We start from the raw sequence: 109,045 nt of genomic DNA on the forward strand, positions 1-109,045 counted from the left end.
AGAGTCGTAAAATAAGACCGCAACATGAGAGCAGCATTTAGAAGTGAGTGTACACCACATCCTGCTTGATTTACCAGAAGAGTGCTAGAAAAAAAACAACAACAAGTAGCTGTATACTCTGTGCCACACTCTCATAGGGTAACCCAAGGATGTGCTGTTGCTGCTTGGAAGGATATCTGCTTTTTCTCAGGAGCAGTGTGGGAGTATATTTGTGCGAGTTTTAGTCTACATTTAACATGTCAGAGGGCATACATGTATTTGAGAGTGTTCAGTGGAAGTCCCTACCAAAATGTTAACAATTTAAGAGCATGATTTTCTAGCAGAATATTGAAAGTAATTACAGAAGAGAAGTATGACCTCGTTTTAAAGTGCTTCAAAGATATTACAAAGCTCTCTCATCATCAGGACTGCACAATGATCTATGGAAGGACATTAAAGCCTTTAATTATATCTACTGAGGTAGCCACATTATTAAATGTTGCAAAATAAACCCTGAACGCATTTGTCAGTGTGCAGCATAGCATGTGCCCATGTTCCAGACAAGATTGCCTTGTGGCAGAAATACCTATTTTAAGGCCCAGGGGCCAAAGAAAAAAATGAATGATAAGGTTAAGCTCTTTGGGCATTTGCTCAAAAACATTTTGTCTAGCAGAATATCACTATTATGTCCAACACTAATGTCAAATACACTATTGAATGAAGACTAGTCAAACCATTTGTGCTATTCAAGTGCACACGTCTGCACAGCAGATATGAAAAGTATTTACTCAGAAATTCCCCAGACCTGTTTAAAGGGGAACACTGTCATCAGGACTGTTATGATTCACACTGTGTGAGCAGAGTCTAAGCCCATACATTAAGAGTGATACAGTAGATTATTATTGTCTCTTTTTCTACTTATTTTGTTAACGTTTCATGGCCTCCACCTAAAAATAAATAATTTACCACACAAATATGACTGGACAATCTCAGATGTTGCAGCAATGTTTGGAGGTCTGATAAATAACTGGCAGACAAAACAAAACATTACCCGACGTATCATATGGCAATTTGCCAAATTGAGAAAAAAACTTCATATATATCATATGTGTTGTAGAGGATGACATCGCCAGACTGCATGATAGCAAAAGAAAGGCTTGAACTCTGGTAAATGAAACACAGTGCATTACATAACATGGTAAGTTGATGTTATTAGCTAGACGTGGACATAAATGCACGCAAGCCAGTGGCATCCTTAAACTGCAGGGCTGTTTGGACGCACACAGGTGGTGTTGGCCCACTCTTACTGCATCACCAGCCTCAAATTACCACTTTGTTGCAGCCCATGGATTTCTCAGTAGTTTTATTTGATTTTCTTCTTCATGGCTGACCACTAACGACCGATGATCTCCACCCCGCTGCTTTCTTCTTCCTGAGAGTAAGACTGAAAGGGATGAGTGATAATGAGGGTTGGATTACTGCTGTTACTCTTTCATGCTACTTTTCCATGTGGCTGCATGCAGCATCTTCATGATAATTCATTGTGATACCTGAGTACCGTAAATGCCCTGGGGGCAGGTTTAGCAGTTAATTGCCCAAGGGGGTGATGTGCTCTCAGTCACATCTAGAGCAAGGGACCTTCCGCGATGTATGCAAACCAATAAAGATAGCACCTTGAGTGGGTTGAGGAAATTCTCTGCTGTGACACACTTGGCGAAACGCAAGCAAGTCATTGTTGCTGCGTCTTTAATGTTCTGGGTAACGAAAGCAGTTATTCTTGACTCCTCACACTATCAAGTTAGGGGGAGACATGCTCTGTGTTTGCTTGTTTATTTGAGAGCCTGCTGAAGTGAGGCTGTTTTGTGTGTGTGTGTGTGTGTGTGTGTGTGTGTGTGTGTGTGTGAAACTACAGAAGCAGAGAGTAAATTACAGTTCTGTATGGCTGTGGAGGTCAAACCAGGCGCTGCTGTCGCACATTCGCCTTTCTAAGTATGCACTCTGTGAGGTACTTCTGAGAAAGCACTGAGGTTGGAGAAAACTCGTAGACCACACACACACACACACACAGACAAGGACTCAACACAAACACACAGAGAGAGAGAAAGAGAGAGTTGAGGGAGGGAGAAAGCGAGAGGGAAATATACTCCAATCCTCAATTAATTAAATGTATTCAAGGCTTGACTAACCAAGGCATTTCCTAATGAGTGGCAGGTATTGGATGTCATTAACATTAGCAACAGCAGGGTGCTATGTCAGTGATTTTGCTGAGAGTTGAGAGTTGACTTGTATCTTGTAAGCTCCTTGGGATGTCATACAAGCCCTGTGCTGTAAGTGAGAATGTTGTGTGTAAATATCCTCATAACACAGGCTGAAAGAATGGCTGCATGTGCAGAAAATGCACCACAAACTGTACAGTGTGAGAGTGTGATCACTGTCCTGAAAAAGCAGTTTGCAAATACTTGCTTGCAGAGGTGGTCATAGTACACTGGAATCACCTCTTTGTGGGTTATTGCAGAAGTTGTGATATGAATGAGTGTGTGTGTGTGTGTGTGTGTGTGTGTGTATGCGCGTGTGTGTGTGAGAGAGAAAGGAATGTGTTCAACGTCAAGCATGAATGTTGCTCGCTCCACGTGTCTGCATCCCCTCCCTTCAATTGGATTGGCTGGAAGAGTTCACCCCCACCCAACCACACACACACACACACACACACACCCCGACCACATAAACACATCTCATTTCTTCTAAACAGGCGGCACAAGGGGGAGTTTCTAGGAAGCTCTCCTCCCTGCCCCAGCTATTCCCTGGCCAATGTTTAACAGGTGCCCGGGCTGACATCAGAATATGTGTGCTACTGTGACAAACCCACTGGCACACTGCAGTAAGCCATTTCCATATCCCACTTCTTCTTTGTCTTTGTTCTTTACATTGTCAAGTTTAAACACCATAATAAAAAAATAACGTATAATAGTAGTAATAATACATAAACATAATACATAAAAACAGCATTAGGCAACTTAACATCATATTATAGATTGAATGCAGTCCTGAAGAGATTAGTTTTAGAGATAGTTTGAAGATGGATGGTGGATACAGTCTTGAATGTGTTTGGGGAGGTAGTTAGTTCCTGAGGGAAGGGGCAGCAACGGAGAAGGCCCTGTTACCCAAGTCCAACGTGGTCCTGAGGGGCATGGATAGGAGTTTGTCTGCAGAGGAGCAGAGGCTGTGGGAGGGAGTGTGATGGTAGAGCAGGTAGGAGTGGGCCTGCCTATGGAGGGTTTTGTGGGTGTAGAGAAGAATCTTGAGTTGGATCCACTGTGATGCAAGCAGCCAGGGGAGTTTTTTGGAGGACAGGGTGTGATGTGGTCACAGCAAGCGGGAGTGAGTGAGCAGGCGAGTGGTAACCTAGGAATACCCACAGGAACTTTAAGCAAATTTGGAATTTGGTCTGCAGGTCCGTATGGCCAAGAGGCCATTGAAGCCCATTTCCAATGTCCCTAAAACATGAGCAATGCAAATAATGTATTGGAGGATTTTGAATAATGCACCATAGAGGATGCTGTTGGAGTAGTCCGGTCTGGATGAGATGAAGGGGTGGATCAAAGTTTCGCCAGCGGAGAAGCAGAGTAAAGGTAGTTTGATTAACATGGTGTTCCACAGTGAGGTTGCTGTCAAAGGTGACTGAGGTTCCGCATGTGCAGGGAGGGAGACAGAGTGCATATGGTGAGGCAGAAGTTGAGTAGTTGAGTTTGAGAAAAGTGGGTTTGCCTGATTTGATTTCAATGATGCACTTGGTCAAAGTGGAATGGGTAGCGTGGTGATGGATTTGTTGAAGATGTAAAGCTGGACGTCATCGGCATAGTAGAGAGTCCGTGGTGGTGTATGATGTTACCAAGGGGGGCAGCATGTAAAGGATGAACAGGACCAAGTGGCAAACCCTGTGGGACACCTTCCTTGGGACAGAGGAGCAGTGTGAGGTCAGTGAGGGTGAGAAGGCTGAGGTGGGTGTATCTGTTGAGAGGACGAGGTCATTGTAAGGAGGTCTATGCTGAGGGCAGAAACCAGAGTGGAATGGAAGTCAAAAGAATTGGAAGAAGGGTGGCATGTTCCAGTGTTTTTGACGAAAATTGGAGATTTAAGATGGAGAGGAAATTACTCATGTCATAGGAATCAAGTCTTTGACAGAGACAGGGGGAAAGTTAATGATTTCTGTGATGACTGTGGGGATAGCTGGGAACACAGTCCATAATGAATTTTGATGGAATTGGATACAGGTGGAGTTTTTCATAGCGATGAGCTCAGATGACCGCTATTCAGATCCAGAGAAGAGCTGGTGAATGTGTGATGAATGGGGTTGACACAGGTGGAACAACTGCACATTTACAAACCATTTCAGATTTAGGACCCACCTGACATAAAGAGAAGTTCACAGGTTTGTATATGCTTTATTCAAAATAATCCTGGAACATTTTAAGGAGTTCCAGGAATTAAATATTTTCAGAGGGAGGGTAAGAAAAATAAATGAATAGGGTCAAGCAGTAGTCCTTGGGGAACTTGATGAACATGTACTGATTGTAATGGCAAACGCCCTTCTGTTCACTTAAAATATGTCATCTTCATCTTACTATTTTCACTGCTGAATGTCATTCAGAATGTAAAAATAACTCTTTCAATAATTCTTGCAACTGCTATACAGTATTTAGATAGATTCGGATCCTGATTCTTCTGTTTAAACTTTGCACAATAACATAGAAAACGTCAAAAACAGCATTGACAGTGTTGCCTTGATTAGACGCTATGACCCTATACTACAGGATTCAAGTTTTCTGAATGAAATCCTATAAAAAATCAGGCCTCGTTTAATCACCCATGTGAAACTTGATGGCATGTCCCTATTCATGGTCAGTCTTTTCATCGCTGGTTCTCAAAGTAAGAGGATATGCAGCCATGGCTCTGAATGGCCAAATAATCTTTCGGATGATTATAACATGTGACAACCAATTACTGAATTAATTTAAATAAACTGCAGAACAGTGGCCAGTCTGCTTGGACCCACCTTATAGCCAAGTCTTATTACCAGAAAAGGATTTGGATTTGGGGGTCTTTGGGTCAGAACAATTACCCAGAAGGAGGGGGGCTGCAGTAACACCCCACATCTTCCCACTGTGGCAATCCTTCCCCCCTGCAGGTAAATCTGACAGAGCACGGCCTGATGCTGTCAGAGTCCATTAGCTAGGTGACTCCGCATTAAACACACACACACACACACACACACACACACGAGCACACACACGAGCACACACACAAGCAAGCAAGCACGCACACACACACACACACACACACACACACACACACACACACACACACACACACACACACAAGCACGCACACACACACACCCTCACACACATTTGAACAGTTTTCACTTCCCTTTTATATTTCACCATCGTCTCTAGTCCTTTTGTAGTTGTCATTGTGGTGAAAATGTGACTTCACTCTGCATGCAACAGTATAATCTTTTCATTTAATGTTAACTGCCCATTCTTCAAATGGTCTGCAGTTACTGTATGTAAATGTAGAACTTGCCAACCACTCTTTCCAACTGTCTTCACAATGGATCTCAACCTATCAAAATAATAAAGCGACCAGCCATATTTGGGTTGGGCCGATACAAAATCCCCCAATGAATCACAGGAAGCATGTGATGTACATTTGGTGTATTTTTAACTGCTGTATAACTTAACCCCTCAACACCTTTCCCTCTCTTGTGCTCTCACTGTCTGTCTGTCTTTCTGTCTGTCTGTCTTTTTCTCTGTCTTGCTCTCTCCTCTCTTCATCTCTATTCTCTCCATTCTCCTAGTAGGTCCTTGGGTGGGGAAATTCCTTTAGTAGCAGAAATCACTGCATGCTGGGAGCATAATGATCAGATGTTGCTCTGAGCCACAACAACCTGAAGTCAAGGTCATAAAGCATGTCAACAAAAGACCATGATAGGAGGTGGCAAGGTCCATAAACACCATGCAAAAGCATTTGCAACAGACATCTCGGTTAAAAAAAAACGTTTCAAAGGTCACTGCTGGTATCTTTACTTGGGGAAGGAAGCTCTGGTGAGACACCGACACACACACACACACACACACACACACACACACACACACACACACACACACACACACACAATACACACTACCGGCTGACTGCCATGCTTTGATGTGTTAAAGCGCTATCTTTCTTTAACATCCATTGGTCCTCATAAAGGTGTGTGCGTGTGTATGTGTGTGTGTATGTATGTGTGTGTGTGTGTGTGTGTGTGTGTGTGTGTGTGTGTGTGTGTCTCACTTCCCATAACTATGGTATTAACAGTTTTTTAGTGGTTTTGTGACTCAAGAGTCAGAAAAAAAGTTCCATTCTCAAAACAGAGACACTATACAATCCAATGTCAATTCGATACCCTGGTCCAAATCTTAACACGATAGAATACTGCTACAACTACTATTACTACTACTATCTCTAATAATAGTAATAATAACAATAATAAGGACTACCTTAGATAAAAACTAATAAATGAATATGTATATGATGCAATTATATTTTCAATCAATGTAAATATGTGTATGTAAATAGGGTTTTGTCCTCTCAATACTCTTAAGGACCCTGTCTCTTCTCTCAGTGCTTAAAAACTCCCTGTGAAGTGAGGACTTGAATAAAAAGTCCTTAATGACCATCTGAAGACTTTTTGGGGAAAGTGGATACAGTCTGACCTTTGACCCGCAGCCCTCCCCCTCCAGCATCTAAGATAATCTCTACTGGTTTAGTGCTCTGTGACCTCAAGGGTCAAAGGGTCATTAAATACCTAGGCATCCTCGGTAGGTGTTCCCTGTGTGTGTGTGTGTGTGATGTGAGAGAGAGGGGGAGAGAGAGAGAACGAGAAAGAAAGACAAAAAGTGTGTGTGTGTGTGTGTGTGTGGCTTTAAACTATACAGAATAAAAGTTATACGATCAAGCTCAGCTTTTTCTGAACCTTTCCCAGCATTGTTGTCAAACTTCTCCTTGGGTTAGGTCCAGTGTGTGCTTTGACTGGTCTCGTGGCTTGCTTGTGTGTCATTGTTGTAGCTTGTTTTTGAATGTTTTGATGAGATCTGTCTGTGTTGAATGTTGCATATAGTCCTAAACAGGTTGAATGTTAGGTAACGGAATAATGATGATCAGTTACCTTCATCATTTGCTTCTGACATGACACCACGTCATCTAGTAAACCTTAAAATAACAGCTCCAACCCCATTTTGATGGTACACTGAATTATTATAAAAGGGAGAATGGCATCTCTGTTATTGTCATTGACCATGTAAACGGCCTGTCATTGCCACTGCATGCCTGAAACATCTGGTATATAAAACGTTACTACGAACTATAAAACTTTGATGCACTGTGTACGAAACGTGACCCTTTTCGCTACTTTTCCATGCACTGAATACCCCATTAATGTGCTTTTTCTGACGTGTGTTTTAAAAATGATGCTAAAGGGGTATCCCGTATATTGATACCAACTGGGACCAATTTTTACATTGTGTTTCTCTAAACCAAATCAAATGTCTTGATTTCAGAGATATTAAATACATATTTTATTTAAGAGAAGGCTTGATAAGTAAAAATGTAGGTCAGTGTATATGAAGTGTTAAGTGCTGCACCCCTTCAAATGCCTAGCCACAGCAAACGCCCTGTACTCACTGCTATGGTACCTCTGTATCTGGTTACCATCATATGAGTCATTGGTTGTTTTAAGTATGCAAAGTGACTTTTCAGGTACCTAACCATGGTAAACACCTATGGCTATCTATTTCTAAGGTGAAAAGTTCTGAGCAAGCTCTGACGTTATGGAGTTTAAGCATTATTTTCCTGTCTGTTTAGTCTTTTTTGTTGTGGCTACGATTGCAGTGCCCTACTTCCTTTCAAAATGCCTTTCCTTAACCTATCGTACTTAACGTGTTTGTGCCTCACAACCAAGACCAATGTGTATGTCGCTGTATGTTGTGGAATGTACAGTATATGAAGTGATTTACAACCTCTCTATTCAGTGCCGTTGTGCTGGCTGAAGCTAAGAGGAAACGTGCCCACACTCCACACTAATATCTGGATCATGGAGTTTTTAAATAATTCTTCCAAAGAATTTGAATATGCCCAGTTTAAGATAAATATCTTTTTTTTCTAATTGTGTCCATCCCAAATGTTGACACAATACCCCTACTACACAACCAGCAGAGATGTTCTCATCTGCCCGATCCACTTAACAGCGTTTTCAGTGGGACTGAAAGAATTAACTGGTGAAGTGATAAGGCTGGATCAGGATCTCTCTCTCTCTTTCTCACACACACCATAACCATGATTTAGTGTCTGCCATTCAAATTCCCCAATAAGCATATAGACACACTGCAATTTTCCTCTACACTGGAGATTTTTGCACATTGGATTTAGTTACTTTTGAAGGCTTCCAGAGAGGTGTTTATCAGGGCCTGTCTGAGATTCACCCACACATCTTTCATGTTTTACTGGCTGTGAGGAGAGAGGGGGTGGGTGTGGGGGGGTACCAATATAAGAACCATGCACGCCTAAGGGAGTCCCCCATCAACATATGGCCCCCTCTTAAACTCCTAGGTCACACTCCACCATAGACAAACAGGAGACTGTTAAGCCTGTTAACACCAACCTGTGTCTGTTAGCTGTTCCTTCCCCCTTTTCAATAGTTGGACTCCCAAGAACAGGGGAGAAAGTCTCGGGGGAACTGTGCTTGCATGACAAAAAAGATTTCTAATGAATACTTATTCAGTGATGAAGAGTTTACAACATCTATACATACTTACCGAGTGTGTTAGCTATGCAATTCAGTACCTGTTGGCACAGAATGACTTCCAGTAACACTTTAACACTGCAACAGCAATTATGCTGTTCCTCATAGCTTCAAATCATTTGTCACTTTGAAAAATGTTGCTGGGTCATTCATCTGACAGAGACATCTGCCTTTCACCGAGGTTTTTCTCTGTTAAAAACACATACCAACTAAAACACCTCTCACCGGAGACAAATACAACAAAACATAGAAACTATTCAGGTGGTGAATATTCCAGGTGACACAGTCATAAAATAAAATATTAACAGGGTTAGTAGTGATCCTTTCACACAGTCATCTCCTTGGTATGATGAGAGACTTAATATGATGACAGGCTTTAAAACTACAAGAGGACTGTTTTTCCACTATGTACCCTACCACCTCATAGATACTAGGATGGGTCACCCCATGAGACATGAAAACCACCCAGCGTTCTTTGTTTCAGGTTTACCGTACATGATTCTCAAATTTGGGCAGTAGCGGACCGTCAGGGCCTTCAAGGTCTTCTCTGAAGGCCTAACTATTTTCAAACAAATTAAAAATAGTGTCTTTGATTGGGGCCCTTCCTAGAATATGGCCAGTATTGTGGTTCCTTAAGTGTTGCCAGGAAATAGTTGCTCTACACGTTTTTGCTCTTTTTTCCTCTTAGACAAAGAACAAAACATGTCTCTCTCTCCTCTTTGTTATTCTTTTGTCCCAGTAAGCAATCTTGACTATCTGCTCACTGAGGCATATGCTGAGATTGGGGTTTGTCTCCCAAGTCAATAGTTTAGAGCCATCACAACTCTAACTCTCTAAACAATCTAGTCACACAGCCGTGGCCTACTGGTTAGCGCTTCGGACTTGTAACCGGAGGGTTGCCGGTTCGAACCCCGACCAGTAGGCCATGGCTGAAGTGCCCTTGAGCAAGGCACCTAACCCCTCACTGCTCCCTGAGCGCCGCTGTTGTTGCAGGCAGCTCACTGCACCGGGATTAGTGTGTGCTTCACTTCACTGTGGGTTGAGTGTGTTTCACTAATTCACAGATTGGGATAAATGCAGAGACCAAATTTCCCTCACGGGATCAAAAGAGTATATATACTTATACCATACACCTAGTAGCACTATTAAGCTAGCTTATCAGATTACTGCTATGTAGTGGCAACTCGGCCAATGCATTAATGAATGACTGGTACTCTGGCTAACGGCTTCTTAAGCACTCACCTTTCAACACCTCAGTTCGAAGTCTTGATGGAGCCACATGGGCATTAGCATATCAAAAGGTGACCTATCTTTGGGCTCTGATACACCCCACAATATCCTGTATTCTGATGAGCACACTTTGAACAAGGAATGCCCCTTGAAGAATGTAGAGGGCCTGAGGAAACTTCTCATTCCAGACTACTCGACCACAGTCAATCTACAACCGAGTGTGAATCTGAACACAAAAGATGAAAGGGGCAGCATGCTTGTTTTTGCTTTGTGGGTGATATGTGACTGTTGCCAAAGTGCCACCCTGTTGCGGATGCTCCACAATGCTTTGTTTTGTGACAAAGGTGACTGCACTTCGGAACTAGCGGACATCAAAATGACTCCGAAATAGTACCTCAAAACTGCCAGCTTTAAATACTTAAATGCCTGCACAAATTAGTAGGCAGGCTGCCTCTTATGTATAGTGATTCAAGTTGGCAACTACATCATTGAAAAAGATGCCATATTTTCTCCTGTGTCAGATGGTGGTTTACACTCATAATTTATACCAAATGAGTTCATTCAAAAGGGGGGGGGGATCAGAATTGGTCCTGCCAAAACTCTTGCCTAGACACTCACAGTTCTGGGTAATGGTTCACACATGATAAATGATTCACACATGTGAAATGCTTGGATGCTGGCTGAGGAGCTCATCAATGTTACGTCAAAGTGTCAATAATATGGGCTCAACACTACTTGTTCAAGCCTTGACCTCGGTCAACTTTAGTCTGCATTTATCATTGGTGCACTAGCTAGATATGCTAGAAGCAATTCACCATGGCTTGTGAAAGAACATGTATGTGAGTGCACATACCAACAAGCAGTGGTATTTTTTCAAAGCTAGGCAATCTGTGTGGTTAATTGGCAATTAGCATAACTGAAACAACTCCTGTTATCACATATACAAGACTCATCACATCTCTTATCTGCACGGCGGTTTATGGCCTCACTGGGTTCAAGTTTTCTGAATAGTGAACATGTCAAAGTCAGCCACCCACTCACCTTGACCTAAATACCTTAACGCTTAAGCCTCTCGACTCTTTACCATCTTGGGCAATGATAAGACAGGACACGCTTTGCCACTTATAATAAAACGCAAGGTGCACTATGTTTTCAGAAAAAGGCAGGCGCTTGGAGTTGAACTTTTTTCAGTTTGAGGCACTCAGAGCTCCTCCGCAAAAATGTGTAGCGCAGCAGGCGCAAAAACACGCGAGGCGCTCTGGGCGCAGTAGCAGCGCACAAAACACTTACTGCCAATAGAAAACATAAAAAAACAAACCTCACTGCAAAAACCCGCGTCCTGTCTGATCGTTTCCTTGACTAGTGTATACAGTTTGAAACAACCAAACAGCCTACTCTGGCCCTAGGAGACTGCGGAGGAGCACCTCTTCCTCTCCCTTTCACCAGTCACATTCTACAAAAGAAGTGGGAGTGCCACTTTTATCTGGTCCAAAGAGGTGGTAAACAAAGGAAACCTGAGCTTACTTTTCAAGCATGTGTTCAGGACTGAGGCTTCTGTGGAGGAGGGGGGTGGGGGATGGGGGTGGTATTGGCGAAAATCATTAGGCCCAGACAACAAAAGCTTCTTGTTCATTCTTTATTATACTATAAAATAAAACAAAGTGCTGTAAAAGAACAGAACTTTTACTTCAAATGAACAAAGAAAAAAACACTAAATAATTTACACATAAACAAAAACATACATTTACAAAAATGAAACAAATATTTACAGTTGCCAAAAAAGGCTTCCCAGGTCTGTCCTAGTAGAGGTAGATAAACCATTATCATATTAACACAAGATGAAAAAATAGCATACTTGAGTTTCTATATACATACAAATCAATATCAGTTAACACAAACCAGGTCATGTCTATCAAGTTACTGAATTGGTAAAAGTTACATTAACCCCCTTCATGATCATAGAAGCATTGGAGCCAGCCCAAAGGAAATATACATTTTAAAATGTTACTGTAATAACTGGGGGAATGTTAAAGACCACCAAAAGGTCACCATATTTCAAGCACTTGAAGGAATCGCTGTTAAACTGGCAACTGATTAGGGTTATGCACAGTAAAAACAAATTTAAGACTGTACAAGAATTTGGCAAAAGCAAAATAAATGAGAAATATTCCTGTGCTCAACATGCACATACACTTCAAATTCAACAAATTCAATGTCTCTTAAGAAATATTTAGTTGTTGAACAGTCAGCAGGGATACTTTGCTTTATTTGTGCGTAGCATCGACGCAAACTGGTCCATGACAAGTCCGACAGAAATGACCACAGCAAGACTCATATTCCCCTTAACTGCTCCAGTCTGGATTTGAGCCAATCTTGCCGGTCTCTCAGTTTGTCCATCTTAGAGTATAGTTTCTTGTTCTCCACCTCCAGGTTCCTGATACTGTCTCTGGCCCGTTTCAAGATGACCACTTTGGAGGCCTTGTCGTTATTGGACAATTCAGGCACATGGTCTCGCAGACGCAGGAAGCAATTCTTCAGCTCGTTCCGCCGCTGCCTTTCCATCACGTTGTGTGTCCGCCGCCTCTCCTCCTCGTCCTCTATGTCAGCGCTGTGCCTCGAGGAGAGTCCACGAGCACCGCGGCCAGACAGGGTCAGCCGCTGGGAGGAGTCCGACGTGCGCGGCCGCTTGTGGGCGGAAACGTGGGGCTCCGTCCGAATGGGGGAGGAGGGGCGAGGGGCAGCGTAGTTGTGCTGCTGCTGGATCTCCAAGTGGCAACGCTTGAGGGCCCTCAGCTGCTCTCGCCGGCTTTCCTCCTGTTGCTCGCGGTGATGAGAACGCGTGCTGGACCTCCTCACCGTCACCACATCAATCTCCTCCTCTGTAGAAACAACAGATGGGAGGGGGGGCCCATGAGATCACAATTCAATCCCAAACTCAAGTCATTCATTCCCAGAAAAGCTGTTTAACCCTGCCTTCGTTTTCCCTAAGACTTCCCATGCATGGCCTTTACAACAACACAATTACAGTGTTTCCATCACATGCTAAATATTACTGAACAATTGGTGATGAGTGATATTATCTACGTGCACATGGCTATAATCCCTACTACTCTACATCACAAAATCTCTTGAGTTAATTTATTTTGCTTCATTTCAATATCGGAATATTTCCAGTACTATATTTGATTAAAAATTACATTTACATGAACTTACCGGAATCGCTGGTTGATGATTCGCCTCCAGCAGAGAGAGAGCCATAATCCGAGGACGACTCGTTTTGTTCCTGGCTGTCTAATAAAAAATCCTCTTTCTCGGAACACTTGTTCTCCAGCGCCGCGTCGTGGCATACCAGTGTAGAGCCAGCAATCTCTTCGAAAATGGAGGTATCGATGTCGGAAAGCAGCGGGCTGGTAGAGAGCACAGATAACTTGTCCAGTGACTTCTCTCCAATATGCCACAAACAGTCATCCGACACATCAGTATGATGGTCTTTGTTTATAGCGACCGCATTCTCGTGCATAAAATCACAGTTCCAATTCAGTTGAAAGTCCTGATCTTCAAGCAAAAGTTCAGACACGAGCTCCAACTGGTCCTCCTTTGACAAGGCTTTACTTAAATCCGTCTTCAGTGGCGGGGACTGTGGCGGCGTGGGGATCGACTGCATGAAACTCTGGCAGAACTCCTCGTCAAAGAGCAGCGGTTCCGAGTCGGAAAACCAATCGTGAGAGGGCGAGAAACTCTGCAGCATGTTGGCAGTATCTATAGGACAAGCAGACAGTGCAGTTCGATTAATATACAATAATAAAAAACCTTTGCTCTGTGCAGAAGTCACAAAGAGTTAGGAAAGAACTACACACGTGTCTGAATACTACGTGTTCCGAAGAGTACTACACTCAGAAAATGTGCCGGCAAGCACCTTTTTATTCGTGTTTACAACCCAAACTCCGCCCTGTGGGCTGGCTCTAAAAGCCGGTCTTTCTTCTAATGTTAATGACATCATGTTAACAGCTGGAATCCTCAGCAAAGGGGTGCATTTGCATCCGTCCCCCGAATTACCTGAATTTATTTATTTACACCCCCCCCCCCATCACACTAAATTTCAATCTTTCACGTGCAAACAGCCAACTTGAAAATACTGATCACTGACTGATAAACATCAATTAAAAGATAATTAGACATATCCCTGTACAAAATGAATTTAGAAATTAATGTCACTGGTAGAAGCGGTATATTGAGCAACTTCATCTAGTTACAATTGAAGTTAGCAATGTCAACCACCCGTTGATTCACCAGGACAAATTCTTACATTTCATGGGCTTTCAAACATACTGGGATATTAGATCGCGAGCTTGCTCTCAACGTGCATTAACGTAAAAAGTGAAAAAACAACGGGCTAACTTGCACAAAAACGCCATGATTTAATTTAAAAGATTGTCGCATGTCGCATTCAATCATGAAAAAAACTAGTTAGACTTTTTCTCATGACATAATGGTTTATAATGCAATAGACCAAAACCGTTTTCTTGAGGCGACTAATTATTTATAGAGTTTATATAGAAGTACGATTATCTAGACTTGGTAGATCTCATGGCCGATCTGCTACAATGAGCTAACGTTCTGCTAGGTAGGCTAGCCAGTAAATCACTAGTAGGCTAGAATAGGCGTTAACAGGGCACGAAGGTGCAAGTGAGAAGTTCAATATGTAACTGCAAATATTTCACATGCACCAAATAGCATCATATTAGACCTGTATTAATAACATAAGGTTACCGAAACAACCAGTTGTAAGATTCTACTAAATGTGTCAACCGCGGATTAAAAAGAACCGGCTCATTATGCCGACCATGCATGCGCGAGCAGTAAGGCATAACGTTAACTATAAAGTAGAAATGAATAAAAATGCTTACCTTAATGACGACGACAGGAGAAATCTTAGATAGATATCGTTTGCTACGATACTAGTGAACAAAAGTTAACAAATGCTATGGTCGAAAAAAGGAGAAAAATGGTTTCTATCGTTGATATTCTACGACGCATGGCAACCTACCATGTGCAATACGGCTCTACAGTAGGTGTGGCAAGTAGGGAGGGCATTTAACTATATACTACCACATTGCGAAGTCTCCTTCCACATTGCAAAATCGCGCCAAAACATATTTTAATACACCGTTAAGTAAATGCTAAAACAACTATGCCCAATTTCCGATCGTCTGTGATCACCTTGAAATTACTTGTACGCAAAATAGAAGTCACCAGAAATCACGATATAAACGCGTTCAAATGATTATATAGTCCCTAGCGGATGAACATTTGGTAAGGCTGGAATTCCAAGAAATGAGAGGCGGGTTTGCTCCGGGTGTGCCTTGCTTGCAGCTAAGCAATGCAGCAGAACTGGAGCCGGTATGTGTATTAGTTCAGGTCACGTTGTAGGCTACCGTAACTTACAACCGAGGGCGTCTTGACATCGTAGCCTAAAATGGGTTATTTCTTTTCTGTTTCTCTGATGAGACTGTGGCGCAATATTATGCATTAGTGTGTTAAATGTGCAATGCATGGGTCCTACATTCAGTTTAATATGTTAAGTGGCTACTTTTGTAGAGAATATACACCGGTAGGCAGGTAGCCTTTGTGCTCGTACAACGGTTACATAAGTGGAGCGCAAGTGCTTGTATGCGCATCCGGCAGGACACGTGCAGGGGCATCCCCCAATCACAAGTAGGGGGGTGTTTCAGTCAATCTCAATGCACGTGAACATAAGAACGCCCCGAGTAGGCAATTGGATTTGTCCTCTGCCTATTGTCCATATCATTGGGTGGCCAGTTTGCTGCTTAAAAATACATCAGTTTAATGCTGCTCAGATTATATCTTTATTTTGGGGTAGATTTGGTGAATATTTGGGACAGTTTTAACACTTCTTCTAAACTAGTCAATACATTTATGTTTGTGAAAGTAGCCAAGTTTCCCCATTTGAAAGCCCATGGTTGCTAGCCTACTTGAGCAGTCATTCACAACAAAAGCTTATCTTGGGTGAATGTGCCATCTAGGGGACACCGAAGAGGGGTGGTAGAGCAGAGCTTTAATTCACAAATTTGGACGCTGAAGCCCAGCGATGAATTCACACCCTAATGTGAACTACTGTAGCTTTCATAAACCGGCAAAGACAATTAATTGTTTCACAACCTACACATGTAGCCTATAGGCATGTAGGCTACTGTGAGAGATTTTGGTGATATATAGCCTTGCTCTTCTTATTTGTTGCTTTTTTGAACTAGTGTGTGGTGGAAGATGCTTGTCAGATTTGTTATTTTGGATTAGACCATCTTTTTTAGAGCTACTCAGCATAGAGGGTTGAGAGGGGAATTTAAATTTCTGGCTGCACATTTCTATGCCTCTAATGTGGTGAAGGCACTGTGTGGTTGTCATGCCTTGCGGAACACTTCAGAGAACAGTTTCCAGAAGGAATATACTTAATGTCCCCTCCTAGTGGTTCCTATTGCTCACACAGATATCTTAAGAATAGTTCCCACTTGCATCAACACCAGAGCAAAAAAAAAAGTCTTTGGAAAAAATGAGAGTTGCAGAGAAAGAGTTCAAGGGGGTTCATCCAATCAGTGCATGCAGCAGAGAGAATGTCAATAGCTATAATGACTGTTCAAATCTGTCAGAGTCAGAATCAATCTCTCAGACATTTATGGATTTATGAGCCACTCAAGTAGGCCTACTGAGTAAATAGCTGCATACCAAACCAGGCAGTGTGTTTACAAATGCTTAACATATAGCAGGCTCATACCTATATCCAATATCCTGACCTGCAGCTTCAGTTGTATGTTATGGTGAAAGGTATGATGGACGGTCTGTGTAGGGTGGAGTATCAGGTCTACAAGTTGACTAGACAAGGCACACAAAGGTTATTGTTTATGACTTTTACCTTTAAAAATGTGATTTAGAAGCAATGAGTGACATGGTCATTCAGACGCATATTACAAAGGACATTTATCTTGATTGGATTTTATGTCAGGTATTGGGTCATCATCACAAGGTAGGAGCAGCTAAATGTATGTTTGTCTGGTGTCTGTCTTTGTCTAGTCCAGTCTTGCAAGACTGAATGTACCTGCCAAGTCAGTGTCCGTAAGGTTGGGGACAACTGCTTCCCTCCACCAGCTTCCGTGGTGGGGAGATTTTGTAACACAGGGTCCCCCCTTGTTTCTTTTCAACATCACTTCTGCGCTTACATTACTCTTTTGAAAGAGTGTAGGCCTACTTTTTGGGGGGAATAAGGAAGGGGGTGAAGATGAAACAAAGCAACACAAAAAAAAATAAAGATTTCTCTTGAAGAAATCTCCCATTTCAACACCACGTTTCTTAACGTTCATTAAGAAATTTGTGTCACAGGAAGTGTCTGGTGGGGTGTGATAGGGGGGATTGTCAGTGGGGTACAGACTCATGTCTCATGCTCCACACAGTAATCTAGGCTTTTCTGGTGAAGACCAACATCCTCGTTAGATTTCACTTATCTCATTGTCTGCAGAGCTCAACTGATTCTTAAGTGGAAATTACAATATGGTCACAGGCTCCTAGTCTCACTGGAAGCCTATGATTAGATTAAATGTTGCCTACATTTTATTTGCCATTAGAACAAAAAGGAGCGCAAAGGTAAACTTTACTAATAGTTAACATGTCTGTCCAAAATTAAACTAGTACCTCAACAGACTCTCATAAGATTGAGCTGTGCAGGTTGATGATGTTCAGAAGCACATGTGATGTACTATACACACATCAAAAACATGTTTCAGGCTTTCTTAGCGTGGAATGCTAAATACGGACACTATTAGTGCCAAAATTAGAACAAAATTAGCTCGACATGCCCCAGATTATGAAGCATGAATGGAGTATTCACAACTGCCAGGCATAAATGTCTTCACAGGGTCTGAAAGAAAGGTCACATGGTTGATCGTTATCTTGATCTGACTTTAAGGAAGGGGTCATTTTTTGTCACTTTTTAGTCCAAAGTGTACATTGAGAATCTCACTTCCCTTTTCTCAACACCACATCCCATTAACTGTTTCAAGTCTTTTTAAAAAATAAAAAAAAACCGGAAAGATACTTCAATGGAAAACTTGAGTAATGAACATGAATGAAATCAACGGCAAACGTTATTCATTTATAATGGAATAATGTACAGTATGCTAATTAGGGCTAACTTTCGTTATACTTGCTGTTGAATAACATAACATATTTTATTCTAAAAGAATGCTATAGGCCTACACATCACTCAAACACTTCTGCCCAACAAAGGCTAAGAGCAAAATTTTTGCACAAATAAGAAGTACATGATCTGCTCTTCAATCTGTTAAAATTTCATATGGCTACCTAATAAATTTCTTAGCTAAATTTACACTTTTAGTTTGTATAGAAAAGTAGAGTGAAACCAAGGCAGAATGCAGTATCTGCCCTTACTGCCTTGATTTCACTTGCCATTACTGCATTCTGCCTTGGTTTCACTTGCCCTTACTCTAATAGGCAGTGTGTGTGTGTGTGTGTGTGTGTGTGTGTGTGTGTGTGTGTGTGTGTGTGTGTGTGTGCGCGCGCAGGGACACATTAAAAAAGGCCCTGGACTTTCTTCTAAAAAGGCACATACCATTCGCACTCACACACACATTAGGTGTCTATCATGATACAGTCTCACAATATTAAATGCCAGTGAAAGTATCATATTCAAAATAGTCAGTCAGATTTGACAAAAAGTAATTAACATATACTTTGACAAATATAAGCAGCAGTGTGCACAGGTGTCAAAGGTTAGGTTTTGGTGTGCAGCAATGCAATATTGCTTGACATGAAAGTCTACAAGAATACCCAATTGATTTTGTTCCCTTTTTACATAAATGTTTATAAATGACAGAGTTGTGCCATTGTTAAGGCATCAAGCAGCATATATCTTCACTAAAAATGTAGTAAGTACCTCCTCAATTAATATAAAAACTGAGTTTTTTTTTACATGGCCGTGTAAGTATAATACAAAGGCAAAGCGCAGTATAGCCTAAAACTACCAAATTTTGCCTAAATGTCAAAAAACAAAATGTTTAATATTCACCTCACTTTGATCTATCTAATTATACCCCTTGTTGTTAAATATAATTTGCTTGATGCATATACATGCTGTTCATTATCACAGCTGCCATGTGACTTTAATAGAAGTGCTTCAGAATAAGCGGTTAAGTAGGTGATGCAGGCATATGAAAAGCATTTAAAGCCTTTATAGCATCTTTCTGTGAAATCCCACTCTGGAGGGTGCTTTACACTCTTTGTGTCGCTTCCCCTACAACAGACTTCTTAGTGTAATGCGGCTAAAACTGTTTGCACGTGGTGGTTAGGGGTGGTCAGTTGTGCTTAAAGGGTTCTGGGGGCATTAACGGTGACCCACATGGCTACCCCCACCCACGCCACTCTCCTTATGCCCCATCTGTCCACTACTGAGGGCCACCGAGTGGAACAGAGGGGGCTCAGTACTGGAACGGGAAACAGACCCTCTCTCTTTCACTCAGCCCATGCCTGCGAACACACACACACACACACACACACACACAAGCACGCACACACACACACACACACACAAGCACGCACACACACACACACACTCACTCACCCAAACACACACACACACACACGTGCAGAGGTCATCCCTGTCTGCTTTTGCAACATCTGTTACAAGTAGCGAGTGCTCCAGCAGACTGTGTATTCTAATGTATGTACTCCTGCTTCCATGGAATGGAGGCGTGGATAGTTGGGGAGTTTGGATTTTCCAAGAATCCAAGTTGAGGTCACTTCCAAGAAGACACGTAGCCAGTACTCTTAAGGAAAGGTTGTTTTAGGCACTGTTTTCATATGATTTTGACATCTTTGAAATATGAGTGACTGATTTTTCATGAATCTCTTTTGTATCATTTCAGCGTGCATTTGCAGTTAAAGGCATTAAGGCAAATGAAGTGGCTATCCATGGGCCATTCACTGGGCATTCTGTCTCATTTGTCCTACACTGTGCAGGTCTATGAAAACTTTTTTGTTGATCATATTGATGAACTTTATAACACTAAAGGCCCGTTCAGTGTCGACAGCAACTAAGGATAGCTGTACAAACTGATTTCTAATGTCTCACTCATTTGAACAGCGAACTCCACATCTCACAAGATAATGGCATGAAAAACTATATTGCTGAGCATCAGTCAGAGCAATTATCTGAATGACATGAACACAGAATCCATCAACTTTTAATGGCATCATATCAAAACATGAATGATATTTTGGAGAGACTCTCCTCCTTATCATTGGCAAATGCACACATTCATATCTTCATGGTAACAGACAGTAGTTGTACAGTGACAGTTATCGTTGGCAGTGTTGATGGGCCTGTATGGTTTACTGGTCTTGCGGCCAAAGTGGGTTCTGGTCAAAAGGAGGGGAGAGAGGTGAGGAGAGTTAAAGGAGTTGAATGGAGCAGGGAGCCGGGCCTATAGACAGACACATCTGCAAAAGTTGTCACATGGGTTCCACATGTGTCATGTCAAGAGCAAACATTCTTGGGCAGTCGGCTTTTCCACGAAACGGCGCGGGAGCGCGACTAGAGCAGTCGAGAAGTGCGCGGGGAGAGAGGTTCAGCGAGGGCATTACCAAAGTAAGACTATTTTTAGTCGTGTACTGAAAGAGAGATAGAGAGCAGAGGAGAGAGTGAAAGAAGAGAGAGAGAGAGAGAGAGAGGAATAGTGAGGAACAAGTGAAGGGAGTGAAAGAGCAAGACTGCACCAGAGGCACCTAAAGCCTTGCACTTCAGCGTGCAACACAGGCATATGCAATGCATTACCATGTAGGGCAGAGTATTGGCAAGGGTGCCAGTCAGTTGTTGCCCACACTTGACCCGCAACCTGACGCCACGCGTGCCAGCGACATTCACAACCCCATTCATTCACTGAGCCAGTGGCAGCTTCCCAGAAACACTGGCTGCAGTCTTATATGGTCAACTCCAGCTGCCGTCCAAATTTCATGCTTCAGCCCCACTTGTGCAGAGAGATGCACTGTCATAATCACATCCTCATCTTGAAAAAAACAATATATGCTTCCCTGTGAAGCACAAAGGATTATGCAAAGCAGCAGGGTGGCCCATGAGGTCATTGTGCCCTTACCACACATACGGAGCGGGCCAGTGCTGAGAAAAGTTCACTAGCGTCCATAACCTGTAATGGATCTGCTGGATGTCTTGAATTCAGATGACCCACTGAACTTAATAGATAGCCTGCGCATAGCGCAGATGCATATGGTGTCACTGGTCAAAACGGTACACTGTGTGCCCTACATAGATCACTTCTGTTGACTCCACTCCATGAAGGGTCTGCATCTATAGGGGATGGAGGATGCCAGTATCTTGAGAAAGCAACCAGAGAGCCTCTGTACTATCTGTTGCATTCGCATTCATGTACTGTATGTTTTTCATGTAACCTGCAGTAATGGCATGACCTGCGACATTGGTCCTGCATGGTTTCCTTTTTAAACCATATCTCCCAGGGCACAGTTCCTGGAGTTTAGATGTAACTCACGTTGACATTATACAAAAAGGGTCTGTCTTCATAGAACAGGCCTACTTGGGAGAGCAGAGCCAGGAGGAGTGGGTGGACAAGAGGAGACAGAATTAAGTGCTAAATATAATAAGGAAAGAGAGTCCTTTCTGCAGCTCAGGACATGTTGCACACAAGCATTGTGTCAGTGCCTCTCTTGTCTCTCTCACCGTGCCGCATAGTGGGCCATCAGGCTGATTGTCTCTGTAGTCCTCTCCTCACTCACACATGCGCATATCCGAGTCTGTCGGAGGATCAATGCACCATTGTGTGCCCTTGTTCAGCAACAGAGCTGACTGCCCCCATGGAACCCCAAGGGACACCCAGGGCTTTAGCACCATCAATGAGGAATGCATTAAGCATTAGGAATAAGTAGGCTATTTTTAAATATTTACCCCCCACCAATGACTCAGCGTGATGGGGGTGGGGGGTGGGGTGGGATTGCAGCCCAGTGGAGGTGGCGATGATACCTCACCCCCCAAGGGTTAATGAAGCTGTGAGTAAGGAATTACCTGCATGGCTTACAGGGATGCCAAAAGTCAATTACCACTTTAAATTCCATCTGATTGTCTGCCACAACAGCCTCAAAAAATCTATCGGAAATAAATGCATGCCATGGATTTAAAGCTGGGTCATGGATTTCCAATGATGTAAGGCCACGGTATTCAGCACTTGTCCAAAAGGGATTGTCACCTCCCCATTCTCTCTAATGTGTGCTACATGATTTTTAATGGTCCTGTGCTACCGTGTGCCCTCAAGTACAAATAGTAGCGTAGTCCCCGCGTGTGCTTTAAATTGGAGCTCCTTGACATCCTGCTGGATTACTCAGGGTGGACAAATGTTGTGGTGAAAAGTGAAATAGCTGACTTAGTCATGAGTGTCGTTGAAAGTGCAGGGATGAAGGAAAGTGACTTTATCGTTTGAGGTCTTGTGGTTGAGAAAGAGGAAAAGTGTTTCATTAGAATTATATTATTATTATATGTTAGAGTTTCTGTTGGGTAAGTTATAGTGTTCTACTACATGGTAATACATTTCTTTAGTTTATTTCCCACTTTCAGCACAACATTTGAATATGATTTAATTTGTACAGTAGTATCTGTTTCTTGGATTTAGACTCTGTGTTCCATTCCAGATGGGATTAAAAAGGCTAGTCTGGGTTCTGATTCAGAGTGAGTATTTTCCGTCACAATTAATCATGGCGCTGGAGGAATAGGAAATTCAATCTGCTTTTATTAAGCCTGAAAACATCCGCAAACAGTCATAGTGATTTTCCTTGCACTCACATATTCATGTGGAATACGTCACAACCTTTCAGTCGGATGTGGGAGGTCAAGGAAAATTTTCCATAAAAAGATCAGCGGAAGAGGAATTCCAGCTCAAAAGACTCCCAGGAGAGACTGTCTGCAACTAAAGTTTTAGCATCCACACAGTAATGTTGTAACAAAGCAGTCACATACCCCCTCCTCCAAATACTTTTAGTTTATTTCATAGATGTGTTACTGTGACACTACCCGGAAATGACTCACAGCTTGATTTGTCATACCCCCACCCCCAACCACCAGTACTGACCACAGTAACAGTCATCCTAAGTCTACCCTTCTCCTGAGCATGAATGGAGCTCCCCCTGGTGGAATAAATTAATTATTGTTTTACCCCTCCATTTTTATAAATTAGAACATGTTCCACTAATACAAGGCGGTCATTGTGCTATTGTGTAAGGGGTGCTTTAAACATAGGTCATTAGATCAGTCACATTCAATGGCATACAAATAACATTTCATGAAGCTGATGGGGATCCTTTGCCTTGTAGCCATCATCTGATGCTATATGCATTCCAAACAAATCAGTCCCTTCCTTTGGCTACATGGAAAGGTCATGCACAGGCCGGGCACAAATGCACTTTTGTACATTTTTTATGTCTTTAATTGTGTAAATTTAGCTAAATGTCTTATGACATTTTTTTGCACAAGCCAGTGTTGATTCAGTCTTGCGTTACCCAATCGCAGTCTCTGAATGCTCACTCAGCAGTACTGCATCTGTTTTAGCTGCAGATGTGACACCAAAAGAACACCAGATTTTGGCACACCGCAAAGTATAGACTACTGAAAGGATGTCTACTCTTCATATACACTACTCACAAAAAGTCAGGGATATTCGGCTTTCGGGTGAAATTTCAGGATGAACCTAAAGTCCACTATAACTTTTACAGGTGAACTTAATGTGACCTTCTCTAAACTTTTGAATGAGCATGTCCAACAGTTCAATGTTTCAGTACTGAAACATAAAATTTCACCCGAAAGCCAGATATCCCTAACTTTGTGTGAGTAGTATATCAGAAGGAAGAGCCACTCAGAAGAAAATGCAAAACAAGTGCAAGTTTTCAATTATTTATTTGTCATTTTAAAAACTGTAGAGGACAATCAAAATATAAATACATTTCTCCCAGACACAACACAGGCTGTCCAAAGCACCAGACACCAACACACGTACAGAGAGATCAAGCAGACAGGAACATCCCTACACACATAGATCACACACCCACACCAACGTAAACATCTGCCCAATCATACATGCGCACACACACACAAGTACACGCGCGCACACACACACACACACACACACACACGCACACACGCGCACACGCACGCACACAAACCCCAGCTCCTGATTTTTTTTTGTGAAGGTGCTAACACAATAAAAGTATCCACATCTTGCACCTTCTGTGCTTCTGTGTGAGTGTATATAACCCGACGGACGACCCAACTTCCTCCTGTTTTAGTGACTTCTTCTCCAGTTTACACGGTAGTCGAGTGTTAAATGCATTCGGCACCACTGGAATTAAACCTTCATAGAAGTTTGGCTGTAAAATGAGATGTGTCTACTATCAAGGTCTGGAGTGCCAGCATGTTTTGATTCTGTAGACGGGCAACGTCTCCACATAATAGCGAAAAAAACTGGTGCTTAATTGTATTACTGTTTTTGTGATCCTCAAAGAAATTCAGACACCTTCTTGAGAATGAAAAAGAAAAAACAATGCCAAAAGTGATTGCTTAAAGAAATAAAAAAAAAAACTTAGATTCCAATTGATATGTGGGAAGTACTGTATTTGATAAAGCCAGAGATGAATAGTCCTAGACTCCGCAAGTCTCATCTGGGAGGGCAATTCACAAAAGTAGAACTGCATTGTCTGAGTGTTGAAAATAAGAGCTCCATTTACCATGAGCTGAGAATCAGTCTGTGGCCCTTCCCTTTACAGACAGAACTTGTTGGAACCAGAGCTGCATCAATTTTAATTACAGTTGTTAAAAAAATAGTAATGGCTACGATGCCTTCCCCAGCTCAATCTTCTTTTGGATGGCTCTTGCTGAGTGGTATATTAATGAATCGATGAGTCCAGCCACTAGAGTGCAAGAAGGAAAAACAAAATGATCACTGAATTAATAAACAAATATATTATGTAATGTTTCAGGTTCCTGCTCTTTTTTTCCCCTTCAGGTTATTTTTCTTTCAGGTTCTTAATCATTTTTTGATCATAATTTTCCCCCAATTTTCCACGCATTTCCAGCTCTGGAAAGCAGTAATTCATTATTCCTGACATCCTGCGTTAATAATACTAATATGGTACCCAAATCAACAAGGTCCACGAAGTTGGGTAGATGTTTATATACATGTACATTGTTAATATTACCATGCACCTCAAGAGTTTTTAAACTAGTTCTTATCCTTCACAGATACAGTAAAGCCCCAAAATGTCCATACCCTTGCCAAATTTAGATTTATACTTCATCTGAATTTGACTGAAAGTTTTCTTTTGGCAGTTAATGATTGACATGTGTGCAAAATGACTGTCTTGTTACGTGTTAATCTAATTTCCATCTAAACTTTTGGTCAAATTAAGATTCACTATAAATAAAAAACATGGGGCTTAACTCTAGGTATACAAAAACACTGGACCATTTTCTGGTAAAGCACACCGGAAAATACACCAGGAAAAATGGCAATAGACCCACCTGTGAACACACCGCCAATGATTGCACAAACTCCCGTCAGAAAATGGGTGAAAGACCTGGGAAGAGGCACATAAAGAATATATATAATACACAAAATATAGTAAAATTAAAATGTCCACACACTCATACAACAAAAGTAATGTATTTGCTGCATACCGCTGCTTTTCGGTGAATTTCACCATCATAGGAGAAAGTTCATATAGCACAAAAACTCCTGGGAGTCCCTGGTCCCCTATCAGACCGTTGGCCACTTTCTCATGACGAGTCACAGAAAATTGATTTGTTTTCACCATCTGATCAACACAAATAAACACACCAACATTTAAACGTGTTTAATATATGTATAAACAAGCAGGACATTGAAAAGCAATTTAAAACACCACCATACTTTATTTTGAACAAGTAGTCTTCAATTACCTCTCCATCTCCTTTAACATAGATCGTTGGCACTATTTTCACAAAATACTGGTACATCATGGACGCTGGAATAATAATTAAATAGAGGTTAGAATCGATGCAAAATACACTCATTGTATAGTTGCATTTTGATCAAGGATATGTACAAAGAAGTGTTGTGAAATAGACGACAGGGGGCGCTACTCAAATTTTATGCCACTTATTTTTTCTTCCTCTCACACGACATTTCCTCTCAAGTAATGGAGTCTCGACAGATCGACGCTACTTCTGACAGTGCTTGAGAAATACATCAGGTTAATTTCCTCCTGGTTCATAGAAGGATCTGAACAACCTCTGAAACAAGGTAATATTACCCGAATGTACTGACAAAGTTATCAGTTGCGTGTGAGGAGAATACGCAAAACTGTATGTCTACACTAGTTAGCTACCAAACTTGTTTTCAAGGCCAGAGATAGGTGACATGTAGCAAAGCTTGCTAGCCTGTTCGCTTAGCAAGACACTGTCTACGCAGGATGTCATTTATTAACATAATTGGATTTTGAATTTATTGAAACACATTTGGCAGCATTTAACCATCATGCTATCCAATATTGTAATGAAATATCGCTTGCTATGCCTGCACGCGCTTTAAAACTACTAGCCACATGCTAGCAAACGTGCCCAGTCAAACACCGATGTTATGCAATTAGTTTTGATGACCATTTCGGACACTGTTTCTAGATGCCGGTGGCCGTCGGACCTTACGGACAAGCGCAGCCAAGCTGCGTTGACAGAGTGAAAATGGGGTTTATGATGGGCTTCGCTGTTGGAATGGCAGCCGGGGCCATGTTCGGAACCTTCTCCTGCTTAAGGTGGGTGTGAATTAAGGCTGCACAGTTAATCAATTTAATTGACATTGCAATTAGCCAATAGCAAAGGCTGCAGTTAATATTCCAAGTAGCAATCTGTCAGGAAAATAGCAGTTAAGATATTTACCCCAAATCATGCAGCTTTGGTGTGAGTGGACTACGTTTGGTGAATTGACATTGGACAGTCATTATTATCAATGGACAATTCACTTGGGAATGCAAATATTTAATTTCCATTTCACGGCTTTAATGAAGTTAAAGTACTCGCTGTCACTGGGGAAGCAATGCACTACTTAAAACCAGGCTAACTAGGATCAAGTACAGTGAACATAATCGGGGCATCAATGTCTGAATGATGACTGAAATGTTTTTTTTTCCCCCCTGTTCATTTCCAGGATTGGAATGAGAGGAAGAGAACTGATGGGGGGCGTTGGGAAGACCATGATGCAGAGTGGGGGCACATTTGGCACATTCATGGCAATTGGAATGGGAATCCGCTGCTAGAGGAAACCCCTCCGACACGGTCACATCATGCAGGACTCTTCAAAATAATTTTTTACCTTTTTCCCGATGCCACCCTGATAGTAAATACAAAGATGCTGGAGGAATACACACTGAATAAAGACTGTGATTTAAAACACTAATGGCTTCAAGTAGGAATGACTTGGGCTTGGTCCCCTTATCACAAGATGAGAAGGCTGGGCATTGTGTCTGTCTCAGAGTATACGCTGCATGCCACAAAATGTCACTCTGGATGAAGAAAGTATCTTATCTATCGCCTTAAGCGCTTCCTGATTGGAGCTGCACTGAGACAACATAGGTGGTAGCTTAGACTGTGAGACATGCATAAAGTAGAGAGTGTGTATTGGATGGCAATAACTCACCTTGTGGTGCTGTGACGAAAGTTCCGTCCAGTGGGTTGACAATACCAGGGTAGTCTTTGCCAAAAGACAGGTGTTTAATTATGTGTGTCATATTTATCTGTGAACCAGAGGTGGCAACCAAAATCAAGTCAATCGGTCAAGTGATTCAACATGGCCAAACAAACGCATTACAGAATAAACCAAACCTGTATACTCACATTATCTAATCCAAAACTCTGCAGATCATGAACTGAAAATAAAGATAAAAAATTAGTACAACTGCCTTGACATGTATTCTTAGTGGTTAGTTGGTGGGAGTTATTGTGTTGCTGTTTGAGATTTGACGAGAGCCGTGTCAATCACAAATTGAGATTTGAAGCAGAATTAGTCGTTTTGACAAGACCCTAAAGCATAGCAAGAAGATTAGGCATAAAAAAAAAAAAAATCTTGGGTTCCGGTTTGACCGACCCTGTCAATTTATGTCCGACCCAAATTTATTTTATGAGCTTGGGGGAGAAATAACACTAAATAGTCTAGGTTACATTAAATACATCCACAAATAAAAGGCGAAATATAATTACATGAATTACCCCTTGCGTTATGTATAGGGATGAGCGTATTCTCTCTTACAAAGTAGCCTATGCACAGCTGTTCAGGAAGACGATTGTTTTCGTCACTTAACAAGGCACGCGCAATTTTGTCCAAACACCGCAACTTTTTCGCAAATTTGACCAATCATCGTAGTTTCACCGTGAAATTTCACCTACCACAACAGTCCCTCGCGCACAATATTGAGCCAGATGGCACACTTCTGCACCTTCTGTATGACCCAAAAGACTGCCCTAACGTGTTCGTTCCTCTGCAGTTTTGATGACAATAAATAGAAGGCTAACGTTAATGATCTGCTTACTTGCTCAACCTGATGTTGCTAACCTACCTAGGCTATGAAAGTAAGTTAATTAAGGCCTACTTGGTTTACTGACATTTGAGTAGGCTATGCAACCCATTGGCAAACGTTTACCTGGATATGTCCTTTTAGCTTATGTCATGTTTGCTAGCTTGTGGGCTTAGTTTAAGTAGTGCTACCAAAATCATAGAAATTAATACAATTGCAAGACATTTACCTCTTCTATGATCCAAGAATGATTTCATTCGAGTTGTTTTTTTTAACATTTATTTTAACTAATGACATAGACATTCCCAATTGCATCCACATAATGCACTATGCAAAAAGTGATTTACACTCGTAGCCGAACACAGTGAGATGCAAGCCTTCCAATCCACTCAGAAATGTAATTAGGCTACTCTCACGTCCTTAAAGGGGCATGCAGTCAATTAGACGTACACCACCAATGTAATGACATTAAACAGAAGTGTAGTCAAATAGTTTAAATCAATATGAAATTACTAGATACTTACTTTTATTAATGATGCAGGCCACAGACTATGAATTATTAAAAAATATATGAACTTAATATGAATTACAAAATATATGAATGTATTGAAACATATGACATGATGCCATCTCTTTAGGTGACTGTCTTTTTTGGATGGTTCACTGCTTTGTGAATTACCTCAGTCAAAGCATTTTCACATATAAAGTAGGCCTACTTTGATTTTCTGTAATCCTTACTGTTTACCTTTGATTATCCTTTTTTAATAAGCATCAAGATTATCAGTGTGATTTTGGTCTTACTAACCTTAATTAAAAGCCTAAATTTAAAATAAAAAAATCGCAACTATTTTTGCAATTTTCACTTCCTCCCGCAATTTCTCCACAAGAAACAGCTAAAAACAGCAACTTCCATCCAGGCATTTTAGGTCGCAACAGTCTCAAAAAACCTTGTGAAATCCTGGAGGGACTGATTTTCTACCTATCCCTTACTGCCACTGGGGGGGGGGGAAACAGGAACCAAACCTTTTTTTTTTTTTATGCCTTATTAGAAAAGTAAGCTTAAAGTCACAGCATTAGCAACACCCGTACCATAGAGAAGCAAGAGTCAAAGAGAAATTAAAAATAGTTCAGTAACAGGGTAAATGGTCACTATTTCTCTAAAGTCCTGTGACTACAGCTCATCGTTTATAGTGCTCTTTCTGAATTTTTTGGGGGAGGTTTGTCAAATAGTAACATAAAAACTACAAAAAGGATTAACTTACTTTCCACAGCGTGCACTGCAGAAAGAAGAGAAAAAGAGTCACCACATGATTGGAACAGAGGTAGGAAGGAAGAGAGGATGAAGGGAAGCGTCTGGTCCAACAGGACAGTTTATGGTCACTGCACCTTCCAGTGTGCTGTGCATTTATGGACAGTATAAAGACTAGAATGAACTCAATCGTTTACGCCAATTTCACGTTAAAAGCGGCTCATTGTCTCTTTTTTCTGTAGTCGTCTCTAAATACTTAAGTCCTTGGCCCGTGTGCATCACCAAGCCTATGCAAGCATCTTGCTACAAGTATGTTGCTTTTTTAGATATGCTGCTTACAAGGTTAGCAAGATAACCGTTACAGATAACACTCATTCTCAACCATGTTACTTATGCTGACAGAGACAGAGGATGTTAGCAGCATTCCCCTCAATAGTGCCAAGTAGCTTTGCACATTCAGAAAGAGATACAGAGCAATTGAAGATCCCTGATCATCCACTTAACTGAAGAAAAAATGCTTATGATAAGCTATTTTCAGATACATAATTCTTATTCCTGACACATTAAATTAAGCTCAAAGAGTCCCATTTTGTTGAGGTGCATTAGACAGTTCCTATAAATCAAACTCCAAGAGAGTTACATAGATTGTGAATTTTAGTGAGTGAATAGAGATGGTCATTCATTAACCCACATATGCCCAGCATCATCCAACTTTATAGAATTTAGCCTTTAGTAACCTTTACTGTTTTGAATATGACACGGGGTTGCAGGTTAGTGGACACACCACAAAACAGAAACCACAGCGAGGCAGAGACAGAGGGATAGAAACATGCATCGAAAGTGACAGGACAGGAATTTACAGCTTCACAACCACCAGATGTAAGAACACGGGAACTAATTCACAAATTCTAGTGCATTCTTCTCATACAAGCATACTATATAGTATGCCCAATAACTTACAAGCTTTTAGCCACTTTATCCCCAATTCCCACGTGTTCAACACATTCAACTATTGTCTGATTGCTAAGGGCAAATCTAAATGCACCAAATGATATTGCCTGTCTGCAATAAAGCATTCAATTAAGGCAGGAGACCTTGACTGTAGCCTCTAGTATTATCGAATGGCTTATTGACATGTCACTTTTCCTGATAATTGTATAATAACATTCATCACTGCATAACGGGTGATGTTTACAATTGTGTGCACAGAATGATGTAGGGATGCATCAGCCAGAGCGTTCATTTACGGCCAGTTTCCCATACACGTATTAAGCCTAGTCCTAGGATAAATGCTTTTTTCAAAAGAGTTTTTCTAATTAAAATTATCTTTTAGTTTAGGATCCATTGTCCATTTCCATAATCCATTTACGGAAACTAGCTCTTGATGTTTAGTGATCATCATAACATGGCTCCTCTTACCGTGGACATGAGACTGCTGAAAGCTTTTGCCAGGCGCAAAATGGAAATTTCCTGCCACCTTTGTAAGAACAAGATGAAACGCTTGGTAAACAGAACATGGTCATTTCGAAACACATTAACAGAAACATATTGAAAGTAATTGCTGTGTTTGTGTCTCTTATAGGTTTAGTCAGCAATGCTAATAATATTTATTTATTTAGCCGAATTCAGTGAACAGCTCTATATAGTCTCTATTGTACAGTGGAGTTGTTTTTATATGTATATACTTTTTCTGCTGTAAGTGCATGTTGGGTGTGATGTCTGTACCCTACTGAGACCTTGAATTTCCCTTTGAGGATCAATAAAGTCTTTGGACAAGAAGTGTCTGCTAAATGTAATGTAATGTAATGTAATGTAATGTAATGTAAAGTATCTATCTATCTATCTATCTAGTCCAGATGTTAGTAGCATGCAGTCCTGGCTCTGTACACAAAGTAGTTCAAAATGGAGCCATCATTCCAGACAGTCAAGACATTACTTCAGGAGCACCAAACGAGGGAGTGTAATTTGAGTGGTTGTTGAGCTCAACATTTCACCAGAAATGTGTGCTATACCTCTAACTACTCTCAGTCTCATAAAATGAGACAAAAACCCAATCTTAAAAAAAAAAAAAAAAAAAAAAAAAACCACTGTTTGCTGCAACTGCCTGTAATAGTTTGGTTGGTTGGTTGAGGCATGGTAATGAGCTTACCTTGTTCACCTCCAGGAATCCAAAAACCTGGCAGCCTTCATTCTTCTGTTCCTGCATTCTCTGACTGAAGCCCTCTCTCTTGCACTGCACAATGGTGTCCGGTGTCTTGAACGCCCAGCCTCTCCGTCGGTAAGCCTCTCGTACATCATCGCAGGAGTTACAACATCTACAACAAGCAAAAAAATAAATAAATAAAAACTGTTTACACTATTATTTTTCCCCCCCCCACATCCTGGCTCCCAGCTAAATTTGTATAGTCGGTCTGTTTGGTGGTAACCTTGATAGACACACTATTGACAAATACCATAAACTGTGAAACCATTACATTTCCTGAGACAATTATCATACAGGGAAAATATCATAACATCAAATCCCTTTATAGGACATAAATGTACATTTGGACATTGGGGCGCTTCGGACTTGTAACCGGAGGGTTGCCTGTTCGAACCCCGACCAATAGGCACGGTTGAAGTGCCCTTGAGCAAGGCACCTAACCCCTCACTGCTCCCCGAGCGCCGCTGTTGTTGCAGGCAGCTCACTGCACCGGGATAAGTGTGTGCTTCACCTCACTGTGTGTTCACTGTGTGCTGAGAGTGTTTCACTAATTCACGGATTGGGATAACTGCAGAGACCAAATTTCCCTCACGGGATCAAAAGAGTATATATACTTATACTTATAAATGAAAAGCATACACAAACGGATGCACAAGCTTCAGACACACTGTGTCCATCATGGATGTGTGTATCAGGGTGGAGGAGTATGGAATTGTGTCCTAAAAGATCTTAGAGGAGCAAGGAGACTCACTTTAGGTCTTCAGTCTCAGCACCATAGCAACTCTCACAGCGGTCTGGGTCCAATTTGCTTGGGTCAAACACCTCCCCTTCACCCTCTTCTTTACCTAAATCTAAGGACGCAAAGTATGTCGGTGTAAATATGGTGAAAACATAGTAACAGTTAGATAATGACATGTTAGGGTTGTAATTTAGCGTTTACCATGTTTGTCTGCCTCAGAAGTGACAGGGTTGCCGTCCTTGTCAAGCCTCTGTTTAAATAGGTTATGCTCAACATCCAACTGCTGCTCTCCAGCGACATCCATAGCATCAATACTCAGATCTATGAAACAAAACAGGTATTGACCCAAAGTTGAACAAAACCTTTTGTCATTTTATCAAAACGGTGTTGTGTGACGAGACCGGGCAAACTTACAGACGCATGGCATATGAGGAAAGACTACATCTATATTAATTTGTAGCTTGTCGCCCCGTGATGTGTCCACGAACAATTCTGGATGCACCTTAAATTCCCAACAAACAAGACAATCTTAGTCCCAGTGCAGTTATGCGTTTCATTATTGTGATTAGTTGAACCGTTACTAACCTCTTTAGTTAGGTAGTACTGCAACTCGGAAAAGAACAGGATCAGCATGATCAGACCGCTCACAATGGTCACTGTGGAACGGAAAAATGGGGGTGATGAATGAAACGCTAAAGCCCCTTCCAAAACACACACTGACATACGTTAGAAACACCAATAGCTAAAGTCCACAATACATTTATAGCCAGTAATGTAGGAATCGCTAACCTGGCTGCCTATCCCAGACCAATACAAACCGACTTAGGCTAACGTTACTGTGCTTGCATGCTCACTAAGACATAGGTTTAATTTGGGATAAAACAACACGTGACGTTTAAGACTTACCTGTGGCCCCACCACATGTCTTCACCCTAAAATCCTCAAGAGTTTTCGGATACGCATCAAATTGTTTCAGTTTATTAATTGCATCCATCTCACACCGACCGCAAGAACCGTCACACCAGTTCCCGCATCAGAACCACTTCCGGTACACAGGTTAGCGTGCCATCCAATGAGAATTCACCGCGTATGACGACCGTACCGATTCAGAAATACATTTTGCCAGTTCTACAGCACTTCGGTTAGAAGCCTTTAATGTAATGGCGCTGTTAAAACTGCTATTATAATAACAGTACTAACTAGTAGTGGTTCTGTTAAACTAATGTGTCCCTTTAGTGGCTCAGCTTTTGGCAGGCAATATTCAAGCTAGTGGTCTCTGTGGCTTCTCCAAGAAAAGTTCGTGCGCTTGTCATTCTCAGCCAGCCAAACAGGATGTTTTCAATGAGGCGTAATGGGACATTCAAAGAAACTCGTTTGTGAGCGAACTTTTCTCAACGCATAATGTTCAGGCTACATACATTAATTTTACATTGTTGCTTCTCGACTAGCCTGAGGCAACTTTGACTTGGGTAGTTGTGGTACAGTGTTCTGCATGCACCACATAATGCAAATTGTGGTGTGAGATGTAAAAGATGTAATTAAATTCCAGTGATGTTATTTATGTTTACATTCATTTCTTGACATTCTGCAAAAAAGTTCTTACAAGACAAGCAGCACAGGATACAAAACTTCACAACATTTTTAATGCCAAGAATTGAATGCACATTTTCACACAGTTTTGCTTCAACCATACATAATGCAAAAATATATAACAGAGAAGAAAAAAAAAACTAGGCTTATTTTTTATATAAAATCATAGAATAAAAAATATACCTGGGGGGGTCATTTCCATTATTCCCTACTAGTGAGTTCCATCAGTGGGCCCTTAAGGTGGAGTGGTTTTAAAGCCATATTATTGTTCCTAAAGTTCCTGTGTATAAATACCATGATTCTAATCACTAAATATGCCATAACCTGAGCTGAGAAACAAACACTGTGACGCTTACGACTACTAACCTCTCATCAGTAGCAACAGGTGTGCATGTTCTGTGATTTTACGGAGGCAGAATGATCCACTCTGTAGATCTCCGCTTGATCAGCACAGTTGTGCAATGTGTAGAGAGGTGCTCAGTAAACATTATTCCAGTGTATTCTTGTGTACATACTTAAATACGTCTGTCATATCTCTAACTACAGTTCCTCAAAGGTTTGGGAGGAGAAATGCATTTCATTACAAATACCACAATTGCTGCAACATATCTTGTTGTCCTGTCAAATAGTAACATACTACCACTCACAAATAGGACCAAAACTTGTCAGATATTTTGGCTTGAAAGAGGCCAGCCCATGTGTGCCACATTAACTCCAATAGCACTACAGGTTATAAGCTTGTCGAATGTTCAATGTGTCCCGTAGCATCAGGTCCCGGAGTCGCCACAGCGCATCAGCCATGGTGGTGTGCGCTCCCTTGCTTTTCAGCCAATGGGACGGCAGACGGCTCTCCTGTTCTTTGGTCATGCGAGCATCTCTTCTTTCACCTGTTATGCACAACGCACAGATGTTACCGTCTTGTCACAGGCTGTGTGATTATTTTATTTGTATATTTTAGAGCTTTAAGAAGATAGGACAGTTGAAAGTGACAGATAACAAGTAGGAGAGAGAAGTGAAGTGGGGGTAGCATCTGGAAATGTCCCCTTGGACACTTAGTTCCACATATGTTTGGGATGCCGCCACTTTGGCACAGCTCCGCACTGTTAAAGAAAAGAGAAGAACAGAGAACCAGCTTACTTTTGAGAGTCTGGTCCCATTTGCTGATGGTGGATGAGTCGGCCCGCAGGCCCTCGATGTACTTGAGGTAGGCCTCGGAGTGCAGGAGCCGCTGGGGCTTTGGTGGCGGGGCCACAAACATGGGGGTGCTGGGCTGCTGGTGGGCAGGGACCCCCATCTGGCCCTGGCCTGGGTATGGAGGGGGAGGCTGCTGACCCGCAGGGTAGCCACCCATCTGAGCAATAATCAAAGTACCATCCGCATGTCAGTCATGTTCAACACACACACACACACACACACACACACACACACACACACACACACACACACACACACACAAGCTATGTTTAATACAATTTGGCAAACAGAGGTAAACATTTGTTGTGAATAAAACATTTCAAATTGTTTGCTTTAAACTGTAAGCAAAGATGGCAAGCAACAAGGCCATTGCGAAAAATGTTCACCTCCATTTGCCGAATATGAATGCACCTTTCAGCTTCAAACACCACTAATTTAATATATCCCTCTGAGGCGGAGTTGGTATTTTATAAACCACGTGAATCAACATGAGAACGCAAAAATGTGCTAAAAAAGAAGTTTGGGTTTACCTGAACGGCGTAATGGCTACCCGGGCCTGGACTGGCGGCCATACCGTTTACTCCTGGTCCCATCATGCCTGAACCAACCACACCAAATCAGATCAAACCAGGAGGACACGGCACAATTGAAAATTGAAAACCAATAACATTTCGAAATTGCTGTTTTTGGCTTCACAAAGACATCAGTCCAAGAGAACTGTTGATGAACTCTGCAGATTATATGTGGGGACGTGAGTTAGTAGTTCATATATATAGACCCATTTACATTATATGTAATAATTATTAGTAAATTCATGCAGTGTGCTTCCCTTTAAGTAAGGATGTGGTGTTTTGTGAGGAAGAAATCAGCTCTTTTTTTCAGCAGAGATCTTTAATTTGGGCAAGTAGACTCCTCCTAACCAGGTCAAGAGACCACCAAGCAGCTCACCAAGCAGCAGCTGGTCCCCTGAGGCAAGGCCAAGCTGTTTGGACCACGCGACCAGGGTGAGCACAAGCCATCAGAGTGGAGGGTGATTTGTGAGAACCTGGCTGGTAGCTTTGCTGCTTACCCGGATGTGGCATGCCAGGGTAGCCAGGCATGCCCAGTGGCAGCTGGTGCTGGTGGGACAGCGACATGGGCACCCCCATGGGATGAGGTGGCACACTACCCATACCCATCATGCCCTCATGAGGAGGGCCCTGCATTGGCATGAAGGGCGGGCCATAAGGTCCCATCATGCCTTGGGTGAGGAAGAAGAGACAAGACAAGAGATCCATGCACTGAGGGTCATGCAGATGACTATGAAGGACATGCACTATGAAACATAGCATTATCAGTAGCTACCTTCTAAGAGCCATATTATGCGTTAAACAGAGTATATGGATAAGATAAGAAGACTGAACATGGAGAGGAAGACAAACCAAAATGTATATTTTTACACTTTTGAGTTAATATAGCGATGCAGTCATGCAATCTGTCCTATAACGCAGGCAGATGCAGCGTTTTGGAATGACAAAAAAATATATTCTAATAATACTTTGCAAACTCCTTATTAAGATTCATTCCCTAAGAAGAACACTTCTCAAAAGGTCAGACAGAGTGAATGAAGGGGTGGGGTGGGGTTGCAGGGAGGTGTTGGAGGGTGCCCAAAACGCTGGCGCTGTCTCTGAGGGTACAGGGAGTTACCTGACATGGGTGGCATGGCCTGGTTTAGCATCCCCATAGCTGTGGGGGAAGGCGCAATGCCCATAGGCCCCACTGGGGTACCTTCTCTCGGGGAAGCCTGCTGCTGAGCTGCCCTCTCCCGCTCCTGCTGCTCCACCAATTTGGCTGCCCGCTCTGTAAGAGACACACACAATTACTTTATGTCATATTACCACAGTGCAACTACTAGTGGATGATGTTTGGCTCCCTCAACACCTTGCCTGATGGGACGCAAATGAAAACAGCTGGACAGGATTCAAACCATCATAGCAGTAGCAGCAGTAGATTCTACCTATGAAAAACCTTATCCACACCTTTTTTCAAGGACCTTTCAATTGGCCAAAATTCAAGGACCCATCATCTCAGTTTCAGACTCTGATCATGGTTAATTACTGTAACACTTGATACTTTTTCTAATGAGAACTAGCAGACTTCACCTAAGCTCACACAGGGTTCCCACACTTTCTTAAATACCAAATTCAAGGATCTTTTGAAGGACTTTATAGGCCCACTTCCCTCTAATTCAAGGACCCGACAGGTTTCAGACCAAGATAAAGGTTAAAATAGTTCTCATTATGAAAATCTATCAGGCTCACGGACAACAGACAAAACAGACTCCTGCCTTTTCAAACACAATAGTATAAAAATTCAAGCGCTTTCAATGACCCATGTCTATTTTAGAAAATGTTCAAAGGCTTTGATTCATATTTCTCAAATGTATAAACTTTCAAGGACTTAAAAGGACTGGTGGGAACCCTGCTCACAGAGAAAAATTTGAATAAGTGTAGAGACAATGTAATCTCTTGCATTTCCTAACACAATATACATAAATTCAAGAACTTTTAAACACCTGTGTCTATTTATGTGTATGTATATAAAATTATTCACCTTATTGATTGTTCTGAATTAGTTTCATATGGTTCTGACAAACGCATTCAAGGCCCCGTGGGAACACTGTGCACCAGCCTCACCTTCATACTCGGCTTTCTTCGGTGCCTCCAGGTTCCTCCACTCCGTGCCGACCAGGCGACTAAGCTCGCCGAAGGAGAAGTCCGGGTGGCGGGCCTTGATAACGGCACGCATCTCGCTGCTGAACAGAATGTATCCGCTCATGTTGATCTTCCTCTTAGCGCCCTCCTTTTTGGACAGACCCTTAATCTTTGGAGTAGACTGAAAACGAGACAGAGAGAGAGATACACAGAGAGAGAGACAGACAGAGACAAACCATGAGTACAATCCTTTTGTGAACACATCTGTGTGCTCTAGAAGAGACAGATTCAGGATAGAGGGTCAACATCAACCGTCAAAGTGGCAGACACACTCTTTCTCTGGTATTATATATTTATATACATGTACATATACATATGCACTGTTATAAAAATATAGTTGAGAGCATTTAAGCCCTGTGAAAACCAAGGGAAAGCCCTGAAAGAGGGTTAAAACCAGAGGTGCGTTCAAATTCGCAAACATAGGCGAACGTTTGCAAAACAGGTTTCTGTTTGCCTTGAGTTTTTGGTGAAAGAAAACACTATGGTGTATCTCTTCTAAGTAGAGGGGTAAACTCTATGGTGTATCTCTTCCAAGTAGAGGGGTAAATTCTATGGTGCATCTCGTCTAAGTAGAGGGGTAAACTCTATGGTGCATCTCGACTAAGTAGAGGAGTAAACTCTATGGTGTATCTATTCTACATGTGGTGCAGAGTCCCTCAAAGACTGGAGGAGCTGGGCACCTGTGGTGGCGTGTAGGGCATGTCTATGTCGCTGGCCATGGATGTGTGCATCTGGGGCATGGAGGGGGTCGCCGGGGCCTCCTCATCCTCCTCATCGTCCAGGTCATCCAAATCTTCATCAGCATCATCCATGTCTGCAAACTTTGCCTCCAACTCCTCAATCTTTTTGTTCAGAAGTGGAGACGGCTCTTTTTGTGGAACAATAGGCTTTCTAGATAGTCAGCAAAGACAGGAGATTATGAAATGTCTACTATGAGTTGGGATGAAGGTTAAAAAGGGAGAACACACTTAAAACTAACTAAAAATAAGTTTAGAAGTGCAACATAAAAACAATTAGAAGTAGAAAATGAGTAGAAAGTTGCTTCACAATAGTTTTGAAAAGATATAAGTACTAAGTACCTGAAGTAGTAGACCTCGTCCTCCACTACTTTGGCTGAGAGGGAAAAGCGCTTAAGTCCCTTAAACTTCTTCATCTGCTTCTCACTCTCAATGTAGCGGCTCTCACAGACCAGCACCTCTTCCTCAGCGTACTCCGTCGGCCGGCACGACAGGAAGTCCTTGAAGGACGAAACCACACACTTGCCTGTCGAGAATACAGAATGATGTTTAACATTGTTCAAGACTACTGGTAACTAATGGGGCTTTGTCTAAAGGTAACATTTTAGACTGTGACAAAGAGCAAGAGAAGAAACTAACAAAGTTGAATGGCTGAAATGCTCATGGAATATGTTCAACATTACCCAAGATACAGGCCATTGGGCAAGTTTCTTCCAGCTGGCTCAGGAACACCTCCCTCTTGTAGAACATCTTGGTGGGCTCATGTTCTGTCTCCTCAGGGTAAATAAAGATTGGCCCAAAGAAGAAAGCTGCACCATTTTGCACCCACATCTTCTCAATCCTGTCAGCAGACAACCCAACAGACAAAACAAAATCTTTACCACAGCATAAAACTGGCGGCTATAAGGCTTATCATATCTTAACTGTTCAACATAAAATACATTTAGTGGTAACATAACTGGTATATTGAAACTGGAATTGGAATACTGATAACACATGGTCCAATAAAACATCCAACTAACCTTCCGACCTTGGGTCGCACCAACCCATGAGACCGAACAAAGACGCAATCTCCAACCTTGAGCCACAAGTTGTTGATATGTAGCTGATCATAATACTGGCAGCCTGGGTCCCCATTGGGCATCTCCACGGGAACATCCTCTCTTTCCTACAGAGATGAGTATGGTTATAAACTTGTTTTTAAAAGTATACTTTTTAGGGCTGTTAGCCTTTTTTACTGATACAGGGCAGTGAAGAATGACAGGAAGTGAGTGGACCAGGAAATGACCTGGCTCGGACTCAGACCCAAGGTGGTACAGAAGCTGTAACCATTTGCGCCACAGTGCCCCCCATGGTGAAGTTGCTTTATAATAGAACAATGATGTCGATTCATTGATGTGGACGTCACACTGACCTTCTCAATGAAACCACCGACGCCATTCTCTACTGTTTCCATCAGCTTCTCCTGGTCCCGCTTTGAAGCGCTTACGAACATGGAGGCCACACGGACCACAGGCAATGGCACGTCACGTGGCACCATCCTCACCGAGCTAGCCGGCATGGTCCACATCTTTATCTTCTTGAAGGATTTGGTCTTGGTGGTGTAGCGCGACTCACAGACAAAGACATCTTCCGGCCTGAAGCCTTCGGGCTGAAGCTTGAAATAATCCTGAACAGAAAGAACACACGGGTTAATTCACTGCCTCTAAACCACTGTTAGTCATCCCTTCCGTCATTCTGTTAAAGGAGAATTCCAGCAATCTGGGGGGGAACATGAGGGCTCATGAACATGCACTGAGTGTAGCACTGTAGCTGCCTGGCAACTCTAGCTGTTGGTTGCAGCAACTCGAGCTAGGCAGAACCCATTGTTTCCAGGGTTTTTTCATACCAACAGTACTCCTCAAGAAATAGAGGTCTATGTGGAAAAAATGCCAGAATTCTCCTTTAAGGTGAATAAAATGCGAGAGAGAGCTACTTTACCTTCACAAACATCACCATGCACTTGCCCATGATTTTGCTGACAGGGAGGCGGTTGTAGTAGTCACTCTTGAACACCTCCTTCTCCACGAACTTGCGCGTGGCCAGGTGGAACGTCTCGCCGGGCCTGTAAAACCAGCAGCCATACAGCCACTTCTCTCCTATGGCACGTAGTGAGAGATGGAACATTAGGATGAAATGGGGAAAATAAACAAACACAACGCAGTAGAATGGCAGAGACGTAGAATGGCAGAGAGAAGTTCGAAAGGTTGAGTCCAAGGAGCTGAGAGTCACTGTGGTGTTCTTGACAAAAGTAAAAACAGGAGAAGAGGAGAGGAGAGGTGAAGAGCAGAGAGGAGAACAGAGGAGAGAGTTTAAAGGAATGGATGTGTCTGACCAATGGGACTGGACTGGTTTAGGGGATACCAGGGGATAACAGTGCGAAAATGTGAAAAATTTGTGTGTGAAATTTTCGCACTCAAAGTGTACACACCAAGTCTGATGCGATTATTTTAATATTTCGCATTCTATTTCACGCTCACGTCACGCAGGTTCACACAGCGACTTTCAGTAAGCAGGGAGAACTCATAAAATCATCAAGATTTGAAACAGATTATAGCCTTGATCATTCATGGAACCGTGCATTGGCTTGAGAGGTGCTGGGGAAATTGAACCTTATACGACCATCCTTTCTTATCCCTTGTCTATTCTACTTGTGCTATTGTGATAATTGTGCAGTCGAACCACTGACGGAACACACATAAGTTGGTTGGGCTCATTAGTGCACCCATACACCCACCCCACTACACAACACACACGCAACCAGATTCTATAACGCTAGGCGGGAAGGGACATGATTAACGTGGGCAGTAGCCTAGTTCAAGGAGGAAACGCTTTTATAGAGTTAAGCCTTCTTCCTTGAGAAAAATTTGAACTCCCGAGTCCGGGTAAATAGACAGACACAGAGAGCAGCAGGGAATGACAAGCTGATTTTGGGCTGAGCTCAACGTTGCACTCTGCCCCACATTGAGCCCAGCCCCGATCTGCAAGCTGCAGCCAGGGGTACTTGCCCGCATATTGGACTCGAGGTATGCCATTTGGGCGGACTGGTGTAGCCTAACAAGTTGTAGGGTACGGCCATAGCCTATATCATGTAGGCTACATCTCACGAAACCATTTCACACGCATGCATAAGCTCAAAATGTATCTGCTAAGGAGTGGAGGCACAGAGACAGCCTGTAGAAATGAGCATGGGATAAAATCACACTGCTGCAACAAGTGGTTAAAATTGATCAGCTTGTATGACTTCAGTTATGAAGCTAAAGCAAAGTTAACGCACCAGGAAATGTGAGGCAAAATTACGATAGTGGTAACCCTGGACATAATGCTGTTGTCAGCAGCATAGCCTATCATGACCTATTCTTAAAACTTCCATTTCCATGAATGCATGTTGTAGTTTTTCATGCAAATATGTGCAGTGAGAAGCTCTGTGTTCACTGCTGTAGTGAGATTTCATTCTTTTTGGTTGAGTATAAAATGGGACGGTGGTAAGAAGTGGGGAAAGCTGTCTGTAAGGAGTTCGCACTACGTAAGGAGTTTGTCAGGAGTACTCTTGAACACCTGAGAGAGTCTACTGTAATGGTAACTTTGGCATATAGGCCTATTAAGGAGACTAGTCATCGTGAGCAGCAGGATCACCCAATCTATCAGCTTTTTTTTCTGCTCGTCATTCTATTGTGACATCAATGGAACCCTGCAAAATCATTATTTGATTGGTCAACAGCTCCTTTTCGCATGCAAAATTTCGCATGAAATGAGACCGTTGCGATTTTTTTTTTAATTGCAACGAATGTCGTCCTCGGTGTGTACTGACAAATACGAATGCATGTGTTTAATAGGCTGCGTAATTTCGTGCAACTATTTCGTCCGGAAAATCGGACTTGGTGTTTTAAGATAGGGCAGAAGAAATGGAAGCAGAGAAAAGGGGGAGGGGAAAAAAAAAGAACGCTCACCTGATTCATCCTGCCACAGCTTCTCGATGCAGACGATGTGGGGCTGCAGGTTGGCCTCGGCCGGCTGCACGTAGACGTAGTCGCCCACGCTGTACGTGCTGTTGTCAAAGCTGCAGTCCTGGCTGTAGGAGCTCCGGGGGCCAGCGGGGTCTTCCACCTTCTCTGCTTCTGCCAACGTAAAGCAAGACACGGAGGAATTGGTACTTATTCCCCTTGTCGTTCATTTTCAATGCACTGGGTGCCCATTTAGTGACAAGGTGTATCGGAAACTGACAAAAAAAAATTCTGTTCATTAGTGAATCAGCTTTTAAACAAGAGCCAGACAATGAACCGATGAAAGACAATCACAATTAGCCTGACTCTGCTTCAAGGCTCTCTGTCGCAATTGCTTCAGTGCACCAATACTAATGATATGCTTGGACATCCTCACCTTTACTCTCCTCCTCCTTCTTGAGTCGATCCTCCTCGATCTCTTTGGGCAGTTTCTCCCTCTTCTCCTGGTCCACGTCGGCGTTTAGGTGTTTGGAGGTGTAACTGAGGGCCGGAGACATCAGGATCTCTCCATTCTTGCACAGCTCATCACGGATCTTCACAAAGAAGTGCTGCAGCTCCACAGAGTCCTCAAAGATCTCCGAGTCGGTTCTGAAGGACATCAGACACTGGACATCAGTGCTCAGGCATAGTGTGCTCTCCACAGCAAGTCACAGTTATAGATGACTAAGTGACTCAATGGGGGAAAAAGATTGAAATCTATCTATCAATCTATCAACTATGCCCTGAAGAAGGCCTTATGCCGCTACGCGTGGGCTTTTTTAATTGGTCCATTTAGGACACGTCATTGTGATTAAAGACATTTTAATTAAGGAGTGCCTTGGAGAAAAGGAGTGCCCTTTCTCTCTTTATTGACAGTTTGTTAACTTGAACCAAGAACCAAGAATTTTTCCTGTGGATTAAGAGCACGCCATAATCTTCAAATCACTGAAATCGATCTATTATACATTATAACACAATAACAGGCCCATTTTGATTATTTTTGTCCCTAGTACAAATTTGGACCTTAAAAAGGGAAAATAGCTTCAAGGTTAAAAAAATAACCACTGCAAGGGAAGGCAAACATGACAACCTTAGAGAAGCTGGGACTAACCTGTTGAGGCGACGAGCCCTCTCCAGCACCTCAAACACGTGTTCCTGGAAGACGTCCAGACGGCGGTAGCGCCCGCGCTCCACGTTGGCACGCACCAACTCCAAGCTGAGGGGCGGCTCCTCTGGCCTTGACGGGTCCACGGCGGGCACCTCTGCCAGTGAGTCGCTGTAGCAACGCCCCTCGTCGTCCTGGTGACCCATGACAGACACAAACAGGTTCCGGAGGAGCTCGCGCACCAGAGGGGCTGCGCCAGCTCCCGCAGAGCCGGTGCCTCTCCCTTGGCCTTCGTCGTCTGCCTCGTCCTCCTCCTCCAGGCGCCGGCGGGTCTCCAGCAGCTCGCGGTGTAGCAGGAGCGCGTCGCGGTAGATGAGAGACTCGGGCTCGTTGTAGGTGCAGGCGTTGTGGAACATGAGGGCAAAGTCCTCGGCCAGGGCGTCCACGTCCTGGTAGCGGCCAGCGGCGATGTGCGAGCGGATGCGCTCCATGTCCACGGGACGCTTGATGGCAGCGTAGTAGTCGGGCAGCTCGGCACGCGACGGCAAACGCAGGAAGACTGTGCTGAGGCGCCGGCCACGGGCGTCCGTGTAGCCACGTACGGCCTCGTACAACTCGGACAGGCGGTGCTGCAGGGGGGTGGTGTGGGAGCGCGCCTTCTTAGGAGACACTCCTCCTGCACTCCGGCCTGGAAAGACATGAGGTGCAGAAGGTTAGGGCAGCAGCAGCTACCGGCTAAGTACAGGCACAATGACACAAAGGCCCATATAAACTATTATAAACGCTGAAGTGCATCTTAGTAGGCTATTGACACAAAGACAATATAAACCTATTAAACACTGAAGTGTATCCTAGTAGGCTAATGACACAAAGACAATATAAATCTATTAAACACTGTAGTATCTATTAAACACTGAAGTGTATCTTAGTAGGCTATTGACACAAAGGCCAATGTAAACCTAATAAACAGGTCATTCTTAATAGGCTGATGACAGAAAGGCAATATAAACCTATTAAACACTGAGATATGTCTTATGCCAATGACACAAAAAGCCCATGAAAACCTACAAATACTGATGTATTTGCTAACAGATTAATGCAAAGCTTAAATCAACAACAATTCTGTGACTTAGAATCAGAAATATTCAAAACTGTTACATGTAATAATATGGCCCACGCCTAATGTCTGGCATAGTGCCCGAGAACTTGAAGCTCTGCTAATGGCACGCATGAAGACCCACATAAGCCCAAGAACCCTCATATATTTGCTAGTGCACACTTACGTAATTTCAGTTTAGGAGAACCCATGTCATCCTCTTCTGGCACTGGGCCCAGCTCCTTCTTCTTGTCCTTCACAATCTTCTCCAGAACGTCCGCATCATTATACACCTGTAAACAAACAAACAAACAGAACTAATAAGTCATCACTGCTTCAAGTCAACACATTCCTCACTTTTAGAGTGCACTGCTAAATAAGCCCTTATGGGCTTTGGTTAACAGTGTTTATTCACATATGTATCTGTGTAACATAGAAAAATATTAGAGAGCAACAGAGAGAGACACACACACACACACACGGCTAAGAATGTGTTTCCATCACATTTCTATCCTTTTTGGCCAATAAATAACCTTGCAACCCACCTGAGAGCCCTCTTCATTGTAGTGACGGGCGTTGCGGCACATGAGCTTAATGTCATCGATCAGTGCGTCTTCGCTGGTGTAGCGCTCGGTACGGATGTTGTGCTCGATGGTGCGCAGGTCCATGGGCTGCAGGATGACCTTGTAGTAGTCGGGGTAGTCCTTCTTGGAGGGCTTGACCATGAAGAGGTCACAAAGTCGCCGGCCGGTGGCAGCCTCCCGAGCCTCAGTCACTGCTGCATACAGAACCTTCAGGCGGTTCTTCTTGGTGTTCTTCTTATGACTGTTACAGATCCACAGCGTCGGAATGTGTTTATAATGCAATGTATGTTTACTGTGGTAACTCTTAATTTAAGTCCAAAACACTCTACTTCAGGGAACTTGTGTGAACAATAGTTTAATGGTTTGCACTAATCATAGTCTTAGTTGGCTATATTCATACAGACTGAGGAATGCCTTAAAGGAGAATTCCGGTGTGATATTGACCTAAAGTGTATTGAAACATGATACCGAGTGTGAACGTATGTCTCATAGCCCATCTCGACTTGTCCCCTGCACTCCAAAATCTGGCGCTAGTTAGCCGATGCTACCAACAACTTTTTCAGTAGTGGTGCTTCGGCATCGGGCTAGCCATGCAAATAAATCACTGTTTTACACCCATTTACGAGGCTCAATGTATCTCCACTTCATTGGTAGACTTCCTAGGGCCCTGACATTTAAAACGAGACATTGAGAACTTTGAAAAAGCACTGGTAGTTTACTTACAAGACGATTTATACAGACAGTATCTTCACGAAGTTTAACGTTTGCAGCCATCTTGAATTTAGTCACGATAAGTCGAGCAATGAGTAAGAATGAACAGGTATGATAAGGGATCAGATTCCAAAAATAATTCAGTGGAAATGCATGGATTCCAGTTTCTTCCAGTAGCAGCAACTGGAATCCATGCATTTCCACTGAATTATTTTTGGAATCTGATCCCTTATCATAGCTGTTCATTCTTACTCGTTGCTCGACTTATCGTGACTAAATTCAAGATGGCTGCAAACGCTAAACTTCGTGAAGATACTGTCTGTATAAATCGTCTTGTAAGTAAACTACCAGTGCTTTTTCAAAGTTCTCAATGTCTCGTTTTAAATGTCAGGGCCCTCGGAAGTCTACCAATGAAGTGTGGAGATACATTGAGCCTCGTAAATGGGTGTAAAACAGTGATTTATTTGCATGGCTAGCCCGATGCCGAAGCACCACTATTGAAAAAGATGTTGGTAGCATCGGCTAACTAGCGCCAGATTTTGGAGTGCAGGGGACAAGCCGAGATGGGCTATGAGACATACGTTCACACTAGGTATCATGTTTCGATACACTTTAGGTCAATATCACACCGGAATTCTCCTTTAATGTCTGATCTACCTTTTCCTCTTGGCACTGCCAGTGTCCGGTGGGGTGGAGAGCATGCTGTCTCCATCCTCATCACGCACTTCTCTCTTCTTCATCTACGAGACACGCGCAGCAGAAAAACAACAAACATGAGACACTTTTCCTTTTACCCCACAGTTTTGCACTGACCCCATTTCCACAAGATGAAAGATGCAGATAGAGGAAGATAACATCAGAACAGTCACTTGTGCGGAGATAGAGATGGAGATGAAAGGACGGCTCACCTGGAGGATCTGCTGTAGCCTGTGGGCACGTTTGTAGATGTTAGAGTTGGGCACGTTGTAGCGCTTGGCGTTTTCAAACATCAGGTTGAGGTCCACGTCCATCTGGTCCACACCCTCATATTCCCCATTCTTCATCTTCTCCCTGTGGTCCGACACAAGATGCATACTTAGCTTTTATACTACTACATATACTACTAGCAGGAATCTTTCTAAACAAAAGTAAAGTATCAGAATATTTAGTTGAAATAAAACAAAACAGAATATTTAGTTGAAATTGGAACAAAAAACAATGGGATCCAAAACAACTCTCCCCTACTTCTACATTGTCTGATCTCATATAAAACTAAAATGCTTGTTGAACACAACTTCTAGCAGGGGTGTAAAGGTACATATTCGTACCAAACTGTTTAGGCACAGGATGTTGGGCTCAGTACAGATGCAGTGTTTCCCACAGAATTGAATTCTATTTGTGGTGGTAGGTTTGCAGAATTAACTTGAATGCAACAGTTTTTAACAAATTAGAGCAGCGTGGTTATGATGCAGATTTATGCACAATTTAGCCAGTCGACTTTTATGCCAACAACTGCAAGATTGTTAATGTTTTCTTTAAACGTGCATGTAGGTTGTTGAGAAACAAGGAGAGGCTGTGCAAAGGTGCACATAGCTCTACTATAAACTAATTCCATCCAATTTAAATAGTACAACATGGAAAATCATTGTGTGGTGGTCAGTGTTGATATTGTGGTGCGCCACCACAAATAAGTCAATGTATGGGACTGATAACACTGATGTGTACTCAAAATTAACCGAACCGTGACTTCTGCACCAAGGTACATACTGAATCGTGACTTTAGTTTACCGTTACAGCCCTAACATCTGGGGTCTCTGAGGTGCCCACCTGATCTGCTGCAGGGAGATGGGCTGCTTGATCTGCTGGTAGTAGTCAGGGTACTCCCTTCGGGAGGGCAGCTGCAGGAAGGGCTCGGCCAGGAGCTGCCCCTGAGTGTTGCGGGCACCACGGATCACCTGGTACAGCAGGAAGACTGGGTCACCTGAGGACATGCGCGAGTGCCCGCTCTCAGCCTCCGCCTCACTGGCATCGTAGCGCACAGATCCTGCAGTGCAGCAAAGCGCAGAGCAGACAGCATTAGAAAAGGAAGCTCAACTGCACAAACCACACTAAGATCTACACAATATACACAATTTCTTCAACAAGGTAGATATGGACATAGAGATATTCTATGACATCATAGAAAGACATCATTATGAGCTTCTCTGTAATGATACCTGCAAGCATGGAGTCCTCGTCGCTCTCTGAGCCGCCCTGCAGACTGAGTGTGATGGCCGACAGACGATCTCCCTGAGCTGATCTGCGGTTCCTGAGAGAGCACACACACACACACAACTTAAATCACAGTATTAAAACGTACTGTAAATACCTGTAATCAGCTCTTTCTTTTATTACATTCAGAGAAGCCATTTGAGGGCTTAAATGATACATAATTTACATGAGCATGGAAATTAACATGCTAATTCTTGAGGATAGTATTTGTATTCTATTTTTGTTCTGTGACAGTCCAGTCTTTCACATTTAATGCACACAGACAAGAGAGCAGCCACTACAGAAAAATGCTTCTCCAGCAAACAGCTGAATGCTACGAAATGTTTACTTTATGAATGCTATGAACAGCTGAATGCTATGAAGAGTTACCTTATGAATGCTATGAACAGCTGAATGCTAGTATGTAGTTACTTTATGAATGCTTTGAACAACTGAATGCTATGAAGAGTTACTTTATGAATGCTATGAACAGCCGAATGCTAGTATGTGGAGTTACTTTATGAATGCTATGAACAGCTGAATGCTATGAAGAGTTACCTTATGCGAAGACTGGTTTTTGTGGGCTCTGCTTGCTCAAGTTCAGTCTTTCTTTGAATGAAGATTTTCTTGATGGCATTTGCATCCTTGTGCAAAAAGATTGATACATAATTTTTAGTCAACTTCAAAAGAAATGGTATGGTGTCCATTTTCACCAGTTTTGGCTTGAGAGAAACACTTACCTTGAAAACTTGGGACCCTGGTTCATTGTAAGTTTTGGCATTTTTTGTCAAAAGATCAATGTCCTTTGACATGGCGTTGACACTTTTGTAGTATCCCAGCTAGAAAACAGATATAACATGCATAACTACCAGGGTGACTAGGCACAGTTATCAGGATAAGATAAAAACAATCTTAACCATTCAATCTTGATCATTTTGGCCAATATCAAATTTTAGATGTGTTGAAATAATAAGATAATGAGGAAGTTATCTGATATATCCAATATGTTACAACCTTATCATAGTATATCTTTACCTACCTGTATCTTCTGAGCAATGGAACGCAAGTCGATTGGTTCCTTGATTACGGCATAGTAGTCTGGATATTGCTGGGGGAAAAAATGTGTTGGCATGACAATATGGCACAAGTACTAAATGTCAAATCAACCCACCTCATACATTGTTAATCCAACTAGTTCTATGTTATGGTTGTGTGAGAATTTAATTAAGAAAGTAAAACATAAAACAAAAAAACCCTGTCTTATATTAACAAATCTTCAAAGGTTTGAGAGGTGAGCAAAGCTGTTTGAACAAATATTTTAGGACTATATTTCTGTCTGGGACCAGCTCATTAACGTTAATGAATAAATGCTCCCATTGCAGACTGTGAGATGCCCCACCAATTTGGAAGGCAGTTTCTGGAAGAGTTCACTGATGACGCGTCCTGAGGGGTCGGTGTATGAGACGATGGCTTCCAGCAGCTGCTCCAGAACCTCCTTCAGACTGCCAGCTGGAGTCTAGCAACAGGTCAAAAGGACATGCTGATTACACAGAAAGCTTATGAATAATCGCCCACACATAGTAAAGCACACCACATCACAACACACTAAATAGAACAAACCTAACCACAGACACATCTCAAAAACACCCTGTGGTTTCTTTGAGGGATAGCCAAGTTGATAACATACACAAAAGCCCCCTTTTTTGGCCATAGAACAACTTACCACTTCCTACCAGTATCACAGAATCATCACACCCAAAAACTCTCCTTTAACCATTTCTCAAACATGCAGCAAAAGAGGAGTTCAAACCTCTTTTTGTCTCCCCACTTGACTTACAAGAAAACTGATTTGCACCCATATCTTTACTAATGAAGGGAATATTATCCAAAGTTTATCAAGACATTTTGTCTAAAAACAATGCCTGAATCTATACTTGCTTACCTCATCCTCTGCAGAGGTCCCTGGGTTCTCTGGTGTGTCGTCCGCGTCCTCGTCCTCGTCACCGTCACCATCGTCCTGCTCGCCCAGCAGATCGCTCCTCGTGCTCAGGTAGAGCTCCCAGAGCCTGCAGGCTGCACTGTACTCTGTACTCTCGCGCTGAATGTCACAAGGGAATGGGATGCAACTGCTAACTTAGTTGGTAAACCACCACAACTGTTACAAAAGTTTAGTCATGGGTATACTTAATGGCTGAAATTCAAAAGGAATGCAACTGCTAACTTAGTTGGTAAACCACCACAACTGTTACAAAAGTTTAGTCATGGTTTGCTTACAGGCAGAAATTCAAAAGCATGCAGTTGCTAGTTAGTTGGTAAACCACCACAACTGTTACAAAAGTTTAGTCATACTATGAATTATCACATCAAGAAGAAGAAGAAGGATGCTGGGCGACTTGACAGGCTAGTAAGGAAAGCTGGCTCTGTCGTGGGAGCCGAACTGGAGTGCATCACTTCAATATCAGATAAAAGGACCCTGAGCAAACTGATCAACATCTTGGACAATGAATGTCATCCACTCCACAGCACTATTAAAAAGCAAAAGAGCTTGATCAGCTGGAGACTTCGCTCACTGCCATGCACAACTGAAAGGCTGAGGAAGTCATTTGTCCCCAGGGCCATTGAACTGTTCAATGCTTCACTAAAGGGAAGAGGAAAGATAGACTTCTCTGCATAGTCTGTCTGCCTCTCCACGTTTGAGTACTGACTGCCCACTACTGTTTTACTACTGTCCACAGCCTAATGTTTTTACTAATGTTTACTGCTACACTGTTTTTCATGCTATATTAGCACACACGACCCATGGTTTCTGCTACAATACTGACTGGCTGTAACCCTATTACCTCAACTTATTCTTGCACTGACATAGTTTTTTATATTACCTTGTCTACATTATACTTTACTCTCTTATTTGTCTATATTATTTATGCTGGTCTCTAGACCTTACTCTTGCACTGTTGGACTACTTTTTGCACCTTCACCATGACACTCACTCTCTTGAGCACCTTTCCATGCACACAGAACTACAGGCCAGTCCCGGCCCTGTCACTGCAAGTGTCTCATGCTTGATCACCCTCAAGCACACTGTGGATTCTTTTAATTTAATTTATATAGTATATTTAGTATTTAGTTGTGTTCGTTTTCTTATCTTCTACTGTCTCTGGGCCTAACTTAACGAAACATCGGTGAATGAGGGTGCCCACTTGATAACCTCAATGACATGCCGCATACTATATACTGCTGTTGGATGGGCCATTTGTATTGTGTTTGTGACCATTTGTTGGCGGATTTGAGGGTAGTGTGCTTTTTAAAGTTAAACTTGAGCAGGGGCTTCTGAATGTGTTTTTACCTTGGATTTTGGCACAAGGGATTTTAACATCTAATCCTGTGTATTAATGTAATGTTAGTTTTCTTATCTTCTACTGTCTCTATTGTACAGTGGAGTTTTGTTATAGGTTTATACTTATATTTACCATTTCTGCTGTAAGTGCATGTTGTGTGTGATGTCTGTATGCTACTGAGACCTTGAATTTCCCCTTGGGGATCAATAAAGTATCTATCTATCTATCTATCTATCTATCTATCTATCTAACTAACTGTATACAGCAGATAGTTACAAACGTTTGGTCATGGGTATACTTACTAGCTGACCCATCAAAAGGGATGCAGTTGCTACTATTACTAGCCCATATAAAGAGCACCCTGACCCTCATCACAACTGACCCTCACAACAAACTGTTACAAAAAGGTTTAGTCGTCACTACCGTGTAGTAGGTCTTTGCATTGCTAATCATGAGCTGGAAGTCTGCCGTGAGCTGGTCCACATCCTGGTACTCTTCAGTCCTGATCTTCTGCTGGATCTTAGTCAGATCTATGGGCTGGGACACCACCTCGTAATAGTCAGGCTGGTTCCTGGAGTGGATCACAGACAATATTTTTAGTTTACAATCAGAGCAAAAGACTTTGTCAAGTATTGAATGGAGTATGACTAAGCGAGACCATCATACCTTCTCTTTGGGGCACGAATGAAAGGTTCACACAGCAATCGGCCCTGCTCATCCTTATGATCTCTAACAGTGCTGTACAACTCCTGGCACACTGACATCTAGGACAGACAAACACAAATTAGACACTTAGCAACTTACTGTTTCGAATCGAGGTATCTTTTTTTAAAACTCTAGGCCAACTTTCAAGAGCTTACAATATCATGCTGTTAGTCTGTAAGCAACCAACCTGATCAATACCCGGGCCACTGGAGGCTCTTCTCCTCTTATATGCACTGCCTGGGGTGGAGGAAGTGGACTCATCAAAGTCTCCTCCACTTATGCTGCTGGAGGGAGAGGTGGCTCGTCGTCTTTTGGATCCCATTGTAACAATACCTGCCAGGTATGCGAGGTGATACATCACTTGATGAACTTTATTGTACGTGCCTATTCAACAATAACAGCAAAAGATTGCGCGTACAGCCTGCACACGTGCAATCGCTGTAGTGTCAAAACAAACACACAAGCCGACTGCAGACATCAGGTTACAACTCAGAGTCTCTGCTTTGTTAGTGTCATAGCCTACACTGGCGATTCGCGTTTGTAACCTATTGCATAAGAAAAAAGTCAATTTTATTTATCTAATAAATACGTTGTGGCATCATGTGAGGTGCTTAAAATACAGATCAATAACCGATGCTATAGAAAGGCCGCTTATGCGCTACTGACCTATATTTTAGAACAAAAGCTAACCAGCAACCTATTCTTAATTCGCAGCATACATCAACAAACCAAGACACAAGCAAATACATGTTGAAAAAATAATTATAAACATGGAAGAAATGGTCTCGTTAGCATTCTATTCAGACAGCAGGGTAACATTCACTCTGACTCTCCAAAGTCCTAACTGCTAACTCATGATGATGCTAGCACAGTTATAGCACAACAATACTATCAAATGTCATAACTTCGCAGAAAGCTAATAACCGGATAATTCATTTTCAAGACGATTCTCAGTGTTCTGTGCCAACGTTTAACATCGACTTTTTAGCTGGTGTGTAAGACGGAAGCCAGCAATGCACAACTTTGCTCTAACCATTCAAGTTTGTGTTGTATTATGCTAGCAAGCTATTACAACCATACAACAATGACTAACGTTCCACGGGCATTGCAACATTGTAACTGCTAGCTAAGTAGAAATACAACATAGTTAACGTTAGCTATTACAATCTAAAATAAGACGGATTTTTGAATTGAAGCACAATTACACGATTCATCACCTGAAGTCATACATCCACAAAACTAATATTAGAAGATATATTTACCCGTATAAAACCCGTGGCTAACACACAGCGATGGCAACAACTAGCTTCATGAGAGCTAGAACCCTATTTGCTTGAAGATCCGTCGTTAGCCTACAGCGGCGCATTACCGCCCCCCTGTGGTTGACTGTATCACCACTTTGATGTTTGAAATCCAGTTATGAAGGCTCTGGTTTGGTTAAAACAGCGGCTTTACAGTCGACTTAATCTCCAGGGATTTTCTATATTCTTGCCTCATTCCGTGCAGTGCGCTGTGATAAATTATAGGCTATGGGCTATCTTTCAAATTCTTCCACTTCAGGAGATGGTGGTGGATTTCAGGAGATCTAAGCCACATAGGCCTATGCTGCCGGTCTCCATTGAAGGGGTCAATGTGGAAGTGGACAGCACATAGGCCTTTAAGACTGGGGATACATATGGACAATAAACTGGACTGGTCGTGCGCTGGACTGGACTGGTCAACACAGATGCGCTGTGTCGGAAAGGGCAGAGTCGGCTTTACTTCCTGAGGAGGCTGCGGTCATTCGTTGTCTGCAGTAAGCTCCTCTGCATGTTTGACCAGTCAGTCCTTGCCAGTGTCCTCTTTTATGCTGTGGTGTGCTGGGGATTCAGAAGAAGAGGGACGCTGGGCGACTGAACAGGCTGGTAAGGAAAGCTGGCTCTGTTGTTGGCATTGAGCTGGAGTCACTCACAACAACTGCAGAGAAACGGGCCATGAGTAGGAGGCTGTCAATCATTCACAATGACCACCACCCCCACTACACAGCACATTCAATAGGAGAATGTTCAGTGGCAGACTTCTGTAACTGTCATGGTCAAGACAGGTTGAGGAGGTCCTTTGTCCCCTGGGCCATCCAACTTTTCAAAACCACACTGCAGTGTAACTGCGTACAGGCATGGGTAAAGATGTGGGTCATTTCAGGCATAGAGCCGATCATTATGGAGCATGTCAGACTCTTCACACAATTCTTCCTCTTCCACCTATCTTACTCTTCCTCTCCTTCCTGTCCTTCCTCTCCTTCTCTTACCCATTTCCACTTGCTACCCAACTGATCTTGTATTTTCATCCACTGTTAAAAATGCCATATTATTTACTCGCTGGCAAATGTATATAAAACATGTAATCGCCAAAATGGTGATTATTGCTGTGCCTATTAGGTAGCTTATAAAAGAAAATAGTTAACTGTCACTTTGTATTAAATTGACAGATCTTGTTTGGATGGACAGTCACTGGACAATGCAGAAAATGCTTAGGCTATTTGAAAAAATCCATGGAATAGCCTATCAATGGGCTACCTCTGGGATAGTTGATCCCAGTCTCATAGGCCACAGTTATATGTTTTTTTTTTCTATAGGTTGCTATCTATGCATTAGAAGGAATGCATCAGGACGCCCTCAGTATTACTTGTAGAAAAGAATAGCACCGTCACAGCAATTACAGACTTAAACCATCTTTGGCACAATATTAGCCTCAAACGACTGCATGAAACAGTTTTTGAAGAGGTGTGTAGTTAAAATGCAACGATAGCTTGTTGTTTTGGTAGGCTTTAATTGCAGAATTATCACATTTCTGAATGTAAGAAGGCGCACTGAAGCCCACCAGAACAGAGCCACCTCCTCCGGTGGCTTCTTGACGTCAGGATAGGTCTAGCCACAGAATATCAGTTCGGACCGGTGAGCAGTGGATTATTGCGGAAACATAAACGAAGACAGGAGGTATTTTCCCAACAACACAGGTAAAAAGTATTTATTTCCTCGTGCAGTGGTATACATTAGAACAATGAAATGATTCTGAACGTTGCGTTAAAGCTGGGACAGAATATAACACGCTGTGCGTAACCAACTCATTTGTCATTTGATCAAGACTGCAATACTTGAAATATATTCCGATATTTTATATGGTCGGTAGCCTCCAAGTCGCTGAAATCTTGCCTATTCACCCTGTCATTCACATAGATGTTCTTAGTTTTCTGGAAATGTTTTTCTGAGGTTGCGCTTTGACCATACCCTTGCAGATTGTGGACGCATAATACATGTTTGTCCACGTTTTTCCCCCCCCCGAAACGTGTCGAGATGTAGCCTATTTCATATAACTGTACCAAGGACAGATACAGATGCATTTTCAGAACATTTTCAGATATTCTTATTCTGGGGTGGATTGCCTTGTCACACACACACACACACACACACACGCACGCACGCATAATGCGCTCTAATGCGAATCTTGCTTGAGAAATGAATTACGCTCAATCGCATTGTGTTGCCTTATTGCGGTGAAATGCATGCCTTCTAGACCAGAATGTTCTGCCTGACTAGAACTTCAGAGTAACTATATCATCGCATGTGCTGAAAATCACGTTTTATGTGACCAAACGAATGAAATGTAGAGTGCGTTAGTAGAGCGATCAGGGCTCTTGTGTCCTGACTTGTAGAAGTGGCCCATAAGACAGATGTACTGTCATTTTGTAGAGAATCACTTTAGGCTGGGATGAAGAAAAAATGTTCTCTGTATGTTCAAGCCCACTGTTTCAAAAGTGAAATGAAAAATAAGTTAAAAGAAGATAAATAAATCACTCTGCATAATGTTGCATGTTGCACGTGTGTGGGCCTAGGCACACCTTTATACTGTGTATTTGTCCTATACACACTTAAGATTGAAAAATGATACATACACATAATAGACACATAATAGTTCAATGACATCTGCAACACAGTTTTATTTGATGTTTTATATTGCAAGTAGTTCCTCTTCCCATAAACCCCAGAAAATATATCCTCCTGTAAAGCCTAAATTTACTTGGCAGCCCTAATGAATTGAACTAATTGGGACATTAATCAAATGTAATGGTGTTCAGAAGGTCATATCATGCAGTGAAGGCCAACATTAAGTCTCTAGTCGTACCCTCTATGGTTACACATAAAAGTAGTAGTTTTCTTTTGATAATAGGTCACATCACTATACAATGATCACACAGAGTTAGAACTGATGCATTTATTTGATCTATAGGCTACATCAGTCACACCAGTCGTCAAGTAGAGAGGCGTTGTGGGTTTCAGATGTTCCAAGTGAAATACAGAAAGACCTGGCTCCACCCGCCTGTTCTTATATGCATCTCAGTTTGGGTCTGGGTATACCAGAATACCAGTGGGCAAATAAGAGCAAAAGTAACAGAAAATAGTTCAATCTGGGGATTGATGTATACGAAAACCTGGCAGTCCTTAGTTGTGGTGTTGAGTGAAGACTTTGCTGCTGCAGAGGACCAAGAGGATATGCTGCGTGTTCATCTTACACATACACGATATATCCAATATAGCCATGCCCTTGGTACTTGTACTCCCAAATTGATTGTGGACAGAGTGAGTCTAAAAGTGTTTTACTGCGTCCTGCAAAGTCCGTAGGCTACTTTTCGATGACCATGGTGGCACAGAGCCGACTGACTGCGGGAGGCACTTGTGGACGCATCGCTTAAAAGTGTTTGAAGGTCACGGGAGAGTGTCAATGGAGAGTTTACCCATAATGTGTAGACACACAAAGAGTCTTTTTTTACAGGGAACAGCTATGGCTCAAACAATGTTTCTGCACCACCCACAGACATGCCTACATATTTGGGAATGTTTGGGAAGTTGAGTGTTGTTTTTGGGAGTGGGATAGGGCCAGGGAATGTGATGTTAATGCAAAGATAACATATGGTTGCCAGCCAACTTCCGCCACACAATACAGTGTATGTTAAGCAATCCTCACTATCCACCATGACTCATTTTATTTTCTCAAAGAGTTTTTCATTTGTTCCCTCTACTGTTAATATCTACAACTTTCAACCTCATTGTGTGGTGCTTTTCCTTGATGTCACCTTAATAGTCGGAAGTTCACCTCAAGAATTAGTTTGTCATTTCATGAGGTGCGCTCGCTTCTGTTTTTCCTGTGCTAATCATCTTAAGTGCTTGTCAGAAAATAAGTTAAGTGAGTTAAGTTAGACTTAATTTCATTTTGATGTATGGCACGTTAGCTTCACTCTACAGTATAGATGCTCACTTGATAAACCTATGCTGTGTACAGATGTGTTTAAAGCCAAATACTGCAGTTCTGGATAGCATCTTAATTTTGTCTATGCTGCGTGCTTAACAGTGCTGCAGGATTTTTGTTCCCTGCACCTTGTATTCCCCAGAGGAAATCAAAGATTGATATTGCTGCTCTGATGTCCTTTTCACCTTTGCCATTGTCCTGTGGTAGATAAGAGCAGCAGCAAGATGCCTTTGGGAGAGCAAGAAAATGCATGGAAAAAGAAGACCTCGGACATCAAGGAATTCTATGACTTCAAAGAGGTGCTGGGAACGTAAGTGTGTGTACGTGTGTGTGTGTGTGTGTAGGTGTGTGCAACTCTCCTATCTTCTTCCCTCCTCTAAAAATAATCTCATAATCTCAGTCATGAGCATTCACTCTGGATACCAGTGATCCTTAATATTCTGTGATCACGTTTTTGACAGGCAATGCGCGCGTGGCAGATATCTGCCTGATATGGCATCTCTCTCTCTCTCTCTGTCTCTCTCCTTGGGAGCTCCTTAGATATTGCAGTGATAGGATGAAATGTAAAAGCCTGTGAGTGCCCATGAGGACTATTCATGTTTTTTCTCAGTGATACTTCTGTACTGGCACTTTAGAGGGACTTATGAAGAAGGTGTGTCCATATATTTACTGTGTGTTCCCATAGCCCAGTCTTCAAATTCAGGACCTTGTGATGAAAGTAGACAGGCTACGAGAAATTAGTCAGGCTAGGCTCTCTTGCCTACTTCTGAGTCATTCTGTGTCAAATCAGATAAGGTTGTTGCTGCACTGTCTCAGATGTTGTTCAAACCTCGTCTATATCATGAATGAGTCCCAAAACTAAGGCATGTGAAACATTTTTGTTTTTACAAAAAAAAAAAAACTATGTGTAACTAGCTCAATGTGTGGACAAAGTATCAGTGTTTTACCTTAGATATAGATTGTCAGGAAGTTAGATTCCTCAGGAGCAAGACTGAAAAAGCATTTCATATGGTGTGAATACCTCAAATATTGACACAGCATTAATAAAGTATTGTATTTGCAGACAAAATACTGATTGATGTTATGTGGGTACAAAAAACACTTTATAGTTCCCATCACTCCCAATATCACTCTGCGATAGCCAGTGGTCTGTGATATCCAAGGCCTTTTATAAAATCAATGGACATGCAGTACAAACTTTTAATGGTCCAGTCATAGTGAGAATATGTGTGTCTTCCATCCTACAAAGTATGGGCAGGCTAGGAATAATTATTTTAAAGATATTTAAGATATATTTAAGATATCGTTTTGGGACCTAAAACAGTACGTAGACAAACTTTGAGCAAAATCTAAGATGATGCAATCAGTTTCCTGGATATTTGTATGATTCGACAGGGAATGACCCTTAGTTGTTTCTCTGTTTTCAAGGAGGCACCTGATCTAAACTTTATTCAGTTTTTTCTTTTCTTGTTGTAGGATATTTTTCATAATTCATCCATTAGGCTTCATATTACATGTATCAGTTGAACTGGCAACTAAAGAGTAGGCCTAATACTTGAGACTTTGTACTAGATGTCAACAACATTAATACACTCAACAAAGGTATCATAAAAACACAAAAAGCCTCGGCTATTGACAGAGGAACTGAAAATGCAGTATCATGCCATCAAATCATCAAATGTCAACCCAAAAACGTTTGTTATGTCATAAAGGCTAGCTAGTTGCTGCTCAGCTCAAGTATATATATGTATATTAGGAGGGTTAAAGGCTATAATGCCCCTCTAAGAGTGACTGCTGCATTGTGAGGGACTGTTAACAAATGACGTCAATGAAGACGGTTGAAGAGTTTTCGCTTTGAGCCGTAACCTCATTAGCACAGGACTCCCATCGGTTCATTGTGAAGATAATGAAGGAGATGGTGGCTAATCATCTTGGCTTGTGAAGAGGCTGAAGTAGATTTCCACTGCCTTTGTAGAAGTTTAAGCCACAGACGTTTTTTTAAAGTTAGATGAAAAGCCCTCAAGTGTCTTGACAAAGTGCCAGGTTTGGCTGGGGTTGAAAAGAATAGTGGTTGGCTGTTGAAAAAGGAAGAGAGTCTCTTTGCTAAAAGGCTTAGACTTTAAGTGTCACTTTCTTTTGATAGCTTGATTGCTAAGGTAATATTATGCAACATATAATCCGTGTAATTGTATTGCATATTATGTATAATGTAGTCGTTATTGCTCAGCTACAGGCACAACAGAAATGAGGTGAGAAAGTAAAATTGACAGAGATCTAAAACTGTCCAAACCTGAAAGCCAGTTGTCCACTGTCTGTACAATCAGAGGCTGTTACAAATAATTTAAAGTGAATACCCACTCAGGGAATCCAAATGATTTTATCTCTTTCTATCTGTCTTTCTCTGTGTGTGTCTGTTTGTGTATGACGACTTTAGCTCGCAAGCTTCTATTTTTACCTCTGTGGAATTTTTTATAACATCTCACCATCTTAAGGCACTTCCCAATTCTCCCCTTAGTGCCAGGAACGACGCGCCTGTGGCAGTTTTGATCAATGAAGCCTGCGTTGTGATGTTCACTGTTGAAGAAGCCACTGCCTCCCCTCCTAAGTGCTGTGCCCCCCATACCCATCCCTATCCCCCTGGAGTCCTGGAGTTATATTTATACTGTTTAACGTGTGGGAGGGGTGTGTGCATGTTTTATGTCACATTCACTCTCTGACACAGAGAATGTGTGTGTGTCTGTGTCCGTGAGTGTGTGTGCATGTGTGTGTCTGTGAGTGTGTGTGCATGTGTGTCTGTGTGTGTGTGCATGTGTGTGTGTGTGTGTGTGTGTGTGTGTTTGTATCTGTGTGAGTGCATGTGCACCTCCTCTGGTGCTATTCATGTTGCATTTGTCTTTGCCTTTCGCGTGATAATATATTCACAGATGCACTGCATGTTATATCAGATACAATCCTGTCCGTGCTATGTGACAGGGCTTTGGGGGCATTGCAAAGTCGCTGCCTGGGGCTATAGCTCTGGGGATGCGGATCCTCACTGGTATGAGGCACTTGTGACTGACCCCTGCCAATCCTGCCATTCTGTGGTCATTAAGAGGCTACAATAACCGCCTCCTTCCAGGGCTCGTGTTGCGTAGCTGCTCACCCAGGCATTATGAGAGAATAAACTGGATTTGGCCAAGGCTGAGTTCACATGGACAGCCTTGCAGTAGCGTCAGTGCCTTGTAGTGCCATGTCTCTGCACACCAAGGCACACCTTTGATGCTTGTTGTTGTTTTGTATGCATACACGTATCTATTTTTACTTTTTTAAGGTAGTTGTATAATTGTTGCTTTTTGTTTGTTGTTTTCTCAATGCCCCTGATTCAATTTTATTTATATTCAATTTTAACATGTTTCAGTATTGACATCTTAGGGTAGTATTTGCTATTTTGTATTTAAATCAATATGAATCCAATGCTAGTACTTCCAGTGGGGTTCAGAGACCTATATTGTATTATCAGAGACAGTGTAAATACGTACAGTGGTGGAACATCAAGCACTTGTCCAGACTTCATCTTCACGTGTGGCTTATCACTCCAAAACACATCTGAGAGAGTCCTGAGAGGGGAAAAAAACTTTTGTGTGGGATACTTTTCAGCCATCAAGCTTCAGACTAGTAGACTTTGGTGTTTAATCCACCCCAGTCATCAGAGAGTGATTGGACATGTGCCGTATGTGTTACACGTGTTACACTTTTGATACGTCTGGAAGTTATCTATTGCCACATTAGTAAAACGTCATGTTTGTTCATGCAGGTGCTTCTTGTTTGTTTACAGAAAAAATATTTCCAGTTGAAAAAAGAGAGAAAAACACACAGAGTGTGTGTGTGTGTGTGTGTGTGTGTGTGTGTGTGCAAGTGCACGTGTGTGTGGATGTGTGTGTGTGTGTCTGTGTGTTGTGCCCAGCTGCAACCTATCACCATCCGTCCACCACGGCCCAGGATTTATTTCCGACTCAGTTCATTCACACTCTCCCGAGTTTACAGTGTTACAGTGTTGTACCAACCAGACAAAATGTCAAGATCACGCCACAGCAGGTCTGCCCCACAGCAACTGTCAATTTTAGTACACACACACACACACACACACACACACACACACACACACACACACACACACACACACACACTGTTTATGCTTCAGCATCTGCTCCCTCAGCAAAAGCTCCGGGAGAGAGAGAGACTTGGACTTGGCCTTGGACTTGGAAGGGGATGAAGTCCACTACAGAAATAAATCACACTCAACCTTGAATGGGGCAGGAGGGACAAACGTAGGCATGTGGCATTGTTTTATTCTGCATTCTTCTGTTAGTCTGTGTGCAGCCATGGACAAGGTAGTTGTTGGTTTTCATGTTTAAAGGCAATCATGTAATCTACCACATTGCTCAGGCTCATTAGCATCATATTGTAATCTTATGCCAACTAATTTCAACAGAAATTGTACTTTGTGGGTAAAAATGAACCATAAATATTTTTATTTCTACATCAGATATCTAACATTACATAAAGTGCCGAGGGATACCTGCACATTTTCTCTTTAATCACGCGCATCATGCTGGCCTCGCAGCATCCCAAGCCCAGGCATCCTGAAGGCTTAATCCGGCTGCATGTGTTGACGAAAAGCTCCTTACTTTCCCAAAGGAGATTACGGAATTGGTTTAGCCGTGAATTCAGTGAGTTGAGTCAATTGATTTATTCTTTTTCAAAAGATTGCATTTCCCCCCCCCCAACCCAGCTAATCTCACACAATTACTTCATCTGTTTAGAGAGACGTCTGTACAGGACAGTGGAGGTGCCCTCAGGGGAAGGAGGTTCAGGCCTAAAGCCTGGAGCTCAGGTGAACAGAGGTGTGTGTGTGTGTGTTGGGATTATGTTTGGAGTCCTCCGTCCTGGTACCTGCTATTGAGACTGTAACTGGTGAGAAGGAAAAGCCATATAGATAGTTTAGTTTTAGATTTGAAGTAAAAGAGTGGAGTGTTTCTTTTTTTTTTTTCAGAGATGGCTGGTCAGCTTACTATGCCTCTTTGCACACTTTTGTTATTAGCAATGCAGCAGCAGTCTAGATATGCAGTTTGCTTGGCAGCACAGTGAGATCACGAGCGTATGAATGAGTCTGGTCATAAAAACATAACAGACCACTGTGGACTAATACAATTAATGTGGCATTTGGAATGACTTGGAATTGTTTTTGGTCCATGCCTATCATTGATGTTAATGGAACGTTTATGAGTAAATCTAAAAATAGAGCCTTGTGGGGTATGGAAATGAAAGCCATTGATAACTCCAGTGAAATGCTCCCCAAGGCTTTTCTGTTGCTGAAGTTTTTTGTCCATAAAGGTTGCTTTGTTAGTGATTTTGTTTATGACAGTTACATATATAATAGGCTTGGTTGTTGATTGGCCACTGTGTGAAATCCCCTACCTATAGCACTAGGAATTTAACATCTCTCCTGTGTATATATGGTATGCTACTGTAATGGGCTAACACCTCCAGTAGGCACAGCTTGGCACATGATATTTGTTCAGCTCCACTGCAGATGTTATAAAATGTAAGCTATTGCGCTAGGATATGAATGTCACTTGTGAGTGTGAATGCATGTATTCCATCATTTTTGTAATGCTGTTTATTATTATTATTATTATTATTATAATTATTATTATTATTATTATTATTATTATTATTATTATTATTATTACCATATTTTATTATCAGAGGTAGTGCAAGTACAAGGACAGTATGTTTGTGGAACATAACTGGAAGCATGTCTCTTGACATGTGGTTTTATTGTAAACATTTAGGAGACCTAGAAGACCTTTTATCTGGGATATTTTTCAGCCACGGAGCTTAAGTGCAGAAGAGTAGATCAGAGTAGCCATCAGAGAGTGATTGGACACATAACTGTAAAGGCGGTGTTTTCACTTTTTAAGATATTGCTTCAGATAGGGTGATGAAAGGCTGCTGGTTACCACAGCTACATGCACAGAGATGGAAAATGTGTGGCACTGTCACTATGGCGACTATGAAAGGTTATATTTTAGGGGCCTCCCTGCTGGATGTGATGCCTTGGCCTCCCTTCTGTTTTACTTTCCCAACAGAGTCTGTCAGGAGATTTGGGAGATGTGTGTCTAATTGTTATCCTCATGGATTTAGATATAGAGGGATGGAGAGTGAAGAGAGAGAGAGAGAGAGAGAAAGAAAGAGAGAGAGAGAGTGAGAGAGAGAGAGACAGAGAGTCATTGCACTCCAGAATTCTTCCTCTTCCTCTGTGACTGAATCCTGTTTTACTGAACAGGCACGCTATGCAGGCACTGTTTGAAGAATCATAATTGATATTGGTTCAGAGCCTTATAAACTCCTCAATTAATTTACAGACAAACATTTAGTCTGATGGTTTATTTACTGTTGTTATTTGCTGTGCTTACTCAAAGTGAGTCATTTGGTGTTTTACAAACACAATGCATCTGTGTTTACTATGACCTAATAGAGTAACAAAGCCCTGCAGTGTCAACCACTTAGCCTAAATAAAACCCCTTTATTTAGGGCCTTTTACTGAACAGTGTGTCAAACCCCTCAGACTAAACATGCAAGGCATTTACTGGTGCACTTGGCCAAATACAGAAGAAGATAATGACGATTGGAAGAAGATACTGTAATTTATTGACTATTAACCAAGGTTTATACATTGATTTGCGCATTTTTTTCTAGCTTTGAAGTTAATATACATGGGAATATATTTAGTTTCTTCATTCTTCTTTATGATTAAATCACAATCTGATTCTGATTCATTGGGTCATTGGGCACTGTTGCGGTTAATACATGGTTTTATTTTTTTATTTGCTTAAAACACTGTCCTGTGGTTTATACACAATGTTGCAAATACAGGGGGAATTACTGTAATAATGATTGCAGCGCATTCCTTTCTTTTCTTCATGAATATTCAGAGATATTATTTCAAAGGCTGCTGAAATTTCTTAAGCCCAGAATTAAGTTGCAGACCAATTCATTAACATAAATGCAAATATGTGTAAATACATGTACCGTGTAATTTGTGTGAGGCTTATGTGCAGGTTAAGTATGCATTTACAGAAGGAGCTTTTAACAGATGTGAAATATGAGACTGCATAGTAACTGGACAGATTAATCAAGGCCTGGATTTCCACTGAATCAAGTCATTGACCTTTGCATTTGCGAGGGCCTCGCCTCACCAGCTAGGCAGCAGAAATGATGCAGCGGTGCTGCAGGGGGTGCTCTTTTATTCCCCCACTAGCACTGCCCCTCACTGCATGGCAGGTGGCAGCCACGACCAGCTGGAGCCGGAGGAAGAAGAGGTGGAAGAAGAGGGGTGTGGAGGTGTTAGGCTGGCACAGTGCCTGGCAGTGTTGTGCCAGCCTGGCTGAAGGGTAAAGGGTCGTTGGTGAAGGTGGTGGGTGAAGGGTGGAGATGGATGGACAGACGAGGGCAAGGAGAAGAGAAGGGGAGAGAAGAGAGCTGGCACCTGCATCATGGGAAATCGATGTGCTGATAGATGGCTGTGTCTGTCGCCGATGTTAAACAACCGATGCTGAACTGGACGCTGATGAATTCAGCGTCTGATTGATGGCAGAGGCCCTGCAGCAGAGAATGGCCATTACGTGTCATGTTTTTGCCCACTCAGCAGACATGCATCACTGGGAGAGGTGTCACTTTAAACATGGCAGGCTTGCTTGCTCATAGATGAGAGAGATATTCATATCTATATTTCTCTCATTTTCCATAATGGTGTTACTCAGTGTGTGTGTCTCTGTGTGTGTGTGTGTGTGTGTGTGTGTGTGTGTGTGTCTTACTAACACTTCATAATGCTTCTAGTATCTTAATGAGTAATGCTTCATAGTGCTTCTAGTATCTTACTGAGTAACGCTTCATAGTGCTTCTAGTATCTTACTGAGTAACGCTTCATAACGCTTCTAGTGTGAAAAGCAGCAGATTGATTAACATTCAACAGCTGACTGAGCGAGAGAGAGGGGGATACAGTGTGTGCTTATACTTCTCAGGCTGTATGTGTGCATTTTAATTTAAACATCAATGACAGGTGCACATTTGATTTAGCCCTCTAGCAAGTCCAGAAATAGAGAATGTAATTATATGTGTTGAATCAAAACTGGGATAAACCCAGCTGCAGTTTCAGTTAAGCCCTTCTCCATATACGTCTCTTAAGGCCAGACGGAATCCCAAGGACACTGGACATCATCACTGTATAGCAAAGGGGCTAATGCTAAATTGGCCACCTTCATCACTGGCCGCCCCTACAACATATACATCAAAGTGGCCTCGATCTCTCCACCACAGACGGCACTCCGTGGCGAGAAGGAGTTTTCCGGATTAGAATTACTGTTTTAATCAGGGGGAGAGTGATGGCGTGCTGCCGCTCCGCTTGCTGCACTCTCACGCGTGCCCTTTGAAAGTGACTGATGGCGGGGTGTGTGTGTGTGTGAGTGTGTATGTGTGTGTGAGTGTGTATGTGTGAGTGTGTGTGTGTGTGTGTGTATGTGTGTGTGTGTGTGTGTGGTGTTTGTGTGTGTGTGGTGTGTGTGTGTGTGTGTGTGTGTGTGTGTGTGTGTGTGTGTGGTGTTTGTGTTTGTGTGTGTGTGGTGTTTGTGTGTGTGTGTGTGTGTGTGGTGTTTGTGTGTGTGTGTGTGTGTGTGTGTGTGTGTGTGTGTGTGTGTGTGTGTGTGTGTGTGGTGTTTGTGTGTGGTGTTTGTGTGTGGTGTTTGTGTGTGTGTGTGTGTGCGTGTGTGGCGTCGTCTGATTGGATTTGGTCAGGCATGTGCTGTTCACGTCCTCATGGGACACAACGCTTAGTCCCTAGTTTGCATGGTGCGTGCTCCAGTACTTCTGTCTCAATGTCACCCCTGTTACACATGGGAGTTTTTTTCATCAGCTGTTTCATTTTTGCAAAACAGTAAGACATACATATTCAAATACATATCCAAGCAAGCGAAAGAGATATGCATTCACTTGTGAACGGGATGTTTGGGTTAATTAGAATGATGCATTAGACAGAGTGAGAAAACAAGGCCAACCGTTTTGGTCGTCTGGTCACGCATGTGCGAACGACCGGGTGCGACTGGATACACTCTCAGCTTGGGAGTCAATCTGTTCACACATGCACAAATACACACTTTAGCTTCTATCAACACAGATGTTCTCCTCGGTTCCCTTAACCAAACAGAGCGCAGTGCAGCGCAGCATGGCGCAGAGGCCCATCTCGTCTCTCACCCCTCCACCGTGTCGCTCTGGGAAGCTGAGCTACGGGAGGATTCCTTAATTACCGCATGTCTCCCGGCAACAGGAGAGGTTCCTTTCCACCTCCTCCTTCCTAAGAGAGAGAGAAGGAGAGACTCTTTGACTCTTCTTCTCTACTGCTTCTCTTCCTCCTCATATGTCTCTCTTCCTTTCTCCCAATCTCTTTGTAGATGTAGATCTCTTTACAGCTTTTTGTTTCTCTATCCTTCTCCTTGCAGATTTAGAAGGAGATTTGGTAATATACATACAGTATTTGGCTAAACCAACCTCCAATTTAATTCCACCTCCTCTTGATTCTTCTTTACTATGATGCACATCTCCACTTTCCTGTGCTTGTCTACTGTGGCCTGAGGTGTTTTTTTTTTTGTTTTCTTTGAGGTCTTGGTTTTAATTGCATTTGATTATGCCGTGAGACTGGTTTGCGTCTGAAGTCACCCTTGGAGTCTTAAATCTTCCCCGATACCCGAGATTCCCGCCACCCACTGGCGATTACCTCCGCCTCCTCACACTCTCTCCACTGTGACAGATTGCTCCTCTTCTCGCTACTCGAGCTCATTGAAAAGCAAAATGACTGATCCTCAATGTAGCTTTTGTGTGTGTAGTTGAACTTTTTGTCGTTGTCTGCTGCATGTCATTTACACCACCTGTCTCTACTGTTACTGTTCCAATTCTATTAGGATGACCCTTAGCCCTATTGTTAGCCCAACGCAATAACAGGCCCATTTTAGCCCCAGGCAGCTGGTAATGCACAAACCTTGGTGTTCATTTCAGAAAGACCAACCTTTTAGGCCTTTTATTTTTAAGCCATCTAAAACCGTATCTCTTTAGACTAACATATTCATTCTACATTAGTTGTAAATATTACATTACTGTCATTCTAATGTTGTATAAATTGTTACTGCATTTGTTGTGATATTACTGTCATTTTAATGTTTTATAAATCATATTTGTTTGTCTATATTTGTAAAGCGACCTTGCATGTCATGAAAGGCATTTTTTCTGTAAAACTCTTCCTGAGGCAAATGTCAAGTTTGCATCATGATTTAGAGCTATGTGATTATGTGACTTAGACTGATTAGTGAAAACCAAACTAGATGAAGTAGATGGAGAGCTCTAAAATTAAACGTCTACGAGGTAATTAAAGTAAAGTGATACTCACTCAGGCATCCGTTTGCTTAATTAAATTCCAATTTTGTTCCTCCGAATGGTCTCACAGGAAGTAATACAATGCTGATGCACTCTTGATAGGAATAAAACAAATGCCACAATAAACATTCATCATCATGAATACAGCACTGGACTTGAGTAAGACTGCAGAATATCTAGTCAGAAATGGGTTTATGCAGGTCATTTCTTATATGCGTGTGTGTGTGTGTGTGTGTGTGTGTGGGTGTGTGTGTGTGTTTTAACATTGTGGACTAGAAGAGCATTGATCACAAGAACATGCCTTCCTCTAAGACCACATTTGCCTGTACTCACAACTCTCCTGTGATCCCACCCTAACTGTACGTACACATCGCCGCCGACTTCCAAAGATTCAGGAAGTCATTCATTTTCAATGGAAGCCGGCTTCTCTCAGCTGCCAGACGCGGCAAATCTATCGGCGTCGCGTTTTGGGCGTCTTGAGTGACTTGAGCGTCAAGCAGAACGTTGAAAGTCAGTCAACTTTATGGTAATGAGCTATGACGCGGTTCAGCGACCAACGACCAGCAACCAAATCGAAAAGAATAAAGTATTAAGATAGAAAATGATCGAACGTAAAATGCTGTCACGTCAGAGCTTTTTTTACTTTTTTGACAAGGGTCCTTGACAGGGCGACCAGAGCTTCTTTGGAAGATCAAGTCGGGGGCGGTGTGTACTGTACATACAGTAAGACTAAAGATGAAAGCAGCACTTAGAAAGTATTTTTTTTCTTTGGATGGTTTTGTGAATTCGGCCCCAGGTGTAGTCTCTAGAAGATGGCTATGTACCAATGACCAGTGAAGGAGTATACAGTATATTAAAGGTATACTATGCAGGTTTAGGTATTTTTGCCGATTTTGTAGAGCTCCCTCTAGAGTCGTGATATATTTATATTTTACTTTGCTGTTGTAAATAGCAAACTTCTCGTGACTTATCCCCCCTGTACACAATGAAAATGCTTTTGTTGTGGAGGTTTAACAACAGGCAAAACTATCTCCAAAGACCTATATATACTAACAAGGTAATGTTTCGCAATTCAGGCTTCAGGGCGTAACTTTAGCACAGACCTGCCCAGTGCCCATAGCATTTGCGGCCAGAGTATATCGTCCATTTTTTCATGTTTGATTTTCAAACTTGATTTATTATACTTGGCAATATTTTTATTCATTCAGAATTGTCCGGGTGGTTAATGACACCTTTTTCAAATTTTGTGACAAATTCAGAACACATTTGCGCTATTTTTGCTTGTGAATGGGGCCCCTGCCTGGTTCTGCGAGGTGCTGTTCTCATGGCTGTGTCTGTGTCTTTTCAGGGGGGCGTTCTCCGAGGTAGTCCTGGCAGAGGAGAAGAGGACCCAGAGGCTGGTGGCCATCAAGTGCATCCCAAAGAAGGCCCTGGAGGGCAAGGAGAACAGCATTGAAAATGAGATTGCAGTCCTGCACAGGTGACATGAACCAGCCTTTTCTCCTCCTTTTCCGAGGAAAGACTGTGGCCCTGCAATGCCCTGTCTGGCTGTGAAAAGCGAGGTTCTCTCTGAATCTACAGACAAAAAAAATAAAAAAGTATGGGGATGAAGATGGGGGGGCATCTCATGTTTTATCATTTCAGTGTATGCTGGGGGTACGTTATGGTGCCTTGGTGTGTGAATTATTTAGCGAACAATCCAGCTCATGAATTCATGAAATAGAAGTATGCCCAATTCACCCGCAGCTATGAAAGCAAGTCAGGAGCACTCTCCATCTTTTATGAATGGTAGATGCGTTCTGCATACACGCTCATGCAGTGCTGTCAATGGTGCATGTTGCTGCCGCACAATGCAATGCCTCCCCCCCTCCACGGCACGCCGATCAGGAAGTCAGGAGAACATTTCCTCCCTTTTCACTGTGTGGGGTTGCGGAAATGCAACGAATGTGTGCAATTAGGCTGATAAAAGCATGGCATCAGTGTGCTAAAATGCTAGAAATTGTGCGCCGGAAATGTCAGGACTACAGAAGATAGACCTATTTTTAGTGTCCCTGTTGCCAGGGCAACAGCACACACAGAGGTGGAGATGTTATGGAGGTTCCCTACAGCAGTGTTGTGAAGGAAAGGAAGAGACAGGGAAGAGAGGGTGTAAGAAGGGAGAGCTAAAGAGATGGAGGGAGGGGGGAGAGAGAGAGAGAGAGAGAGAGAGAGAGAGAGAGAGAGTAATGAAGGGGAAGCGAGGCACTGATGACTGAGAGATGTAAAGAGACAGAGGGGAGCTGAGAAGATCACTTAAGTCTACTGTAATACTCCTATTATTACAAGGGCTGGTAGTGGGAAAGGATTGGAGAGAGAGAGAGAGAGGGAGAGAGAGAGAGAGAGAGAGAGAGGGAGGATGCACATGCAACTGTGTGCACATTCAACCAGATGCCTCTCTATGGAGACCACCACAGCAACCCCTCCAACCTGACAGATATTAATTTCCATGACATGCTAATTGTGCAGGTTCGGTCTCTCAGTCTTGTCCGTGCCTGGAGAGATCTGGACCAGTAATGAATACAAATGATCCCGAACAACCCCTAACCATCAGTCAGTCAGGCAGGTGCCTGCCTGCATGCGCCACGACACGCGCCACGGCACGCGCCCAGGGTTCCCGCGCTATAGTGCACAGGAGAATGTCATTTTTTATTGTTATTCACCATGCACGTCTCAGTTTAAGCACACTTCTGTCAGTCATAGAGCTGTGCTGTCACTCGATGGAGTCGATGGATGTTAAATGGATTACTGTGTAGAATTCCTTTTCTGTGCGGGCTGCATCCATCAGTGGTAGAGATAACCGAATCAAATCTCAACTGCTAACGCCATAAATTACATTTTACTGTTGATGCAGCATAAAGGAAAAGCATGGCGTAGGCTACTTTGAGACTTTGTGCAGTCCGGTGTCTATTGTAATTTAATTAATGTACTCGTGGTCAGGTCATATGACATGGTAATAAAATAAAGATAGAGATGCGGTTTCATCCACTGTGGTTATGTGGTTTTTTCCACTAGGTTCACCGCATAGTCAGCCATGCTAATAATGATGAAGTTTTTATGATGCAGTTTGTCAAGGTTGTTTATACCACCCAGCATAATCGAGAAACTGTAAAATAATGTAAGATACATCTCTCTCTCTCTCTCTCTCTCTCTCTCTCTCTCTCTCTCTCTCTCTCTAAGACTTGAATTCGTTACCCTTGTTGTATCTCTGCATCATCATCGCCATCTAGTGACACAATTTAATATGTACATTTACAGTTGGCCTTCACACCCAATAAAGTCCATATGGCATTTGTGAGACATATCAGTGAAATCTAAAATTGCTCCATCACTGTAAAATGACAGAGATTTGGCACACAATTAAGAGAGAAGCAACATTTTAATCATAAAGTCAACTGTGGAAGCCTCACAGCTAAGCAAGTCTTGTGCTGCATATCATAGATACATGTATAATGTTGGACTTTTTTTGCAGAATAAAGCACACTAACATTGTGACCCTGGAAGATATCTTTGAGAGTCAATCCCACCTGTACCTGGTGATGGAACTGTAAGTTCTCTTCAAATACCTTGCTCTCTCTCTATATATATATATGTGTGTGTGTGTGTGTGTGTGTGTCTGTGTCTGTGTCTGTGTCTGTGTCTGTGTGTGTGTGTGTGTGTTTATTTCAAAGCCATGATGACTGAGTGTTAGATGACTTCTGTGCTTGCCTCTTAGGGTGTCAGGGGGGGAGCTCTTCGACAGGATAGTGGAAAAGGGCTTCTACACAGAAAGAGATGCCAGTAAACTCATCTGTCAGATCCTGGATGCGGTCAAGTATCTCCACGATATGGGCATTGTGCACAGGGACTTGAAGGTACTGGAAGTTGTGTCTGCATTTGTCTCGTCTTTGCCTAGTGTTTTTTTTTTCTTTTCTGAGATACATAAATAGTGTATGAGTCATGTGACTGTCATGACTCATATATTTCTTACAGTTCAGTTATTAACTGCTCAAGTGAAAGTGTTTGTGTTGCTGTCACAGTAATGCATACTGTATAATCATAAAAAATATCCAGGGCTGGCATGTTTCAATATTAGTTGTGCTTCAGTTGTTTAGTAGTCTCACTTTTCAGGACCTAATTTCATTCGAAACCTTGTAATCATTTGCGAAGAGTTAGGCTCCTGTTTGAACTGTTCACAGTAATCTCTATGGGATGTGCTCACTCATCCATTCTTCATCTCCAGCCAGAGAACCTGCTATACTACAGCATGGAGGAGGACTCCAAAATCATGATCAGTGACTTTGGCTTGTCCAAGATTGAAGACTCTGGGAGTGTGATGTCTACAGCCTGCGGTACCCCTGGATATGTGGGTCAGTACAGTGTTTTACACATGAACAAGAACTACTCTCTGTCTTTCTTTCTTTCTTTCTTTCTTTCTTTTAGCATCTTGTATCTATCAATTTAATGTAAGTAATCTAGTAGCAGTTAGTCATAGGTCATATGACATGGTAATCACATAGAGATCATATACATTTAAAAGTTGTATTTGGGGACTTTGAGTCTGTATTAGCCCAGGCAGTTACCCTGGAAATCCAGAGTTCTCGCGAGAGCACAATGGAATTGTCTCTGCGAGACACTCTGGCAAAGAGCAATGATGCACGTTACTTTTACCCCAACATTCCGGGGAACCAGCTAAACTGATGAAGACAGCACTGCAACCTTGGAGGACAGTACACATTGGTCGTAGTGTTATCCGATTGTGTCGAAGTCCGAAATCATTCAGAGTAAACATGGTCTAGTGTTATCCAATTGCTTGCAGTGAGATTTTTAAATGCATGCTTGTTGCCGTCCCTCGAGTTGGGCCATTACATTGTTCTTTGCCAGACCCTTAATCTTTCTAGATTATCAGGGTCTGGATTTTCCAGGCTACCAGGCAGTGAAGAGACGACAAGAGATGAGTGGGATGGCTTCGGGAAATGACCTCAGATCAGGGTCCGATATGGGTCCTGTAGGCATGGGGGTGGTATGAGACGTTGACACCACCGCGGTGCAATGGCACCCCGTTTAGCATGTACTTTTTTGCCATCCTTTCTTTCATGCATTTTTTCTCTCAGTTTCAGTTTCAATCTGTTTTTTTATTCTGTAAGGGAATTTCCATACACTCTCTTTTGTCCTCTCTCTCTCTCTCTCTGCTACTGGTAATTAATCTTGTTGTTTACATTCAGCCCAGTGCATACTGGTCCCTCAGGTGCTTGGAGAGCTGGCCTATCTGTTCAAGTGCTCCGTGTGTCAACAGTTAGCACTTCAGAAGTGCTCTCTCTTTCCCTCTCTCTGTGACATTACCCAAGGCCCCGCAAAGCCAATAAATTAATCAAAGAGAATTAAATGAGAGCTTAAATAGAGACCAGAGAGGTATTCCACCTCTCTCTCTCCCTCACACACACACACACACACACACACACACACACACACCCTTTATCTGTTTCTCTGCCATAAACCGTGGCTTGTCTGCTATGTGCCTGACAGCCCCTGAAGTGTTGGCGCAGAAGCCCTACAGCAAAGCAGTTGACTGTTGGTCTATTGGCGTCATCTCTTACATTCTGTAAGTCATGTGAGTGTGTGTGTGTGTGTGTGTGTGTCTGTGTGTGTGAATGTTTGTATAAGGCTTGTCATTATGTGACAAGCCTTATACATTATGCCAATGCAAATGTTTGTTTGTTTGTCCCCAAGTTACCATTAGCTCAGTATTGTTTTCTGTGCCACTGGGAATGACTTACGAACACACATGTTTGTTTATGCAGTTGAAAGCATAGACTGTATATATAGAACAGTCTATAGTTGAAAGGGTCCAAATTTCCTGGCAAATCTCCCCTCTGCCTACTATAGTCCATGGGCCAGGACCTAAAAAATCACATATCGGTATCACCTGAGGTGGCAAAATCTACCAATGATTTTTGTAATCCTCCATGCCTGAGGGACATTATTTGGTATGATAACCCTCTCTAAGTGGTAGCTTAGTTGTATTTTTCATAGCTTTTATACCTGCACACAGTAAATTATACAATACAAGCCTATGTACAGATATGGGTGCCTCAAAGTCTGGAAGAAGGTGGGACATGTCTTAATCCATGTTATATCACATCTAGATGACATAGGCTTGTAGAAAATATAAAATTTAGATGGATGATTTAGTTTTTCATTAATGACGCAGGCTAAATTAAATAAAATGTACACATTTTCGCCTATATAATACATTAATATATACATGCAAAAGGATGGAAAAGAGTGGATCAAGTCCAAACTCATGTTTTGTGACATCTAGAGAGTATGGGCTTTTAGAAAATATATGGATTAAATGGCTGAATAGGCATGTTTGCCTTTGATAGAGACTATAATGTCTTGGCTGCAAAAATGGCTCAACTTTAGGCTACAGTGGAATTTATAGGTGGATGTGCTCAAATGTTTGAAGACAAGATTAATGAGCACTCAAAAATATATTTTTAATCTTCATCACTATCATCATATTCATCCAGACTGGCATTTATGTTCTCCTCATCCTCCTCTTCCTCCATCTGATTGCTACAAGTTTGTAACCTACACAATTCTGTGCACTTAATTTGTTTGAAAGGCAGGAGCAGTCAGGAAGTTTGCAGGTCCGTACACATTTGCAGGCCAAGTTAGTTTCATCTTTGTCTATGTCTGAATCTTCCTTTGTGTACGCCCTGTAGCAGGATCTATGGTAATGGACTTCTGCTGCTACTAAGTCACGACTGGCTATGGATAGTACTCTTTTGTCACCTTTCCTGACGGCTGCTCTTCTGATTTTGTCATCATGTCTTAACTCTGAGCATTTTGTTAGACTCTCTTTTGTCCTTTGACCTTTCAAATACTTGCTACATTTGTCACAAAATACAGGTGCTGGTCATATAATTAGAATATCATGAAAAAGTTGATTTGTTTCAGTAATTCCATTCAAAAAGTGAAACTTGTATAATGTATACATTTTTTCCACACATACTGATATTTTTTCTTTTATTTCTTTTAATTTTGATGATTATAACTGACAACTAATGAAAACCCCAAATTCAGTATCTCAGAAAATTAGAATATTGTGAAAAGGTTCAATATTGAAGACACCTGGTGCCACACTCTAATCAGCTAATTAACTCAAAACACCTGCAAAAGCATTTAAATGTTCTCTCAGTCTAGTTCTGTAGGCTACACAATCATGGGGAAGACTGCTGACTTGACAGCTGTCCAAAAGACGTCCATTGACGCCTTGCACAAGGAGGGCAAGACACAAAATGTCATTGCTAAAGAGGATGGCTGTTCACAGAGCTCCAAGCACATTAATAGACACCCATTCAAAAATGTGGGGGAGATTCAAAGAGTGGACTGCAGCTGGAGTCAGTGCTTTAAGAATCACCACGCACAGACGTATGCAAGACATGGGTTTCAGCTGTCGCATTCCTTGTGTCAAGCCACTCTTGAACAAGAGACGGCATCAGAAGCGTCTCGCCTGGGCTAAAGACAAAAAGGACTGGACTGCTGCTGAGTGGTCTAAAGTTATGTTCTCTGATGAAAGTAAATTTTGCATTTCCTTTTGGAAATCAAGGTCCCAGAGTCTGGAGGAAGAGAGGAGAGGCACAGAATCCACGTTGCTTGAAGTCCAGTGTAAAGTTTCCACAGTCAGTGATGGTTTGGGGTGCCATGTCATCTGGTGGTGTTGGTCCATTGTGTTTTCTGAGGTCCAAGGTCAACGCAGCCGTCTACCAGGAGTTTTAGAGCACTTCATGCTTCCTGCTGCTGACTAACTTTTTGGAGATGCAGATTTCCTTTTCCAACAGGACTTGGCACATGCACACAGTGCCAAAGCTACCAGTACCTGGTTTAAGGACCATGGTATCCCTGTTCTTAATTGGCCAGCAAACTCATCTGACCTTAACCCCAAAGAAAATCTATGGGGTATTGTGAAGAGGAAGATGCGATACGCCAGACCCAACAATGCAGAAGAGCTGAAGGCCACTATCAGAGCAACCTGGGCTCTCATAACACCTGGGAAGTGCCACAGACTGATCGACTCCATGCCATGCCGCATTGCAATTCAGGCAAAATGAGCCCCAACTAAGTATTGAGTGCTGTATGCTCCTACTTTTTATGTTCATTTTTTCAGTTGGCCAACATTTCTAAAAAAACTTTTTTTGTATTGGTCTTAAGTAATCTAATCTAATTTTCTGAGATACTGAATTTGGGATTTTCATTAGTTGTCAGTTATAATTATCAAAATGAAAAGAATTAAACATTTGAAATATCAGTCTGTGTATAATGAATGAATATAACATACAAGTTTCACTTTTGAATGGAATTACTGACATGATTGAACTTTTTGATGATATTCTAATTATATGACCAGCACCTGTATACATTTGGCCTCATAAACTCTTAGTCGTTGGACCTTCCCTTGTGGATTTTCTTAGGTCCTCTGTGACATGGTTCTGCAGATATGTCTTTTGCAAGGATCTTGTCAAGCAGTTTCTTCCTAGTAAAGATGCTACGGCATTTTCTGTGATACAATATGGATGGTATTCTACCCTCAGGGAGACCTTTAGCAAGATCAAGGATGGGGTGATAGGCTCTTATTTCAGCTGCTCTCAGTAGTGTGTTCCATGACTTTATATTCATACAGTAGGTGCCACAAGGTTTATCATCTGAACAATGTATTAAACACTCCCCCTGACTACCACTACTTCCTTCTGCCATGCTTCTCTATTCTGGGATGTACAACAATTTGAAAGCAACAGAGATATATCAGGAATGATGTGCTAAAATGAGGCCTTTTCCTACTCTGTGTGACTGTGTGTGTGTGTGTGTGTGTGTGTGTGTGTGTGTGTGAGAGAGAGAGACAGAGGGAATATATGAAGTGTGTTTTGTGTGCGTGAGAGTGTGAGAGAGTGTATGTGTATGTGAGGGAGAGAACATGTTTGTGTATGTGAAGTATGTGTGTGTGTATGTGAGGAAGAGAAAGAGAGTGAGAGTGCAGTGGCTTGAGCTGTGGCTTGACTGTGCATCATCAGTATTCTGCCACTCTCATCAGTATTCTAGCCTACCAACTGAAACTGCTCTCTCACACATAGGCTACATCTCTGTATATTATTTAAGTAAGTATAAGTATATATACTCTCCACAGTGAATTGAAGCACACACTAATCCCAGCGCAGTGAGCTGCCTGCAACAACAGCGGCGCTAGGGGAGCAGTGAGGGGTTAGGTGCCTTGCTCAAGGGCACTTCAGCCGTGTCTACTGGTCGGGGTTTGAACCGGCAACCCTCCGGTTACAAGTCCGAAGCACTAATAGTGCGGCAGATTAGTGAAACCATCGTTCACTTTGTGATACAAGCATCAAACTTGGCACAAATATTCTTTGGGACCCACTTTATCCAAAAAGCACATTAGCCACGCAAAAAATCTAATATGCCCGCCATTTTCCAAGATGGCCACCATTGAAAGCCATTATACTTGGTTTTTGACTTGGATTGGGATTGGATAATCACATTTTGATGATCTTGATATTTAAATATAGGTAAAAGGGTCTAGACTTTCCAATTCTACGATAAAATGTCAAAGAATGTATTAAATTGTGAAGATAGATGCAATTAATGGGAAAAATAGCACATTTTAGTACTAATTTTAGCATAATTAAAATTGTTTTTTGTTAATAAAACATATGTTGGTTCGGTTACTGTTCAGTTTAATATATATAATTTCAATATAATAGTGCAGATTGACAAGAAATTAGCAGGAAAGAGAGACCGGGCTTGATCGGGAAATTATCACTAGTTTAAACTGAACTTCAGAGGGGGCAGGGGGACTAAGTAAATGCATAAATGCATGTGTTTGTTTGTTTGTATATACTGTGTATATATATATATATATATATATACATATACATACATACACACACACACACACACAGTATTTACAAACAAACAAATATATGACACATATATATATATAAATATGTGTGTGTGTGTGTACCATGTATTACCTCAATAGAACAACAAAGACTAACAGGAAATGTGTGGGAAAGAGACAGGGCCCCAGTAACATCTAGTGACACCTCTGCTCTGTAGCTAGCCATATCAGAATGTCTGCATTACAAATGAATGTAATCATTGCATTTGCAGGCACACAAAGGAGTACACTCAAGACTAATGCTGCAGCATTTACATCTTCCCAGACATTCAGTCTTGACACATTAAGTCAATTGTTGACAGCTCTCAGCAATTGGTGGGAGTGTCATCCACACTACTTGCCAAATGTCACCTTCTTTCCTCCAACTCAGGACATATTCATTTGATATATACTTGCCTGGCCCCAGATACAGACAGCTTGATAGGTTGCACACTTCACATGCTTAGCAAGAGATGCCCTTGTTGGTGGAATGGCATCATAGGACCTCTGCTTCCGTGCAAACAGGTCAAGTCTTGTTTCATCAACTCCATCAGCAGTGCTGTTCTTGTTGTACATTGCCATGACAAACTTCAAGTGTGCTAAGATCCACATCATCCATTACTGGTGGGTATTGACTGAGCTTCTCAAAGACATTAGACACTTCAGGACACACTTCTCAGGATTTGCCAGGCAGTCCACTTCCCTCTACCACGAAAGGCTAACACATCACAACCAGTGAGAGCATGGACAAAAAGCATGCCATCTGACAGACTTACCATGACCAAATTCAATCCACAGCTCCTCTAAGCCTGCATCCCATAGAGTCCCAAAAACACAGAGTGCAATAGCAAGAATATCTGTGTCACAGGCCTTAATCAACACAGATTTCTTCTGTTGCGCATGTAGCTTAGCTCTGTGTGTGGAATGTTGGTAAACCTCACTCCCCGACGCCTCAAGAGTGCTGCTGGCATGCAAGCTAGTAGCCTGGGCTTTTAGCTCGATTGTCAGCACGCTCAACTCCCAATCCAAGGTGCTGCTGTTTGCGGGTTCGAGTCCGGGCGTGTGCAGGTCTGAATTGCACAGGTTCAACACAATGCAGGTTACACGCAACTGCATGAAGGGCATGCAGAAAGATTCTAGTGTCAGCCTCTTCATGGTTGCAAGGAATTAGGCCTTCCAGGCTGTCAGGTTTATGCAAAGAACATTTTCTTCTTTGGTCACAATCAACACATTCTCTGGACACCAAGTCACAATTAGGTAAGCTAGAAACCCAAAACGTTCAGTCTTGTTGTCATTGTCTCGCAGGAAGCTTTTCCAGTTAGGTGGTACTTTGGTTTTGTCAGACACACATTAGGGCTGATGGGTTCTCAGTTATTCCAATGGCACCACCATCACCTTTGACAATTGCATTGGCCTGTTCATGGGCTTGATCAAAAGCCAATCCGGAAAACTCTGTGGGTCTTGTGGACCACAAAGTTCCCTTGCTGAAATTCATTGGCCAACTGAGGATGCGTTTGTTAAGAGACCTTGGTTTAGTGACAAACCTGAGTAAGTTAACTCAGAGTAAGTGGTAAACCTCCTAATAGAAGAGCTGTATGGCTTCATTCTCCTGACTAAACAATGCCATAGGGCTCTGTTGTAGGAGGTTTACCACTTACTCTGAGGTTTCTACTCCACTTACCCAGGTTTTTCACTAAACCATGTACTTGGAATACCCCCCAGGTGTATGGAAAGCCATCTAGCATAGTTGACATTATTGTTTGCAAAGAAGAAGGGGATGAGTGCAGACAATGATTGACAATACAAAGTGAAGTTTGCTTCTCTGAAAGACCTGATCAAAGAGAACATCACCAATTGCATTGACATCACAAGCTCCCAGAATTGAAACTGTGGACTCTTCATCTGCCTTTTCTCACACCAGTCTTCCCAACTTAAGTATGATCCCAACAAGAAGTATGGCCTTGATCGATATTCGAGAGAGAGAATAAATGATATTCGAGTGAGAAAGAGGATCAACGATATTTGAGAGTGAGCTTCAATAAACGATTTTCGAGTGCAGTCCAACTATTTATGGCCGCCATCTTGGAAACTAACCTTGAAATAGATTTCTTTCTTTGCACCATTTATTTTGCCATGTTAAAAAACATACAAATTGATGCCTAGATCATGTAAATATGCCCAGCCATTAAAGTTCTACAGCAAAAAACGTTTTTCTTACATTTGATGTGGCGGCCATCTTGAAAAATGGCCGCCATGTTGGATTTTCAGGTGGCTAATGTGCTTTCCTCAAAAAGTAGGTTCTAGTGATTATTCATGCCAATTTTGGTGCTTGTATCACAAAGTGAACGATTGTCCTGGAATATGGACTTAACCTGCCGCACTATAACCTAACCAGTAGGCCACGGCTGCCCCTAATTTTTGTCCTTTCTTTTGTTCACACACAAATTGGGGAAGTCTATAGCAGAGTCCTGCACGGGTCCATTTTTTTAGACCCGCCCCCGCCCGCACCCGAGAAGTTCAGCACCAGATCCGACCCGTCATCTGTGGTGATATTAAAATGAAATCCGCACCCGCCCGGACCCATTAATATTTTGCCCGTTACCCGACCCGTGCCCGCGATAAATCACACCAAGCTAAAATCATTCAAATGAATGTGCTTTATTTCTTTTCTCGCACAATTGAAGCACGTAGGCCTAAAGGGCGACCTTTTTTTTTTTACATTTTGCGTCAGGAATAAACCTTACAACAACGACACATAGCCCAAACCTTGCTGCATCAGAACATTATTCTACATAAAATGGACCTGTTAATGAAACAAAGAGAACAAGAAAAAAACAACCTGAGCCTGCCACTAACCAACTTTACCTTGACTTCATCCATTAGCCTACTCTCTTGCGCTCCAACTACGAGACGGTTATATTGTTTAATGTTTTCACACATAGCCTAGATGCATCAAACAAATAATTCAAAAGTCGCAGTACTGATGTGATGGGTCAAGTGTCGTATCATTGACTAAAACACATATTTGCGATGTGGTAATGGTAATTTAGATATACAAATATTTCACATATTTTTCAATGATGTTTTATTTCTATACTGTTTTGGTTCTCATCGTATCCGCCCGCAAGGAGTTCTTTTCCCGCCCGCATACCCGCCCGTAGCCTACATTTTAGGGACGTCATAATTTACCCGTTTTAGCAACTTTTCTGCGGGTACCCATCGGGTACCCGCGGATACCCGACCCGTTGCAGGACTCTGGTCTACAGTAGGCCTACAGTTTACAGCAGACATCATTGCTTGATAATGATGTTAGTACCTTACTTGGGCCGGTTGGGTTATTATATCTAGTCTTTCACAAGTAGCCTAGTCATTGGTCATATCCTTACTCATTCTCACACATCTGAATCATAACACAAATAAAAATAAACAGGACTCACCTTGTAATCTGTTTTTGACACTACAACAGCCATTGTTGTTCTGTAGCCTAACTAAACTGCTTCCATCAACATACTGGCCCTGTGGCCCAGCAAACACCAACACCAGGGTTGCCAGATTGGGTTGAGTGATTTCCGCCCATTCACGCTCAAAAAAACCGCCCCAAAAACGATTTTGTCATTGAGAACCATTCAACTCAAAATTTTATATGCCCGCCTAAAGCTTATTCCCCCCGCCCGACGAAGTCAAAAGAAGCCCAATTGGGCGGGCACCCGCCCAATCTGGCAACACTGACCAACACACTCTAAAGTTGGCAGTTTATATTTGTACTGTAGAATGTTCAGAAAAGAAATCTAGTTCCAGACAAATTGAAAAAACTGAATTTAGGCCTAATAGTTATGCAGGATCTACATGCATTCTCTTTAGAATTGAAATATCATGGCATGTCCGATCATTATAGTTCTGGTATCATTAAGGAAAACAGATTAATTACCCTAAAATATATTTTTCTGAGAAGTCTATATATTCTAGATGTGATATAATGTGCATTGAGGCATCTCCCAACTTCCTCCATACCACTATACCTTAGTTCTGTAATGTATTTTGCATTACATTAAAATGCATTGATTTTCAATAGACAGCTATTAGTTATGGGTCTAAAATAGCTGTGTAAAGTGTATTCATCTATCTAACCCACATATTTTCTAAAAGCCCATACTCTCTAGATGTGATATAGCAAGAGTTTGAATTTGACCCACCCACTTTTAGTCTTTTGCCTCTATCTAATCCTATATTATATAGGTGAAAAAGTGTATGACGGATACATTTTAGCCTATGTAATCCACAGAAAGCTAAATTATCCATCTAAACATTATATTTTCTAAAAGCCTATGCCACCTACATATGATATAACATCGATTAAGACATATTGCATCATCCCACACACTTGCATACACCTATACCTACACATAGGCATGTATTGTGAATTGTACTGGGTATGGGTATAAAATCCAGTAAAAATACAACTAAAGGTTATCATACCAAAACATATCTCTCAGGCATAGAGGATTACGAAAATCATTGCTAGATTTTGCCACCTTTGGTGATACCAACTTCTGCTCTGGCCCATGGACTACTAGGACTGGCACCCTAATATCTTTTGCAGGCAATGATGTTAATTTGTTTAGAGCTTAACAGCTCCTGTGAAACAACTGCAGGCCATGGATATTGTCTTGGACAGCAAGCTGTATTTAGTGAAGGCCAGTTGTGTGTTGTAAATGTCATGTGCAATGGCATTTTTTGTCTTTCAGTTTATGCGGATATCCACCATTTTATGATGAAAATGACTCTAAGCTGTTTGAGCAGATCCTCAAGGCAGAGTATGAGTTTGATTCTCCATACTGGGATGATATATCAGACTCAGGTACCTTGTTTTTCCTGCTCTTACTCCAATTTCACTGGCTCTCTTCTTGTCTCTCAATCTCAATGTTTCTGCCTCATTTTCCCTTTCCTCTCTCCTGCATATACAGACACAGAGATTCACTCACACTCATTCACCCCCTTGCAGTCTCTCACACACACGCACAACTCTCTCTCTCTCTCTCTGCTAAGAATAAATGTGTTCATCTAGCCTCTCTCAATAATCCTTGACTGTAATCTTCTGCAGCCAAAGATTTCATCTGCCACCTTATGGAGAAGGACTCTGTGGAGAGGTTCACATGTGAGCAGGCTTTACAGCACCCCTGGTACGACCTTCAAAATCACTGCTCTTGTTCCTCAACACGTTCCTCTCCATGTACAAATCCTTCAGTCATTTCAAACAAATTGCCACTGTAATCCCTGTTCTGATTCTACCTTTTATTTTTTATTTATTTTTTTTCCCGAAGGATTTCTGGCGATACCGCTCTCGATAAGAACATCCACGAATCTGTCAGTGCTCAGATCAAGAAGAACTTTGCAAAAAGCAAATGGAAGGTGAGTGGTACAGTATGGTCTCCATATAAATACAGTATCATAACATAAATACAGTATCATAGCATAGATATAGTATCGTAGCACAGATACGGTATATTCATTACTTTTTGTACACCAAAATTACATATGCTGATATCATAAAGAAAAACAGAGATAAGCATTAATACTTTTTTTATATCAGTCATAATACAGGTATGGATGTTTTGCATGCTCAAATGCCCATCCTGCTTGACACTCTCAGTGCATTAGTGTGCAACATTTAGACCTCCCCATCATCTTGTGCCCACCTTTCATCTTTGTCCTCTCTCACAGCAAGCGTTCAATGCCACAGCTGTGGTGCGGCACATGAGGCGGCTGCAGCTCGGCACCAGCCTGGAGGGCACCAGTCACATCACCCCCACCAGCCCCTGCCACGGACACCTACTCCTGCCCACCGAGGATGTCGGCGAGGAGGCAGAGGAGGAGGAGGAAGACGATGAAGATGGTGGGTTTTGGTGCTTTTGGTGAGGGAATGGTGATGTGGAGGTGGCCTCCTTCCGGAGATCTTGTTTTCTTCTAGAATTTAAACTGGGATGACCAGCATCATTGTGTGTATGAACAGTATAACCAGCTTGGTCATCTAGAAAGACATTGAATAATTAAGTCACAGCTGTGGGTATATTAGATTAGATTAGATTCAACTTTATTGTCATTGTGCAGAGTACAAGTACTGAGACAACGAAGTGCAGTTAGTGTCTAACCAGAAGTCTAAAAAAGGAGAAAAGTGCAATGTGAACAGTGTAGACAGATAGTGCAGTGTACACAGTATATGACATAGTGCCGTGTGGACACTAGTATATATTTTACAAACGCCACGATCACGGGTACCATATTGCTTTTAAACAACAGTTACACTTACAACTTATCAAGTTTAAAAACATCAAATTGTGTTTTCTATCGTTCATTTTGGTTTGTTTATCCTTTGCCTTCCAAAATAGTTTCAAACAGTCTTAAAGGAGAAATCCGGTGATTTTTCACATAGATCTCCGTTTCTCAAGGTCACGAATACTGTCGGTACGAAGAAACAAACAAAAACAATCAGGTCTTACCTAGCTCGAGTTGCTAGCTCCAGCAACTAAAGCAACCAGGCAGCTACAGCACTACACTCTGGGCCGGGGCATGTCCGTGAGCCCCCATACTACAAAAAGTGATATCTTACTAAGTGTTATAATCTTATATTAAGATAAAAAATCTAGTTAATATTGTTTTTAGTATAAAGATACTTACTTTGAGCTTTCTTGTAATCTCAAATTAAGGTACATTTTCTTAATCCATTGTCAGATAACCCCCAAATTGAGCGAAGATGTATGTGCACAATCATTTGTGTACTTGTGTGTCCTCCCATTACATGCTAATCTGAACATTCAGCATTTACTCAGTCGTCTCACTCAGTAACTGTCCAATATGATGAAGTTGCTGCTCAGTCAACAACGTTGGACTATTAAATGCAAAATGTGGTGCGTGATTAGGCTACTAGCTGGTACACAAAGTGCCGTCACAGGAGAGCTGGTCCTGTGTTAGCCGGTTGCATGCTAACTTCAGTGGATTCTGTTTTTTTAATATATATTATATTATATAATATTTCATATGTTTTGCCCTTATATTGATAGGACAGTGGAGGGAGACAGGAAGCGAGTGGGATAAAGATGGATTGGGATTGGGACTGGGACATGACCACAGGTCGGGATCGAACCTGGGGCCCCATGGGCACTGAGAACTCAAATGTGGAATGGTGCTGCCACTTGCACCACAGCTGCCCCAGAGCATTGTTTTTGACATTAAACCAAAGCGGTTGTTTCTTCTGCTACTATTTCTGTTCCGTTTGCTATTGCTATTTCTAGGGCTTTGAATGTTTTCAACTAAAAAATCTCGGTTACACTTTACTTGACAGTGCCGACATAAGAGTGACATGACACTGTCATGAACATGTCATAAACAAGTCATAAATGTTTATGACATAACGCTTCTGTTATTAAGTGACATTCGTTTTTTGTCATAACAAGTTAGGGTTAGGTTTAGAGTTATGGTTACGGTTAGGGTTGGGGTTAGGCAGAGATGGGAAGTAACGAAGTACAAATACTTCGTTACTGTAGGCTACTACAAGTAGATTTTTCGGATATTTTTACTTTACTTTACTATTTATTTTTGAGGCGACTTTTTCATTTTACTCCTTACATTTTTAACACGAATATCGGTACTTTCTACTCCTTACATTTTACAAAACTGGCTCGTTACTTTAGTTTCAAATAATTTCAGTGGAGTTACCATTATTATTGTTTGCGTCATCAATAGCGGATGGGAATATACGTTGCACTTGACGCACCAAAGATGACTTGACAGATTTGGGAGGCATTCATTCGTGGCAAATCATTGCAGCTTGATGGCAGTAACGTTAACGTTAGCACGTAGGCCTAGTAGTATGTCAAAAATGTCAAAAGTCAAAAATGCCCTCCTCCTCTCCTCGCCTTTTGCCGCTTAACTTCTAGCTGCAGTGTAGCCTACTGTATATTCTTAGCAATAAGTAGATGCAGCATTGGGTCTTGAACAGGGATATAGTGGAGGCTAAACGCAGTTTACCCACCTCTGAAATTTCAGAAATAGTTTATCCACCTCTTATTAGAGTTTATCCCCCTCTCAAAAGAGTTTATTCACCAATTACAACTGTTTATATTTAAAAGTCACACTGTATTATCCACAATAACAATATGTGCACTCATCAACACCCTATGAACCACTTAATGCCACTTGTATTGTTATAAACATTGGACAATAACCTCCACCATCATCAAACATGTTCTGAATACCTTTTCTAAAAATCTAATACCGCATGCAGTGCAGTCCACCTTACCGTGATCACAGAATTCATAGCCTAGTTATAGTCATAGACTGGCACTCTTGCACTCTAGTAACATTGTGTGGTCCAGGTACCGTTGCATAAAAAATGGTTGTCATTCACAAGACTACTTTTACTTTTATACTTTAGTACATTTCCAAGCCTGTACTTTGTTACTTTTACTTGAGTAAAGAAGTTAAATCAGTACTTCTACTTTTACCAGAGTATTTTTTAACACAAGTATTTCTACTTCTACTTGAGTAAGGGAAGTGAGTACTTTTGCCATCTCTGAGGTTAGGATTAGGGTTAGATGTTAGGTTTCATGTGTCATGACAGTGTCATGTGTTCATGACGGTGTCAAGTAAAGTGTTACCAAAATCTCCACGTAGCTCCTGTAAGAATTTAAAACCAGAATGACCAGTATGGTAAGATTTACCAGTTTCATGTTAACACCTGGAATGATTGTAGATTGATACTGACATTCCAGCTATCTTTGATGAAAATAACACTTTAAAAATCTAAATGTTATTAATCTTATATTAATATCAAAAAATCTAGTTGGTATTGTTTTTAGTATAAAGAGACTGAGCACTTTCTCATAAAATTATTTGACTTATTTTAAGGCGTTTTTGTTGCGCTAATTAGAATTAGATGATTATGTGAATGATTGGAACACATTATGTGGTAGGACTTTTACTTTAAGAAGCTGGAGCTTTCCGTCTCGGCCTAAAGATAAACTGTGGATATAACTGTGGTTGTCTCTCTCTCTCTGGACAGGTTCTCAGTGTGGAGAGGAACGCAGGGGCAGCGCAGACCGTGACAGCTTGAGGAGCTGCACCTACTGCTGTCGACCGTCCAGTCGGGTCTGAGTACAACAACCTAGAACCTACAACACAGAATCTGACCCATCACCCAAGCACCCCCTCCCCCCCTTTAAAACCACCACCAGTTTGGCTTGGAATACAGAGTTATCCCACCAGCGTCCACTAGAAGGACCTTTGTCGACATAAGTGAGAGTGGGAGAAAGTGGTCTCCTGGGGCCACGTGTAGCTTTATTAAACATGCCTAGACACAGCTATGGGCCCTGAATGTGGGTTGGAACGGAGCCAGTGAAGAAGTTATAGAGCTGGGACAGAAACAGCCACAGAAAAGTCCAGCGGAGATTGGAGCTCTTGTGAAGCAGGCTTTAGAAGCCAGCTAGTCAGTTGTTCACAGAGACACATTTCACAGGCTAAATGTAAAGCTGCCATCTGATGTGTAATGTAATCGCCACAATCAAGTCTGGCCCCAAGAGACCAGAGAAAGAAGTGCGGGAGGACCAATATAGCACAGGAAGGGATTCAGGCATATTGTAGGAAAACGTACAGCAACAAATTTGTGAATTGGTCATTTTGTGTTCATTTTTCATTTGTCTTGACTTGATTTTTTTTAATGTCCCAACCAAAGACAGCTGTTGTATTTATTTTCTCGATTGAAAGTATGAAGTTGACGTACTGTATATGTGCCAGACGTTTACTCACAGGAGGTCAGCTGTAACATCAGGGTGGATGGCCCTCAGTGCCACATCCTTAGATAGTTTATGATCACCAGTGGCTCAAAGTCTTCATCCAACTCATTGGCTTTCATAGCATTAGAAAAGGGAAGGAAAGTAGTGTGTATGAACCTTCTAACTTCAAGATTCCAATTTAGATTCAGCTCTGAAATCATTAAATTCCATTTGCACTCACATACATACGTTAGATTTTACGCAGCAAACTGTACAAAATTGTGCACTCCCAAGTAATCCTACAACACTATGCTAATGACTTGGCATTTTTTGTTTTAATTTTTAAGACATTATTTCTTCCCCATCTGTTTGGATCTCCACCCTTGGAACAATGCACTCTGGGTTGGCCCCTGCCTGGGACTAGGGATAATTGCAACACTTGAACTCTGTATTCCATGTCAGACTGGATTTGTGTAACAGTACTGGTGAGGAGGGTTTGCATGCATCAGTGGGATTATAATATAAAATGTTATGGAAGTGGAGATGGGGGCCTAATGGCTGTTCTGTTCTCTGAGGCACAAACTGAGATCCCATGAGCACCAGCCTTGGGGCCCCACGGCCCTGAGTGCGAGAGAAAGAACTGTCGTCTGTGGTTCCCTCACTGTCTCTCACACATCGCACTCGCAGAGGCCCAAATGACACAGCAGCCACATGACGTGACAACAGCTCATACATATGTGATGCATAGACCCTTACGTCCTACCGAAGGAGCTCCAGCATCCCTGACGTGGTCCCTTACTCCTCTGACGTGAGGAGTAAGCACAAGTGGCAAGCAGGAAGGCAAAAGCATGCCCAGAGAGAACGTGTCTACAGCAATGGTAGGTTAGGAAAACACTTCTGTCAGGCACTCTCCCTTCTGAATTTCCACAGTTTTGCTTTGGTACAGGATGAGCAAGTGGAATCGTTGTTGTCCTGTTTACCCCTCTCTCTCATTGGCTCACTGGCTCGCTCGCTCGCTCTCTAGACAGAGGGAAGGGATCTCACGTTTGTGCTCTCTGTCTACTGTACTGTGCACCTCCGTAGAGGAAGTCCAATGTTTGCATGATCTGGTTAATATGTTTACATGTAAGCGATGAGCGATGAACAACTTATAAAACATTTAAATATACACATGTGTACATATAAATATGTCATTATTACATTATATTACTACTATTATTATCATTATTATTATTATTCCCCCAAGACAGTACACACTTTTGCTGTTAAAACCAAGTATAAAGTGGGCAACACAAGGTTTTTTTTTTTTTTCACTGCCAAAGGTGACCTACGCATAGTAGTTAACGTGACCTCTAACTCAGCTGTGCTGCCTCTTCCCTAGTGCCGTGATGCTAAGGAGCTGAGGAGCTCTGTTCACTCAGTTCACTGGAGACGGCAAGTTCTTCACTGGAGGGTCCCAGCCCAGGTCCCTGCAAGTCTAAAATCGTAGGTCAGGGCTACACTGGGTCTGCAAATGAAGTGCTCCATTTGCAGAGCGTAAAAATAGTTTTAGAAGACTAATTTGTTTGAATGTACGGACTGCTATCAAGCCTGGTGCAGCCAGTTCCATTGATTATAGTCGAAGCTAATTGTTGCAGCAGAATGCTCCAGTTACATACCCTGTTAGAAAAAGAACAACAGGCACATTCTGTGGAACTCGGCAGGCTAGCCAATTGGAATTACGGGGGGGGGGGCGGCGGCGTTGTAAAGATGTCTAAGTCGGTACCCACCTCCACGCTAATCCAGCACCACCAGGCATGACATCTGCATGCCTCCCCACCAGATTGACACCGAATTCAGTTAGCAAGAGAAGGATATCGTTCAGTCAGTCACAGAAGTCAGAAGTCACAAATAGTCCTACACTGACATAATTCCACTTCCAGGAGAAACGAGCTGAACAGTGTGCAAATCCTTCAGGCTAAGGTGGAAAAGCCTCTAAACAGTGATGAGTCATTTGCTGTCTTTTTTTTTTTTTAAGTATATTTTTTTGGCCTTTTATGCAGGAAGTGATTGGGAAAGAGAGTCGGGGTGGGATCCGGAAAGGACCATGGGGCGGGAATCGAACCCGGGTCGCCGGTGTACGGTGCAGGTGCCCCAGCCAGTTGCGCCATGGCTGGGGCCGTCATTTGCTGTCTTAATTCTCGCCTAGTTTTTTTGCTTGGTCCTGCCTTGTTTAGTTGCAGTGGCAAATTTTTGGTTCTGGAATACGGTCTTGGTGCCCTCGGCCTCTTTCGGCGGTCATTCAACAGCCGATTGGCCTAATTACTGATTTGTATCGATAGGCTTGGTTTCCCTTCACGGCTCAGTGGGAGGTGAGGGGGGCGGGGGAAGGCTGCTTGGTCATTCAGGCCAGTGGGGGCACACTGGAGCACTGGGGTCTTGCACAACCAGACTATCCTTGCTGGGTCTGACTTCCCAAGTCATAATGGCTTAACCGCTGAGGACACTACAGGAAAGAGTTTATGTCCCTCAAAATAGATAAAAAACTTACTGGTATCATAATAGATTCAGGACCAGTCAGCGCAGTAATAATGGCAAAACAAGGATGTGGAATATCTTCAGTGATGCGTCCACCAAAAAGTCATTCATTACTGAGCCCTGGCATGAAGAAATGTGTTAAATGGTTTTATCAATGAAGCTTCAGATATTGCAGCATGTAGAATTGCTACATGGCAATGTAGTAAGGTCATGGGGCGTTCAACATTTTTAAGTAACATTTATTATTTTTGTTCATGAATGTTTTGAGCTGGCCGGTTATGCAAATGATGTGTGAAGGGCTCCATCTATCTTAGTCCCTATCTTAGGTGTCCATTTCAGCTAAACCAGGCTGTTATGTTTCATTGGGTGAAGTACAGTGTCTATCTTTTTATACATGTTTGGTTTGTTCGTTTGTTTGTTTTGCTGAGTAAATTATTCAATTGACTGTGATGAGTCAGCACAGAAGCACTGGTTATTCCAATACACAAGTGTGTATTTTATATTATATATATATATATATATATATATATATATATATATATATATATATATTGTATATCCTTTTTTGTAAAAGCTGTTTTGAGCTACTAATGTATGGATGCAATGCATCATGGGTTACGCATCAACACTCAAGAGGCCACTGACTTGTAAGCTTAGAGATATAGTAGCAGGATCTGAAATAAAAATCCCTTGTCTATGCATTGCGTGTTCTGTTGCATCTGTAAACAGGCTTATTTAATGAACAGATGGTGTTGTACACACACACACACGCACACGCGCACGCGCACACACACACACACACACACACACACAACATTGTGGCTATTTTGAGTTTCCTAGCCTGAGTGACTTGCAGCCGAGGCAAAAAACAAAACAAAAAAAACCCTGTGTTTTTGGCTGCCTGAATATTTTGCCATTGCAGAGCGGTAGCCTCCTTTCAACTCCTTTGACAATGAAATATGCACTAGATTGACCAAAAAAGTTTTTGTAAGCCTCGATGCACAGCTGTAGTTCAAGGTTCCTTTATTTTTGTAGCCTACATGAACAGTATTGCATGGAAATAACCAACATGTCCTCTAAAATAGATGATTTATCATAATTTGTGTATCGATTTAATCTCAGTGATTCTGAGAAAAACATGCACAGTGTGCTGTTACAGGCACTGTTGATGACTGAATACTTAATATGTGAATGAGCTAAGCATCATCTACAGATACAGTATTGCATATGTAGATATTACATTCTATTGTTGTTCACTTTCTACAACACCTATTCCCTCTTTCATAATACAAAATCTATTTCAAAACATTGCAGTATTTGCTTGAGTATTCCAAGAAGAGGATGCATCACGTCAAATACAGGAAGTTAGTTGAGAGATGACGGTGATTTAAAGAGATGAATTCCCCTCCCTTAAACAAACATCATACAACAACACCAAACAATACCCGCTCATTCCCACCCATTCAATTTTCAGTTCTGTGTTTATTATATGTACTGATCCAATTATTCCACATATATCACATGCCAACCTTGGTTTGTTGTCTACGTACGTGTTCTGTGTAGTTACATGTCAAGACTGAATAGAAAAAGCACTCCACACTCTACAAACAAAACTGCTTGGCTACACATACACAGACCCTGTGGACAGATGCTATGTTAACACAACTTACATGTGCATGTGTCAGTACTACTGGCTCAAGCCAAAGGGGATGAACACATGTTCTGAAAGACCAAACTACTGCTCTCTCTCGCACAGCTTCTTGATTCGCTACTCTTCTCTCAAGTGTCACGCCATAGGCCAGCTTTCCCAGCACAACTTATATCGGTAACACTTTACTTGACAGTATTAACATAAGAGTGACATGACATTGTCATGAACACATGACACTGTCATGACACATGAAACCTAACCCTAACCCTAATCCTAACACCAACCCTAAACCTAACCCTAACTTGTTATGACAAAACCGAATGTCACTTAATAACAGAAGTGTTATGTCATAAACGTTTATGACTTGTTTGACACGTTCATGACAGTGTCATGTCACTCTTATGTCGACACTGTAAAGGAAAGTGTAACCCTTAAATCTCCTACAGTATCACAGTTCACAGAGCTCTTGGCCCACCCAATACACAGCGTCCATCCGTGCAGTCGGTTCTCCACGTCTCCCTTTTTGTGTCTCTATACCAGGCTGGTGCTCCTCCGCAGGCTGTCCTTGACTCTGATGAACTCGGGCTCGCTCGCAGCCAGAACCCGCTGGTTGTCCAGCTCTCTCTCCAACTGAAACAGCAGGGAAACACACTGAGTTACAGTAGGTAGCATGCAAGTAATGAAGAAATCAGGAGGTTAATATTCAGTAGATGATGAAGGCTTAAGTGGCATCTCAATATGTACTCTATGGCCTTGTACATCTCTCACTGGAAATAACAACAAACTATCAAACTGAGGTTAGATAATAGGTTACTTTATGACGAAAATACGACTGCATAGTATAAGTATATATACTCTTTTGATCCTGTGAGGGAAATTTGGTCTCTGCATTTATCCCAATCCGTGAATTAGTGAAACACACTCAACACACAGTGAACACACAGTGAAGTGAAGCACACACTAATCCCGACGCAGTGAGCTGCCTGCTACAACAGTGGCGTTTGGGGAGCAGTGAGGGGTTAGGTGCCTTGCTCAAGGGCACTTCAGCCGCTTCCTACTGGTCTGAGTTCGAACTGGCAACCCTCCAGTTACAAGTCCGAAGCGCTAACCAGTAGGCCACGGCTGCACCAACCAGTAGGCATACGGCGGTGTGTGTGTGTGTGTGGTGTGTAGTGTGTGTGTGTGTGTGTGGTGTGTAGTGTATGTGTAGTGTGTGCGTGTGCGTGTGCGTGTGTGTGTACCATGTCCAGCTTCTGTTGCCTCTTGTGCAGCTCCTGCTCCAGTGGTGAGGTCCTCCTCTTCTGCTCCTCCTCCCTGCGCTGCCTGATCTGTAGCTGCCGCCGCCGGTGCTCCAGGACCCGCTGCAGCTCTGGCTTCTCCTCTGCCACTGGCCGCCTGCCACACACACACAGACAGACACACACACACACACACACACACACACACACACACACACACAGTAAAAAAAACCTCAACTCCTACTCAAGCGAGTAGGACGCATTTCACACTGCTCCTGCTTCACCTATCCTTTTAGCAATTTCCACTCTTTTTCATTCTTTTATTTCATTTACAAGCTAGTTGAGCAAAGACAGTGAAACCAGTACATTTAAATCTGAAACTTTAGTGGTTAGTTTTTTACTTTAAATGAGCCAGCCAAGTCAACGAGCAAAAACTGAACGGCAATTCACCTTGAAGTTGGATTAAAACAAAATGCGCTCCTCCGGCCAGAGACCCAGGAGATCATGCCGAAAATGTACTGAGCTAGAACAGAGGATTTCTACTTTGGAATCAAAGATGCATGCCCTTCCATCAACGACAGATGAACTACGAGAGGCATCTCATGAAGTGAGTACAGCAACTACTGGAAATGCAGAGAATGTAACCCAGCAGTCTAATATCACTGCTAATAGAGCAGATGAATGCATCGACCTCACAAAGGGAAATGTGAGTACAGAGCCTTGGCACAGGCAAGGTGCCAGACCAAAAAACAAAAAACGTAATACAAGAACTGTAATTACCTCAACACCAGTAAATTCAGATGTTAACTTCAGGCCTCGTATCAGAAATACAGACAGATCAGCAAACTACTACAGGGCTTGTGGTCCTAAGGGAAGCCCACAGCCCCTAACACTATGGAACAGATTTGAATGCCTCCGGGACGTGAGAGAGGAATTTCCCAGGGAACACACCCAAAGCAGGCAGCGATCAAACCACAACAAAAGAAAGATGGGCACAGACAAGAAGCAGCACTCGACCCCTATTCATCCCACAACCCTCGTTCTAGGCGACTTTACTGTGAGACATATAAATGGGGAAAGGATGATTGTATGTTGTTTCCCAAATGCTTCAGTGTCTGACACAAAAAACAAGCTTGCAGAACTGGTGTCAAAATATGCAACTATCAAGCGCATCATTGTGCATGTTGGAGCAAATGACATCTACAGAGAACAGCTGTATGTCAAAGAAGATTTCAAGGAACTTTTCTCGGCCCTATATGAGCTTGGAATACAAATTTTCATCAGTGGCCCACTCCCAGCAGAGGGAAGCTTTGTATTTTCCAGACTATTCAGTTTAAACACCTGGCTCGCAAAAACATGCTTTTCAGTTGGGATGAATTTTATTGACAATTTTAACCTTTTTTGGAATCGCAGGGAATGCTTCAGACCAAATAGCACAGAGCTGAGTTGGACTGGGGCCAAGATCTTAACCGAATACTATCACCTCTCTCTCCTGCACCCAACATTTTTTCTGCCAACCTTGAGCCGAGCCTCTGATAAGCGCTCAGTGGCCATACAGACGGAACAAGCGGATGACATCAACAACTCAGCTAAACCAAAACACTCTGCACAGGCTGAAACAGAGATATGCCCAACCTCCCCTGCTGTGGGGCCCTCTGATAACCACCCGCTAGCCTCCACTGAAATGCAGACCTTGGAGAAACATAAACAACCAGCTCAACAATGCCAAGCCATGTCCACTGGACAAGATAAGATGGGTGCTGCTAAAATGACTCAAAGTCAATCACTGGCGTCAAACTCCCTGGAATCTCAGCAAACAAATGGATGTGATGAGCATGAGGAGATAGCACCTATCAAAGCTGCTGAGGGGCTATCAGAAAGGAAGGATCATGTTGTGACACCAGCACCAATACCCCTCTCCACCTCCGTCGTCTCCTTGTCACCACAAAGACACAACAACATGGAATACACTACTGGAATACATGCTGAAAGCGGAGCATCTGCAACAAACTTCCCAGAACCTCAGCAGGCAGATGGAGACTCTGGATCAATTTTCAACCCCAACCTCCTTGATTTCCCATCACCACCCACACCCAATCACGTCCCCACCCAATCAAACTCCCCAGGCCACACAAACCCCCCTAATCTCCCATCCCCATCCCTTCATCCCACCACCCACTCAAACTCCACAGGATCCCCTGAATACCCATCACCATCCCCACCCAAGCACATGATGTTCCCTGCAAGAATGGAGAGACTGCTACCAGTAGCCATGCAGAGTTTTACTAGCCCAAGATCATTAGCACCAAAGAAGCAAAGGGCACCTCCACCCCCTCGCCCTCCCCCTCCCCGTTTAGAAGGATCTCTTAAGCAGCAGCAACCTCTTAGTTCATTTTCTCAGCCGGCATATAGCATGGAATGTGCAGTGGAAAATACAGATGGCAGCAGCAGGGGACAATTATATGATGACTGTATTGCATGATATTCTCAGGGTCCCTGCAATATAAATGGTACTGACAGTAGTTTTGAGAACATGCCGGGACCCAGTAAGCCCATGACATTCTCTATTCCTGTATTGACAAGAAATAGAACACAAATGCATCGAGCTTATAGGGTAAACCAGTCCAATCTCCTACCCGTACCACATCAACCTCAGATTTCCCCCATGGATCATATTTCCCCAACACTTAAACTAACAAAACTAGCACTCCTAAATATCAGATCTCTTTCAAACAAATCATTCTTAATTCATGATCTAATTTGCACACACAACCTTGATTTTTTACTTTTAACTGAGATATGGTTAGATCAAGCAAACAGTGCTGCTACTCTCATCGAATCAGCTCCCCCAAACTTCAGTTTTTTGAGTGCTACCAGAGCAAATAAAAGAGGTGGGGGGATAGCCACAATTTTCAAGACGTCTTTTCAGTGCAATCAGTCGTCATTCGGTGACTTTACTTCATTTGAATATCTGTGTGCATGCATTAAGTCTTCTCCTCAGATTTTATTACTGACAATTTACAGGCCTCCAAAACATTCAGCTAAAGTTTTTCTTGAAGAGCTAGGTGAACTGCTATCAGTTGTTTGCATAGAGTATGACTGTCTTATTATATCAGGGGATCTAAACTTGCATGTGGATAATCCTGAAAACAATTATGCCAAGGAATTCATTGCACTAATCGATACTTTCTCCCTAACACAGCATGTACAGGGGCCAACACACTCTCTCGGCCATACCCTCGACCTTGTTATCACAAAGGGTCTCGATGTCTCTACAGCTGTTAAAGACCTGGCCTTATCTGATCATTTTTGTGTGTTCTTTGATGTGTCTATGTCCCCACACACTCAAAACACAGCTATGATGGTAAAAAGGAGAATCATAAATGATCAGACAAGTGCTCTCTTTGAGCAAGCACTTTCACTAAAGTCAAGTCAACTGTCAGACTCTGAAGACTTATTTGATCACTTTAATGCAAAAATGGCAAACATTATGGATGACATTGCTCCATTACAATTCAAGAAAGTTAAGGACAAACAGAAAGCACCATGGAGGCAAAATCCAGCAGTTAAACTTCTAAAAAGAGAGTGTAGGAAGACTGAAAGAAAATGGCGTAAATACAAACTTCAGATCCACTATGAAATCCATAAAGAGATGCTCCGCACATATAACTCTGAAATATGCAAAGCAAGACAGTCTTTCTTTTCTAACATTATCAATAGAAGTTCAAATAACACTCGTATTCTATTTTCAACTGTTGATAAGTTAACAAATCCCCCCTCACAATTAGCGCCTGAACTTCTCTCAACTAATAAATGCAATGAGTTTTCATCTTTTTTTAAAGGTAAAATTGACAAAATCAGACTCAACATATCTGCTCAATTACAAATTCAACAACCTGAACTTCCAGCAACAAACAGAGGGAAACTAAACTTGATGTCAGAGTTCAGCTTGATAGACTACGAAACACTTGAAAAAACGGTACAGAATCTCAGCCCTTCCACATGTGTCTTAGACACTCTGCCTACCAATTTCTTCAAAACTGTTTTTCACCTCATAGCGGCGGATGTCCTTCAAATTGTAAATGTATCATTGCTGTCTGGCACTTTTCCTAAGTCACTGAAAACAGCTGTTGTAAAGCCACTTCTCAAGAAGAATAACCTGGATGCCTCCATGCTAAACAATTACAGGCCCATATCCAATCTACCTTTTATTGGCAAAATTATTGAAAAAGTAGTCTTTAATCAATTAACCACCTTCCTAACATCAAATGGGTATTTTGATTACTTTCAGTCTGGTTTTCGGGCAAATCACAGCACTGAAACAGCTCTCATTAAAGTTTCCAATGACATACGCCTCAACACAGATTCAGGTAAAACATCAGTCCTAGTGCTACTGGACCTTAGTGCAGCATTTGACACTGTTGATCACAATATTTTACTACACAGACTAGAACACTGGGTTGGATTTACAGGCATAGTTATCAGCTGGCTAAAATCATATCTACAAGAAAGGAGCTTCTTTGTTGCCATCGGAAACTGTACCTCAACACCAACGTCCTTGACCTGTGGTGTTCCCCAGTGGTCGATCTTGGGGCCACTATTATTCAACCTCTATATGCTCCCACTTGGACAAATCATTCAAAATAATTTGATTTCATATCATAGCTATGCAGATGACTCACAAATTTACTTAGCTCTATCACCAAACAACTATGGTCCTCTTGAATCTATGTGTCAGTGTATAGAACAAATCAACACCTGGATGTCTCAAAATTTTCTTCAGCTGAACAAAGAAAAAACTGAAGTAATTATATTTGGTAAAAATGAGGAAAGACTTAGGGTTGCCACTCTCCTTGACACAAAAGGGTTGAAGGCAAAGGATACTGTTAAAAACCTTGGTGTATTAATTGACAGTGATCTAAATTTCAACAGCCACATGAAAGCGATAACTAAATCAGCTTTTTACCACCTCAAAAATATTGTCAAACTCAGAGGGCTGATGTCAAAACATGACTTAGAAAAACTCATTCATGCATTTATCTCCAGCAGGGTTGATTACTGCAATGGGCTGTTCACAGGCCTTCCTAAAAAGACTATTAAACAGCTTCAGGTGATACAAAATGCAGCAGCTAGGACTCTAACAAAAACTAAAAGAACTGACCACATTACTCCAATTCTTAAGTCCTTGCACTGGCTTCCAGTAAGTCACAGAATTGACTTTAAAGCACTATTGCTTGTTTATAAATCAGTAAATGGAGCAGGACCTAAATACTTGTCAGACATGCTTCAGCAGTACACACCTTCTCGTCCTCTCAGGTCCCAGGTGAAAAACCTGCTAGTAAAACCTACAGTTAGAACTAAACATGGTGAAGCAGCTTTTAGCTGCTATGCGGCTCAGCTGTGGAACCAACTTTCGGATGACATTAAAAAGGCCCCAACTGTAGCCAGTTTTAAATCTAGACTTAAGACCAAACTGTTCTCAGACGCTTTCTGCTAACTGTGCCGAGTTACAAATTCTGAATCTGCCTCGATAATTATTCTACTTAGTCTTTTATTACTTTTTTTACTACTTTTGCCTTTGTTTTTGCTTACTAATTATTCTTTATTTTTAAATGATTTTACCTTGTGTTTTATGTTTTCTTTTTATTATGATCTTTACCTTTTAACTATTCTTTGACTATATTGCCCTTCTATGCTTTTATTTGTTATTATCGTTTGGTTTTGTTTATGTAAAGCACATTGAATGACCTCTGTGTATGAAATGTGCTATATAAATAAACTTGACTTGACTTGACTTGACTAAAACTCTTCTATCCTCTTTTGCCCATCCAAACCTATGTAATTTAGAGGTTATACAGTATTTGACCAGTGACTAGCTGCCTGGCAGCTAACCAAATCATGCTTTTTCCATCTAAGAAACGTAAGCCAATGAAGACCAGAAGAGAGTAGAAACTCCTCATAAACTACTGCAACTCACTCTTCTCATCCCTCACTAAATCTGCTCTAGACTGCCCCAAACATATAGCCTACTCACCTGTGGCTCAGCAGCAGCTCCCTGTGCAGGGCCTGGTGGCTCCTGGATACCTTGACAGGATTGACCAGCTTCTTGGGCTGGATCAGCGCCTCCTGACCCGGCTCCGAGGAGTGCGAGTGGGTTGAGAGGGATGGGGAGGCCCTGCCGGGCAGCTCAAGTGCCCTGTCCCTCTGGATCCGCGACGACTCGCGCCCCGAGTCTGGCCCAGGCCTTGGCACTGTGACCCATTAAAGAATTTACATGGACACGGACGTGAATTTACATTAGTGGCCTGCAGCTAAAGGGACAAAAAATATACTTAAGGCATGGTGTAATGAAAACAGTATTGTTGAATGTGCAATGTTTCAATATTTACATTTCATATGGTAAACATGGGGAGTAGTAATAATAGGTCATCTATTCTCAGCATATTTACATTGGAATAAACAAATGGGCAAGCTGTGACAGACAGAATGACTAACTGATACTGACATTGTTAGCTTATAGGGGTTGAATTACTAAATCAACATGCAGCACTGCCCTTTAGGGAATAGTAAAATTATATTGCTTTGAGCTGTACCTACCAGGCCTGCTCAGAGGCTTTCCATAACTTGAGCATGAATATGGAAGGTCATGATCTGTCTAGAAGATATGGACAAAGTTATGCCAAAGCCCAAAAGATTTGCACAGTTACACACAAGGAAAAACAAGTCTATAACACATTACATGTTTACTCGCAAATAATACCTATGAGGGAAGAAAAAATACTATCTTTGGCTCTATTAAAAGTCTTACTGATTCTTAAACTTGAGGAGCATCAGGGTTCAGTGTTTTGGAGAGAAATCCAACGTGAGCGTGTAAAAAGACAAAACGTTTAAAAAAAAATCACCAATATCAAAACAGCCTTCGTCCATCTATGAACTGAACATTTCAACAGCTTCAGCTGACCTGTGTAACAATGTCGCAACACTCTTGACAGCATTCCTGAATTTTACTTTTGTTCAAAATGGTTTTGTGTGACAAAAGTACTACGCTTTTGCAAATTGTTTTCATGCAGAATGATGAGAGGAATAAACAGTGTGTACAGCCTCACCTCACCAAATATTTCCCTTATCACTCTACTGGCCTCTCAACGAGTATTATAATTCTCCGGGCCAGTGATTAAGTGGACAATGGGCCAGTGTGTGGGAGGCAATGCTACGGCAACACAAGGGAGCCATTGTGTTCCTGAGCGATATGTTGGGTCAAACAAAGCCGGATGAAAAAGCTTCTAGGACCAACTGGAGTTTTGCCACATCATTACTAGAAGATATTTTTTTTGCACTTTTATACGCCTGTGATTCTGCCCCCCACCCCCCCCCCCCTTTTTCTCTGCTCACATGTAGATAGTTCTCCATGAGATAATTGCTGATAGGATGCTGTTTGACTGGTTTAAGCTTTCTAGGGGGTAATATGCAAGGCAGATGAGTTAATACAACGTGACACGGCACTGGAAATATAGCATCATATCAAGAAACACAAACATGCAAATGACTAAGGTAAAGCCAAAATAGACTCTAGCAATGTTTAAAGTTTAGCTTAAAGGAGAAACGAATATGCAACATAGTGTCTGGGTTTAATAAAACAATTTAATGTAATATATAGCAAAATCTACATAAACAACAAAACATTGCAAAACCTTCCATACGTATAACAATACATATTCAACACTTCAATTTAATTGCTAAATGAAAGTACCTTACATAGTTTTCAAACAAACTGAAGCTAACCAGCCTCTGAACTTCAATCTCATCTCCTCCGTTGTGCAGCAGTAGGAGCAATCGGAATTTGACTGTGCTGTCCCATCATTTTATTCGGTTTCATTAGCCGGTGTTGACACAACTAAAATGTACAACTTAAACACAACTTAGTGATTTATGAGCATTCATATTTTCTTTCATTTTCATGACAAGTGAATGCTATACTAATCTCTGGATACATCATTATGAAAAATGAAATCCAAAATCAAAAATGCACATGCCACACTTTGGGTTGACCAGCTGGCTAACCAGACCACAAACACTTTGATGTACAGCAACTCAGCGTACCTCACAGACACCCGTTTGACCCCCTCTCTGCCCTGCATACATCTCCCTAGTGGGACCCTCCAGGGGCTCAGCTACGGTGGCCACTACCACAACACACAGAACCGTCACACAAGTAAGGAAAGGCTCTTACTTTTTTCCCATGGGTGACTCCCATATCTCCCCAGGCCACTCTAGACTGGCTGCTGCCAGGGTGGGATCTGATGAGAGCCCCAGAGATGAAAGGCAACCCCTCTGCCCCTCAGGGACACAGAGAGAAAATGGGGGGTAGAGAAGGGGGAGAAAGAGAGAGAGAGACAGGGGGAAGGGAGAGAGAGAGAAAAGGGGAGAGAGATAGAGAAGAGAGAGACAGAGAGAAAGAGAGAGAAGGGGGAGAGAGAAAAAGAGAGAGAAGCAGAGAGGGACAGTAAAGGGGAAGAGAGAAAGAGGGAGAAGGGGAGAGACATAGACACAGACTGACAGAGAAGGGGGGAGAGGAGGGAAGGGCAAGAGAAGGGTAAAGAGAGAAACACAGAAGGGGAGAAAGAGAGTAAGGGAGGAGGGGGTGAGAGAAGAGGGGAGAGAGGTAGCCTGAGAGACCCCAGACATTTTTGACAACCGAACACTTAAAAGTGGCTGTATGCTTCCTTCAATATTCCGAGGGACAAAGGACATTATGCAACACATAGTACAGTAAGTATAAGTATAAGTAAGTATAAGTATATATGGACCCTTTCAAGAGAGTTCCATTATCAGCATCATAGTTGGCCCCACAAGACTTCCGTTTTAACATTTCATATGTTATCTTAATGCAGAGGAAGTAGATTGGGGCCCAAATAGAACGTTCAAGCATTGTTTTTGTTTACCTTGTTGAAAGGGTCTATACTCTTTTGATCCCGTGAGGGAAATTTGGTCTCTGCATTTATCCCAATCCGTGAATTAGTGAAACACACACAGCACACAGTGAGGTGAAGCACACACTAATCCCGGCGCAGTGAGCTGCCTGCAACAACAGCGGCGATCGGGGAGCAGTGAGGGGTTAGGTGCCTTGCTCAAGGGCACTTCAGCCATGGCCTACTGGTCAGGGTTCGAACCGACAACCCTCCGGTTACAAGTCCGATGCGCTAACCAGTAGGCCACGGCTACCCAATGCGGGCATGCAAACCTGATGATTAACAGTGATGATCAGGATATTACAGTCAAAGATGACAGAGGAATAGAGCTCAATTCAGTGGGTCAGTGGCAGTGATATATAGAGGTAGTTCTCAAAATAGACTAATTAATAATCCAAATGTCTCACTGTTACGTCAAACTGGATTTTAGGATACAGTTTGAGATTAATGGGAGAAAGCTGACAAAAAAAAAACAGTGGTGGCGATTTCACTTTCTGACGGGTTAGCAGAGGAATCAGCTGAAGTCAATCAAGCCTCTTTCCATCGCCTTCAGACTGCAACGTCACGCGGGCGACGCATCTCCAAGACAGGTGGCTAATTAAGTGCAAAGCGGGAGTGAGTAATGGAGGCACGACAGTAAACGCTAGAGCAGACGCTAACAAATGCTGAAGAGTTACCTGCGTATGTTCACAAAGTTCCGTGCAATCTGGGACGTTTAAAAGCTGGGGAGACTGACTGTAAGGGATTTATACCACTTTTTAACAATGTTGGTGCTCGAACCAAATGCATGCCTTAACTGGTTTGGAACACGAACGTCCGTGGAGTTGCGGTTCCACCTGCTGCCCGTGCTTTTGCCCGTGTAAATGCCTGAAATGTTATTGCATATGTAGCGCCTCTCTAGCGTGTTTGGCTATAGTGAGAGGTGGCTATCCTGAATTCTTTAACTATACTATCAATCAAATAAGTGGGGTTTCACTAATAAACGTCATCAGTGTGCAATCAGTGTTTAACTTGTGTGTGTGTAATTACTAACTTATTATATGAATTACTCTTTCCCTTTAAATCACTATTTAAGCCTTAATATGTACACTTTAACATACAATTAAATGTCTTAGACTTACCTTTATCCTTTAAACACTTTCACTTTTTGACCAAAATTACTCTTTTTCTTAATTAACTTAAAATATCAAAATAGTCATTCACCACAAGTGTTTTATAAAAAGTATAAAAGATTTACTTAGAAAAAGTAGGTAAGTATTTAAATGTGTCTTTTCAAAATCACTTTTCAAATCATAAATGCATACACTTTCACATTGAAAACCTAAGGGCCCAAGAAAATAAAATAGCCGGCAATAACCTAGTCTAACTGTAAATACCCTTCAAATGTTCAAGTGATGCAGGCCTGAATGCAGCTCGGGTGTGTTGTAGCCCTAAACAAAATGGCTGCTTCACCACGAAGGCAAAAACAAAAGAAAAATGGTACCTTTACTCAAAGGAATGTAGCCTCACGCGCGCAGGATCAGCAGCAGGAGATATGACGAGAAGATTCACAATGAAGATGAGACAGTTGAAGAGAAGATTCATGCAGCTGACGACCTCGCAAAGTCCACCACTCGGCAACGCTATCCGGCTCCGTCGGGTCTTTGTCGTTCTTCTTGCAGTTTAACACAGGCTTTACTAGTCAAGGTCACTGGTTGCTAGCTTGTTAGCAAAGTCCATGCAAAGCACTAGCCACTAAGTCAGCAGCTAGCTTAAACTTCTTTCTGTCTGTGTGTGCTGAGTCGTCCACTCAACCGGACATAAACTATCACCATTTACGCTTTGTATAAGAGTTCTGGTTGAACACTTACTAAACTGGTGCATTACATAAACAGTTCTCTATCCACAAACATGCTTCTCGACTCGTACTCTCTCGTGCTTTCTCCCAACTCTCTTTCACGTTGTCTTCACGTTTCTCTCCCGCACCACTCACTTCCTTGTCCTTCGAATGTGATTGGCTCATTCACAAAACTTTCAGAAATAAAATAAATTCACAAAACATTTGTGTAACTCTTTCTTTCTATTCTTACAGGCATTTTTAAAGCATTTTAACATATTATTAAACAACAAATATTTAACATTTTAAATGCTATTTTCAGTAAACATGAACATTACCCAATATGCATTTCTCTTAATGAGCAAACTCATAACATCATTGCTGGTCAATGAATCTTAACTTTTTAACCTTACATACTATTTATTAACTATGAAATTATGTATTTAAATCTTAATTATTAATGTATACATTTTCAACAGGGTTACACCCTCCCCCTTTTAAATGTCTGTGTGTCCTCAACAGACACTAATAAACTAACAAAGGAGTCCTAAGGGCATAATAACTAGTGTTTCTAGTGTTTTCCTATTTTAATGACTATCCCTCTGTGTACAATGGTCAGAGGTTGGTCTCTTGATCTACCAGGCTCATCATAGGTAAGTCTAATAGTTGGCTTGGCAGTTCTCTTAGGTCTAGGCTCAGGTCTGGGCTCAGATCTGGGCTGCACTCTATCATTCAGGACCTCAGATACTTCCACTTGGTCAGACTCCGATCCAGCTTCACTGGCCTCTTCCGGAGCTACTTCCTGATCACACTCCTCCTCCTCGGGTTCCGGTTCAGAGTTGTGGTCAACATTGTCTGGGTCTGAATCATTAGCATGAACAGGTTCAGCTTTAGGGTAATTTTCATGTTCTGTTCCAGGGTCATTATCGGTTTCCGTGTCATTATCATTTTCTGGTTCAGGGTCATCTTCTAAGTCAACTACTGGCCTGGCAGTATTTAGAAACCTCGGGACAGGCTCTCTCCGAGTGAAACAATACTCCATGTCAGAGGACGAATCAGAAAACTCCTGACACTCTTGAGTCTCTGGTCTTGAGTCTCTTTGACTTTTCTTACGAGTGCCTGCTCTGGTCTTGGGTCTGGCAGGTGGATCAGCATCCTGGTCAGTGGGTGGCATTCTCACAAGCTGTCCAATAGGAAGAAGGTGGTCCCTGTGTATAGTCTTTGCCCCTTGCCTTCCATCCTCCCGTTTGATCTTGAACACAGGTAGGTTTGGCATCTTTCCAACAACAATATACGGGTCAGGACTCCACTTACTTTCCAGTTTGTGCTTGCCTCTCAGGCCTAGATTCCGGAGCAGTACTCGGTCGCCAATCTCTATGGACTGAAAGGTAACTCGGCGCTCATACAAGCTCTTGTTTCTCTGGTGCCGTTTGTCTGCAGCATCAGAGGCTAACTTGTAGGCTTGCTTCAAGTCTTCCTTCAGCTTTGTGACATATCGGGTGTGAGACACATCTTCTATGCTATCTGGGGATGTTCCAAAACACAAGTCAACAGGAAGTCTCGCCTCTCTGCCAAACATAAGGTGGTAAGGCGAGTACCCTGTGGCATCACACTTTGTGCTGTTGTATGCGTGGACCAAGTAAGGCACATGTTGGCTCCATGTACGCTTCTTCTCTCGGCCCAACGTACCTAGCATGGAGAGCAGAGTTCTGTTGAACCTTTCTGGCTGCGGGTCTCCTTGCGGATGATACGGCGTTGTCCGCGACTTGCGTATCCCCATCAACGTCAACAGCTCTCGGATCAAACGGCTCTCGAAATCTCTTCCTTGATCCGAATGGATCCTTGAAGGCAGTCCATAATGTATGAAATATTTCTCAATCAGGACCTTTGCCACAACATGGGCCTTCTGGCTTTTTGTTGGGAAAGCCTGAGCGTATCTCGTGAAATGATCTGTGACCACTAACACGTTGCTTATGCCTTTGGAGTCAGGCTCCATGGAAAGAAAGTCCATGCACACTAAATCCATAGGCCCATGGCTTACGATCTGGTGCAATGGAGCAGCTCTCTGTATAGGAGTCTTGTGAGTAACACACTCTCCACAGTTCTTGATGTATTCTTCCACATGCATCGACATCCTAGGCCAAAAGAATCTACTTCGGAGCAGGTCAATAGTTCTTTCTTGTCCAAGGTGCCCTAGGTCATCATGCATGGCCTGCATAACCATCTCCCGGAACTCTCTTGGCAGGATGAGTTGACTGACCACATCTCCGGATGGTCTCTTGCTGTACCGGTACAGCAATCCATCTTTCATTGACAGCTTCCCAGCTTCTCTCTTCAATCTGGACAACTCCGGACTCAAGTTCACACCCTCTGGCCAGCTCCCATGCTTGACGGCTTGGATCGCTGATCCAATGGCTTCATCCTCTTCCTGAGCCTTCCTGAGACTCAGTTTGGACATGAGTTCAAGGGACTTTAACTCCAGGTGTGTGGGAAATGCATACAGGTCAGGAACACAGTGAGGAGATGCACCAAGCTGAGCAACACAGACTGGCGTACCGCGGGCAGACTCTGGGATGCAGACTCTCTGGCAGATGGTCTTCACTCCAGACTGAGGTATAGTCACCCAGCCATTGTCATCCTCTTCTGGCATGTTCCTTGACAACAGGTCGGCATCGATGTTCTGTCGGCCTGGGCGATACTGCACATCAAACTCGTACGTCGATAGGGCAGCGAGCCAGCGATGCCCCACCGCACTGAGCTTGGCTGTAGATAGCACGTACGTAAGCGGGTTGTTATCAGTACGTACGGTGAATCTTGCCCCATACAGATAGTCGTGGAATTTGTCGACTACTGCCCACTTGAGTGACAAGAATTCCAGCTGATGTATGGGATAGTTTCTCTCTGCACAGCTGACTTTTCGGCTTGCAAAGGCAACTGGTCGAAGGCCTTCAGGGTGTTCTTGGTAAAGAACAGCACCAAGACCCTTCAAGCTTGCATCCACATGAAGAATGTATGGTTTGTGTGGATTGGCAAATGCCAGGACAGGCGCATGTGTCAGACAGTGAATAATCTGATGAAACGCATCTGTGCAGGATTTGTCCCATCTTTCCCCGAAAAGCTCTGATTCTTTCAAGTAGACTTTGTTCACATCTTGGGCATACTTCTTCCTCTTCTGAGTCGGAGCATATCCCTTTGTGAGTTCAGTCAGTGGTCTAACGATTGCAGAATAGTTCTGAATGAATCGGCGGTAATAACCGCAAAATCCTAGGAAGGATTGTAACGTCTTCAGGTTTGTTGGCATTGGCCATGTAGTGACGGCCTCAATCTTGTTTGGATCTGGGGTGACGCCATCTGCAGACACGATGTGCCCCAGGTACTTGACCCTCGGCAGACAGATCTGGCACTTGTCAACTGAGAGTTTCAGCCCAACTTCACCGAGACGATCTAGGACCTTGAGCAGTCTCTCCTCATGTTCTTCGAGAGTTTTTCCAAATACGATCATGTCGTCAAGGTACACTAGCACTTGTAAAAGGTTCATGTCACCAACAGCCTTTTCCATTAACCTTTGAAAGGTTGCTGGTGCCCCAGTAATGCCTTGAGGCATTCGTTCGAACTGGAAAAATCCTAACGGGCAAATGAATGCCGTTTTCTCTTTGTCCTCTTCGGACATGGCTATCTGGTAGTAGCCTGAACGCAAATCCAGTACAGAGAACCACTGACTCCCTGTTAAGGCATTCAGTGCATCTTCAATGCATGGTGTTGTATACTGGTCTGGTATGGTTCGGCTATTCAACAGTCTATAATCTATGCACATCCTAATAGCGCCAGTCTTCTTTCTGACTACAACTATTGGGGATGCATAGGGGCTTCGCGACTCTGTTATGATCCCTGCCTGCAGCAGTTCTTGCAAATGCTTTCTCACGTCTTCGATATCTGCAGGGGCCAGCCCGCGTGATCGTTGACGGAAAGGCCGGGAATCAGAAAGTCGGATTCTGTGTTCAACTCCTCTTGCCAATCCCACGTCCCACTCATGCGTTGAGAAGACATGAGACTTCTGGGCCAGTTTCTTACATAATCTGTTCTTCCATTGTTCTGAGATAGGAGAGTCTCCAAAGTTGATCATGCTTGCATCAAAGTCAGAGGAAGCAGTCTCCTTAGGGGGAATCGTCGTAACCGAATCAATGTGGTACACACATCCAATCACTGTTCCCACCGGTATGGAAGTTTCTCTTGAAGATTCATTCTTCAGTAGTATTCTCAAGCCGTTGACATCCAATGCCCCGCTGGGCACGACCATGGGGTGAAAAATCACATCAGCAGGTAAGGCGGCTGCTGGTGATGAGTCTATCATCAGGATTTCTTGATCAACAGGCTTCTTCAACTCAACTTTACACACAACCTGAGTGTCACCATCTGGGGGTAAGACCAAAG

General features: G+C 42.4%; 6 protein-coding genes across 12 annotated transcripts; 2 read left to right on the forward strand and 4 right to left on the reverse strand.

Moving 5' to 3' along the window:
• Positions 1-11,673: 11,673 nt before the first annotated feature.
• mych (myelocytomatosis oncogene homolog) lies at positions 11,674-15,680 on the reverse strand. 2 transcript variants are annotated; one of them, XM_042090312.1, is made up of 3 exons: positions 15,497-15,680; positions 13,265-13,810; positions 11,674-12,930 (listed from the first exon to the last, which is right to left on the reverse strand). In XM_042090312.1, exons 1-3 carry the CDS (start codon positions 15,603-15,605, stop codon positions 12,383-12,385), a joined length of 1,203 nt encoding a protein of 400 aa, XP_041946246.1. In that variant the 5' UTR covers positions 15,606-15,680; the 3' UTR covers positions 11,674-12,382. The 2 variants fall into 2 exon arrangements, with proteins under 2 accessions (XP_041946246.1, XP_041946247.1); XM_042090313.1 differs by lacking the exon at positions 15,497-15,680 and adding an exon at positions 14,959-15,422.
• Positions 15,681-24,028: 8,348 nt separating this feature from the next.
• Positions 24,029-34,249, reverse strand: ergic3 (ERGIC and golgi 3). 2 transcript variants are annotated; one of them, XM_042089866.1, is made up of 14 exons: positions 33,788-34,249; positions 33,467-33,537; positions 33,296-33,383; positions 33,083-33,202; positions 32,894-32,993; positions 32,089-32,254; positions 31,359-31,416; positions 29,953-29,967; positions 28,014-28,045; positions 27,817-27,913; positions 26,085-26,149; positions 25,824-25,960; positions 25,668-25,723; positions 24,029-25,057 (listed from the first exon to the last, which is right to left on the reverse strand). In XM_042089866.1, the coding sequence occupies exons 1-14, from the start codon at positions 33,873-33,875 to the stop codon at positions 24,978-24,980; spliced, it is 1,173 nt and encodes a 390-aa protein (XP_041945800.1). In that variant the 5' UTR covers positions 33,876-34,249; the 3' UTR covers positions 24,029-24,977. The 2 variants fall into 2 exon arrangements, with proteins under 2 accessions (XP_041945800.1, XP_041945801.1); XM_042089867.1 differs by lacking the exon at positions 29,953-29,967 and having other exon boundaries at positions 33,788-34,229.
• romo1 (reactive oxygen species modulator 1) lies at positions 26,298-27,572 on the forward strand. The gene is made up of 3 exons (XM_042089868.1): positions 26,298-26,427; positions 26,805-26,935; positions 27,328-27,572. Exons 2-3 carry the CDS (start codon positions 26,805-26,807, stop codon positions 27,434-27,436), a joined length of 240 nt encoding a protein of 79 aa, XP_041945802.1. The 5' UTR covers positions 26,298-26,427; the 3' UTR covers positions 27,437-27,572.
• Positions 34,250-34,497: 248 nt separating the features above from the next.
• pbrm1l (polybromo 1, like) lies at positions 34,498-54,343 on the reverse strand. Of its 3 annotated transcripts, XM_042089297.1 has the most exons (30): positions 54,208-54,343; positions 53,133-53,278; positions 52,907-53,004; positions 52,664-52,811; positions 50,845-51,000; positions 50,302-50,418; positions 49,942-50,010; positions 49,643-49,741; positions 49,461-49,546; positions 48,869-48,960; positions 48,480-48,696; positions 47,582-47,723; positions 47,331-47,413; positions 45,924-46,203; positions 45,566-45,671; positions 44,289-44,970; positions 43,575-43,786; positions 43,145-43,312; positions 41,136-41,293; positions 40,570-40,824; positions 40,178-40,323; positions 39,839-39,996; positions 39,498-39,681; positions 39,099-39,309; positions 38,341-38,539; positions 37,352-37,504; positions 36,735-36,905; positions 36,196-36,263; positions 35,609-35,822; positions 34,498-35,358 (listed from the first exon to the last, which is right to left on the reverse strand). In XM_042089297.1, the coding sequence occupies exons 2-30, from the start codon at positions 53,265-53,267 to the stop codon at positions 35,195-35,197; spliced, it is 4,971 nt and encodes a 1,656-aa protein (XP_041945231.1). In that variant the 5' UTR covers positions 53,268-53,278; positions 54,208-54,343; the 3' UTR covers positions 34,498-35,194. The 3 variants fall into 3 exon arrangements, with proteins under 3 accessions (XP_041945231.1, XP_041945233.1, XP_041945232.1); XM_042089299.1 differs by lacking the exon at positions 36,735-36,905 and having other exon boundaries at positions 37,433-37,504; XM_042089298.1 differs by lacking the exon at positions 36,735-36,905.
• Positions 54,344-54,667: 324 nt separating this feature from the next.
• camk1a (calcium/calmodulin-dependent protein kinase Ia) lies at positions 54,668-90,487 on the forward strand. 2 transcript variants are annotated; one of them, XM_042089725.1, is made up of 12 exons: positions 54,668-54,849; positions 58,436-58,538; positions 70,041-70,172; positions 72,201-72,275; positions 72,444-72,582; positions 72,951-73,077; positions 74,234-74,309; positions 83,402-83,514; positions 83,758-83,836; positions 83,978-84,065; positions 84,378-84,549; positions 87,715-90,487. In XM_042089725.1, the coding sequence occupies exons 1-12, from the start codon at positions 54,792-54,794 to the stop codon at positions 87,804-87,806; spliced, it is 1,254 nt and encodes a 417-aa protein (XP_041945659.1). In that variant the 5' UTR covers positions 54,668-54,791; the 3' UTR covers positions 87,807-90,487. The 2 variants fall into 2 exon arrangements, with proteins under 2 accessions (XP_041945659.1, XP_041945660.1); XM_042089726.1 differs by lacking the exon at positions 54,668-54,849 and adding an exon at positions 55,857-55,940.
• Positions 84,558-102,246, reverse strand: LOC121707284 (actin-associated protein FAM107A). Of its 2 annotated transcripts, XR_006031283.1 has the most exons (6): positions 102,060-102,246; positions 100,427-100,484; positions 99,864-100,080; positions 93,833-93,986; positions 93,067-93,221; positions 84,558-84,684 (listed from the first exon to the last, which is right to left on the reverse strand). XR_006031283.1 is itself a non-coding variant. In XM_042089727.1 (5 exons), the coding sequence occupies exons 1-5, from the start codon at positions 102,081-102,083 to the stop codon at positions 93,123-93,125; spliced, it is 552 nt and encodes a 183-aa protein (XP_041945661.1). In that variant the 5' UTR covers positions 102,084-102,246; the 3' UTR covers positions 92,909-93,122. The 2 variants fall into 2 exon arrangements, 1 of the variants encoding a protein (XP_041945661.1); XM_042089727.1 differs by lacking the exon at positions 84,558-84,684 and having other exon boundaries at positions 92,909-93,221.
• Between the last annotated feature and the right edge of the window lie 6,799 nt (positions 102,247-109,045).

The sequence above is a fragment of the Alosa sapidissima genome, chromosome 4, assembly GCF_018492685.1.
Source record: "Alosa sapidissima isolate fAloSap1 chromosome 4, fAloSap1.pri, whole genome shotgun sequence".
Classification (NCBI taxonomy): domain Eukaryota; kingdom Metazoa; phylum Chordata; class Actinopteri; order Clupeiformes; family Clupeidae; genus Alosa; species Alosa sapidissima.

Excerpts from the sequence above, each read along its gene's own strand:
- ergic3 (XM_042089866.1), bottom strand. The coding sequence starts at position 33,875 with ATGGATGCAATTAATAAACTGAAACAATTTGATGCGTATCCGAAAACT. Across the intron at positions 26,150-27,816 it reads TTTCGTCACAGCACCACAAG|CGTCCATGATGTACCAGTAT; the intron begins GTGAGTTATTGC and ends TTATTATTCCAG. Across the intron at positions 25,961-26,084 it reads ATGTTAAAGGAGATGGAGAG|ATGGTGAAAACAAATCAATT; the intron begins GTAATTGAAGAC and ends TGTGTTGATCAG.
- romo1 (XM_042089868.1), top strand. The coding sequence starts at position 26,805 with ATGCCGGTGGCCGTCGGACCTTACGGACAAGCGCAGCCAAGCTGCGTT. Across the intron at positions 26,936-27,327 it reads GGAACCTTCTCCTGCTTAAG|GATTGGAATGAGAGGAAGAG; the intron begins GTGGGTGTGAAT and ends GTTCATTTCCAG.
- LOC121707284 (XM_042089727.1), bottom strand. The coding sequence starts at position 102,083 with ATGGGAGTCACCCATGGGAAAAAA. Across the intron at positions 100,485-102,059 it reads GAGTCACCCATGGGAAAAAA|ACAGATCATGACCTTCCATA; the intron begins GTAAGAGCCTTT and ends CATATCTTCTAG. Across the intron at positions 93,222-93,832 it reads GGCAACAGAAGCTGGACATG|TTGGAGAGAGAGCTGGACAA; the intron begins GTACACACACAC and ends CTGCTGTTTCAG.
- camk1a (XM_042089725.1), top strand. The coding sequence starts at position 54,792 with ATGCTGTGGTGTGCTGGGGATTCAGAAGAAGAGGGACGCTGGGCGACT. Across the intron at positions 58,539-70,040 it reads TTCAAAGAGGTGCTGGGAAC|GGGGGCGTTCTCCGAGGTAG; the intron begins GTAAGTGTGTGT and ends GTGTCTTTTCAG. Across the intron at positions 83,515-83,757 it reads GGATGATATATCAGACTCAG|CCAAAGATTTCATCTGCCAC; the intron begins GTACCTTGTTTT and ends AATCTTCTGCAG.
- pbrm1l (XM_042089297.1), bottom strand. The coding sequence starts at position 53,267 with ATGGGATCCAAAAGACGACGAGCCACCTCTCCCTCCAGCAGCATAAGT. Across the intron at positions 39,310-39,497 it reads GACGAGGTCTACTACTTCAG|AAAGCCTATTGTTCCACAAA; the intron begins GTACTTAGTACT and ends CTGACTATCTAG. Across the intron at positions 36,906-37,351 it reads GGCCATGCCACCCATGTCAG|GCATGATGGGACCTTATGGC; the intron begins GTAACTCCCTGT and ends TCCTCACCCAAG.
- mych (XM_042090312.1), bottom strand. The coding sequence starts at position 15,605 with ATGCATTGCACATTTAACACACTAATGCATAATATTGCGCCACAGTCT. Across the intron at positions 13,811-15,496 it reads ATGTCAAGACGCCCTCGGTT|ATACTGCCAACATGCTGCAG; the intron begins GTAAGTTACGGT and ends CTTGTCCTATAG. Across the intron at positions 12,931-13,264 it reads ATCATCAACCAGCGATTCCG|AGGAGGAGATTGATGTGGTG; the intron begins GTAAGTTCATGT and ends TTGTTTCTACAG.